The sequence below is a fragment of the Haematobia irritans genome, chromosome 4 (genome assembly GCF_050003625.1).
Source record: "Haematobia irritans isolate KBUSLIRL chromosome 4, ASM5000362v1, whole genome shotgun sequence".
In the NCBI taxonomy this organism is placed as follows: domain Eukaryota; kingdom Metazoa; phylum Arthropoda; class Insecta; order Diptera; family Muscidae; genus Haematobia; species Haematobia irritans.
Window position 1 is genome coordinate 32528466 of NC_134400.1, and position 139933 is coordinate 32668398.

At 32.5% G+C, this 139933-nt stretch overlaps 7 protein-coding genes, 3 long non-coding RNA genes and 4 other non-coding genes across 15 annotated transcripts in view; 3 read left to right on the top strand and 11 right to left on the bottom strand.

Moving 5' to 3' along the window:
- Window positions 1-35665: 35665 nt before the first annotated feature.
- Cpr76Bd (Cuticular protein 76Bd) lies at window positions 35666-57730 on the top strand. The gene is made up of 5 exons (XM_075304737.1): window positions 35666-36029; window positions 48071-53471; window positions 55285-55634; window positions 55699-55942; window positions 56012-57730. The coding sequence occupies exons 1-4, from the start codon at window positions 36024-36026 to the stop codon at window positions 55939-55941; spliced, it is 6000 nt and encodes a 1999-aa protein (XP_075160852.1). The 5' UTR covers window positions 35666-36023; the 3' UTR covers window position 55942; window positions 56012-57730.
- A 4838-nt stretch (window positions 57731-62568) lies between these two features.
- Window positions 62569-62944, bottom strand: LOC142232871 (uncharacterized). The gene is made up of 2 exons (XR_012721232.1): window positions 62808-62944; window positions 62569-62749 (listed from the first exon to the last, which is right to left on the bottom strand). It is a non-coding gene; the product is annotated as an uncharacterized LOC142232871 (long non-coding RNA).
- Window positions 62945-64882: 1938 nt separating this feature from the next.
- LOC142234515 (uncharacterized) lies at window positions 64883-66148 on the bottom strand. Its single transcript, XM_075305675.1, has 3 exons — window positions 65753-66148; window positions 65585-65687; window positions 64883-65524 (listed from the first exon to the last, which is right to left on the bottom strand). The coding sequence occupies exons 1-3, from the start codon at window positions 66111-66113 to the stop codon at window positions 64972-64974; spliced, it is 1017 nt and encodes a 338-aa protein (XP_075161790.1). The 5' UTR covers window positions 66114-66148; the 3' UTR covers window positions 64883-64971.
- An 11019-nt stretch (window positions 66149-77167) lies between these two features.
- On the bottom strand, window positions 77168-83170 carry RpS4 (ribosomal protein S4). The gene is made up of 5 exons (XM_075305322.1): window positions 83101-83170; window positions 82528-82786; window positions 82341-82438; window positions 77787-77958; window positions 77168-77501 (listed from the first exon to the last, which is right to left on the bottom strand). Exons 1-5 carry the CDS (start codon window positions 83101-83103, stop codon window positions 77251-77253), a joined length of 783 nt encoding a protein of 260 aa, XP_075161437.1. The 5' UTR covers window positions 83104-83170; the 3' UTR covers window positions 77168-77250.
- Window positions 77611-77754, bottom strand: LOC142237337 (small nucleolar RNA psi28S-3327). The gene has a single exon (XR_012722471.1). It is a non-coding gene; the product is annotated as a small nucleolar RNA psi28S-3327 (small nucleolar RNA).
- Window positions 78049-78187, bottom strand: LOC142237338 (small nucleolar RNA psi28S-3327). The gene has a single exon (XR_012722472.1). It is a non-coding gene; the product is annotated as a small nucleolar RNA psi28S-3327 (small nucleolar RNA).
- On the bottom strand, window positions 78218-78320 carry LOC142237339 (small nucleolar RNA psi28S-3327). Its single transcript, XR_012722473.1, has one exon. It is a non-coding gene; the product is annotated as a small nucleolar RNA psi28S-3327 (small nucleolar RNA).
- Window positions 79777-79879, bottom strand: LOC142237340 (small nucleolar RNA psi28S-3327). The gene has a single exon (XR_012722474.1). It is a non-coding gene; the product is annotated as a small nucleolar RNA psi28S-3327 (small nucleolar RNA).
- A 1240-nt stretch (window positions 83171-84410) lies between the features above and the next one.
- Window positions 84411-84877, bottom strand: LOC142234231 (uncharacterized). Its single transcript, XR_012721592.1, has 2 exons — window positions 84665-84877; window positions 84411-84596 (listed from the first exon to the last, which is right to left on the bottom strand). It is a non-coding gene; the product is annotated as an uncharacterized LOC142234231 (long non-coding RNA).
- A 2461-nt stretch (window positions 84878-87338) lies between these two features.
- On the top strand, window positions 87339-90055 carry sub (kinesin family member subito). Its single transcript, XM_075305323.1, has 2 exons — window positions 87339-87630; window positions 88175-90055. The coding sequence occupies exons 1-2, from the start codon at window positions 87453-87455 to the stop codon at window positions 89875-89877; spliced, it is 1881 nt and encodes a 626-aa protein (XP_075161438.1). The 5' UTR covers window positions 87339-87452; the 3' UTR covers window positions 89878-90055.
- Window positions 90056-93217: 3162 nt separating this feature from the next.
- Srrm1 (Serine-arginine repetitive matrix 1) lies at window positions 93218-103153 on the bottom strand. Of its 2 annotated transcripts, XM_075305324.1 has the most exons (5): window positions 102474-103153; window positions 97629-97975; window positions 95477-97296; window positions 94877-95412; window positions 93218-94817 (listed from the first exon to the last, which is right to left on the bottom strand). In XM_075305324.1, exons 2-5 carry the CDS (start codon window positions 97653-97655, stop codon window positions 93412-93414), a joined length of 3789 nt encoding a protein of 1262 aa, XP_075161439.1. In that variant the 5' UTR covers window positions 97656-97975; window positions 102474-103153; the 3' UTR covers window positions 93218-93411. The 2 variants fall into 2 exon arrangements, with proteins under 2 accessions (XP_075161439.1, XP_075161440.1); XM_075305325.1 differs by lacking the exon at window positions 97629-97975.
- A 737-nt stretch (window positions 103154-103890) lies between these two features.
- Window positions 103891-104647, bottom strand: LOC142234234 (uncharacterized). The gene is made up of 3 exons (XR_012721593.1): window positions 104593-104647; window positions 104449-104515; window positions 103891-104141 (listed from the first exon to the last, which is right to left on the bottom strand). It is a non-coding gene; the product is annotated as an uncharacterized LOC142234234 (long non-coding RNA).
- A 6808-nt stretch (window positions 104648-111455) lies between these two features.
- veli (L27 and PDZ_signaling domain-containing protein veli) lies at window positions 111456-117664 on the top strand. Its single transcript, XM_075305791.1, has 4 exons — window positions 111456-111616; window positions 112107-112373; window positions 112429-112562; window positions 117287-117664. The coding sequence occupies exons 1-4, from the start codon at window positions 111580-111582 to the stop codon at window positions 117437-117439; spliced, it is 591 nt and encodes a 196-aa protein (XP_075161906.1). The 5' UTR covers window positions 111456-111579; the 3' UTR covers window positions 117440-117664.
- Window positions 117665-123216: 5552 nt separating this feature from the next.
- LOC142233773 (uncharacterized) overlaps window positions 123217-139933 on the bottom strand; it is a 74686-nt gene continuing 57969 nt past the window's right edge. The window contains exons 3-5 of the mRNA XM_075304803.1: window positions 137209-137366; window positions 128987-129167; window positions 123217-124207 (exon numbers count right to left, since the gene is read on the bottom strand). Coding sequence (XP_075160918.1) covers window positions 124024-124207; window positions 128987-129167; window positions 137209-137366 — 523 coding nt within the window. The 3' untranslated portion in view covers window positions 123217-124023. The remainder of the gene's footprint in view (window positions 124208-128986; window positions 129168-137208; window positions 137367-139933) is intronic.

Genomic DNA, 139933 nt, shown 5'->3' on the forward strand with positions numbered 1-139933 from the left:
GAAATTTGGTACCTGATGTTAGTATATGGTCTCTAACAACCATGCAAAAATTGGTCCATATCGGTCCATAATTATATATAGCCCCCATATAAACCGATCCCCAGATTTGACCTCCGGAGACTTTTGGAGGGGCAAAATTCATCCGATCCGGTTGAAATTTGGTACCTGATGTTAGTATACGGCCTCTAACAACCATGCAAAAATTGGTCCATATCGGTCCATAATTATATATAGCTCCCATATAAACCGATCCCCAGATTTGACCACCGGAGCCTCTTGGAGGAGCAAAATTCATCCGATCCGGTTGAAATTTAGTACGTGGTCTTAGTATACGGTTTTTAACAACCATGCAAAAATTGGTCCATATCGGTCCATAATTATATATAGCCCCCATATAAACCGATCCCCAGATTTGAACTCCGGAACCTCTTGGAGGGGCAAAATTCATCCGATCCGGTTGAAATTTGGTACCTGATGTTAGTTTACGGCCTCTAATAACCATGCAAAAATTGGTCGATATCGGTCCATAATTATATATAGCCCCCATATAAACCGATCCCCAGATTTGACCTCCGGAGCCTCTTGGAAGAGCACAATTCATCCGATCCAGTTGAAATTTGGTACATGGTGTTAGTATACAACCATGCAAAAATTGGTCCATATCGGTCCATAATTATATATAGTTCCCATATAAACCGTCCCAAATTTGACGTCCGGAACCTCTTGGAGGAGCAAAAGTCATCCGATACGGTTGAAATTTGGTACATTTTGTCAATATATGGCCTCTAACAGCCATGTAAAAATTGGTCCATATCGGTCTTTAGTTATATATAGCCGATGACTTATTACACAAAAATTGGTCCATATCGCCAAAAATAATCTACCAAAACTTTATTTCCATAGAAAATTTTGTCAAATTTTATTACTATAGAAAGTCTTGTCAAAATTTCATTTCTATAGAAAGTTTTGTCAAAAGTTTATTTCTATACAAATGTTTGTCAAAATTTTATTTCCATAGAAAATTTTGTCAAAATTTTATTTCTATAGAAAATTTTGTAATCTACCAAAACTTTATTTCCATAGAAAATTTTGTCAAATTTTATTACTATAGAAAGTTTTGTTAAAATTTCATTTCTATAGAAAGTTTTGTCAAAAGTTTATTTCTATAGAAATGTTTGTCAAAATTTTATTTCTATAGAAAATTTTGTAAAAAATTTATTTCTGTAGAAAATTTTGTCAACATTTTATTTCTATACAAAATTTTGTCAAAATTTTATTTCTATACAAAATTTTGTCAACATTTTATTTCTATAGAAATTTTTGTCAAAATTGTATTGCTATAGAAAATTTTGTCAACATTTTACTTCCATAGAAAATTTTGTCAACATTTTATTTCTATAGAAAATTTTGTCATGTTTTTATTTCTATAGAAAATTTTGTCAAATTTTTATTTCTATAGAAAATTTTGTCAAAATTTTAATTCTATAGAAAATCTTGTCAAGGTTTCATTTCTATAGAAAATTTTGTCAAAATTTTATTTCTATAGAAAATTTTGTCAAACTAGATTATATACGTATTTAATCGGCCTTTTTTTGTTTAATATATACCCCGTATGGGCTAACTTACAATTTAGAAGACAGTGTTAAAAAGTTTTACGATACCTTGCCATCGGCAAGTGTTATCGCAACCCAAGTAATTCGATTGTGGATGACAGCCTTTAGTAGAAGTTCCTACGCAATCCATGGTGGAGGGTACATAAGATTCGGCCTGGCCGAACTTACGGCCGTATATACTTGTTTGATTTAATATATACCACGTATTGACTTACATACAATTTAGAAGATGGTGTTAGGAGGTTTTAAGATACCTTGCCATCGGCAAGCGTTACCGCAACTTAAGTAATTCGATTGTGGATGGCAGTGCTTAGATGAAGTTTCTACGCAATCCATGATGGAGGGTACATAAGCTTCGGCCTGGCCGAACTTACGGCCGTATGTACTTGTTTATAATTTAAATATTGAACGAACAAAACTTTTTGTAAAATAAAAAGTGATCTATGCAGTTAGAATCCACACAAAGATATGTATACCCTTCACCACTACTGTGGTACAGGGTATAATAAGTTTGTGCATTTGTATGTAACGCCAAGAAGGAAAAGTCTGAGATCCATCGTTTAGTATACCGATCGTCTTAGAATTAAATTCTGAGTCGATTTAGCGATGTCCGTCTCTCTGTCCGTCCGTCTGTCTGTCTGTCTGTTCATGTATTTTTGTGCGCAAAGTACAGGTCGCAGTTTAAGTCCGATCGTCCTCAAATTTGGTATAGGGTCGTTTTTTGGGACAGAGACAATCGCTATTGGTTTTGGAAAAAATCGGTTCAGATTTAGGTATAGCTGCCATATATATTTATCCCCGATCTGGTTATAATTGGCGTGTTTATCAACCGATGTTCTTCAAATTCTGTACATCCGAATATTATATGAGTCTCGAAAAACTTGCAAAATATCAGCCAAATCGGTTCAGATTTAGATATAGCTCCCATATATAGCTTTCGTCCGATTTACACTCATTTGCCCACAGAGGCCAATTTTTTGCCCCGATTTAGTTGAAATTTTGCACAGGGAGTAGAATTAGCATTGTAGCTATGCGTGCCAAATTTGGTTCAAATCGGTTCCCATATATAGCTTTCGCCCGATTTACACTCATATGACCACAGAGGCCAATTTTCAACTCCGATTTAGTTGAAATTTTGCGCAGGGAGTAGAATTAGCATTGTAGCTATGCGTGCCAAATTTGGTTGAAATCGGTTCAGATTTAGATATACCTCCCATATATAGCTTTCGCCCGATTTACACTCATATGACCGCAGAGGCCAATTTTCAAGTCCGATTTTGCACAGAGAGTACAATTAGCATTGTTGCTATGCGTGCCAAATTTGGTTGACATCGGTTCAGATTTAGATATAGCTCCCATACATATGTTTTTCTGATTTCGACAAAAATGGTCAGAATACCAACATTTTCCTTGTAAAATCGCCACTGCTTAGACGAAAAATTGTAAAAATGACTCTAATTTTCCTAAACTTCTAATACATATATATCGAGCGATAAATCATAAATAAACTTTTGCGAAGTTTCCTTAAAATTGCTTCAGATTTTCCCATATTTTCCCATATGTTTCCCATATTTTTTTTTGCACTAGTGTTCCACCCTAGTGCATTAGCCAACTTAAATTTTGAGTCTATAGATTTTGTAAATGTCTATCAAATTCTGTCCAAATCGGGTGATATTTAAATGTATGTATTTGGGACAAACCTTTGTATATAGCCTCCAACACATTTGACGGATGTGATATGGTATCGAAAATTTAGATCTACAAAGTGGTGCAGGGTATAATATAGTCGGCCCCGCCCGACTTTAGACTTTCCTTACTTGTTTTTAATTTAAAATAGCTTCATATCACTTTGAAAATGTGGTTTTTAGACAAAATTGTTTGGTGTGTCAATACTTATGTGCGTCACTGTATATACGTGTGTGAGTGTGAGTGTACGCGTGTATATTAATGCGTATGTAATAAACAAGTCTCTCTAGAAGTGGGTTAAAATTACTTTGAGCTATAGAAAATATTAAAATTTTCTTCGATTTCCATTGAAATGCTGGCGTTAAATGCCTGCGTTTACATTTCAATACAACCAAGTATGTTGGTCAAATCGACTGACAACAACAATAACAATTTTGATTGAAAAAATGTTGGTAATAAAATTGCGAAAAAATACAATTTTTGCTGTTGTACCAGTATACAAAGATAATTCTGAACTAATAAGGACACTGTACCAATTAAATCGGTATTCCGATCTGGTCTATGGGCATGGGGTAACGTAATAAACTTTAGTAATTTCTCCGATTTCATTGGGATAATCGCAAAAATATTTAAGCATTCATTATGTTAGAACACATTTTTTTCAATTAACATTTTAATTGAATTTCCTAAACTATTCAATTGAAAATTTAATTGATACAACAATTGTTTAATTAAAACAAAAATCAATCACAAAAGTTAATAGTATCAATTAATTTTTTCATTGGAATTTATTAATTTTTTAATTGACTTGATACTATCATTTTTGTGATTGAAGTCATTTCAATTAAAAATTAATTGATTCAATTAATTACGTGATTGAATCCAAAAATTATATTTTTCTGTGTTTCCAAATTTTGACAAAATTTTCTATAGATATAAAATTTTGGCACAATTTTTTTAGAAATAAAATTTTGACAAAATTAGAAAAATTAGAAATAATATTTTGACAAACTAAAATAAAGTGAAAAAAATTTCTATAGAACTAAAATTTTGACAAAATTTTGTAGAGAAATAAAATTTTCTATAGAATTAAAATTTTGACAAAATTTTCTAGAGAAATAAAATTTTGACAAAATTTTCTATAGAAATAAAATTTTGACAAAATTTTCTAGAGAAATAAAATTTTGACAAAATTTTCTAGAGAAATAAAATTTTGACAAAATTTTCTAGAGAAATAAAATTTTGACAACATTTTCTAGAGAAATAAAATTTTCTTCAGAAAGGCGGGCATCCTCATCACAGAGCCACCGTGGTGTAGAGTAGAGGTGTGCACGTGACACGAAATTGTCGTGACTCACGAAAATGTTCGTGATTCGTGCGTGAGTCGTGAGTCACGCTCATGACAACAGCGTGAGTGTGCGTGATTAACAAACCAAAATGTAGTGAGTCACGAAAATAATTTATTCGTGAATGTGCGTGAGTAACGAATTACACTCACGATAATATTCCTGTTCACCAACATAAAACGCTTAAGAGTTAAATTCAATTACAATTTTAGTGACACCTGGGATGTTGAGAGTTTAATAACACTCTCGATTTTAATAATGCTCATGTTTTCAGACACATCGGTGAGGTAAATTAATCATAAAATTATTCGTGAGTCACGATATTTTTCGTGAGTCAAGACGTTTTCGTGCGTGCGTGAGTACAAATTTTCTTTTCGTGAGTGTGCGTGAGTCCTACCAAAAAATATCGGGCGTGAGTATGATTTTTCAGTCGTAAGTGTGCGTGAGCGAGTAAACTATTACCTCACGTGACACGAAATTGTTGTGACTCACGCGTGAGTCATGAGTCACGCTGACGGCAACGGCATGAGTGTGCGTGATTAACCAACCAAATGTCGTGCGTAAGCGTGAGTCACGAAAGTAACATCTTCGCGAGTGTGCGTGAGTAACGAATTTCGGAAAAAACACGCTCACGAAAATGATCCAGCTTACGAACATAAAATGCTTACGAGTTGAATTCATTTATAATTTTAGTGACATCCTAGGTGGTAAGAGTTTTATAACGCACTCGATGTTAAACATACTCATGTTTTCAGTCAGGTTCTATAGGTAAATCACTCATAAAATTATTCGTGATTCACGAGGTTTTTCGTGAGTCACGACATTTTTCGTGAGTCACGACATTTTTCGTGAGTCATGAAATTTTTCGTGAGTAACGACATTTAAAAGATTTTCGTGCGTGAGTACAAATTTTCTTTTCGTGAGTGTGAGTCCTACCAAAAAATTTCATGCGTGAATAAGATTTCTCTGTCGTGAGTGTGCCTGAGCAAAATATTACTCACGTGCACACCTCTACCGTGGTGCAATTGTTAGCATGCCCGCCTTGCATACACAAGGTCCTGGGTTCGATTCCTGCTTCGACCGTATACCAGAAAGTTTTTCATCGGTGGAGTATCCCACCTCATTAATGCTGGGGACATTTATTTCAAAACTGCTCTAAGTTGTTTCACTGCAATGTGGAACGCCGTTCGCACTTGGCTATAAAAAGAGGGTCCCTTGTCATTGAGCTTAATTAACATGGAATCAGGCAGAACTCAGTGATAAGAGAGAAGTTCCCCACTGTGGTATCACAATGCGCTGAATAGTCTAAGTCTGATACATCGGGCTGCCACCTAACCTAACCTACAGAAATAAAATTTTGACAATATTTTCTAGAGAACTAAATTTTAACAAAATTTTCTTGAAAAATAAAGTTTTGACAAAGTTTTCCATAGAAATAAAATGTTGACAAAATAACATATACTATAGATGTAAAATTTTCCTATAGAAATAAAATTTTAACTAAATTTTCTATAGACAAAAATGTTGACAAAATTTTCCTGTAGAAATAAAATTTTGACAAAATTTTCTATAGAAATAAAATTTTGACAAAATTTCCTAGAGAAATAAAATTTTGACAAAATTTCCTATAGAAATAAAATGTTGACAAATTTCGTCAAAAATTTCGAAATAAGATTTTTTTTTTAATTTGGTAGATTTTTGACAACATAGGCCAAAGTTTTATTTCGAGTACAGGGAGTTGAATTGAAGGATTTGGTATGGACCAATTCACACCGTATCCGTATTCACAGCTCTTTAATGATCTAAAATACCTTATTTCCAAACTATTTTCAATTTCGAGCAAATCGGATAAAAATTACGATTTCTAGAAGCCCAAGAAGTCAAATCATGATATCGGTCTATATGGGGGCTATACCAACCATAGACCGATTCCCACCATATTCTGCACGGTCTAAAATTCCTCTAGATTTTCAATTTCAAGCAAATCGGATAACAATTACGAGTTCTGAAAGTCCAAGAAGTCAAATCGGAAGATCGGTCTATGTGGGGGGCTATACCCAAACATGGACCGATACCAACAATATTTGGCACACTTATTTATTGAGCAAAAGCACCATTACGTTTTGAATTTCGTGCCAGTCTGATCAAATTTGTGGTGTTTAGATAGTCAAGACCCATAATCAGGGGGTCGAAGGCTATATCTAAACCTAGATCAATATAGGCCATATTCGAATTTGATCCGTCTGTGCAAAATTAAATTAAGTTAGGTTAGGGAGATTGGCATGCCGTTATTGTAGATTCACTTGGACTAATAAGTCTAATATGATTCTCCTTCTTTATGAATGAGTGCAATCCGATTCTATGTTTAGTTCAATCATAAATTTTCAGTGTAGATTTCTATACAACTTCCTCTTCCCCCATGGCATGTATGGGTAAAAAAATGCGTTTATATATGTTTTTTTTTTAAATTTATTTTATTTTTTGCTATAATTTACCTTTGCAAAAATTATTTCAAAACAGCCTCTCAACCATATCATTTGCAAATTTCGTTGTCGTTCCAAAACTGTGGTCAACACCATGTGTTCATTAGAGTTGACCACTAGTGGCAAGGTGCTTACTATTAGAGTTTATTATTTAGTTTTCTTCATTCTTTTTTCGCCTTTTCTGAATAAGCCTCAACTAGAGTATAACATGTTTTGTGTTCAATTAAATAATTTTTTTTTGCTTTACAAATCCTACAACAATATTAACACACATAAATAAAAAATTACATGTGTACATAACCACATTTTTATACTCTTGAAGCTAAGTGATATAGAAACTGTTAAATATTTTATTATTGTTTGAGAATTGCACAAATGTATTTGCATAAATGCATTCATATAAAACATAATTTTTTAAAAGTTTTATCAAACAAACATTGCTGCAATAATTCAAATCTAAACATATGGGTACACGAATAAATTTTGCAATTTGGAAAGCAATCATTTTATAGAAAGGACTACCAGCAAAAAAAATTTGGAAGTTCTTCCAATGGCACAACTTTAAAAGCACTTCCAGAAGATGCACTCCCAATAATGTTCTTTATTTTAACTACCCAGGAAGTTCTTTTAATTCAGTTTTTTATAACTTTGGTTTTTTATACTTTTAATGGATAGTTTTAACTTTTTTTGTTTCAATTAGGTTAAAAACAGAGTAAGAATTCATAAAATGGTACAAATCATTTAAATTTTGTCGACAAAAATGCTAAATCCAATCTGTAACAAGTATATACGGCCGTAAGTTCGGCCAGGCCGAAGCTTATGTACCCTCCATCATGGATTGCGTAGAAACTTCATCTAAACACTGCCATCCACAATCGAATTACTTAAATTGCGGTAACGCTTGCCGATGGCAAGGTATCTTAAAACCTCCTAACACCATCTTCTAAATTGTATGTAAGTCCATACGTGGTATATATTAAATCAAAAAAGATCGATCCAATACGTATATAATTCAGTTTGACAAAGTAGACATAACATTCTGACAAAATTTTCTACAGAAATAAAATTTTAACAAAATTTTCTATAGAAATAAAAATTTTGACAAAATTTTCAATAGAAATAAAATCTTGGTAGATTATTTTTGGCTCGAGTGGCAACCATGATTATGAACCGAATAAAATTTTAACAAAATTTTCTCTAGAAATAAAATTTTGAAAAAATTTTCTATAGAAATAAAATTTTGACAAAATTTTCTATAGAAATAAAATTTTGGTAGATTATTTTTGGCTCTAGTGGCAACCATGATTATGAACCGCTATGGACCAATTTTTGTGTGATTAGACCAATTTTGGTATGGTTGTTAGCGACCATAGACTAACACCACGTGCTTAATTTGAACCGGATCGGATGAATTTTGTTCCTCCAAGAGGCTCCAGAGGTCAAATCTGGAGAATGTTTTATATGGGGGCTATATATAATTATGGACCGATATGGATCAATTCTGGCACGGTTGTTAAAGATCATATACTAACACCATGTTCCAAATTACAACCGGATTGGATGAAATTTGCTTCTCTTGGAGACTTCGCAAGCCAAATCTGGGGACCGGTTTATATGGGGACTATATATAATTATGAACCGATGTGGACCAATTTTTGCATGGTTGTTAGAGACCATATACCAATACCATGTACCAAATTTCAGCCGGATCGGATGCAATTTGCTCCTCTTTGAGGCTTCGCAAGCCAAATCTGGAGATCGGTTTATATGGGGTCTATATATAATCATGGACCGATGTGGACCAATTTTTGCACGGTTGTTAGAGACCATATACCAACATCATGTACCAAATTTCAGCCGGATCGGATGAATTTTGCTTCTCTTAGAGGCTCCACAAGCCAAATCTGGGGATCGGTTTATATGGGGGCTATATATAATTAAGGACCGATATGGACCAATTTTTGCACGGTTGTTAGAGACCATATACCAACACCATGTACCAAATTTCAGCCGGATCGGATGAAATATGCTTCTCTTAGGGGCTCCACAAGCCAAATCTGGGGATCGGTTTATATGGGGGCTATATATAATTAACGACCGATATGGACCAATTTTTGCATGGTTGTTAGAGACCATATACCAACACCATATACCAAATTTCAGCCGGATCGGATGAAATATGCTTCTGTTAGAGGCTCCACAAGCCAAATCTGAGGGTCCCTTTATATGGGGGCTATACGTAAAAGTGGACCGATATGGCCCATTTTCAATACCATCCGACCTACATCGATAACAACTACTTGTGCCAAGTTTCAAGTCGATAGCTTGTTTCGTTCGGAAGTTAGCGTGATTTCAACAGACGGACGGACGGACGGACGGGCATGCTTAGATCGACTCAGAATTTCACCACGACCCAGAATATATATACTTTATGGGGTCTTAGAGCAATATTTCGATGTGTTACAAACGGAATGACAAAGTTAATATACCCCCATCCTATGATGGAGGGTATAAAAATTGTGAATTTTTGAAAATATTTGAGGTCAAACTTTTCTGACAAGCGTTAGAATCTATTACAAATTTTATTTGACAAAATATCACAGAATTTTTAAATTTACATCCAAAACATTGAATTCGGATCACACCCAAAGAAGTGATGCAAATTCAGTGCAACGGCTGTTGAAATGGAGAACTTCCATCCTATGACAAGCCCATGTTAAATTCATCGCTTCTGCGTCAATTTTGCACCACTTCCGGATCTAAAAAGAACATTTTCATTACTTTTTTGGCGACGCTTTTTTTGCTGGGTAATTGACGACTTATCGATATTTCAAAATCTGTAGTAACAATATGCGATACCGACGAAAACTATTGACAATTCATGTACATTAAAAATGGCCAAGAAGAAAAATACTTTGCACGCCAAGAAGGAATATGATCACCTCAAACATGTTTCAAGGGCGAAATGTTATTTTTGTATGGTGACCATGTAACATGTAAAATGTTATTTTCTCGTCAAATATAACCTGCTTGTCGAAATCAGATACATGATTTCCGAGTAAATAACATGGTTGCGAAAACCATGTTGCATGGTCACCACCCAAAAACTAACATTTTGCTCTTAAAACATGTTTGAGGTGATCATATTCCTTCTCTGGGTGTGCTTTTGAAAATATTATAATTGCAGTGAACATCCACTGAAACAAATATTTACGTGGTATTAAAAATTACTAAAATTAAATTTAACGATGCGTAATTTACACAATATTAAGGACACTTTTCTTGACATATTAATTAAAAGAAAGTTTATAATTTTGGCGTCAACAAGTATATACGGCCGGAAGTTCGGCCAGGTCGAGTCTTAAGTACTCTCCACTTGGGCTGTGTCCAACAAAATTGTCTCGACGCCCACTCTAGCATTTTTCATCAGCCTCGACTCCGGGTAATATAACTAAATTCAACTTCAATATGCACTCATTTGTAATTCTGTTGCGGAGGATACCAAAAATAGGCCGATATAAAAAACTCTATTTTTGAAATGTTAATAAATTAAAATAAATATAGAGGGCCGTCACAATATGAGCTGATGCCTACAATCTTCAGCATATATACTTGTAATATTTATAAGACATCAACATATCAAACATATAAATCGGTTTAAGAAATAAAATCCTTTTATGGATTTTATATACGCTCAAGAATCTGTTCATGTAAGGTTATATCAAAATCTGTCATATTTCCAATATCTTTTTAGGGACTCCGACCACGGTTGCCACTTGTGCCAAAAATTTGTCAAAATTTTATTTCTATAGAAAATTTTGTCAAAATTTTCTTTCTTAATAAAAAGTTTGTAAAAATTTTCTTTCTTTATAAAAATTTTGTCAAAATTTTATTTCTTTAAAAAAAAATGTAGTCAAAAATTTTTTTCTTTATTCATTTTGTTTGTTATTGTTTGATAGTCGGCTACTGCCTAAACAAATTTGCAAGCATATGATGATTTGAGTTTGGCAAAGGAAAAAAGATATGCTTGCAAATTTGTTTAGGCAGTACACGCAAAGAAATAATTCTTTCCTCCCAAACGAAATTTTAGACAAACAAAGTTCGTTTCTCATTTGCTTTTCGCTGTAAGGAAGTATATTTGGAAGAAAAGTATGTACTTTTTGTGATAAACGTTTATACTTTTCCAGGATGTAAAAACAATTTCATAAAGACTAACTCAAAAAACATTGTTTTCTTGCTAATTGCATTTTCCCTCACATCTTTCTCACATCCACAAGGTTTTTTCGTTCTTAACCCCTTTTCCTGTAATACCAACAATGTAGAAGAAATTATACGATTTTATACATTTAAAATGTTTTTGTACCTTTCGCCTGGACGGAGAATCGAACCGCGGACCATGCACTTTGTAAGCCAACACACTAACCACTGAGCTATGTACCTGTTATGGTCATCAATAGATAAATATCCATATAAGTTATATTTATATAGCATAGCTTGCGGCGCCCACGAACCGGATCAACAAAGTTTATTTAACAGAAACAAACATTTAGTTTGGCACCGTGGAGCAGTGGTTGCTACGTCCGACTTAAATGCCAAGGGTCGTGGGTTCGATCCCTGCTTCGACCAAAGTTTTTTTTTTGTTTTTGTTTTAACATATATTCCAGATATGTTCGGAACATTCCGAAAAAAATGTTCAACATTACATTGTAGTATATTAAATTATGAACTGTAAAATGTGTCTTATTAAAGACCTAAAGTCAGAAAAGAACAGTTTGATATAAACGAAATGGACTGTGTTGTTGTTTCAAAAATAACTTTTTTTTTATTGAAAAAACAAAAATTTTGTAACAAACGAATTTTTTGGTGATAAAAGTTTAAAATTTTCGAAGCAATTCAAAAAACTCTAGCAAAAGACAAACGTTTTCGGTACACGTTTTCCAAACGTTTTTTTTCTTTGCGTGTAGACGACTATCAAACCTTTTTTCGAAAGGTTCAAGTGTAGTTCACTTTGGTTTGAGTCAATTACCCGAATTTATTCTGATAATTGTTTGATAGTTTTGCTGCAAGTAGAGAATGCTGATGAGGAATGTGGTAATTCCGAAACAGCTGTACATCCAACCATCTTGCAGTCTATAGGGCTTTGCCCAAATAAATTTGACGAGCATACTTTTCCTCTGTTGGTTAAGCTACACTTATAGTTTAGTCAATGCATGGTTTTTAGCTGAGATCAAAAACAACAATAATTTCTTTTCTTTATAAAAAGTTTGTCAACATTTTCTTTCTTTATAAAAATTTTGTCAAAATTTTATTTATATAGAAAATTTTGTCACAAGTTTATTTATATAGAAAATTGTGTTACAAGTTTATTTCTATAGAAAATTTTGTTAAAATTTTATTTCTATATAAATATTTTATCAAAATTTTATTCGTATATAAAATTTTATTAATACAAAAATTTTTTTACAAATTTCTTCTTAGAAATTTCTATAGAAAATTTTGTCAAAATTTTATTTCTATAGAATTTTTTTCAAAATTTTATTTCTATCGAAAATTTTGTCACAATTTTATTTCTATAGAAAATTTGGTCAAAATGTTATTTTCATAAAAAAATTTTGGCAAAATTTTATTTCTATAGAAAATTTTGTCAAATTTTTATTTTTATAGAATATTTTGTCAATATTTTATTTTTATAGAATATTTTGTCAAAATTTTATTTTTATAGAAAATTTTGTCAAATTTGTTTATCACTAGAAAATCTTGTCATTTTTATTGAAAAGTTTTTTTCTTCTCCTTTATAAACATTTAGCCAAAATTTTATTTTTATAAAAAAATTTATCAGTATTTTATTTTTATACCCACCACCATAGAATGGTGACGGGGGTATAATAAGTTTGTCATTCCGTTTGTAACACATCGAAATATCGATTTCCGACTATATAAAGTATATATATTCTTGATCAGGGAGAAATTCTAAGACGATATAACGATGTCCGTCTGTCTGTCTGTTGTAATCACGCTACAGTCTTCAATAATGAAGCAATCGTGCTGAAATTTTGCGCAAGCTCGTCTTTTGTCTGCAGGCAGGTCAAGTTCGAAGATGGGCTATATCGGTCCAGGTTTTGATATAGTCCCCATATAAACCGACCTCCCGATTTGGGGTCTTGGGCTTATAGAAATCGTAGTTTTTATCCAATTTGCCTGAAATTTGAAATCTGGAGGTATTTTATGACCATAAAGAGGTGTGCCAAAAATGGTGAGTATCGGTCCACGTTTTGGTATAGCCCCCATATAGACCGATCTCCCGATTTGGGGTCTTGGGCTTATAGAAACCGTAGTTTTTATTCAATTTATCTGAAATTGGAAATCTAGAGGTATTGTAGGACCACAAATACGTGTGCCAAAAATTGTGAGTATCGGTCCATATTTTGGTATAGCCCTCATATAGACCGATCTCCCGATTTTACTCTTGGGCTTATAGAAACCGCAGTTTTTATTCAATTTACCTGAAATTGGAAATCTAGAGGTATTGTAGGACCACAAATATGTGTGCCAAAAATTGTGAGTATCGGTCCATATTTTGGTATAACCCCCATATAGACCGATCTCCCGATTTTACTTCTTGGGCTTATAGAAATCGCAGTTTTTATTAAATTTACCTGAAATTGGAAATATAGAGGTATTGTAGGACCACAAATACGTGTGCCAAAAATTGTGAGTATCGGTCCATATTTTGGTATAGCCCCCATATAGACCGATCTCCCGATTTGGGGTCTTGGGCTTCTAGAATCCGAAGTTTTTATCCTATTTGCCTGAAATTGGAAATCTAGAGGTATTTTCAGGTCACAAAGAGGTGTGCCGAAAATGTTGAGTATCGGTCCATATTTTAGTATAGCCCCCATAAGAACGATCTCCCGATTTAACTCCTTGGGTTTCTAGAAACCGTAGTTTTTATCTGATATGCCTGAAATTGTAAATATTCTGGTATTTTAGGCTCACAAAAACGTGTATCGGATTAAGTTTTTATCGGTCCATTTGGTAATGCCTCCATATAGACCGACTTCACTTCTTGAGGGTGTAGAAGGCGCACTGATCATGAAAATTTCTTGAAACTCAATGTAAAATTTCCAGATTTTACTTCTACAGATTTAAGATTTCAAATCAAAACGTTATTTTATAATTTTCTTGCACACTTACAAGAGATGTTAATGATTCCTCTAAAACTCAAACAAAAATGGTTCTTATAAATCCAGAATCTGATATAGTCTTCATAGGTGAAATCTTTAAATTTATCTTCGGGAAGTGTCCTCAAGCCCTCCTGAAATTTCAAAGGAAACCCTAATATTTGGTTCATGGTGGTGGGTATTTAAGATTCGGCCCGGCCGAACTTACTGCTGTATATACTTGTTATAGTAAATTTTGTCAAAATTTTATTTCTATAGAAAATTTTGTCAAATTTTATTTCTATAGAAAATTTTATTACTTTTCCTCTGTTGGTTAAGCTACACTTGTAGTTTAGTCAATGCATGGCTTTAAGCTGAGATCAAAAACAACAATAACGATTGAAGAGAAACCAACAATAACAAACAAAAAAATTTTATTTCTATATAAAAGTTTTATTTGATAGAAAAATTGGTTACAACTGTACTTCTATAGAAAATTTTCTCAGATTTTTATACCCTGCGCCACACTGTGGAACAGGGTATTATAAGTTAGTACATATGTTTGCAACACCCAGAAGTAGACGAGATAGACACATGGTGTCTTTGGCAAAAATGCTCAGGGTGGGCTCCTGAGTCGATATAGCCATGTCCGTCTGTCCGTGAACACATTTCTGTAATCAAAGTCTAGGTCGCAGTTTTAGTCCAATCGACTTCAAATTTGGCACAAGTATCTATTTTGGCTCAGAATAGAACCCTATTGATTTTGGAAGAAATCGGTTCAGAATTAGATATAGCTCCCATATATATATTTCGCCCGATATGGACTTATATGGCCCCAGAAGCCAGAGTTTTACCCGAATTTGCTTAAAATTTTGCACAAGAAGAACAATTAGTACTATAGTCAAGTGTGTCAAATTTTATTGAAATCGGTTCAGATTTAGATATAGCTCCCATATATATCTTTCGCCCGATATAGACTAATACGGTCCCAGAAGCCCGTGTTTTACCCCAACTTGGTTGAACTTTAGCACTAGGAGTACAATTAGTAGTGTAGTCAAGTGTGCCAAATTTTATTGAAATCGGTTCAGATTTAGATATAGCTCCCATATATATCGTTCGCCCGATTTACACTCATATGACCACAGTGGCCTATCTTTTACTCCGATTTAATTGAAATTTTGCACAGGGAGTAGAATTGGCATTGTAGCTATGCGTGCCAAATTTGGTTGAAATCGGTTCAGATTTAGATATAGCTCCCATATATGGCTTTCGCCCGATTTACACTCATATGACCACAGAGGCCAATTTTTAACACCGATTTAGTTGAAATTTTGCACAGGGAGTAGAATTAGCATTGTAGCTATTCGTGCAAAATTTGGTTGAAATCGGTTCAGATTTAGATATAGCTCCCATATATATGTTTCTCTGATGTCGACAAAAATGGTCAAAATACCAATATTTTCCTTGTAAAATCGCCACTGCTTAGTCGAAAAGTTGTAAAAATTACTCTAATTTTCCTAAACTTCTAATACATATATATCGAGCGATAAATCGTAAAAAAAAACTTTTGCGAAGTTTCCTTAAAATTGCTTCAGATTTAAATGTTTCCCATATTTTTATACCCACCACCATAGAATGGTGATGGGGGTATAATAAGTTTGTCATTCCGTTTGTAACACATCGAAATATCGATTTCCGACTATATAAATATATATGTTCTTGATCAGGGAGAAATTCTAAGACGATATAACGATGTCCGTCTGTCCGTCTGTCTGTCTGTCTGGCTGTCTGTCTGTCTGTCTGTTGTAATCACGCTACAGTCTTCAATAATGAAGCAATCGTGCTGAAATTTTGCACAAACTCGTCTTTTGTCGGCAGGCAGGTCAAGTTCGAAGATGGGCTATATCGGTCCAGGTTTTGATATAGTCCCCATATAAACGGACCTCCCGATTTGGGGTCTTGGGCTTATAGAAATCGTAGTTTTTTTCCAATTTGCCTTAAATTTTAAATCTAGAGGTATTTTATGACCATAAAGAGGTGTGTCAAAAATGGTGAGTATCGGTCCATGTTTTGGTATATATACCGATCTCCCGATTTTACTTCTTGGGCTTATAGAAACCGCAGTTTTTATTCAATTTACCTGAAATTGGAAATCTAGAGGTATTGTAGGATCACAAATACGTGTGCCAAAGATTGTGAGTATCGGTCCATGTTTTGGTATGGTCCCCATATATAACGACCTCCCGATTTGGGGTCTTGGGCTTAAAGAAACCGTAGTTTTTATCCAATTTGTCTGAAAATGGAAATCTAGAGGTATTTTAGGACCATAAAGAGGTGTGTCGAAAATGGTGAGTATCGGTCCATCCCAGCAAAAACTAGGTAACCACATCTCATTACAATTGACATTACCAGGAGTAAAGCTGTCATTACACGTTGCATTACATTGCGGCGAGTTATAATGACTAGCTTGTAATGACAAAAATAAATACTTCTCGGTAATTATTCTCAAATTTTTAGGCAAAGAATATGTAATGTAACGGTAATTCTGAAAATTTTTCCGTTAAGAATTTTTTTATCACAAATATTTCATAATAATTGTGTTTAATTACATTATCATATTATGTTTTAAATAAAGGCTTTTTTATACCTCATTCACATTACACTTCCAAAATGCGCTTAAACTAAATTTCAAATGCCATTTGCCTTATAAAAAAGAGACTTAAAATCCACTTTTAGTAGATTTCGAACCTTATGTGACTTGGCTATTGGATATATTATAACGTAATTCACGAATCCAACTCCCTTAAACAACCTACATTTATTTCTATTTGAAGTGTGAAATTAATTTGAGTGTAATCTTATTTAGATTATTTATTAGATGTTTTGTTTATTTATACAATATTCGTTTCTATTCAAGTAGTTCTCCTATTACAGCACCACTCGCCATATTTTGATCCATTGTAATCGGCGATAGAAATCAATATTTTCGAGATTTGGTTGCCTGAGACAATAAGTGGCTATTTTGCAAGCTTTGGTGTATCTACGAATAAGTCATTACATATTAGGTGATTATATGCTTTAAATGCACTACTTATTTTATGGCCGAAAGTATGCCTGGGGAGAAGTACTTTCCTCCTAGGACATGCGTATGTAAATGTAATCCGAAGCGATGCCAATTAATAAGTGGTTATTAATTTTTAAATAGGCTTACCTACAAGATTACCGGGTAATGAGAGTTTTTCCTGGGATGTTTTGGTATAGCCCTCATATAGACCGATCTCCGAATTTTACTTCTTGGGCTTATAGACACCGCAGTTTTTATTCAATTTACCTGAAATTGGAAATCTAGAGGTATTGTAGGACCACAAATACGTGTGCCAAAAATTGTGAGTATCGGTCCATATTTTGGTATAGCCCCCATATAGACCGATCTCCCGATTTTACTTCTTGGGCTTATAGAAACCGCAGTTTTTATTCAATTTACCTGAAATTGGAAATCTAGAGGTATTTTATGACCATAAAGAGGTGTGCCAAAAATTGTGAGCATCGGTCCATGTTTTGGTATGGTCCCCATATAAAACGACCTCCCGATTTGGGATCTTGGGCTTATAGAAACCGTAGTTGTTATCCAATTTGTCTGAAATTGGAAATCTAGAGGTATTTTAGGACCATAAAGAGGTGTGCCGAAAATGGTGAATATCGGTCCATATTTTGGTATAGCCCCCATATAGGCCGATTTCCCGATTTTACTTCTTGGGCTTCTAGAATCCGAAGTTTTTATCCTATTTGCCTGAAATTGGAAATCTAGAGGTATTTTTGGTTCATAAAGAAGTGTGCCGAAAATGGTGAGTATCGGTCCATATTTCAGTATAGCCCCCATAAGAACGATCTCCCGATTTAACTCCTTGGGTTTCTAGAAACCGTAGTTTTTATCCGATTTGCCTGAAATTTTAAATATTCTGGTATTTTAGCTCACAAAAACGTGTATCGGATTAAGTTTTTATCGGTCCATTTGGTAATGCCTCCATATAGACCGACTTCACTTCTTGAGGGTGTAGAAAGAGCACTATATTAACTTTGTCATTCCGTTTGTAACACATCGAAATATTGCTCTAAGACCCCATAAAGTATATATATTCTGGGTGGTGGTGAAATTCTGAGTCGACTATGCATGTCCGTCCGTCCGTTCGTCTGTTGAAATCACGCTAACTTCCAAACGAAACAAGCTATCGACTTGAAACTTGGCACAAGTAGCTGTTATTGATGTAGGTCGGATGGTATTGTAAATGGGCCATATCGGACCACTTTTACGCATAGCCCCCATATAAACCGACGCTCAGATTTGGATTGCGGAGCCTCTTGGAGGAGCAAACTTCATCCGATCCCGTTGAAATTTGGTACATGGTGTTAGTATATGGTCTCTAACAACTGTGCAAAAATTGGTCCACATCGGTCCATAATTATATATAGTCCCCATATAAACCGATCCGCAAATTGGGCTTGAGGAGCCTCTAAGAGAAGCAAATTTCATCCGATCCGGCTGAAATTTAGTACATGGTTTAAGTATATGGTCTATAACAACTATGCAACATTTGGTTCACATCGGTCCATAATTATATATAGCCCCCATATAAACCGATCCCCCGATTTGGCTTACGGAGCCTCTAAGAGAAGCAAATTTCATCCGATCCGGCTGAAATTTAGTACGGCTATAGTTATATATAGCCGATCCCCAAAAATAATCTACCAAAATTTTATTTCTATAATAAATTTTGTCAAAAATTTTATTACTATAGAAAATTTTGTCAAAATTTTATTACTATACAATATTTTGTCAAAATTTTATTTTTACAGAAAATTTTGTCAAAATTTTATTTTTATAGAAAATTTTGTCAAAATTTGATTGCGATACAAGATTTTGTAAAGATTTTATTTCTATAGAAAATTTTGTCAAAATTTTATTTGTACAGAAAATTTCGCCAAACTGAATTATATACGTATTTAATCGGTTTTTTGTTTAATATATACCCCGTATGGACTAACTTACAATTGAGAAGATGCTGTTAAGAAGTTTTAAGATACCTTGCCATCGGCAAGTGTTACCGCAACCCAAGTAATTCGATTGTGGATGACAGTCTTTAGTACAAGTTTCTATGCAATCCATGGTGGAGGGTGCATAAGATTCGGCCTGGCCGAACTTACGGCCGTATATACTTGTTTTCTTTTCGAAATGGACGTTGGAACACGTTTAGGGTTCTTCTGATTTATGTTGGAAATAAAAGTAAGTCAAGTTTATGTTTCAATACATAAATCCGACAGATAATTGTGATTAGGACAAGTTTTAAAGGAAATTGAATTTATATCAATAAATAATGTTTATAACCCACAGTTTTTCTTTTTTTTCAATATTAAACAAGTAGACTTATATGATGGTTAGGTTAGGTTAGGTTATGTGGCAGCCCGATGTATCAGGCTCACTTAGACTATTCAGTCCATTGTGATACCACATTGGTGAACTTCTCTCTTATCACTGAGTGCTGCCCGATTCCATGTTAAGCTCAATGATAAGGGACCTCCTTTTTATAGCCGAGTCCGAACGGCGTTCCACATTGGAGTGAAACCACTTAGAGAAGCTTTGAAACCCTCAGAAATGTCACCAGCATTACTGAGGTGGGATAATCCACCGCTGAAAAACTTTTTGGTGTTCGGTCGTAGCAGGAATCGATCCCACGACCTTGTGTATGCAAGGCGGGCATGCTAACCATTGCACCACGGTGGCTCCCGACTTATATGATGCTGTATGTTTTTGCAAGTCATCAATCATTGTAAAGCGTAATATTGAATTGTATATCTTGACATGAAACATGAAAGCTCCATTTTTTGCCAATTGTTTTTCATTCATTCGTAAGTTGGTGGCACATTAACGTTTGCAGCATTTTGAACCATGAATAATATGTCCATTTAGTATCTGCAAATTAACTAGGAAGTTATGGCAAATAAATTGCAAGAAGATGATAAATATCACAAGTAAAATCATCACCGAGTTTGGTTGGTTGGCGAGGAAGTAGACTAATATCGTCCAACAACCAATGCGTTGGTATAGGTACATTCAAAGAAAAAATTCACGAAATTTTAGATAAACGATCCGGTTGAAATTTGGCCCTCTAATTACACTAGTTTACAAAATAAAATTTTTTAATGTACATTTGATGAGGTGTGGATTTTCTTATGTATTTTGATCTGCTGAATTCGAAAAAAAAAAATTTTATGGAATAGTTTTTGAGATATTTAGTCAAAATTTTATATTTATAAAAAATTTTGTCAAAATTTCAATTATAGACAATTTTATCAAAATTTTATTTCTATAAAAAATTTTTTCAAAATTTTATTTCTATAGAAAAAAATCTTATTTCTATAGAAAAAGTTGTCAAAATTGTATTTCTGTAGAAAATTTTGTCAATATTTTATTTCTATTGAAAATTTTCTCAAAAGTTTATTTCTTTAGAAAATTTTGTCAAAATTTTATTTCTATAGAAAATTTTGTCAAAATTTTATTTCTGTAGAAAAAAATCTTATTTCTATAGCAAAAGTTGTAAAAATTGTACTTCTGTAGAAATTTTTGTTCACATTTTATTTCTATAGAAAATTTTGTCAAAATTTTATTTCTATAGAAAATCTTGTCAACATTTTTATTTAAAAAAAATGTTGTCAAAATGTTATTTTTATAAAAAAATTTTGTCAAAATATAGAAAATGTTGTCAAAATTTTATATTTATAAAAAAATTTTGTCAAAATATTATTTTTATCGAAAATTTAGTCAAAATTTTATATTTATAAAAAAATTTTGTCAAAATATTATTTTTATAGAAAATTTAGCCAAAATTTTATATTTTTAAAAAATTTTATCAAAATTTTATTTCTTTAGAAAATTTTGTCAAAATCTTATTTCTATAGAAAATTTTGTCAAAATTTTATTTCTATAGAAAATTTTTCAAAATTTTATATCTATAAAAAATTTTATCAAAATTTTATTTCTTTAGAAAATTTTGTCATCATTTTATTTCTATAGAAAATTTTGTCAACATTTTATTTGCTATAGAAATTTGTTGTTAAAATTTTATTTCTATAGAAAATTTTCTCAAAACAAAAATTTATTTCTATAAAAAATTTTGTCAAATTTTTATTTCAATAGAAAATTTTCTCAAAATTGTATTTCTATAGAAAATTTGTCAAAATTTTATTTGTATAAAAATTTTTATCAAAATTTTATTTCTTTAGAACATTTTAACAAAATTTTATTTCTTTAGAAAATTTTGTCAAAATTTTATTTCTTTAGGAAATTTTGTCAAAATTTTATTTCTATAGAAAATTTTGTCAAAATTTTATTTCTATAGAAAATTTTCTCAAGATTTTATTTCTATAGAAAATTTGTCAAAATTTTATTTGTATAAAAAATTTTATCAAAATTTTATTTCTTTAGAAAATTTTGTCAAAAGTTTATTTCTTTAGGAAATTTTGTCAAAATCTTATTTCTATAGAAAATTTTGTCAAAATCTTATTTCTATAGAAAATTTTATTTCTATAGAAAATTTTGTCAAAATTTTATTTCTGTAGAAAATTTTGTCAACATTTTATTTCTATAGAAAATTTTGTCAACATTTTATTTGCTATAGAAATTTGTTGTTAAAATTTTATATCTATAGAAAATTTTCTCAAATGTTTATTTCTACTAATTACTCTGGTTTACAAAAAAAATCATGTATAATTGATGAAAATCAACTCTTCTTATGTATTTTGAGCTGCTGAATTCGAAAAAATGGGAAAAAAAAAATTATGGAACAGTTTTTGAGATATCCCGTTATTTTTAAAATTTCGCTCATTCAATTGCTTATAACTTTGTAATTTTTCGGTTGTTTTTATTGTACCAAATCTACCAAAACATAAAGAATTCTACCAATCTATCAAAGAGTAAAAATCTACCATTTTTGGCAGAATTCTACCAAAACAAATTATTAAGATTTTCATAGCTGACTTTGCTTTTCAATTGGATTAAAATTTGAATCTATTTTTGTTAACAACTTCAATTAATTTTTAATTGGAAATATTTCAGTAATATTTTATTCTGTTCACACTTACGCTTTTGCAATTGATTGACTTAACAATTGAAGCCGGAGAACAAAAATCCTCAAAACACAATGCATCTTAATATTGAACATATAAAAACTTCTTCTAGACACATTACAAAGTGGCATATATTGGCTTTTGTTCTGTTTTTTTTTTTTTTTTTTATTTCTTTTGTCTAAAAAAGATCATAAAAGCAATTCACCGACAATCGTATAATGAAAACGCCTTAATATTCTGAGTTATTATAGGCATTGTATATTGAATATTTTGTCAAGGTTCCAAAACTATAGAATTCAAAAGCATAGTGGTAGTGGTAAAATTCTCAAATCAATCGATTGATTTCTGTTACAAGATAAATCGTACATCGAAAGTCTCTTTAAAACAAAAAAATTGTTACTCTGGAATTGTGCAATAATGCCAATTGAATGAGTGGCCGAAAACTCACATGTGATGTCAAACGGTTTCAAATCAAATTTAGAAACAAAATTAAAATAAAACAAAAACATTTTATATATAATCGCATTTAAATTTTTGATACACGCAAATGATATAAATGTTGATTATCGTTTTTTATTTCAATCATTTCAGTTTTCAGTATTTGGATTTTTTTGTTTTTAATTTTAAATTTTTGACAAAAAGAAATAAATTGAAAAAATGCTCGATTTTCTGGAAAATGAAATGTGGTGGTGTGTTTTTAATAGTATTTGTTTTCTACTCTAGTTACCACTATATATATTTTAAGATACCTATGTTAAATCTGAATGCAGAGGAGCTATGCGCATGCGTAGTGGCTTAAAGTATAGACATATTTTATTGTAGCCTGTATTCATATATTAGCACCTCCTTAATAAAGTTTAGCATGCCATACTGGCTTTTTTTATGTTACTAGCAAATTGAGTAAGAAACATATGCGTCGCTGTTTGTACAATAAAATAATTCGTTTGTTTTTATTTGGTTCGCTTTATGAGCAATCGTTTATGAAGCCAATACGCATGCGCAATTGCTGATTTTGCATAGTTGTGAACAACCCACAGATTTAACATGCAGCATTACACTGTACATATGACAATCACGGTTGCCACAGTTGGTAGAATTCTACCACAAATGGTAGATTTTTTTCTATAGAAATAAAATTTGTACAAAATTTTCTATAGAAATAAAATTTTGACAATTTTTTTCTATAGAAATAAAATTTTGACAAAACTTTCGATAGAAATAAAATGTTGATAAAATTTTCTATAGAAATAAAATTTTGACAAAAATGTCTATGGAAATAAAATTTTAACAAAATTTTCTATAGAAATAAATGTTGACAAAATTTTCTATAGAAAAAAAATTGATAAAATTTTTTATAGAAAAAAAAATTGATAAAATTTTCTATTGATAAAATTTTATATAGAAATACAATTTTGACAAAATTTTCTATAGAAACCAAATTTTGATTAAATTTTCTACAGAAATAAAATTTTGACAAAATTTTCTATAGAAATAAAATTTTGACAAAATTTTCTATAGAAATAAAATTTTGACAAAATTTTCTATAGAAATAAAATTTTGACAAAATTTTCTATAGAAATAAAATTTTGACAAAATTTTCTATAGAAATAAAATTTTGACAACATTTTCTATAGAAATAAAATTTTGACAACATTTTCTATAGAAATAAAATTTTGACAACATTTTCTATTGAAATAAAATTTTGACAACATTTTCTATAGAAATAAAATTTTGACAACATTTTCTATAGAAATAAAATTTTGACAACATTTTCTATAGAAATAAAATTTTGACAACATTTTCTATAGAAATAAAATTTTGACAAATTTTTCTATAGAAATAAAATTTTGACAAAATTTTCTATACACCCAGAGAAGGAATATGATCACCTCAAACATGTTTTAAGATCAAAATGTTATTTTTGGGTGGTGACCATGTAATATGGTTTTCGCAACCATGTTATTTTCTCGGAAATCATGTATCTGATTTCGGCAAGCAGGTTATATTTGACGAGAAAACAACATTTTAGTGACAAACATGTTACATGGTCACCATACAAAAATAAAATTTTGCTCTTGAAACATGTTTGAGGTGATCATATTCCTTCTCTGCGTGTAGAAATAAAGTTTTGACAATTTAAGATAAAATTTTGATACAATTTTCTATAGAAATAAAATTTTGACAAAATTTTCTAAAGAAATAAAATTTTGACAAAATTTTCTAAAGAAATGCAATTTTGACGAAATTTTCTATAGAAATAAAATTTTGACAAAATTTTGCTATAGAAATAAAATTTTGATAAAATTTTCTATAGAAATGAAATTTTGACAAAATTATCTATAGAAATAAAATTTTGACAAAAATGTCTATAGCAATAAAATTTTAACAAAATTTTTCTATAGAAAAAAATTGATAAAATTTTCTATACAAAAAAAAATTATAAAATTTTCTATAGGAAAAAAATTGATAAAATTTTCTTTAGAAAAAAATTGATTTGATTTTGACAAAATTTTCTATAGAAATAAAATTTTGACAACATTTTCTATAGAAATAAAATTTTAACAAAATTTTCTATAGAAATAAAATGTTGACAAAATTTTCGACAGAAATAAAATTTTGACATTTTCTACAGAAATAATAGTTTGATAAAATTTGCTATAGAAAAAAAAAATTGAAAAAAAATTGATAAAATTTTCTATAGAAAAAAAAATTGATAAAATTTTCTATAGAAAAAAATTGATTTGATTTTGACAAAATTTTCTATAGAAATAAAATTTTAACAAAATTTTCTATAGAAATAAAATGTTGACAAAATTTTCGACAGAAATAAAATTTTGACATTTTCTACAGAAATAATATTTTGATAAAATTTGCTATAGAAAAAAAAAATTGACAAAATTTTCTATAGAAATAAAATTTTGACAAAATTTGCTATATGTTAGAAATAAAATTTTGACAAAATTGTCGATAGAAATAAAATTTTGACAAAATTTGCTATATGTTAGAAATAACATTTTGACAAAATTGTCTATAGAAATAAAATTTTGACAAGATTTTCTATAGAAATAAAATTTTAACAAAATTTTCTATAGAAATAAAATTTTGACAAAATTTTCTATAGAAATAAAATTGATTTTGCAAATGGGAAATATCGGACCACGTGATGTCAATACATGCCTTCTATCAACCGTGCAAAAATTGATCCATATCGGTCCATAATAATGTATGGATCCCTAGATTTGACTTCCCAAACCTCTTGGAGGAACAAATTTTACCCAATCCGTTTGCTACTTGGTACCTATATCAACATATGCCTTCTAAGAATTTATATTAGTCCATAATTATTTATAGCCCCCACAAAAACCGATCGCCAGATTTGCCATCCGTGATTGAAATTTGGTACGTGGTATTAGTCTATGGCCTTTAACAACCATACAAAAATAGTTACAACCATGCAAAAATAGATCCATATTTGTCGATAATTATATATAGCGTCCAGAAAAACCAATTCCCAGATTAGGTTTCTAAAGCCTGGAGGAGCCAATTTCATTCGATCCGGTCGAAATGTAGTGCACGATATTAACATAGTATGCACCCTCCAACTAATATTCGAAAATCAGTCCATATCGGTTCATAACTATATGTAGACTCCTCTATATAAACCGATCAAGACCTAAAGTGGCATATATATGATATTTAATCTACCTTTGTTATCTAACATAAACTGCACATGGACAGTCTTGAGTAGAACTGTGCACGCTATACATGGTACATAAGATTAGTCTTATCTGAACATTTTTACTACAATCTCGTAAACTCAGTAATTCCAGTTTACAGATACATGCCTTTAATTAAATGGTTATATTTTCTCTCAGTGTGATATAATTTACATACCGCCAACTAAACGATTGAGTTTTAGAAAAGAACAACAATTTTAAATTTATTTAGAAAAAAAACACCAACAATAAAAAATGAAACAGTGATCTCTGCTCTTATTCAAAACGCTCACTCACATATTCCAACATATCTCAAGAATATAATACCGTCCGGTATTTGAAGGCATCCAAACTAACTTGAAGCTAAAAGGCAAAAGCAAAAACAAACGCACGAAATGAGAAACGTTGGCACCCAGGTTTTTGAGATAGAGTTTTACTTGGTACTGATGATGAAGGTGGGGCACTTCATACCAGCAAAGCTTACACACTCGTAAGTAAGTCAACCAGCCTGCCAAGCCAAAGCCTGGCTACATCATATTTTGTTTTTCCTTTAAAACCAAATCCAAAAAATGCTCTACTCCCAAAAATCGAGAAAAAACACACAACTAACATTCATAACACTCCGAATATCTGTGCGAGTGCCGTGGAGATTGTTAAACTGTTACGCACAGGTATTCGTGATTAGCGGTGAAGTGATCTGGCATACAATCATACATGAACACTGAAGTGTGTCGTTTTGTTGGGAGGACAAAATCAATATTTGAATTATTTCAACCGAGAGCAGACTAAGAGGGCGCAGCAGCATCGTCCTGCTTGGATTTTATGGCAAACGTTATTTTTTTCAAACGTACTATAAAATTTGTTCCTGCATGCGTGCATACACATTTGCACAGGGATTTTCGGGCCTACAATTCCTGTAGTCCTCATACTAAGGCCTTTAGGTCAACATTTCCCCACTGTAATTTTTATACCCTCCACCATAGGTTGGGGGTATATAAACTTTGTCATTCCGTTTGTAACACATCGAAATATTGATATAAGACCCCATAAAGTATATATATTCTGGGTCGTGGTGGAATTCTGAGTCGATCTGAGCATGTCCGTCCGTCCGTCCGCCCGTCCGCCTGTTGAAATCACGCTAACTTCCGAACGAAACAAGCTATCGACTTGAAACTTGGCACAAGTAGTTGTTATTGATGTAGGTCGGATGGTATTGCAAATGGGCCATATCGGTCCACTTTTACGTATAGCCCCCATATAAACGGACTCCCAAATTTGGCTTGCGAGGCCTCTAAGAGAAGCAAATTTCATCCGATCCGGCTGAAATTTGGTACATGGTGTTAGTATATGGTCTCTAACAACCATGCAAAAATTGGTCCACATCGGTCCATAATTATATATAGCCCCCATATAAACCGATCCCCCGATTTGGCTTGCGGAACCTCTAAGCAAATTTCATCCGATCCGGCTGAAATTTGGTACATGGTGTTAGTATATGGTCTCTAACAACTATGCAAAAATTGGTCCAAATCGGTCCATATTTATATATAGCCCCCATATAAACCGATCCCCCGATTTGGCTTGCAGAGCCTCTAAGAGAAACAAATTTCATCCGATCCGGCTGAAATTTTGTACATGATGTTAGTATATGGTCTCTAATGACCACGCAAAGATTGGTCCATATCGGTCAATAATTATATAGCCCACATATAAACCGATCACCAGATTTGATCTCCGGAGCATCTTGGAAGAGCAAAATTCTTCCCATTCGGTTGAAATTTGGTACGTGATGTTAGTATATGGTATCCAAGAACCATGCAGGAATTGGTTCCTATCAGTCCATAATTATATATAGCTCCCATATAAGCCTTTTGGAGAAGCCAAATTCATCCGATCTGGTTGAAATTTGGTACGTGGTGGTAGTATATGATATTTGACAACCATGCCAAAAGTGGTCCATATCAGTCCATAATCATTTATAGCCCCCATATAAACCGATCCCGAGATTTGGTTTTGGAGGCTCTTGGAGGAGCAAATTTCATCCGAATGAGTTGAAATTTGTGGATGACAGTCTTTCGTAGAAGTTTCTACGCAACCCATGGTGGAGGGTACATAAGATTCGGCCTGGCCGAACTTAAGGCCGTATATACTTGTTTGCCTTCAGTTCCTAAACTAAAGCTAACAGACCTAAAGTTTCTCTCATTGAGACCTGCGGGCCTACTACATTTCGACCATTAAAACTTTATGATCTACAGCTCTTACATTTAGAGCTTAGATGCTACAATTCTATATTGTTCGTACACTGAGTCCTTCGCCTATAATTCTCATATTTAGGCCTTCTTTCCTAAACAAAGATAGGAAAATGTCTTGGCCAACCAGAGACAAGATACGTTCCCGGTTCCAACACTGAGACTGCCAGGCCTACAATTCCCACACGAAGACCTTCTTGAGTATAGATCTCACATTGAGCCCTTCGGCTTCTTTTAGTTAAATTTTTGGGATCAGGGATACCTTCGGGTCCCCCATTCGCACTCTGAGGTCTACTGGGCTATATTTCCCATACTATACAGTTCCTTCACTAAAACCTTCGAGCGTAGAGTATGCATATTAAGCCCCTCGCTCAACAAATCTCACACTGAAGCCATTGGCTTGTTTCAGTAATATATTCGGGAGTCCCTTCAGTGAGATTTTCGTGTCCACCGTTCCCACACTGCACAGTGGGCCAAATGATAGATTTTTGACGCATTAAATCAACGGAAGCACCAAGAGATCTGAAATTTTGTACATTTACCACTGAGGATGCGAGTATAGTATAATAATAATTTTGGACCGATCCACCCACTGCCACGCCCACTTTCAAATGAAGGGCGTATTTCAACCGAAAGAAAGCGCCTAGAGCTCTGAAATTTTGTACATGTTCCACTGGGGACGAAAATAAAGTATGATAAATTTTGGACTGATCCGCCCACTGCCACGCCCACTTTCAAATGAAGCGCCTAGAGCTCTGAAATTTTGTACATGTACCACTGGGGATGAGAATAAAGTATGATCAACATTTCGGACCGATCCGCCCACTGCCACGTCCACTTTCTAATGGAGGATGTATCTCAGTAATTTTTTCTTCAAGTTGTCATGGTAGACGTCTCTCTTTTTAATGTTTTTGCATTATTATTACAGCACTGGGAGTTGTTTTCTATCCAATATTTAATAATTTTTGCGTTTCGATTGTAACACCATAATTATAATGGGGAACCTTCATTAGCACTTAGGTTAGGTTAGGTTAGGTGGCAGCCCGATGTATCAGGCTCACTTAGACTATTCAGTCCATTGTGGTACCACATGTTAAGCTCAATGATAAGGGACCTCCTTTTTATAGCCGAGTCCGAACGGCGTTCCACATTGCAGTTAAACCACTTAGAGAAGCTTGGAAACCCTCAGAAATGTCACCAGCATTACTGAGGTGGGATAATCCACCGCTGAAAAACTTTTTGGTGTTCGGTCGAAGCAGGAATCGAACCCACGACCTTGTATATGAAAGACGGGCATGCTAACCATTGCACCACGGTGGCTCCCACTTGCTTAATTTTCACAAGTTCAAAAATTGATTTTATGCGTGAGATTTCGGTCATTTGGCCCAAAGTGCACTGGGACCTTAGGGTCTACAATTCTATGCACACTGAGTCCTTCGCCTATAGTTCTCACACTGAGGCCTTCAGCTTCTTTCAGTGGGATGTTCGGGATCGCTTTCAGGGACACCTCCGGGTCCTGAGGCCTACTGGGATCTTCCAGCATACATTTTCCTCACTAAGACCTTCGTGTCCACAATTCCCACACTGAGACCTACTGGATATACTCCTCGCACTAAGACCTTCGGGCCTATATCTCTCTCTCTGAGACTATATATAATTCCTATAGTTCCCACACCGAGACTCTCACGTCTACCAGCCCTCCCTGAGATTGTCGGGCCTACGGATCCTCCATGAAAACCTTTGGGACTACATTTGTCACATTACATCTTATACTCTTTACTACTTTTGAGTGTACAGTTCTTTGACAGATACCTACGGGGCTATGGTTCCCATACTTAGAACTTCGGGCCGACAATTCCCTCACAGAGAACTTCGCAACGAAGATTAAAGGACCTTCAGTTTCAACACTGAAACTGAGAGGCCTTAAATTTCCCTCACTGCAACAATCAGGCACACAGTTCCATCACGCGTGAGTCGTGAGTAACGCTTATGACAACGGCTTGAGCGTCCGTGAGCGTGATTAAGAAACCAAAAGTCGTGCGTGAGAGTGAGTCACGAAAAAAATTTCTTCTAATTGAGTGTGCGTGAGTAACGAATTTCGGAAAAATACGCTCACGAAAAAAATCCTGTCAGTGGGTAAAACGCTTACGAGATGAATTAATTTACAATTTTAGGACACCTGGGGTGTCAAGAGTTTAATAACGCTCTCGATTTTAATCATGCTCATGTTTTCAAACACGCCCCTAAGATAAATTAGTCATAAAATTATTCGTGATTCACGACTCACGTGCACACCTCTAGCTTATAGTGCTCCCATTTAGACCTTCAGATCTCATGCAAAGATCTTTGGCTCCACAGTACTCTCATTGCGACGTTCGGGAACTCTTCCAATGAGACCTTCGGATCCACTTTTCTCACCCTGAGGGCTACGGGCCTATAGTTAGAGATTATACTGCTCTCAAACTGAGACCTTAGGGCCTACAATTCTATATTGTGGGACACTGAGTCTTTCGCCCATAGTTCTCACACTGAGGCCATTTGTTCCACATTTCCCTACTGAGATGCTCCTTCCTACATTTCCTACCAGAAACCTGCACAGGGGGTGGTTGGGTTGAAATCCTCGAGCATACAGTTCCCTCCCTAAGACCTTCGATCCTAAAGTGTCCACTAGAGGTGAGCGCGTGACACGAAATTATTGTGACACGCGTGATTCACGTGCTTGAGCGTGCGTGAATAAACAATTTGCTTCGTGAATGTGCGTGAGTGAAATTTCAGTCACGCGCACACCTGTAGTGTCCACATTACGTTCCTCTGCTCCACAAAGCTCACACTGAAACCCTTGGCCTCTTTCTCAAAGATTTCCGAGAGTTCTTTCAGTTAGATCTTCGAGTCCACAGTTCCCACACTGAGACGTACTACCAATACTTTTCACACTAAGATTTTCTGGCCTATACTTCTCATACTGAGACCCCCACTGAAACCTTCGCACCTACCAGCCCTGTCTGAGATCGTCGTGATTACCGTTCCTCCTCTAAGACCTTTGGGACTACAGTTCCCACACTAAAATCTATTGTCTCACACTGGGATCTTTGAGTGTACAGTTCCCTCACTGAGATCTTTAGGTCTCCATTTACTAGATAGATACATATGTGGCTATAGTTCCCACACTTAGAACTTCGGGCCTACAATTCCCTCATAGAGACCTTCCCAACCGAGATCCAGGGACCTTAAATTTCCCACAATAAAACATTCGGGCATACAGTTCCCTCCCTATAGTCAGCACATTGAGGCCTTTCGACTTATCGTACTCACACTTATACCTTCAGTTCTATATTTTCCCACAGATATTATCACCACACACAAATTTTTGGCTCTACCTAGAGTTTCCGCATGGAGACCTTCGTGAACTCTTCCGGCGAAACATTAAAATATTCGAGCATACAGATCCCTCATAGGCCTTCCTCACGGAAATTTGAGAGCCTTCAGTTCCAATACTGAAACTGTGAAGTCTAAAATTTCCCTCACAAAGACATTCGGACACACAGTTCAATTATTGAGTCGTTTGCTCTACGGTTCCCTCACTGAGATCTTAGCCCTATAGTTCGAACATATCCTATACCTTCTAGTCTATATTACCCCCACAGAAAATTTCGGTCCTACTCTTCCTACACAGAGACTGTCAGACCTATCAACCTCACAGTGAGACCTTTGGAACAACAGTTCTCACACAAAAATCTTTGGCTCTACCTAGAATTTCATTGTTAAGACCTTCGGGAACTCTTCCACCGCAACATTCGGGCCCACCATTACCAACGGGCCTATAATTCGCACACCGTGACCTTCGGGCCTCACTAAGAGCTTAGCAGAGCTTATAGATCCACCACTAAGACGATCGAGCCTCACTGAAATCCTCGCGGCTACATTTTCCCCTCAGCTAAAAGAGGAGTTTGCATGAATAGTGACTAGTGGCAATCCCGTTTCTACAAGGTTTAAGAACTCCAATATGGGATCGGTTTATATGGAGCATATCGCTATATATTATGCAAATCGCAGTATTCACATTAAGATTTCGTATATATAGATCTCACACTAAGACATACAGTCAGCAGATCTCCCACTAACACCTTCTCACACTTAGACCTAATTGATTCGTTTGCTCTAGGGTTCCCTCACTGAGATCTTTGCCCTATAGTTCGCACACTGAGAAGTTTGGGCTTACATTTTGGACTTATCTGGTCTACATTTCCCCTACAGAGATTTTCGGGTCTACTAATGAGACTGTCAGACCTATCGACCTAACAGTGAGACCTTTGGGTCAACAGTTCTTACACAAAAATCTACCTAGAATTCCCTCATTAAGACTTTCGGGAATTCTTCCAGTGAAGCATTTAGGGCCACCATTACCAACGGGCCTACAGTTCGCACACTGTTCGCACGGGGCTATAGTTCTCCCTCCGCTAAACGAGGAGTTTGTATGAGTAGTTAAAGGGTGATACGGTCAAAATTTGGTCAAGGGAAAATGCGTGTAAATCGGTGAAATCGTTTATTTAAAAAATCAAATTAAATTTCTTTTTCAAGTTCAATTAGTATAAAATTCAGGAAAAATATTCAGTTAGGCTTTCGCTTTTCCAAATCCGAATTACCGGGCCTCACGCTTGACACCTGCCATCAGACTTTGTACAGCCACCTTGTCCACCTGCTTCGCCGCAGAAAGCCAGTTTGCCTTGAACTGCTGCTCGTCCTTAGCAGTTTTTTTGGTCTTCTTTAGGTTCCGCTTGACAATAGCCCAGTATTTCTCAATTGGGCGGAGCTCTGGCGTGTTGGGAGGGTTCTTGTCCTTGGGAACCACCTGCACGTTGTTGGCGGCGTACCACTCCATGGCCTTTTTACCGTAATGGCAAGATGCCAAATCCGGCCAAAACAGTACGGAACAACCGTGTTTCTTCAGGAAAGGCAGCAGACGTTTATTCAAACACTCTTTTACGTAAATTTCTTGGTTGACAGTCCCGGAAGCTATGAAAATGCTGCGTTTCAAGCCACAGGTACAGATGCCTTGCCAAACCAGATATTTCTTTGCGAACTTTGACAGTTTTATGTGCTTGAAAATATCTGCTACCTTTCCCCTTCCTTTTGCCGTATAAAACTCCTGTCCCGGAAGCTGCTTGTAGTCGGCTTTGACGTAGGTTTCGTCGTCCATTACTACGCAGTCAAACTTCGTCATCTCGGCATCTGCGGCATCTCGGAGAGAGAGGTTAGGGTTTCGCTTGAAACTACCGGCAACTCTCTTTGTCGTCTCAGCGGCTTCCGGTTTTCGATTTCCCCCCGATCCAGACTTCCTGGCTGTCGACAAACGTTCCCCAAACACTTTAATTACATTTGTAACGGTTGATTTGGCAACTTTTAGCGATTTTGCCAGCTTTGCGTGCGAGTAGCTCGGATTTTCGCGATGCGCGAGCAAAATTTTGATACGCTGCTCTTCTTGCTTGAACGGCATTTTGACAACTGAAGAGTGAATTCCAAAATCAAAATAGGTGCAACATTATACACACACACCTTCAAAATGAGAGGTGTTCAGGTTTTTTAAATGCAAAATTGAAAGAAATACGTCAAGTTTATATTGACCAAATTTTGACCGTATCACCCTTTATTAGAGGCAATTCCGTTTCCACAAGGCTTAAGAACTCAAATCTGAAACTGCAGTATTCACACTACGACCTTACGGGCTTATAGATTTCCCACTAAGACCCTCGAGCCTCACTGAGAGCCTTTCAGCCTACCTTCCCTCTCAGCTAAAAGAGGAGTTTGCTCGAGCAATGATTAGTGACAATTCCGTTTTCATAAGGTCTAAGAACTCAAATATGAAACTGCACAAAAACCTACGGCCTATACTTTTCACACTTGGACCTTATGGGCTTATAGGTCTCTCACTAAACCCTTCAAGCCTCACAGAGACCTTTCAGCCTACAGTTCCCCCTCAGCTAAAAAGTAGTTTGTAAGAGAAGTGGCAATTCCAATTCCCTAAGGCTTAAGTTCTCAAACCTGGAGATGGAGCCTATACCTATATATATAGAGCAATATCGCAAATACCCTGCAAATTTTCAAACGAATATCTTGTTTCGATCGGATAACTGAGTGATTTGCCATTTTCGTGCAAACTTATCTTGTATGTGAGCATTGGCTATGTTTTTTTTCGACCCACCCTAATAGATAAACATGTCTTTGTTATGTTTTGGCTATTGTTTGTTCTAGGGGTAATAAATTGCCAGATTTTTCAACGAATAATGTCAGTGTCTTCGTAATAGGTACATGTTACCAACTTCTAGTCATCCGTTGCGTTGCCAACTTCATTAGCGAGTGATTGATTTCAGCTGAAGATACAAAATCGCTCAGAGATCAAGTATTAACTTTGACACCTTCTGGGAAATTAGGAAGCCTCTGTTCCCGAAAAGAGTGTGTAAGTAACTACGAAATGCTTTGGAGCCATAATAACGGATCAAATTTCCATAGAATTCCAGGACCTTTCTATAGAGCCATTTAGTAAATAATTAGGTGGCAACTCAGTTGCTTTATGACTCGATGTTGTTTGCAACTCTTTCAGTATGAGATACCTTATTTTAGGCCTACAATATTTTTTTTCTTTTTATAAAAGACTTCGAGTTTTTAATTCAATGTATTTGGTTTTTATATAAAAAAAATAAAACATTAACAATTCAAACCAAATATGCTCTGATTTTGTTTTAGAGAGAATTAAAAAAAAAAACATATATTCTGCCTAGTAAGCAGAGCAGAGTAGAGTCAAACAAACGTTCCGCTAGAAATTGTCGTCAATATATCTGTCGACTGTTGTGTACTAATCGTTTTACAAAATTGAGTTATATTTTGCAGGTATGACAGCAAAAACTTTGTCAAACACTTTGGCAGATCTGGGTGCAAAAGCGCATTGCTCATGCGCGCAGGCGCACATGTGGTAGTTAGCAGAATTCACATTGCACCAATTTTGTACATTATATTCGTCTAATATTTGTCTCTAGATAGCTCCTCCAATGGATGCTGGCTGCCTGACTGACTGGATTGTTGGAAGTTTGCCTTACCATTGCTGCTGCAGTTGACTCCACCGGGTAAGAGTAGCTGGTAAAAAGTCTATGCGTGTTCGCACAAAACCGAAAACTTAGATCAGTTTGTCAAGCAGTCATTACATGACGGCAAGTCAGTTGCGTTTGTTTTATTTTACACTCACTTTGACCGTATATAAACGTTTATAGGGCCTGGCTGGCCATCAGTAACTCGCGGTGCTCCACTTCACCGGGGCTGCAAATACTACGATTAATTCTAAAGAAACAAACGGAACGGTCTAAGAATCAAGCATATTTGGTTTTAAGAATCCGAATATTGGAATTATACCATCAAAAAAAATCTGGCAACTTCATGGATTTCCAGTACAGCCACTGATATAAGGATTATTAAAATAGATTGCCAAAAAATAAAAGAAAACTAATAAAACATATATTAAAAAAAAATAATAATAATTAAAACGAAAAACTCAAAAGGATATTTTGTGTGTGAGTGTATATGTGATCTTAGAATAAATCAAAGATACGAATAAATACGAACTAATACGAATAATTGAGTGCTCTTAAAACTAAACGATAATGAAGGTGAGTCCTTTATGGGAAATATTGTTCAAAGGACAATAAATATTAAAACTGAACAAAAATATACATATATTCGAAATAAATTATGATGATAATAATTAAGAAACAGAAAGAAAGAAATATGACAAAATCTATTTGATCGTTATGTGCTAACTAAATCCCCACGAAATGGATTATTATGCCGTGATGTGAAAGAGACAAAGTTCAAAACTTCTAACAATATCCGAAATTTACAGAATTGCTTCAATATCTCGCATGACATTAAAAAATATTTTCACTGAAAAATACTGGTGTTCAACTAAGTGATTCAAAATTTTAAATGAACTTGGAAATTCCAAAACAAAATGGATTTAATAGGAAAACATAACATCATTCTTTTGAAGGCTTACCAAATATTCGCTTATACTCCGCCCAAAAGAATTCATTCATTTATAGTAAACAAAATTTGTTTACTACAAACTGTTTGCAATGAATTGAGGGTTATCCTTCTATTAAGTGGATATATACACACACAAGCGATTGAGATATGTTTTGGAACCATAACTCAAAAAAATTGAATTTAACAGTAAAAAAAAAAAACCCAAGAATCAAATAACCTCATTTGTTGTAAATAAAATCACTTTGCCAGAAAAAGTTCATAATGAGTTTTTTGGGTAATTTTTTGTTGATGAAAATGTTTGTCGCTAAAAAAAAAATATCCTTTATAGTAATACCGAGAGAATGAAGGCTACACGTAAAAAAAAATAATTCTTTCCTCCCAAACGAAATTTTAGAGAAACAAATATCGTTTCAAAATTTGCTCTTCGCTGTAAGAAAGTTTATTTAGAAGAAAAGTATATACTCTCTGTGATAAACGTTGATTCTTTTACACGAAGTAAAAACAATTTCATAAAAACTGACGCGAAAAAATTGCTTTTCTGGCTAATTGCAACTTCTCTCACATCTTTCTCACTTCCACGAGGTTTTTTAGTTATTAGCATCTTTTTCTGTAATCCAACCAATGTAGAAGAAATTATTCGATTTTTTTTAAGTTTTACCTTTCGCCTGGACTGAGAAGCATCATCAACAGAGTATTATCGCTGTAGCCATCAACGCACATGCAAACAGTTATATTTATATAGCATAGTTTTGGGCGACCACGAGCCGATGTGATGAAACTTTATTTAACAGAAATATACATTTATTTGGCCACCGTGTAGCAATGGTTAGCATGCCTGCCTTGCATACAAAGGGTCGTGGGTTCAAATCGTGCTTCGACAGAACCCCAAAAAGTTTGTACGTATATTCCAAAGATTCCGAAAAGATCACACAATACATTAAATTTTTACTATGAAACCTCAAAATGTGTCTTATTAAAAACTTGAAGACACAAAAGAACAGTGCTTAATATAAACGAAATGAACTACGTTTTTGGATCAAAAAAAATTTTTTGTTTTTTTTGCAAAAAAACAAAAATTGTATAATTTTTTTTTTTTTGTGATGATAAAAGTTTGAAATTTTGGAAGAAATTCAACAAAAAAAAAACTCTAACAGTAGAAAAACTTTTTCGGTACACGTTTTCCAAAATTTTCTAAGACATTGAATTTATAGAATTTTTTGTCAAAATTTTATTGCTATAGAAAATTTTGTCAAAATGTTATTTCTAGAGAAAATTTTCTTAAATTTTATTTCTATAGAAAATTTTCTCAAAATTTTATTTCTATAGAAAATTTTCTCAAAATTTTATTTCTATAGAAAATTTTCTCAAAATTTTATTTCTATAGAAAATTTTCTCAAAATTTTATTTCTATAGAAAATTTTCTCAAATTTTATTTGTATAGAAAATTTCGCCAAAATTTTATTTCTGTAGAAAATTTTGTCAAAATTTTATTTCTATAGAAAAATTTGTCAAAAAGTATTTCTACAGAAAATTTTCTCAAATTTTTTTTCTATAGAAAATTTTGTAAAAATTTTATTTCTATAGAAAATTTTGTAAAAATTTTATTTCTATAGAAAGTTGGTCAAAACTGTATGTCTATAGAAAATGTTGACAAAATTTTATTTCTTCAGAACATTTTGTCAAAATTGTATTTCTATAGAATTTTTTTTTTAAACCCTCCATCATAGGATGGGGGGTATATTAACTTTGTCATTCCGTTTGTAACACATCAAAATATTGCTCTAAGACGCCATAAAGTATATATATTCTGGATCGTGGTGAAATTCTAAGTCGATCTAAGCATGTCCGTCCGTCCGTCTGTTGAAATCGCGTCAACTTCCGGACGAAACAAGCTATCGGCTTGAAACTTGGCACAAGTAGTTGTTATTGATGTAGGCCGGATGGTATTGCACCTGGGCCATATCGGACCAGTTTCAGATATAGCCCCCATATAAACCGATCCCAGATTTGGCTTGTCAAGCCCTTAGAAAAGCAAATTTCATCGTATCCGGTTCAAATTTGGTACATGATGTACGTATATGTACCTCTAACAACCATACAAAAATTGTTTCATATCGGTCCATAATTATATAGCCCCCATATAAACCCATCCCAGATTTGACCTCCGGAGCCTCTTGCAGGAGCAAAATTTATCCGATTCGGTTGAAATTTCGTACATGATGTACGTATATGCCCCCTAACAACCATACAAAAAATGCTGCATATCGGTCCATAATTATATATAGCCCCCATATAAACCCATCCCCAGATTTGACCTCCGGAGCCTCTTGCAGGAGCAAAATATATCCGATTCGGTAGAAATTTTATACGTGGTGTAAGTATATGAGCTCTAACAACTATGCAAAAATTGGTCCATATCGGTCCATAATTATATAACCCGCATATAAACCGACCCCCAGATTTGGTTTGCGGAACCTCTTGCAAGAGCCAATTTCAACCGATCTGGTTCAAATTTTCAAAAATTTTCCTAATCGGTCCATAATAATATATAGCCCCATATAAATGATCCCCAGATTTGGCTTGCAGAGCCTCCTGGATGATCAAATCTCTTCCGATCCGGTTAAAAATTGGTACATGGCGCTAGCCTCCATGCAAACCGATCCCCAGATATGGCTTGTGGAGCCAATAAGAAGAGCAAATTTCATCCGATCCGGTTGAAATTTGGTACTAGCCATTCCGTCCTTCTGTATGCAAAAAAACGTTACATTTGCAATGAAACAGGATTCATTTATTTAAATTTCATATGAAAATGCTATACAGCTATTCTAAAATTTAATTTGTGTAGTATGCATTTTGGTTGACTTTCCACTTCCATTACCTTACTATTCCTACCACTGTCCTACATCAACTTTTACTGATCATAACAATTCACCCACATACAATAAAAAGTAATGTAAGGCTATTTTCAAAAAAAAAAAGATCAATGATCAATTGTATTGGCGAATTGTTCTAAATAAGAGTAGAATTCTATAAGAAGTTTACCTTGAAGTTATTGTTGTTGACCTAATATGTATTCAATATCATGACCGGCTCTCTAAAAGCAAACATAATCGAGGGACGTATATTAATTTTGGAAAATTATATTTCGTAATATAACCAATCGTGCCAAATATAATCTACCAAAGTTAGAAAATTATTTATTTATAAAAAAAATGTAAGATCATAATAAATTATGACTTTAAAAGGAGAAGGTACTAACAACAAAGGTTTTCGAACCAAATTTGAAGAACATTTTACCAAAAATCTACCAAATTAAAAAAAAATGTTTTGGGATTTTTAATCAAAATTTTTTGGTTTTTTTGAAGAATCATGTTTTTTTTTTTTTTTGAAAGAAATGTTTCATTATTTCAGCATTTGCAATATTTGATATTGTGATCCCCCCTATTAGCGACAATTTTTTTGGGCGCACAAATATCCCTTGAATTGTAAATGTGCCGAAGTTTAAATGTTTTAACGAAATTTTGTCAAAATGTTATTTCTGTAGAAAATTTTGTCAAAATGTTATTTTTATAGATAATTTTGTCAATATTTTGTCTCTAAAGAAAATTTTGTCAAAATATTATTTTTAGCTGATGGCCTCAGTTGCCAATGCTTTTTTATATATTTATACTAATATTATATTTACTATAAATTTAGTATCAACTATAAATAAATAAATAATAAATTATTTCTATAGAAAATTTTGTCAAAATTTTATTTCCATAGAAAATTTTATCAAAATTTTATTTCTATAGAAAATTTTGTTAAAATTTTATTTCTATAGAAAATTTTGTCAAAATTTTATTTCTATAGAAAATTTGATCAAAATTTTATTTTTATAGAAAATTTTATCAAAATTTTATTTCTATAGAAAATTTGATCAAAATTTTATTTTTATAGAAAATTTTATCAAAATTTTATTTCTATAGAAAATTTTGTCAAAATGTTATTTTTAAAGAAAATTTTGTCAAAATTTTATTTCTATAGAAAATTTTGTCAAAATTTAAATTTTATAGAAATTTTTGCCAAATTTTATTTCAAAATTTTATTTTTATTTTATCCAAATTTTATTTTTATGGAAAATTTTGTCAAAATTTTACTTCTATAGAAAATTTTGTCAAAATTTTATTTCAATAGAAAATTTTGTCAAAATCTTATTTTTATAGATAATTTTGTCAATATTTTGTCAGTAAAGAAAATTTTGTCAAAATATTATTTCTATAGAAATGTTGTCAAAATTTTATTTCCATAGAAAATTTTGTCAAAATTTAATTTCTATAGAAAATTTTGTTAAAATTTTATTTCTATAGAAAATTTTGTCAAAATTTTATTTCTATAGAAATTTTTACCAAATTTTATTTCTATAGAAAATTTTGTTTTATCCAAATGTGTTTTATCCAAATTTTATTTTTATGGAAAATTTTGTCAAAATTTTATTTCTATAGAAAATTTTATCAAAATTTTATTTCTATAGAAAATTTTGTCAAAATTTTATTTCTATAGAAAATTTTTTCAAAATTTTATTTCTACACGCAAAAAAATAATTCTTTCCTCCCAAACCAAATTTTAGACAAACAAAGTTCGTTTCTTATTTGCTTTTCGCTGTAAGGAAGTGTATTTGGAAGAAAAGTATATGCTTTTTGTGATAAACGTTTATTCTTTTCCAGGATGTAAAAACAATTTCATAAAGACTAACTCAAAAAAAAAACATTGTTTTCTTGCTAATTGCATTTTTCCTCACATCTTTCTCACATCCACGAGGTTTTTTAGTTCTTAACACCTTTTCCTGTAATACCTTTTTATACCCTCCATCATAGGATGGGGGTATATTAACTTTGTCATTCCGTTTGTAACACATCGAAATATTGCTCTAAGACCCCATAAAGTATATATATTCTGGGTCGTGGTGAAATTCTGAGTCGATCTAAGCATGTCCGTCCGTCCGTCTGTTGAAATCACGCTAACTTCCGAACGAAACAAGCTATCGACTTGAAACTTGGCACAAGTAGTTGCTATCGATGTAGGTCGGATGGTATTGAAAATGGGCCATATCGGTCCACTTTTACGTATAGCCCCCATATAAAGGGACCCTCAGATTTGGCTTGTGGAGCCTCTAAAAGAAGCATATTTCATCCGATCCGGCTGAAATTTGGTATATGGTGTTGGTATATGGTCTCTAACAACCATGCAAAAATTGGTCTACATCGGTCCATAATTATATATAGCCCCCATATAAACCGATCCCCAGATTTATCTTGCGGAGCCTAAAAGAGAAGCAAATTTCATCCGATCCGGCTGAAATTATATCGGTTCATAATCATGGTTGCCACTAGAGTCAAAAATAATCTATCAAAATTTTATTTCTATAGAAAATTTTGTCAAAATTTTATTTCTAGAGAAAATTTTGTTAAAATTTTATTCGGTTCATAATAAAATTTTCATCATTGTCAGAATTTTGTCAGAAAATTTTGTTCAAATTTTATTCGGTTCATTATCATGGTTGCCACTCGAGCCAAAAATAATCTACCAATATTTTATTTCTATAGATTTTTTTTTAAATTTTATTTCTGTAGAAATTTTTGTCAAAATTTTCTTTCTATAAAAAATGTCAAAATTTTCATTTCTATAGAAAATTTTGTGAAAATTTTATTTCTATAGAAAATTTTGTTAAAATTTTATTTCTACTTTTTCAAACTGAATTATATACGTATTGGATCGATCTTTTTTGATTTAATATATACCACGTATGGACTTACATACAATTTAGAAGATCGTGTTAGGAGGTTTTAAGATACCTTGTCATCGGCAAGCCTTACCGCAACTTAAGTAATTCGATTGTGGATGGCAGTGTTTAGAAGAAGTTTCTACGCAATCCATGATGGAGGGTACATAAGCTTCGGCCTGGCCGAACTTACGGCCGTATACACTTGTTTACCTTTCGCCTGGACGGAGAATCGAACCGCGGACCATGCACTTTGTAAGCCAACACACTAACCATTGAGCTATGTACCTGTTATGGTCATCAATAGATAATTATCCATATAAGTTATATTTATATAGCATAGCTTGCGGCGCCCACGAACCGAATAAACAAAGTTTATTTAATAGAAACAAACATTTAGTTTGGCACCGTGGAGCAGTGGTTGCTACGTCCGACTTGCATGCCAAGGGTCGTGGGTTCGATCCCTGCTTCGACCAAAGTTTTTTTTTGTTTTTTTTACATATATTCCAGATATGTTCGGAAGATTCCGAAAAAATGTTCAACATTACATTGTACTATATTACATTTTGAACTGTAAAATGTGTCTTATTAAATACCTAAAGTCAGAAAAGAACAGTGTTTGATATAAACGAAATGGACTGTGTTGTTGTTTCAAATATAACTTTTTTTTATTGAATAAATAAAAATTTTGTAACAAACTAATTTTTTTGGTGATAAAAGTTTAAAATTTTCGAAGAAATTCAAAAAACTCTAACAAAAGAAAAACATTTTCGGTACACGTTTTCCAAACGTTTTTTTCTTTGCGTGTATAGAAAATTTTTGCAAAATTTTATTTTTATAGAAAATTTTGTCAAAATTTTATTTTTATAGAAAATTTTGTCAAAATTTTATTTTTATAGAAAATTTTATTTTGCACAGGGAGTAGAATTAAAATACTAAGTATGCATGTCAAATTTGGTTGAAATCGGTTCAGATTTCTATATAGCTTCCATATATATGTTTTTCCGATACCCACATTTTCCTTATAAAATCGCCACTGCTAAGTCGAAAACTTGTAAAAGTGACTCAAATTTGCCTTTATTTATAATACATATCTATCGACCGATAAATCATAAATACACTTTCGCGAAGTTGCCACTAAATTAGTTCAGATTAAAATGTTTCCCATATTTTTTTTTTCTTAAATTTTAAGTCTATACACTGAAAAAACAGTGAACCCTTTTCCATTGCAAAATGAACTAAACTGTAGTAATATTGACCATGATTTAGCCCTTAAGATTTTTTTCAACTTGTCTAGTTTATAATTCTCTTAACTTTTAGTTAATCTATAACATTGTATTTTAGTTCATTTTTACAACACCATAAGATTTATATACCCCTACCAAGTTAAAAAGTCAGTATTATTTTGGTTTACCTGCTTATTTTTTGGGAAACCCGATAATAAAAAGTGGTTAACAGTCTCCTTAAAATGTCGACGACTAAACTATTTTTAAATCAATCATTCCACAGTACAGAGAAATTAAATAATTAAAGGAACAACAACCCGTTTTACTATTATGAAAATTTTCATACATTAAAATTCAACTTTCTTTAATCAAAAGTACTTTATTATAAAAACTTATGATGAGAGTTTCTAATACAATGTTTTTGTGAATAAAAATTATGACCACGTGGAACAAGAAAGTAGTTTATTTTAACTCGCTATTTGGACATTTTGACTTTTCCTTAGTTTTTTATTCATCGTTAGTATATTCACATATCTTGCTGAAAAAAATGGAAGGAATAATGAAAATTGTTAAAAATTAACATGTAATAAAATATAATTTTTAATATCTTTAAATTAGCTTGTAACTTACCATATTGGGGGCATTTTATTAAATGGTGTAAGGAATTCAACTTTTCTTAGATAAACGTACCTCATAAAGTTTGTACCTGAAACAATTAGAAAACTAATGAATTAAGTAATATATTAACTCATAAAATTGTGTTGTTATCGATGTGAAGGACATAATATAATAAATATTCTTGTTAAAAGAAAGCCAAAGTTTTAATATAAAACTTACCAATTCTCTATTATATTGTACACTAAGGTTAAAAAGTTGTCGAAATTCATTTGGGGTTACTCTGAAATTAAATATTTATTTTTTACATTAAATAGAAAACATTAAATTGGTTTCCAAAAAATCTAATTAAAGAAATAATATGCATAAAAAAACTAAATATTCTGGTTAAAAGAATAATAAAGAAAGCTTACCAATTCATAAAAATGTTTCCAAATTGTTATTCTGAATTAAATATTTGTTTTTTACAATAAAAATATTAAATTTGTTTCCAAAAATATTTGATTATTGTAATACTAAAATAAGGTATTAAAAACATGTAATTTTGATAATAAAAAGGTCATAAAAATTTAAATATTCTAGTGAAAAGAAAGCCAAATTTTAAAAGAAAACTTACCACTTCTCTATTAAATTATACGCTGAGGAGGAATATAAAAATATGCCCGAATCCATCTTGGGGTTGCTCTGAAATTAAATATTTTTTTTTACAACAAAGAAAAACATTAAACTAGTTTCAAAAAAAAAAAAAATAATAATAATAATAATAATTAGCAAATAATGATATAAATAAAAAATATCCTTTTTAAAAGAAAACCACATTTTAAAAAGAATACTTACCAATTTATGATTAAACTATATGCTGAGGTGTAACAAAAATTTTCCAAAAATATTTGATTAAAGTAATACTAAAATAAGGTATTAAACCCTGTAATTTTGGACAATAAAAATGTCATTAAAACGTAAATATTCTAGTGAGAAGAAAGCCAATTTTTAAAAGAAAACTTACCACTTCTCTATTAAGTTATACGCTGAGGAGAAATATAAAAATTTGCCCGAATCCATCTGGGGTTGCTCTTAACTTAGATATTTTTTTACAACAAAGAAAACCATGAAACTTGTTTAAAAAAATAATAATAATTAGCAAATAATAATATACATAAAGAATATTATTTTTTAAAAGAAAACCACATTGAAAAAGAAGTCTTACCTATTTATCATTAAACTATACGCTGAGGTGTAACAAACAATTTTCCAAATTCATCTGGAGTTACTCTGAAATTGAATATTTATTTTTTACATTGAATAATAAAAATTAAATTAGATAAAACAATTGCAATATACTTTCCATTTCAGCATTTTTCCTAAATATTGAACATTCTTAATAACTTTTTTCTAAGCTACCGATCGTCACTTCGCCATCGTACATCTCATCGCTAAAATATTAATAACTTTCATTTCAAAGTTTTAATAAACAAACACCAATATATGTCTAAAAACCAAAATATTCCATACCTTTATATTCCCTTGCTAAAAAGATGCAACAGCCCACGCCAACGCCAACTATACAACTGAACCATGCCAAACAAAACCAAGCAAAACCAAAACATTCCTACAACAACAAAAACCCATGTGCCTTCATTGAAAACAACACCTCATCCAGACAAATAAACCATTCGCCAATAATAAACACACACACAAACCACTGAAAGAACAAAAACAACCCCACGCTCAGATATACACAACATCCCCATCACTCGCTACCATTTCTCATTATTGCATTGCATGCTCTCACTCTCAAAAAAAATCAAGTAACATCATCTTTACATTAAACATATTCCAATTTGACGAGAAAGATCTCTGTACTATGCATTAGTTCATCGCACCTGTCCATAATTTACTCTAAAAACAATACTCTTAAATGCATATCAGTATAAGAACGATGAAACGTTTAACTTAAAATTAGCAAAAACTTCATGAAATGATAACTACCCATTTTTGACGAAAATGTCTATAAATTTAATTACATGTGAACTAAAAATATTTCATTGGGAAATTTTTTACCAACAATTATTAACCATAGGAATTGTCAGTAAGAAATTGCTATCCACTTTCAAGTTCATTTTTCGTAAAAAAATATTTTCTCATACAAAAAAATCTTATAGTAAATTGCACTTATTATTTAGAAAATACTTTACATTTCACAAGTAGTTTTATAGCATAACAAACGAATTTTTAACTACCAGTTAAGAAATTTTTTAAGGAAATTTCCATCGTATTTTGTAGGCCATGAACTAAACGATTGCTACTTAGATTTTGTAAAATTTCCTTTCGAGTAGTTAATTTTCGTTGAAGATACGAAAAATGAACTAAAATTCTGGAAAATTCTTGTAATAAATTATTGTAAAAATCTTCTTAAATTTACGAGACACTTTTTTTTCTGTGTAGATTATAAATTTTTTTTCAGATGGAGTCAGATTTAAATGTATGTATTTGGGACAAAAACCTTTATATATAGTACCCAAGACATTTGACGGATTTAATATAGTATCTAAATGTGGATTTACAAAGTGGTGCAGGGTATAATATAGTCGGCCCCGACTTTAGACTTTCCTTGTTTTAACTGACAATGTTTTATAAACCTCAAGTTACGGATGTTTAAATCTAAAGGTTTGATTTTGAAAGTATTGCACCACTTTGTAGATGTAAATTTTCGATACCATATCACATCCGTCAATGTGTTGGTTGCTATATATAAAAGGTTTGTCCCAAATACATACATTTTAATATCTCTCGATCTGGACAGAATTTGATAGACTTCTACAAATTCTATAGACTCAAAATTTAAGTCGGCTAATGCACTAGGGTGAAACGCAATGTTAGTAAAAAAACTAACTTATAATACCCTGTTCCACAGTGTAGCGCAGGGTATAACAAGTAAGGAAAGTCTAAAGTCGGACGGGCCGACTATATTATACCCTGCACCACTTGGTAGATCTAATTTTTCGATACCATATCACATCCGTCAAATGTGTTGGGGGCTATATATAAAGGTTTGTCCCAAATACATACATTTAAATATCACTCGATTTGGACAGAATTTTATAGACTTTTACAAAATCTATAGACTCAAAATTTAAGTTGGCTAATGCACTAGGGTGGAACACAATTTTAGTAAAAAACAAGTAAGGAAAGTCTAAAGTCGGGCGGGGCCAACTATATTATACCCTGCACCACTTTATAGATGTAAATTTTCGATACCAATTTTAGGACAATCGGACTAAAACTGCGAGCTGTACTTTGCACACAATAATACACCAACAGACAGACAGACGGACATCGCTAAATCGACTCAGAATTTAATTCTAAGCCGATCCGTATACTAAAAGGTTGGTCTATGATTACTCCTTCTTGGCGTTACATACAAATGCACAAACTTATTATACCCTGTACCACAGTAGTGGTGAAGGGTATAAATATGGGAAACATTTAAATCTGAAGCAATTTTAAGGAAACTTCGCAAAAGTTTATTTATGATTTAACGCTCGATATATATGTAATATAAGTTTAGGAAAATTAGAGTAATTTTTACAACTTTTCGACTAAGCAGTGGCGATTTAACAAGGAAAATGTTGGTATTTTGACCATTTTTGTCGAAATCAGAAAAACATATATATGGGAGCTATATCTAAATCTGAACCGATTGCAACCAAATTTGGCACGCATAGTTACAATGCTAATTCTACTCCCTATGGAAACTCTGACCCTTAAATGACCGCGTTTTTAAAGTAAATTCATAAGCAATATATCATCAGCCGCCAAATTCATATACAGTGAAGCCTTTCAAACCTGGACACTCTGAAAAGGACCTTTATGGCATAAATGTTGGCCCATAAATGACCCCGTCTTTTGAGATCTATCTGCACTTGTTAAGTCCCAATTTTGCTAAATACACTTAAATTAATAAGCAATATATCCTCAGCCACCTTATGATCATCATAATTTATCCTCCAAATGACCTTGAACTTTTCCTTTCATCTGCTCTGTTTTTTCCTTCTTTTTGCAGTTCGTTCTTGCTATTCTGTGCCTATGCGGTACAGTATTGGCAGATTCGACACCTCGGTCCTTAGCCGATTGTATACAAGCCGTTGTAGATGCTGGTTATTCATATCCCCAGCCGCAAGTAAAGTTCTCCATAGCTCCGGGCGAAACAACACTTAAAGTTACACCGCAAATTTCATCCTATTCGGAAAATGGCAAACTGCAATATTCTTCGACGAGTTCATCATCCTCTTCATATGAATCATCGGCGGGTATTTCTGGTTATTCACATAGTTCGGGCCCAGCGCAAATAACAAAATACGTTGCTCCCGTCAAGAGCTCGATCGTTCAACCGGCTGTAACCTATGCCAAGGGTGGTAGCATAACATATGCCGATAAATCACCTGCCTCTAAATATGCTGCTGTTGTGCCATCGGGTATTGAATTCAAAAATCTGGTGACACCAGTTATCAACACAAAGAATGCCTATCTACCACCGGCAACTGTTACATCGAAGGTTGAAACCTATCAATCTCCGGGCTACACCTACAGTCACTCAACACCTACAATAGCCAAGAGTGCCACATACATTTCTCCCAGCGGGCCTGCCACAATAGGTGATAAATTCTCGGGGGACATTTCAAAAATAGCTTTCAGTGCCCCGGCAGTTACAAAAATTCAATCGTTCACCTCACCCGGTTACACCTTTTCGAAAACCACACCAGGATTTTCGAAGATCGAAACATATACATCCCCTGGTTATATAAGCTATGCCCCGAAAATTTCTTATGGGCCACCAACTGTGACAAAAATATCATCAATTGCTTCCTCTGATGGTCATTCATCAGCATTCTCGGGTGCCCAACATCTATTTGAAAAAACAGTGCCAGCCTCACCAGCCGCCTATGCGTATGCACCTGCATTATCGAAGGCATATTTGCCAACCATTGAGAGAGCCAGTTATTCAAAATCTGACTTTGGAGCTGTATCCCAACAGCATGTGTCAACACCAACGCACTATGTATCGGCTCCAATCAAGATACCCACATATGCCGCACCAGCACCTTCACACTACATTTCAACGCCTCTTAAAGTTGCCACCTACTCATCGGAGGGTTCTTACCATACATCCGGTGGGGCTGTCTCCCATCAACATGTCTCCAAACCTACTGCCCATATAACCGCTTATGCTGCACCTGCTGTGGCTAAAGTTGCCACCATATCTGCTCCGACTACAATAACAAAGTATGTTGGAGGTGGTGGTGGTGGAGGTAGCTCACTACACTATGCTTCTGGTGGAAGCTCCTCTCATTATTCCGCCAGTGGTGGTGGGGCTATTTCTCATCAATACGTTTCTAGGCCAGCACAAGTTACAGCATATGCTCCTGCTCCAGTCGTAGCAAAAGTTGCTACCTATGCTGCACCAGCTGCAGAACCTGCAGCGCCTTCGATAAAATTGTCGTCAGGAGAGTCCTTTAAGTATGCCTCAGGTGGAGCTGTGTCACATCAGTATGTATCCAAACCCACAACTCACATCAAAGGCTACGTGACTGCACCAGCAATTGCCAAAGTTGCCACATATTCTGCTCCCGCCTCAGCCCACTTCAGTGCTTCCGGAGATAAATATTCCCATGGAAGCACGGCATATAGTGCGCCTGCTTTAACAAAAGTTGCATCTATATCCACGGAAGAAAGTCATGCTGGAGCTATCTCTCATCAGTATGTTTCTAAGCCTGCCACCACAATTACCGGGTATGCTACTCCAACAGTCACTAAATACATTTCAGCACCTGCCGTAGCTAAGGTGGCAACATATGCTGCCCCAGCAACATTAGTTAGTGGGCACTCGGGCGGAGCAGGAGGAGGAGCGATCTCTCATCAATATGTTTCAAAACCAGCGCCAGTTACAGTTCCGGTAGCCAAGATAGCTACCTATGCTACTCCAGCCCCAACAATAGTTAAGGTTGGCTCTTACTCTTCTGAAGGTAGTTCCAGCCATTTTACATCGACGGGCGGTGCAATTTCCCATCAACATGTATCGAAACCGTTAGTGTTGCCAGACCCATCTAAGATCACATATACTGCACCAGCAACGGTCAAAGTGACCTCTTACTCGGATGGAGGATCTTCGCATTTTTCATCCAGTGGTGGGGCTGTTTCTCATCAGTACGTATCTAAACCGGCATTGGTAGCTGCTCCTGCAGTGGCAAAAGTTGCATATGCTGCTCCAGCAACGGTCAAAGTGACCTCTTACTCGGATGGAGGATCTTCGCACTTCTCATCCAGTGGTGGGGCTGTTTCCCATCAGTACGTATCTAAACCGGCATTTGTAGCTGCTCCTGTCGCCGCAAAAGTTGCTTACGCTGCTCCAGTAACGACCAAAGTGACTTCATACTCGGATGGAGGATCTTCGCACTTCTCATCCAGTGGTGGTGCTATCTCCCATCAATTTGTTTCAAAGCCAGCTCAGGTTATTCCGGAAATTGAAAAGGTTGTCACTTACTCTGCTCCTGCGTATGCTCATGGCGGTGCTGCTCAATATGCATCAGGCGGAAGCTCGTCTCATTTCTCGTCTAGTGGCGGAGCAGTGTCACATCAGTATGTCTCGAAACCAGCTCAAGCTACAATAGTTCAAGCTCCTACTATTGCCAAAGTAGTGTCTTATGCTACTCCCGCACCTGCCATCGTCAAGGTTGGCACCTATTCCTCAGAAGGAAGCTCGACCCACTATGCATCCGGCAGCGGTGCTGTTTCCCATCAATTTGTTTCCAATCCAGCTACAGTCACCGTGACTAAAGAGGCAACCTACTCTGCACCGACCCTTGTAAAGGTTGGATCTTACTCGTCTGGGGGAAATGGAGCTCATTTCACTTCAAGTGGTGGTGGTGGTGCAATCTCCCATCAATATGTTTCTAAGCCAGTAATTGCGTCTGCTCCTGCAATTGCGAAAGTGACGGCTTATGCTGCACCTGCAATTATTAAGACAGGTTCATACTCTTCTGGACAAAGTTCATCCCATTTTTCATCTGGAAGTGGCGCTGTGTCCCATCAATATGTTTCGAAACCAGCCATTGCAGTGGCTCCATCTATTGCGAAAGTTGAATATTCCGCTCCCGCTACTGTTAAAATTGCTTCATATTCTGATGGCAGTTCATCTCATTTGTCCTCCGGCGGTGGTGCTGTTTCCCATCAGTATGTATCTAAACCTGCCGCACCTGCTATTGCGAAAGTTGCCTATACCGCTCCTTCTGCAATCAAAATAGACTCCTCTTACTCCGGTGGTGGTTCATCCCATTTTTCGTCCAGCGGCGGAGCTGTTTCACATCAGTTCGTATCCAAACCTACTGCAATTGTAGGTAAGGTTGCCGCATACGTTACACCCTCTGTGATTAAGGTTGATGGAGGTTCGTCGCACTTCGCAGCTTCTGGAGGAAGTTCATCCCATTACTCATCAAGTGGGGGAGCTGTCTCCCATCAATATGTATCAAAACCAGCTCAGGCTACTATAATCCAGGCTCCTGCAATTACTAAAGTGGCCTCCTATTCTGCTCCTGCTGCTGTAAAAGTTACTACTTACACGTCTGGAGAAGGATCTGCTCATTATTCATCAGGAAGTGGTGGTGCGATTTCCCATCAATATGTTTCCAAACCCACAATAGTTGCTGACCCTGCCCCAGCTTCTCGAATCATTGTAGCAGCTCCAGCTGTAGCTAAAGTGGACTATTCATCATCTTCTTCGTACGACAGGGGATCCTCCCGCTATTCTTCTACAGGCGGAGGAGCTGTATCTCATCAATATGTTTCCAAGCCAGCTGCCCATATTACCGCTTATCCAGCAGTGGCTAAAATAGCTACGTTAACTTCCCCAGCCGCAACACATTATGTTTCTGCTCCTGCCGCAACTAAGGTAGCCACATACGAAGGACAAAGCTCACATCAGTTTTCATCCTCGGGAGGGGCTATTTCTCATCAATATGTGTCGAAGCCGGCTATAAAGGTAACTGGGTATGAGGCTCCAGCAATTGCAAAAGTTGCAACATACGCAGCTCCCACAATAACCAAAACCTATCAAAGTGGCGGAGGATCGGGAGCAGTTTCACACCAGTATGTATCCAAGCCCGCCCAGGCAACAATCGTACAAGCCCCTGCCGTAGCAAAAATTGCCACATATACGTCTCCTCAAGCGGTATTAACCTATAACCAACCTTCAATTTCGGAAACTAAATATCAAAGTGGTGGAGCCATTTCCCATCAGTACCTATCGAAATCGTCTCAAATTTATGCATCTCCAAAAGTGGCCACTTATGCCCCAGCAGCCCCAATTATATCAGCCTCATATGAGGGGCTACATGGAGGAGCAATAGCCCATCAATATCAAGCACAGCCAACTTTGATTAGTGCACCGTCCAAACCCTTATATAGTGGAGCATCTTACGCTGGTCAATATGCTTCCGGAGGATCAGTTTCTCACCAATATGTATCACAGCCCCAACCTGCCACGTTTTACAAAGCTCCAGCTACCACCAAAATATTTTCGTATGTTGCCCCAGCACACACCCAATACACGACTGGACCTGCTGCTTATGGCAATAAGGTGACAACAATTACTTCCGACTCCTATTCCGGTGGAGCTGTCTCCCATCAATATGTCTCTAAGCCGAGTCAAAGTGTGACCTATACAGCACCTGCTCCCATTGCTGTAGCCAAAATTAGCCCTCTCGCAACACCCGCCTACAATCCACTCTTAGTAAAGGCTGGCGAAGGCTCATTCAAGAGCATATCATCTGGAGGCATTGCACACCAATTCGCTGCCAAACCCGTAGCTGTACTATCAGCACCAACTATTACAAAAACGTTCACCTATTCTGCACCATCAGCCACACATATAAGTGGCAGTAACTATGAATCTCATGGAGCCATATCTCATCAATATGTTGCAAAACCAGCAATAACCGGAACTTTAATTTCGGCTCCTGTCTACGGAGCTAAAATCGCGGCACCCAGTCATATCCTGCCATTGGCCCCAACACCATCTATTCAAGTGTCAAGTGGTGCAGATTATAGCAAGCATAGCGCTGCATCTTATCACACTTCTGGAGGAGCTGTTTCTCAACAATACGTGTCAAAGCCTTTATCAGGTAGTGTGGACCTAACAAAACCGTCGACATTTACTTCCCCTATTGTTGTAGAGGGATCATCGGGTCCTTTAGCTAAACTTGCCGTTGGCTCTGGACATGGAGCAGTGTCGCATCAATTTGTTTCACATGCAGCATCGTCTAAGGGTGGAAGTGCAACAGCCTATGTCACCAAAGGATTAGAAGGTCATGACTTGGCTTTAGAGCAAGGCCTTGGAACCGCATATGTAACAAAGCCTTTACAAGCTCCCAGTATTGGACTAACAGCTGGTCACGGAGCAGCAGGTGAAGGTAAGAAAACAAAGCTACTGAATTTCGATTCTTTCAGTAAGATGTATGTTAGGGACGCTTGTTCTAAAATCTCTTGTATTGTTTTTATAAGACACGTCACCGATTCTGGTAGAAAACTATTGTGGAGACGTATTTTAGCCACTCTAGGACAGGCAACATTTGCTAAAATATGGGAAGAAATAATTTCTTCGCTGCGGAGGGAAGAGTTCTATCAACACGATTTTGTGTTAAATTGATGTCCACCAATATAGGTCCATTGTGATGGAATCTCTCCAGCTTCTTCCTTCCGATATGGTCCCCTTTGAAATAGTCTCAGAACTTCCGCTTGTCCGTCTACTTTAAAAGAAATCTTAGAACAATCAATGATGAAAGTAAGCTACATTTCCTTAGATCAGTGAGAGTCTGAAATAAAGGAGCCCAGTATCTTGTTTCTTCTAAAGGATAATGTTGAACACTGACACAGGAAGTGGTACGAGTCTTCCGTATCTTCCGGGTCCTGACACCATCCAGAGACGTCATCATCTTTAAGGCCTATGCTTACCATGTGTTTCCCAAATGTGGTATGTCCTGTTATGATGTCAATCAAAGGCCGCAGTTCCTTCGGTTCTTTTCGTCCCATATCAACTTGTTTTGCTCGCAACAATCCGTAGAGACACAGCGTCTTCGCCATAGTTCATCATATTTGACCTCTATTCTGTAATGATAAGAAGATAGTGGAGGAAGAACGTCCGCTATGAAATTATTCGAGCGCCCTCCTTAGCTAGCACATCCGCCTCCTCATATCCTACTACCCCACAGTGCCCAGGTACCCCGCACAGAGTTATATTATGCTGTTCAGTGAGAACCTTGAGTTCTCTACTACAGCGGTTGACTACCTTAGAGCATATATCAGCACTGCATAATGCTTTTTTAGCTGCTTGACTGTCGATGAAGAAGCTGATATCGCTCCTGAATAATGGCCTCACAGCGACTCAGGAGCCTTTGTGTTTGCAGAAATCTCAGAAAAAATAATTCGTGTAAGACTACCTAATTCCCAGTTCACTGCAATATATGCCGCTGCCAATTCCTTCTAGGGTTCCATAGGGTATCCTCCTGTCTTCCCACTCCTCCATACTTGGTATAATATGTGTCGTTTTGTGGTGATAAACATGCTCCGTGGCCATATGGTCCGTCTCTCTATAATGCCCGGCAAGACTTTCAGTATGCCTGCAGCCAGTACTCCTCAGCGTGTCCTACCTCTTAAGCCTCTAAGTGTCAGCTCTGCTAGGTTAGGTTAGGCATAGTGGCAGCCCGATATTTCAGACTCACTTAGACTATTCAATCCATTGTGATACCACAGTGGTGAACTTCTCTCTTATCACTGAGTGCTGCACGATTCTATGTTAAGCTCAATGACAAGGGACCTCCTTTTTATAGCCGAGTCCGAACGGCGTTCCACATTGCAGTGAAAGCACTTAGAGAAGCTTTGAAACACTCAGAAATGTCACCAGCATTATTGAGGTGGGATAATCCACCGTTGAAAAACTTTTTGGTGTTTGGTCGAAACTGGGCTTGAACCAACGACCCTGTGTATTCAAGGCGGGTATGCTAATCATTGCACCACGGTGGTCCCTCAGCTCTGCTTACGTGTAGATCGAGTGGGATAACTCCAATCAGTACCTCCAAAGCGGCAGCGGCTGTGGTCCTCATAGCGTCTAGAGATGTAAGATCCCCGCAGTTAAATCTTAGGTGACTTAGAAAGAAAGAAGACCATCTCGGGGGACTTTTCAGTGGATTCACCTTTTTACTAATTCTTTTATTGTTTTGATTTCAGGATACTATGGAGCCGTAAGTTTGGGTCATTTCGGCACATCTCCAGCATTGAACTATCAAACAGTTTTGGGACATGCTACCCATGCTGCATCGGGAAGTGGAGGACATTTTACTGGACATAGTAGCGGAGGAACTATTGTAGGAGGTTTACATGGAGGCTTGGGACCCCTAAGTGGTTATGACCATGGCATAGGTGGTATAGGACCCCATGGAGCAGGTTTCTATAGATATGCTCCTGTGGCTCCGGCATTAAGTTCACATGCCCTTACACCAGCAGCCTATCTAAGGACAGCGCCTGTAATAAAACCTGCAAAAATTAAAGTAATGACTGATCGCCATTTGGAGTATTTCGTAAGTACAAAACACAAACAAATTAATAATTACGGATCCAATTAAAATACCTTCCAAACTACAGAATGATCATCCACGCTATGCGTTCGAATATGGTGTAAACGATCCCACAACGGGAGATATTAAACATCAACGTGAAGAACGTGATGGAGATGTGGTCAGAGGTGAATATTCTCTGGTGGAACCGGATGGCAATGTGCGTACCGTTAAATACTATGCTGATTGGGAGACTGGTTTCCACGCTGAAGTCATCAACAGTCGAGATTCTTCAAAGACACTAACTAAACGTACTGCCACTAAATCATAAAGTAAGAAATCACATAATGTCGCGGTCGTTTTCATTTCTATTCTCATTTATTCATTTATTATCGTTACAGTTAAGTAGTCACCTTCAGGGCTTGCGTTCTTGCTATTCGATTTGTCATACAACATACTGGTGAAATTATGTCTATTCATTCCATTCATAGTGAAATTTAGTTTGAACAAATCTTTGGGAATTTAATATGAAACACATGGCAACCATGATTTGGATCCTAATTAATTCAAATCAGGGATGCCAAATGTTTTATATAAAATTCCCAAAAGGTTGTACACATAAAGGTGGAATTACATACCATGCGGTCATGCGTGCGTTAATGGAAGGGTTGATTTTTTTCTGTTTGCGGCAGACTATTCGAGCTTTTGATTTCAAAGAGAAATTTCAACTCTTCAATCATCGGACGCATTGAACGCATGGTATGTAATTCCACCTTAAGTGTGTTATAAATCGCTTATAAAGGTCTGTACCGGTACCCGCTTTCCCCAAGAACGAAATTTTAGACAAAAGTATTTTCTTTAAGTGCAAATAAAGCTGAATTTATGACAAGCGTAGCAATGATTGTCTCTCATCTTTTTTATTAAAATGCATTTGCATGAAAAGAAAACTGCTTTTGTCTAATATTTCGATAAGAAGCCTCTTCTTTCAGTAGACAAGATTTGTTTTACAACATTTTGGGGGATACATGCTCTGAGAATGAAGCCGCCGAGCAGCGCCGCCGACCATTTTTGCCAGTCAACGCCGCCGCAGAAAATGTCAACTCATCTCGACTCAGAAAAATGTTTTAATAATTGTTGTATTGCATGCCAAAATTTTGAACCTTTCACCCACAACCAATCAGGATCGAGTGGCTATAATAATTTTGCAAATTTGATTTTACGATTGATTGTACAACTAATCTCATTGTTGTTTGGATAACTTCAAATTGATTTTATAATGCTGAATTTAAAAATTTTAGTGTCATCCGCCGCCGACAAAACTAGGTCGGCTTCATTCTCTGTTCATGTCAAGGTTAAGGACTTCTCTAATGTAGCAGTTATTGAAATCATTAAGATGAAACTCAGACATGCCAGAATAGAGAATGAAGCCGCCGAGTCTCGCTACTGGATTTAGAAGCAACTGACTCGTTGTGCTAGTAAACGCGGGCCAAAAAATTTTTATTGATTGGTGTCTACATATCGCCTGGCCAAAAATAGTTGGCGACGGCTAAAATCGGCGATGACTATTAGTTCTCCAACTATTCTTATACTTGTTCAACAGCGATTTCGTAGTATCTCTCACCGCTGACTGCACCAAATTTTATCAACACAGTCTGTAAGCCGCTGCCGCAGGAAAGCTTTAAAACCGTTGTCGCCGATAAAAATAGGTCAACTTCATTCCCTGTGCACGAGTTCACCTAAAAGTTATACAACAAAATTGAATTGGCCAAAAATAGTCGGCGATGGCGATTAATTGAGCAATTATTCTTACACTTGTTCAACAGGGATTTCGTAGAATCTCCAACGGCTAACTATTCACCGCTGACTGTACCAAATTTATCGACACAGTCTGTAAGCCGGTGCCACAGAGAAAAACCCTTTGAAACAGTTGTCGCCGATAAATATGGGTCGGCTTCATTCTCTGTGCTCGAGTTGACCTAAATGTTATACAACAAAATTGAACATCAAATGAAAATCAAATCCACTTACTTTGAAGATGCCCGCGTGCTACAGGTAACCCTCAAGAATTTTTGTACAACAAATCCCGGTGCGTATCAGAGACACGGGTGCCACTTCAGCCACTTCTACCAAAATTGTAGCAAATTTTACTAAAAAATTACCAAAAAAAATATTTTATTTCTATAGAAAATTTTGTCAAAATTTTATTTCTATAGAAATTTTTGCCAACATTTTATTTCTATAGAAAATTTTGTTTTTAGAGAAAATTTTGTTTCTATAGAAAATTTTGTCAAAATTTTGATTCGATAGATAATTCTGTCAAAATTTTATTTCTATAGAAAATTTTGTCAAAATTTTATTTCTATTGAAAATTTTGTCAATATTTTATTTCTATAGGAAATTTTGTTTCTATAGAATATATTGTCGAAAGTTTATGTTTATGGACTATTTATGAAGTACCGCTTTACAAAAATCGACCAAAACATCAAGAATTCTACCAAACAATAAATAAAAAATCTACCATTTTTGGTAGAATTCTACCAACTGTGGCAACCGTGAACAGAGACCTTCAAATGATACGATGACGATGCAACCTGTACGATAAATCGTATTGTGCAAACGCGCCCTTTAGATTCTCAATTATTTGCCCCCCATTTAGTTTTAGATATGAACCCTCTTTGATGAATTGATATAAAAGGATGATATCCTCATCAAGAGTAATAACGAATTTTTGTTTTTCCTCCATGTGCTCTAAAGATCGAAGAAGCCTATCATTCATATCGACATTGGAAACACACATTGTAATGGGTTGCCACGTTAAACATTCATGCATATGAATGATTAATCCCAGCCCATTATATTTATTTATACTCATGTTGCCATTAAACATTTCTTTTATCATTATGCAAGTTTTCTAACTCTTGGGAAAAATATGTTTATCTTTTGTTTCATAAAATATTCCTCTTAGGGGTTATTTCCATTTATAGTTTATCTATTGAGGATTTGGGCGAAATATTTAATATTTTCTCATTACGACTTTTTTCGACACTTTTTTTTTTTGTTCAATTATAAAAAACACAACTCAAATTGCCATATTTTCCTTATGTATATAAAAATGTACATAGATTTCATATATAAATGTAATAAAAACAATATATAATAAAACTATAAAAGAAATTATCCAGTGTTAATTAATACGTATCTATTGTATAAATATTAAACATAAATTTGTTATGTGATAAATTAATGTGTCATATATTATCATTTTATTGTTTCTTCTTTTTCATAAGCCGTTCACACCTAAAAATTAATCGTAGCGATTGTTACAATTTTTCTTAAAATTTTTTTCTGTAGATGGTGAAATCAAAAGCAGAGAATGAAGCCGTTTTTGGCATTCGACGCCGCCCCGTCGAATATGTCGACTCATCTCGACTCAAATTTAGCTGCCAATTAATCAAAAATATTGATTTATATCAGAAAAATTTATTGATAATTGTCAATCAATTTGCTATGATAGTTTTACAAAAATTTAGCTCACAAATTTTAATGAAATGTAAATTTGATTGTAAGATTGATTGCACAACTAATCTCATTACAATTCGGAAACTTCAAATTAATTTTATAATGGATAATTGTGTGCCGCCGTAGCGACAACTTTATATCGGCTTAGCCGACGCCGAAGGGCAAAATTTATTGTCAGTCGCCGCTGACAAAAATGGGTCGACTTCATTCTCTGGCCAAAAGTCATTTTATTTCTATGATTTTGTACTAATGCTGGTACGAAGTTCGGGTTTAGACAGACTCTAAATTAGTAAAAAGTTTCATAGTTTTTAGTTAATTTTCTTCATTATTTTTATTTCCCTTTTCTTCTATTTGAATATTAAAATATGGAATAACTATGCAAAGTTGAGTTAAAATCAAGTTAAAGGAAGAATATAAAAAAAATTTTCAAATGCTAAAAATTTTACAGTTTTCTGTGCTACAATTACAAAGTTTTTCAAATATCTTAAAATTCTTTTTTTCAATAATAAGCATTAAATGCAAATTATTATTATTTTTTTAACTTTTTATTAGTTCGAATTATTTATTGTAATTTCGAATTATTTTGTTTGAATGATTTCATATTCTAAAAATCTTTGTAACATTAACCATCTCATGATTTCAGACTAAATTTAAATAACAAAAAAAAAATTTGTTGAATTTTTAACATTTTTTTTATAAATTTTTTCATAGTTTTTAGTTAATTTTTTTCGTTTTATTAATTCATGTTTTTCTATGTAAAAAATGTTACATTTTTTACAACAATGCATAAAATATAAAATAATTAAAAATGTTATTTTATTACTTCTAAGCATTTGCGATAATTTTTTATGCTTTAATGCAAACGAACATGTCCGAACGATTAAAAGAGATTTAATTTTTCTCAAAATATTATAATTTTCAATTTTCCAGAAAATATTGCTCTTATTCTGTGCATCATTTAAAAGTTTTTTTAGTTTCTAAAAATAAATATACACATCTAAAGTTTCAATTAATGGATTATGAATTATCTTCTGTTCCCTAACAACTTTTAATGCATTTGGTACTAGCCCAAATTCGTACCAGATTGATACGAATTAAATCAAATTGATAATTAATTGAATCAGTTGAATTTTTCCAAGGAAATGGAACCTTCTTCCAGCAAATGGTTCAGTTTTTCTTTCGGAAAATATATATATATTTTTTTGGAATTTAATTTAATACTCTACTAGAAAAAAAGTTTTTTTTTTCGAAAATTTTCGTGAATTTCGTACTAGGCTAAATAAGTACATATCGTAGAATGTTTTTGGTTATCGCATTTACAAACGATTAATTTTTGAGTTCGATAAAAAAAATGTATAATTCTTCTACATTAAATAATTTTCTAAATATTCTTAGACCTCTATATTTTGTTATATTCTATTACTTTCACTTTCTTTCTGACTATCTCATGATTTTCATAATTTTTTTGTAAATATGTTCTTAAGTTAAGAATTGTTAAAACTAAAATTAATAAAGATAAATAAAATAAGAATCGTCTATGTGCTTTTCATTTATTTAACAAGTATATATGGATTTAAGTTCGGCCTAGCCGAATCATAAATCAAATACAGTGAAATCTCTCAAACCTGGGCACTCTCAAAATCGGACAACTCTCAAAGTTGGACAATTGCCATGAAAACTCCCATAACTGGACATCACCCAAATGTGGACAACATTTATATAGAATTGAACGTGGATTTGATGACAGATACTCTGCCAAGCAAACATATGTATATACTAAACAAGTAAGGAAGGCTAAAGTCGGGCGGGGCCAACTTTATTATACCCTGCACCACTTTGTAGATCTAAATTTTCGATACCATATCACATCCGTCAAAAAATTAGAGTCATTTTTACAACTTTTCGACTAAGCAGTGGCGATTTAACAAGGAAAATGTTGGTATTTTCACCATTTTTGTCGAAATCAGAAAAACATATATATGGGATCAGAAAAACATATATATGGGAGCATACATGACTATATTACTAATTGTACTCCTAGTGCAAATTTTCAACCAAATTGGGCCAAAACTCTGGCTTCTGGGGCCATATAAGTCCATATCGGGCGAAAAATATATATGGAAGCTATATCTAAATCTGAACCGATTTCAATCAAATTTAGCACACATGACTATACTACTAATTGTACTCCTAGTGCAAAATTTCAACCAAATTGGGCCAAAACTCTGGCTTCTGGGCCATATAAGTGCATATCGGACGAAAGATATATATGGGAGATATATCTAAATCTGAACCGATTTCTTCCAAAATCAATAGGGTTCTATTCTGACCCAAACAAGGAACACGTGCCAAATTTGAAGGCGATTGGACTTACAGTATGTCAAGAAAGTCTTTTGACATTGCCAAATATTTAAAATTCCAGAAATAATTGAAGTAAAAATCGAGTTGTTAATTCGTTTTGAGAAAAATAAAATATGTATACTTTGCAAAATACATAATAAAATATTTTTTAAAATTAAATTATATTTAATTTTGGAATAAAACATAATTTTTATCCTATTGTCAAAACACTTTCTTGACATACTGTATATTGCGACCTAGACTTTGATCACAAAAATGTGTTCACAGACAGACGGACGGACGGACGGACAGACGGACATGGTTATATCGACTCAGGGAACCACCCTGAGCATTATTGCCAAAGACACCATATGGCTACCTCGTTCATCCAACCATTTGCAGTCTATAGGCTTTGCCCAAATAAATTTGACAAACATTCTTTTCCTCTGTTGGTTAAGCTACACTTGTAGTTTAGTCAATGCAAGGTTTTAAGCTGAAGTAAAAACAACAACAATGCTTAAAGAACAAAACCAACAATAACAAAACAAAAAGAAATAAAATTTAGACAAAATTTTTTATAGAAATAAAATTTTGACAAAATTTTCTATAGACATAAAATTTGGACAAATTTTTCTATAGAAATAAAATTTTCACAAATTTTTCTATAGAAATAAAATTTTGACCAAATTTTCTATAGAAATAAAATTTTGACAAAAATTTCTATAGAAATAAAATTTTGACAAAATTTTCTATAGAAATAAAACTTTGACAAAATTTTCTAAAGAAATAAACTTTTGACAACAATTTTTAATTAAGTGGGTTTTAGCCCAATTAAGATCAGGCAAGTGCAGCCGCCTCAATTCCTATCTATCAGTGATTGATAGCAGCGTAGCTGACGTGTGTCTCATCTGTATCCAAAGGCCATATGACACTCGTCACCTTTTCGCTTGCCCAACTAAACTTACCCGACTCACCAGCAGGGGCCAAATCACCGCAGTCGTTATCGAATTGTGTCTACTCGAAGTTGAACACGATAGGTATCGAAAACAAAGTATGTAGTGATTTTTGAGCAGAAAAAATGTGAACAAAAAGAAACAAATAGTTGGTGAAAATGGAAGTATTATTTTTATATTTTGGCAAAATACATTTAAGAAAATATAATATTACTTGCATTTATGGAAACGGAACAAAGAAAGGAATGCTCAGTAGCAGCTTCAAAACTCATTTTTTCAAGAACATATTTAAAATCTTCTTTTGACAGACGAAAGCGTCTTTTAAATCTATGGATGTTCAAACACAATTAGTTAAAAGTACTCACTTCAAAATAGAATCACTTACAGGCAATGCTAAACGACTGATTTTGTCTCGAATATTTTTCCTTATTAATGCCACTTTGTACTCATCCTCTGAATCCGAAGACGAGGAAAACAAAAACAGATGGATTCATAATAATTTTTACACATATACATATTTTGACCACCCGTGTAAAAATTGGAGGATCCAATCCTATCTAATAATATCAAATTGGATCTAATTGGATCTGTTCAGATATTGGTTCAGACATAATTAGATATGCACAGATATGCTATATATGGTGCTAGATCTGGTTAGATATAATTGCAGATCTCATCACATATAGTATAATATCTAATTATATCTGGCATATCTAATAATATATGCTTGGATATGACCATATATAGCAGTATATCTAATAAGATATGGTAGATATAACATCATATCTGACTATATATGGGGTTAAATACGGTCCAAAATATAATAAAAAACAAGTAAGGAAAGTCTAAAGTCGGGCGGGGCCGACTATATTATACCCTGCACCACTTTGTAGATCTAAATTTTCGATACCATATCACATCCGTCAAATATGTTGGGGGCTATATATAAAGGTTTGTCCCAAATACATACATTTAAATATCACTCGATCTGAACAGAATTTGATAGACTTCTACAAAATCTATAGACTCAAAATTTAAGTCGGCTAATAGCCCATTCACATTAGTCTCGAAATCTACTAAAAGTGGATTTTGACCGAAAACTACATGCTTTCGAGTGGATTTTCAATGGGAAAATGTCAGTTGGTTTGTACTGGATTTCCATAAAATCTCGATTGAAATCCATATACGGTCGGATACAACCATGGGTCTAATATGATTTAGAACTCTAAGTACTTTTTTTTACAACTTTTAACGTTTGACATATTTGAAAAAATAAATATGGAAAGGTGAGTACACATAAAATGTTCTGGTTAATTTTTATTATATCATATTTGCTTTAGGAGACAATACAAAAAAAACTTATTGGGCTGGTGATGCGGAAGCATGCCTCCTTCATGTGTGGAGAGAAAACAGTGAGAAGCTTCGAGGGGCCAGGAAGAATTCCCACATATTTGAGGAAATGGCACAACAAATGAATCAATTTGGCCATCATTCTAAAGAAGAGCTGAAAATAAAAATCCATAACTGGAGTAATAAATACCGGTAAGTTTTACATTATTTGACATGATAAAAAATTGTTGTTGTAGTTTTATCGGGTAACTAAAGCTTTTGCTCCTTTCAGCTTGGAGAAGAAAACAGTTGGACCATCTGGAGGTGCGCCATCCAATTGGAAACTTTATGCTGACGTTCACGCCATTATTGGAACCCAACCTAGCAATAATGCGTAGAAATTTATGGAAGATAATATTGGTAAATATCATAATGCAATTTATATTTATACCGATCTCCTCATTCTCTTTTTTGAGTACATATTTTTAATTGAGTTGACATTATTTTCTAGATTCTCAGGACTCATCGTTTCAAGAATTGTTTGAAGAAAGTGATATGGACATTTTAGAAGGGTATGAGCCGTTGGTTGAGTCCACCCTGACAATTGGATCTCCAATACCTAACTCTAGCAAACGCGTCCGCACATTATCGTCCTCGTCGGAATCGTCAGAAACAAAAGAATGTCCTGTGAAAAAGAAGAGAATTCCCTACAAAGATATATTTGAGGTGATGAAAACTACAGAAACCCTTTTAAAACAAGAGTGCAAGGAAAGGAAAAAAATGGACGTGGAGTTATTAAAGATTCAAAAGGAGCAATTACAATTGGAAAGAGAAAAAAATGAAATTGAACGAGAACGGAACGAAATTTTAAGAAATATGGGTCCATAACATATACAAAACATCCTTGTTCTTACTTTCACATGTCCATTTTAAATAATTGTTTTTTTTTTCATTATGTTTAAAAATACAATTTTGCTTTTTTAACTTTTTATGTTTTTCTTTTATAATTAGTTGTTGGGACACGATGTTACGAAAGTGAGCAAATTATTAATATTTTAAGCACATTAAAAATATCTATTTGAGACCTTAGTTGTTGACTTGCCTCAAAGCTAAGTAATAAATTACAAACGGTTAAAATTTTCGAAATTTATTGATTATTTCAAGATATTGCTTTTGTTATTACAAAATGCTTATTTTTAAGGACATTACTAGATAAAGTATTAGTGTTGCTTTTTAATAAGACAATCTGCCAACAAATTTCTCATTTCTCTTCCCTCGATATCAAAATCGTAACATGTAATACTGGGTTGTTGTTTTTTATTCGCTTTTTCAATTTCATCTTGTTTTTCTAACCAAATTTCGTAGATTTTATCATTCCTATCAATTAAAAAATTGTGTAAAACGCATGCTGCCTTTACAACTTTTTTAACATTTGCTATATTGTTGTCTACGCCTTTACCAATACGCCTAAAACGGGCTTTAAGATGACCAAAGGCGTTTTCAACAACCCTACGACACTTAGAAAGACAGTAGTTGAACCACTTCTCTGAAGGTGATGCTTCAGTTGAAAATGGGTATGGTTTCATTAAAAACTCAGAAAGTTTAAAGGCCGAATCTCCAATTATAAAAGCTGGTATAAGTTTGCCGTTTATCAGTGAAGAATTTTGTTTTAATCGCCCATCCTGAAGAATACGGAACAAATTGCTCTTTTCAAATAGGGAAGAGTCATTACAACGTCCAGGAGCTCCGACGTTAATATATGTGAAGCGGTATCTATAATTATAGAACATGTTTCACCTAACGTTTTACTAAGGCGTACTTTTACTTTCATACCTGTGATCAACTAAAGCTAATAAAACTGTTGAGTACCATCCTTTGTAGTTGAAGTAATCTACAGCTTCACTCTTAGGAGGATGTACCTCAATATGGCATCCATCTATAAGAAATAAAGACATTGACTTCAGAAATATAACTAGAGTAATATTTAATTAATGAACCAACCTATCGCTCCAAAACATTGTGGAAGTCCGTACTGCTCAAAACCATGTATGCATTTTTGAATATTTTCTGTCGTTGCAAAATCTGAACTTAAATATGTTGGAGCCATTTCCTTCCAAACTCCATCGCAAGAATCCATTAAGATAGAGCAAACAGTGGATTTTCCCACTCCGAATAACTGGGATATAGCCAGATATTCAGCAGAGGATTTAAGTGCATACAACGCTATTGCCACTCTTTTTTCGAGTGGTATGCATTTTCGGAAGCTACTGTCTGTTCTAGCCATTCCTCTGAGAAATTTACACAATAGAAGAAAAGATTCACGCGACATCCTGAAGGTTTCTTTAAACACCGTTTCTGTCATATTGGGAACGTCGATCTCCCAGAAAGTGCTTGTTCTTGACTAAAAACTGTTATGTTTATTATTATAGAACAGTTGAAACATAACACTTAACTTACATGGATCCACAATTTTTTGGTGCCACTTAGGGTCAACATGAATAAACTTGTATGGAACTGAGCCACCCAAGCAGCCAACTTGCCTCTCTTCCGCCTGTTTATAATTGCCTTTATTATGTCTTTATTTTTCTCATGCTTGCTATTTATAATAGATAGCTTCCATGATAAATACTTTTGTCTGTCCATTTTAATTTAAATTAAAAAAAAATACGATTGTTTTTTTATTTGACATAATCAGCTGTTAAAACTACGAAATCCACTTTTTCCTAATGTGAACACCTAAGATTTCTAACTAGATTTCGGTACTAAAAAAGTGGATTTCAAGCCTAATGTGAATGGGCTATAATGCACTAGGGTGGAACACAATTTTAGTGACAAAATATGGAAACGTTTAAATCTGAAGCAATTTTAAGGAAACTTCGAAAAAGTTTATTTATGATTTATCGCTCGATATACATGTATTAGAAGTTTAGGAAAATTAGAGTCATTTTTACAACTTTTCGACTAAGCAGTGGCGATTTTACAAGGAAAATGTTGGTATTTTGACCATTTTTGTCGAAATCAGAAAAACATATATATGGGAGCTATATCTAAATCTGAACCGATTTCAACCAAATTTGGCACGCATAGCAACAATGCTTATTCTACTCCCTGTACAAAATTTCAACTAAATCGGAGTTAAAAATTGGCCTCTGTGGTCATATGAGTGTAAATCGGGCGAAAGATATATATGGGAGCTATATCTAAATCTGAATCGATTTCAATAAAATTTGGCACACTTGACTACAGTACTAATTGTTCTTCTTGTGCTAAATCTGAACCGATTTCAACCAAATTTGGCACGCATAGCTACAATGCTAATTCTACTCCCTGTGCAAAATTTCAACTAAATCGGAGCAAAAAAATTGGCCTCTATGGTCAAATGAGTGTAAATCGGCCGAAAGCTATATATGGGAGCTATATCTAAATATGAACCGATTTCAACCAAATTTGGCACGCATAGCTACAATGCTAATTCTACTCCCTGTGCAAAATTTCAACCAAATTGGGGTAAAACTCTGGCTTCTGGGACCGTATTAGTCCATGTCGGGCGAAAGATATATATGGGAGCTATATCTCAATCTGAACCGATTTCAATAAAATTTGGCACACTTGACTACAGTACTAATAGTTCTTCTTGTGCTAAATCTGAACCGATTTCAACCAAATTTGGCACGCATAGCTACAATGCTAATTCTACTCCCTGTGCAAAATTTCAACTAAATCGGAGCAAAAAAATTGGCCTCTATGGTCAAATGAGTGTAAATCGGCCGAAAGCTATATATGGGAGCTATATCTAAATATGAACCGATTTCAACCAAATTTGGCACGCATAGCTACAATGCCAATTCTACTCCCTGTGCAAAATTTTAAGCAAATTAGGTTAAAACTCTGGCTTCTGGGGCCATATAAGTCCATATCGGGCGAAATATATATATGGGAGCTATATCTAAATCTGAACCGATTTCTTCATCACCGATTTCAAAATCAATAGGGATCTATTCTGAGCCAAAACACATACTTGTGCCAAATTTGAAGTCGATTGGACTAAAACTGCGACCTAGACTTTGATTACAAAAATTTGGCACGCATAGCTACAATGCTAATTCTACTCCCTGTGCAAAATTTCAACCAAATTGGGGTAAAACTCTGGCTTCTGGGACCGTATTAGTCCATGTCGGGCGAAAGATATATATGGGAGCTATATCTCAATCTGAACCGATTTCAATAAAATTTGGCACACTTGACTACAGTACTAATTGTTCTTCTTGTGCTAAATCTGAACCGATTTCAACCAAATTTGGCACGCATAGCTACAATGCTAATTCTACTCCCTGTGCAAAATTTCAACTAAATCGGAGCAAAAAAATTGGCCTCTATGGTCAAATGAGTGTAAATCGGCCGAAAGCTATATATGGGAGCTATATCTAAATATGAACCGATTTCAACCAAATTTGGCACGCATAGCTACAATGCCAATTCTACTCCCTGTGCAAAATTTTAAGCAAATTAGGTTAAAACTCTGGCTTCTGGGGCCATATAAGTCCATATCGGGCGAAATATATATATGGGAGCTATATCTAAATCTGAACCGATTTCTTCATCACCGATTTCAAAATCAATAGGGATCTATTCTGAGCCAAAACACATACTTGTGCCAAATTTGAAGTCGATTGGACTAAAACTGCGACCTAGACTTTGATTACAAAAATGTGTTCACGGATCGACTCAAGAGCCCACCCTGAGCATTTTTGCCAAAGACACCATGTGTCTATCTCGTCTCCTTCTGGGTGTTGCAAACATATGCACTAACTTATAATACCCTGTTCCACAGTGTGGAGCAGGGTATAAAATTCATGAACAAGTTAAAAAGATTTTTGAAATACACGTCTAAACCTCAATGTCATTATGTCAAATGTCAACGCCGTCAGGGGCATCACTTCTAAAAAAATTTAACGCAAGACTAGCTGAGAAAATTAAGAAATTTAATATAATTGTTTTAAATGTGTTCCTTTGATAAAGTGTATATCGTTCCCTTTATTGCGAAGATTATGTAGGTAAGTAGATTGTATTTGTTATTTCCTTAGTAGTCATTTTCATATTGTTTTACTATTTTCTAGATTTGGAAAAAAGGAAACCTCATTGGTCTACTGGTTAACATGCCCGCCCGGGAGATTATTATTCAACCGTCGAACTGAACGGACGTGTTTTCTAATAGCGGAGTATTTCATCGTAATAAGTACTTATTACGAATTTCACGTGTGGTGGAAATAATAAACCACCATGCAGCGAAATTCAAAGTCATCCACTGGGTTGCTAACTTCAGGGCCCAGTGGACGGGTAACGACTGAAGTTATAAATTTGGGCAGCGACCAAGAGTCAGGCCCAATTAATCGACCTGTAGACGGGTCGACTGGCGGTGACACTTTGGCAAGTCGAACCTTTTCTAAGGTGACGACATCAAAAGGAGGCAATCCCTCTCGAAAGAGATTCAAGGAACGAAGAAATGCTTTGTTTATCCTAAAGAAATTAGGATCAGTCGACCAAAGCACGTTGTCGGCTAAGCAAATCGATTCCTTAAAATGGGCTCAAGGAATTCTTGAAGCTGGAAAAAGGGAACGATCACCGGATGAGCTACCATCCTCCAAACGGGATCAAAGATCGGTTGCCTCAGTTGCAAAAGACAGCCTTGTGATGGCTATTATTAATAAAGGAGCATTGGACGGTATGATTCCAAGGCAAAAATGGGGGGAAATTGAGAACGCGATGTCTGGTGTCTACTCAGAGGTGCGAAAAAAGTTTCCCGGACCAAGTCCTCGACGGCAAGAAGCTGGATGGTATCAAGGACGATATAAGTTAATAGCTTTTGCAGACCAGAGGTCTATGGATTGCTTTAAAGCTGCATTGATGCTAATTGGTGAAGTTTGGGAAGGAGCCGCTTTGGAGTTAGTCGATAAAAAAGACATACCGGCTAAACCTAGAGCACATGCATGGATACCGGCAAACCCTCCTGATCCTGAGTCAATACTGGAGAGACTAAAAGAATGTAACCCAGATCTTCCAACCGCCGATTGGAGGGTTGGTCGTTTGGATGAGGTGGATGGACCAAGACGACGTGCGGTGTTTATATTAAACATAGAGTCGCTGCCACATCTAGCCCAGACCCAAGGACGCGTAAGTTATGGCTTTCATGATATCCATATGAAGGTATACAAAAGCGATCAGCCAAAGGATACCGAAACGGACAAGCCTCCGGTAGAGTCAGCAGTGAAAAAATCTCCTAGCGAAGCCGAAGGAGACATAAAACCTACAGACTATGGCGAAAATCATATGCGGGAAGTTTCTACAGGCTCAAGCCTCACCAAAGCTGAACCGCGGATTGTTGCGAGAGTCACCGAGATCTGTGAAGAGCAAGCCCTTGATGACTCAATTGAAGCGGCTGATGTGACGGTGGTTGAAAATTTGGATGGTTCTACGGTTCCTCCAGATAAATCTTCACCATTGTAAGGCCGCTTGTGCTGCCTTAAAAGTTCTCCTGATGAAAGGAGACATAGATATAGTTCTTATTCAAGAACCATACATATATAAGAACAAGATCTGTGAATTAAGCACTCCGGGTTTCAAACTTTTGCATAATACCGGTAACGATATAAATCGAGCATGTATAATTGCTAAAAACGAACTAAACTTGTTTCTGCTTCCTTCATTGAGCAATGCAGACACTGTCGTAGCCAGTCTAGAGATATCCACATGCAAATATTGGGTATCTTCGGTCTACATGGGACATGATAGGGATATGCCACCCTGTGCCGTTAAGACCTTAGTTGAGGAGTCACTAAAAACAAAGACAAAACTCATTATGGGATGCGATGCAAATGCACATCATAGTATTTGGGGAAGTAGTGATACTAATGCAAGGGGAGAGTCGCTAATAGAGTTTATTTTGCGTACTAACCTGGTAGTTTGCAATAAGGGAGATGCACCAACCTTCGTCACCAGGAACAGACAAGAGGTTTTGGACGTAACGTTGACCTCTCCGGAACTGAATGATAAGATATCTGAGTGGCAAGTTTTGAGGGAACATAGCTTCTCAGATCATCGCTACATCAGTTTCAGATTGGCTGTTCGTACTTCAAAGACCATATTTCCGCCAAATGTTAGGAAAGCTGATTGGAATAGGTATAGGGAATCGTTCAATTTGATGATACCGGAAGTGCCGGAGACAAATATGGGCACTGTGCAAGATATCGAACACGCAGTGGAGCGGATTACTAAGGCCTTCAACATTTCACTGAAAGCTGCATGCCCTAGAGGAAAGCCAAGGGGAAAAAATCGGCCGCCATGGTGGACTACGGAGTTAAGTAATATGAGGAAATCCTGCAGGAAGCTCTTTAACAAAGCAAAGTCCACAAGAGCTCCGGAGGATTGGGACACTTACAAGATGAATCTGAGAGAATATAAACGAGAACTGAGAAGGTCTCAACAAAACTCTTGGGATGATTACTGTAGCAGTATTGAGAATACGTCAGAGGCTTCCAGACTACGGAAGGTACTAGCATCCACTAACACCGCTCCAGGTTTCATTAAAACATCGGAGGGAAATTGGACAACGTCCAGTGAGGAGACGTTGGAGGTACTTTTGGACACACACTTCCCTGGAAATCAGACGGTTGAACCATGTTCCGGCGGTGTAACAGAGGCTCAGCGATCATTTCCTATCGAGGAAATTGTGTCAGAATCTAGAATAAAATGGGCTTTAAATAGCTTTGGACCATTCAAATCCCCCGGACCTGATGGAATTACTCCGGCGGAGTTACAGGCAGTGGCTGGAAGAATTATCCCCTGGTTGACGGTGATATATAAACAATGTGTAAACTTAGCATATATTCCAGAAAAGTGGAGGGAAACAAAAGTCGTCTTCATACCTAAAGCAGGAAAAGCCTCTCACTCGAGTGCGAAGGATTTCCGACCAATCAGCTTATCCTCATTCCTACTTAAGACCCTGGAGAGGATGATAGACATGTATCTTAGAACTACCGTGGATTCAGGTTTGCTCTCGAAACGACAGCATGCATACTCGAAGGGCAGGTCTACTGAGAGCGCATTGCATGAACTGGTCTGCTTTATTGAAAGCTCACTATCTGTCAAAGAATACACAATCGTGGCGTTTCTAGACATCGAAGGGGCGTTCAATAATATCTATCCGAGTTCGATATTAAATGGACTGACAACTCTGAATGTTGATCCAGGTATTCTTAGGCTGTTAGACGAACTTCTAATGAAGAGACGTATTTCAGCCACACTAGGGCAAGCAAACATACAAAGGTATGTGAACAGAGGCACTCCCCAAGGAGGAGTTCTATCACCTCTTCTTTGGAATGTTGCTATAAACAACCTTCTGGTTTCTCTAGAAAAAGAAAGGATAAAAGTGGTGGCATACGCAGATGATGTGGCGCTAGCAGTCAGGGGAAAATTCCCATCCACAATCAGAGATATTATACAGAGAGCTCTCCGGATGACTGAGAAATGGGCGAAAGATAATGGTCTTGGTGTAAATCCAGCAAAGACAGAAATAGTCATGTACTGCAAAGATCGCAAAACTCCCACGGTTAGGCCCATTTCCTTAGGGGGTACTGAAATTCCCTTTGGTGAGTGTGCAAAATACCTTGACGTTATTTTGGACAGGAAGCTGAATTTTAGGCTTAATATTGAAGAGAGGGCGAGAAAAGCCACGGTAGCTTTGTACTCGTGCAAAAAGGCAATAGGGAAAAAGTGGGGACTAAGACCAAAAATTGTGCATTGGCTATACACGGCAGTGGTTAGACCTATAATGCTATATGGTGTTGTAGTCTGGTGGCCGGCACTTCAGAAACCGACTTGTTTAGATAAAGTTCAGCGTATGGCGAGCTTATGTATCTCAGGCGCATTTAGTAAGACATGAACAGACTCCCTTAATGTCATGCTACATCTATTGCCTTTAGACATTTTGGCCAAACAGTCAGCTGCAACAACGGCTGTGCGGTTGCGCGAGCTATCGCTGTGGTCGGAAAAAATATACGGTCATCGTTCGGTCCTCAAAGTAATGCCAGATGTGCCTAACGTAGTGGATTACACCCTGGCAAAACCACTTTTCGACAAAAAGTTTGAAACTCTAATTCCCAACAGTGAGGCGTGGTGTACACAGACCCCGGGGAATAAAAGATATATAGATTTCTATACTGATGGCTCCAAATTGAATGGACAAGTGGGGTTCGGAGTATATTCTAAAGATCTGGAAATTCGAATAGCGAAAAGATTACCTAATCACTGTAGTGTTTTTCAGGCTGAAATATTGGCAATAAGAGAGGTGGTGAATTGGCTGAGAAGTAATGTTCCAACAAATATTGGCATTAATATATACTCAGACAGTCAACCTGCAATAAAATCCTTGGACTCTGTGTTCCTTAACTCAAAAACGGCCATAGACTGCCGCAAATCTCTCAACGAGATGGCTGAGCAGTACAATATTCACCTAATATGGGTGCCTGGTCATAGGAACATACCGGGGAACTGTGAAGCAGATGTGTTAGCAAGGCTAGGAACTACCTTACATATTCCAGGGGAACTAGAATCTGTTGGTATGCCTCTGGCCACCTGCAAGCTCTTACTGCGTGAGAAGGCTGTTATGATGGCCAATATTCGATGGGAAAATTGCAAGGGTTGTAACGACACCAAGCAAATATGGCCCCATTTAAACTTAAACCGCACACTAGATATGCTAGTGTTCTCAAGGCGTCAGATAGCACTCCTAATATCTGCTATAACGGGTCGCTGCCTGATAGGCGAATTTGCAAAAACTATAGGTGCGAAGTATAATGACTATTGTATAAGCTGTCATGACGTGGAGTAAAAGGAATCAATTAAACACCTCTTGTGTGAGTGTCCTGCTTTTTGTGTAAAGGTAAGTACTATGTTCGCTTTTCGCGTTGAAATTTTCGTGGTTACTTTATTAAAACATTTCAATATAAAGCAGACAAATTAACTCAATTGATGCGTAGTTTCTTGTTCCACTAGTTTTCGGCAAGACTTTACAGGAATAAGTTTGTTTTCATTTATAATTTGGATTATTTAAGGAAAAGTAATCGCGAAAATAAAGTGGTTTTCAACTCGAAAACCGAACATAGTACCTACCCTAAGGCGTAAGCGAATTTTAGGAGCATATAGCTTTAGATTACTGGCTGACCTGGAAAACGTTAACTTAAGCAGTTTGTTAATGTTTTTGGAGCAATCTGGTTGGTTCCACAAAAGTTAATAATAGAGAAGGTTCAGTGGTTAAGACTAGAAGTGCCCATATGTAATAGGTACTTTTAGTTAAATGTGGTATCACAATGGACTGAATAGTCTAAGTGAGCCTGAAATTTTATCGGGCTGCCACTTTAACCTAACCTAACCTAACATGCCCGCCTTGCATTCAAAAGGTCACGGGTTCAATCCCAGTTCCGACCAACACCAAAAATTATTTCGGCGTTGGATTATCTCCTCGTAGTAATGTTGGTGACATTTCTGCTTCAAAGATTCTCTAAGTTGTTTCAGCGCAACGTGAAATGCCGATAGGACTCGATTATAACAAGGAGGTCCCATGTTATTGAGCTAATTATTGAATCGAGCAGCAGTCAGTGATAGGTAAGATGTTGATCACTGTGATGTCATGATGGTCTGAATAGTATGTATGAGCCTAAAATAACAGCCTATCGCTATACCTAACCTAATCCCGAATACACTTTAAAAGTATTAAAAGCAACATATGGCAATTTTTATTGCAACTTAAAGAAGAATGATCCAAAACAATACTAATACTTTCTTACATAGTTTAATATATTCCCATATTTGTTTATTCCTATATTTGTTTAATAATTGTTTTTTTACTTAATTTCATTGCAGATTGTCTTAACGCTATAATACTTTAGTCGCGTGTCTAAGTCCAAAGCAGAAGAAACAAACGAAAAAACCCTTGGACAACACTCTAACTCAACTGTCAATACTCTTAAATAGCTTTGATGGATCAATTTAAATTAAACATATTTATTATGCACATACTTTTTGTCTGTATTATTAAATAAAACAATTGACCTCATTTTATATACAAATTATGGGCTTTTATGTGTTGAAAGATCTCGAAAGATACAATTGTATCAAATAATATACAATTATATCAAATTAGATCTGATTAGATGTGTCTCATTTTTGAGATCTGATCAGATCCAATTTCATAGTATTTAGATCTGACCAGATATAACCATTTTTCGGATCTGCTCAGAGCTGACCATATCTTGGCTCAGATCTAACCATATCAAATCAGATCCCCCAATTTTTACACGGACACAAAAAGTTATTTTGAAATCATCTTTTGCTTCCAATTTCTTATTACCATATGTTTACAGCAATGTAAAAAAAAGTAGTAGACAAAATAAATTACGATCGAATGCGGTGATCCAAAATTTTACAGCGATCGAAATGTTTCTCGATACGAAACAGAACTCGATGACGAATGCGGTGATTTGGCCCCAGATCACTCTAGACGCACCCCACCCTTGTCGCAGAGTTCCTAGATCTTAATACCAGTTGAAATACCAAAGCATAGAACAAAATGGATGAAATTACATTAAAAACAGTTACAACAACAACATAGAAATAAAATTTTGACAAAATTTTCTATAGAACTAAATTTAAACAAAATTTTCTATAGAAATAAAATTTTTGACGAAATGTTCTATAGAAATAAAATTTAAAAAAAAAATTTCTATAGAAATAAAAGTTTACAAAATTTTAACAAAATTTTCGATAGAAATAAAATTTTGACAAAATTTTCTATAGAAATAGAATTTTGACAAAATTTTCTATAGAAATAGAATTTTGACAATTTATTTTTTTTTTAAATTCAATATCTTAAAAATTTTAATTGTTTAAATTTCGGTCATACTATCAACGTCCATTATAAGTTCTCCCTTTTTTGTAGAGGCAGAAAAATCGTTAATACATTTAAAATTCCACTCTCACAATTCAAGGGATATTTATATACCCAAAAAATGTCGCTAGTAGGAGTACAATAGATAATATTGCAAATATTGAAATAAAGTGCTAAAATAAAACCATAAAAAAATTCCTTTCGAAAAGATATAAGATTTTTGTTTTTAAATTTGGTAGATTTTTGTTAAAGAATTCTTCAAAAATTTGGTGGATTATTTTTGGCATGAGTGGCAACCGTTGTGTTTGTCTCTGCTCTGTAAAAACCGTGCAAAAATTGGTCCATATCGGCCCATAATTATATATATACCCCATATAGCCGATCCCAAGATTTGGCTTGCGGAACATATTGGAACCCAAATTTCATCCGATCAGGTTGAAATTTGGTACGTGGTCTTAGTTTAGGACATCTAACAACCCGCTCCGGTTGAAATTTGGGCTCTCTGATTTGTGTGCTAAAATTGGTTAAGACGAAATCTATGGTATGAGGTTTGGTTAGTATAGTCTGATGGGTATTATCCCGAACTACGCCATATATTGTCAATCTCCCCTCCCCAATATACTACAACTACAATTTACCAATTGAATTAATTCTCGAGTAACTCGTATCTCATCATTAAAGAAATTTAGATTTAGATCAAAAAATATCAAGGAACAAATTTTTAGCTTATTTTGCGTTTTGAGTATGTATACTGAGTGGCAGTAACATTTCAGTCGATATAAGTCGATCGAGTCGACTGGACAAGAATTATCAACGGCGATACGAACCGGTCTCAGGTATTGATTAGCTTCGCACATTTGGTTAGAGTTCAGCGCTCCTTCAACAACCACAAACTACTAAAATTGAGCCGTCAGTGGTCGTAATTTATCATACACATAGATTCATAATTACACCCCTACCCAACCGTACTAAATTTGGGCATACACACAAAAAAAAATTCTGATTCAATCACGAAATTAATTGATCCAATTAATTTTTAATTGAAATGTCTTCAATCACAGAAATGATAGTATCAATTAAGAAATAAAATTAATTAATTAAAAAATTAATTGATTCTATTAATTTTCGTAATTGATTTTTGTTTCAATTAAAAAAATTGTTGATTCAATTAAATGTTTAATTAAATATTTTTTAAAACTCAATTAAAATTTTAATTGGAAAAATTTTCGTGAAATTTTTTTCTGTGTACGTATTCAGTGAAACCACCCAAACGTGAACACTCACCATAACACATTAAAATAAACCTCTAATAAGTGGGCACTTCCCAAATATGAACATAATTTCGGTGACGATGGGAGTCCACTTCTTCACTGTAAATGGATGTTATATCTATTTGTCATATCAACCGCTTTCAAAGATTATTTTTTAAAAAATACCTTTAATATGTGACTAGTAGTAAATCCATTGCGATATCATTTTTAAGTTTTTAGGTATGTTTTTTCATTTATTTGTAAAATGTAAACTTAAATTTCTGTTATGGTAAAAACGAGCTTACACATTACTTCTTGGAGGCCAAACGCTTGTCACGTTCTTCAGCAATGCTCAATTTGACACCCTTGCCCTTTGGCAAACTGATGTAGGGCTTGTTGCCCTTACCAATGATAAAGACATTGGTCAAGCGGGTAGCGAATACATGGCCTTGAGAGTCCTTAATGTGCACAATATCGAAAGAACCAGGATGTCTTTCACGGTTTACAACGGTACCGACACGACCCAAATTTCTACCTCCAGTGATCATGCATAAATTGCCTAAAATCAAAAGGACAAATATGAATAAAAATATCTTATTGTTGATATATCTAAAAAATAGAGTAGTCGATTTTAATTTGCTAAATCGGCTTTTAAATAAATAAAAAAAAAATGTAATTGAACGAAGTGTTATGACAATACCATTGTAAAGATAAAGCCATGACCGTGTTACAAAAATTGCTATTGGCTTACTTTTGAACCACAAAATGTATTTTTGAAAATCATTAAACATGGTCTTCGATTAAGCCACATATAATTTTGGCAAAAAATGCGAAAATAACTTACCGGAATCGAATTTGATGTAGTCGGTGATTTTGCCAGAAGCAATATCAACTTGAACGGTATCGTTAGCCTTGATCAAAGGATCGGGATAACGGATAGTACGGCCGTCATGGGTAACAACGAATGGAACACCCTTGGCTCCCAATTGAGTCTTGCGGACCTTGCACAATTTGTACTGCAATAAAAAATAAAATAAAAAAATTAAATTTTCTTTTATATAAAAATAAAATTTTATTCTAAATATAATTTTTACACAACAGAATTCTTTTGTAATTGAACGTAAATGTTATTGCAATATTATGGAATTCGATAAAGCAATGACCGTCGTCACAAAATTTGCTATGGGCCTAGTTTTGAATCATATTAATCGATATACATTAATTTGATCTTCGATAAGCCACATTTTTTACTACAATAAATCTTAAATTTATCTAATTTGTAATTGAACGTAAATGTTATTGCAATACCATTGTATTGATAAGGCAATGACCGTCGTTACAAAAATTGCTTTTGGGCTTTTAGATAGGAAACCAAATTCTATGATAAATTCCATAGAAATGGGGTTGGAAAGCCACAATTTATTTTCGCAAGAAAAATGTGAACCTGATTTTGAATTCGTGAAAATCCTGAGGCTAAAATAATTCAAATTTTATAACGAAATTTAAGAAAAATATAGAAAATTGAAAAAGTTAGTATTCGGAAGAAAACCACGGTGACACGTGCCACAAATAATCTACCAAACTTTGAAGAACATTTTACAACAAATGTACCAAATCGTACTTTTGATCAGATTTTTGTGATTTGTATGAAAAAACAAAGTTTTTCCATCGAATGAATGTCCGATCCTTCCTATCAGCGACAATTTCTTGGTATGAGATAACACGAAAATTAAATTACTTTGGTAAAAATTTTACTTGTATAGAAAATTTGGTTAAAATTTTATTTCTATAGAAATTTTTCTCCATATTTTATTTCTAAAAAAACTCTGAAAATTTTATTTCCATAGAAATTTTTCTGAAAGTTTTATTTCTATAGCAGATTTTCTGAAAATTTTATTTTTATTTTATTTTATTTAGGAAATTTTCTGAAAATGTTATTTCTATATAAAATTTTCTGAAAATTTTATTTCTGTAGAAAATTCTATTTCTACAGAAAATTTTAATTCTACAGAAAATTTTCTAAAAGTTGTATTTCTATAGAAAATTTTCTGAAAGTTTTATTTCTATAGAAATTTTCTGAAAATTTTATTTCTATAGAAAATTTTCTGCAAATTTTATTTCTATAGAAAATTTTTTGCAAATTTTATTTCTATAGAAAATTTTCTGCAAATTTTATTTCTATAGAAAATTTTCTGCAAATTTTATTTTTGTAGAAAATTTTCTGCAAATTTTATTTCTATAGAAAATTTCCCGAAAATTTTATTTCTATAGAAATTTTCTGAAAATTTTATTTCTATAGAAATTTTCTGAAAATTTTATTTCTGTAGAAAATTTTCTAAAAATTTTATTTCTATAGAAAATTTTCTGAAAATTTTATTTCTATAGAAAATTTTCCGAAAATTTTATTTCTGTAGAAAATTCTATTTCTATAGTAAATTTTAATTCTACAGAAAATTTTCTGAAAATTTTATTTCTACAGAAATTTTCTGAAAATTTTATTTCTACAGGAAATTTTCTGAAATTTTTTTTCTATAGAAAATTTTCTGCAAATTTTTTTTCTAGAGAAAATTTTCTGCAAATTTTATTTCTGTAGAAAATTTTCTGCAAATTTTATTTCTATAGAAAATTTTCTGAAAGTTTTATTTCTATAGAAATTTTCTGAAAATTTTATTTTTATAGAAAATTTTATTGCAATATTATGGAATTCGATAAAGCAATGACCGTCGTCACAAAATTTGCTATGGGCCTAGTTTTGAATCATAATTAATCGATATACATTAATTTGATCTTCGATAAGCCACATTTTTTACTACAATAAATCTTAAATTTATCTAATTTGTAATTGAACGTAAATGTTATTGCAATACCATTGTATTGATAAGGCAATGACCGTCGTTACAAAAATTGCTTTTGGGCTTTTAGATAGGAAACCAAATTCTATGATAAATTCCATAGAAATGGGGTTGGAAAGCCACAATTTATTTTCGCAAGAAAAATGTGAACCTGATTTTGAATTCGTGAAAATCCTGAGGCTAAAATAATTCAAATTTTATAACGAAATTTAAGAAAAATATAGAAAATTGAAAAAGTTAGTATTCGGAAGAAAACCACGGTGACACGTGCCACAAATAATCTACCAAACTTTGAAGAACATTTTACAACAAATGTACCAAATCGTACTTTTGATCAGATTTTTGTGATTTGTATGAAAAAACAAAGTTTTTCCATCGAATGAATGTCCGATCCTTCCTATCAGCGACAATTTCTTGGTATGAGATAACACGAAAATTAAATTACTTTGGTAAAAATTTTACTTGTATAGAAAATTTGGTTAAAATTTTATTTCTATAGAAATTTTTCTCCATATTTTATTTCTAAAAAAACTCTGAAAATTTTATTTCCATAGAAATTTTTCTGAAAGTTTTATTTCTATAGCAGATTTTCTGAAAATTTTATTTTTATTTTATTTTATTTAGGAAATTTTCTGAAAATGTTATTTCTATATAAAATTTTCTGAAAATTTTATTTCTGTAGAAAATTCTATTTCTACAGAAAATTTTAATTCTACAGAAAATTTTCTAAAAGTTGTATTTCTATAGAAAATTTTCTGAAAGTTTTATTTCTATAGAAATTTTCTGAAAATTTTATTTCTATAGAAAATTTTCTGCAAATTTTATTTCTATAGAAAATTTTTTGCAAATTTTATTTCTATAGAAAATTTTCTGCAAATTTTATTTCTATAGAAAATTTTCTGCAAATTTTATTTTTGTAGAAAATTTTCTGCAAATTTTATTTCTATAGAAAATTTCCCGAAAATTTTATTTCTATAGAAATTTTCTGAAAATTTTATTTCTATAGAAATTTTCTGAAAATTTTATTTCTGTAGAAAATTTTCTAAAAATTTTATTTCTATAGAAAATTTTCTGAAAATTTTATTTCTATAGAAAATTTTCCGAAAATTTTATTTCTGTAGAAAATTCTATTTCTATAGTAAATTTTAATTCTACAGAAAATTTTCTGAAAATTTTATTTCTACAGAAATTTTCTGAAAATTTTATTTCTACAGGAAATTTTCTGAAATTTTTTTTCTATAGAAAATTTTCTGCAAATTTTTTTTCTAGAGAAAATTTTCTGCAAATTTTATTTCTGTAGAAAATTTTCTGCAAATTTTATTTCTATAGAAAATTTTCTGAAAGTTTTATTTCTATAGAAATTTTCTGAAAATTTTATTTTTATAGAAAATTTTCTGAAAATTTTATTTCTATATGAAATTTTCTGCAAATTTTATTTCTATAGAAAATTTTCTGAAAATTTTATTTCTATAGAAATTTTCTGAAAATTTTATTTCTATAGGAAATTCTCTGCAAATTTTAATTCTATAGAAAACTTTCTGAAAATTTTATTTCTATAGGAAATTCTCTGCAAATTTTAATTCTATAGAAAATTTTCTGAAAATTTTATTTCTATATGAAATTTTCTGCAAATTTTATTTCTATAGAAAATTTTCTGAAAATTTTATTTCTATAGAAATTTTCTGAAAATTTTATTTCTATAGAAAATTTTCTCAAAATTTTATTTCATAGAAAATTTTCTAAAAAAAATTATTTCTATAGAAAAATTTCTCCAAAATTTTATTTCTACAGAAATTTTTTTAAAAATTTATATCTAAATACAATGATCTCCAAATTTTATCTCTATAGAAGATTTGGCCAAATCACATTCCAAATGTGTTTAAAAGAGGTTGGGCGATTCCAAGTGTCCACTTCTGAGAGGTTTCACTGTATATAGGAAAAAATTAAATAATGTGCCTACCAGAGAACGCAAAAGTTAGATATACAAAAAATACACAGCGTATTCAGTACTCATACACGCCATCCTACTGATATAAAGTAGGGTAGTTCCGGATGGTCCTATTTCATTTCATTCATAAAGAAACTACTTCCTGTAGTAGATCTTTCGATCTTTTAATTCCACAGTTAGTTTTATTTTTAAGCTTAATAAATTGCTATCGTAAAGTTATACCCTCAATGTAAACCCAATGAGCGTAACGGAACTCAAAGGAGCCATTACTTAAAGGAATTGATATTATTTTTTCAATCCGGACAACAAGTTCAGAAGTGAGACCATTTCGAAGTATTTGGCATTGTGTGAACCGAGGGATTTTCTGCGAAGCTATTATATATCTTAAAGATTCACAAGGTGTGATCCACACAATATTCCTGGTGTCAAGCGCTAATAAATACGTTAACATTATTCCTGAATGATAATTTGCAGGCTAGAAAAAATATTCCTCTGCTGTCATATATGAAAAATGACTTTAACAGGTAATCTTAAACAATTCCAAACTAGCTTTCCTGTTTGTTTACTTAAACACACTATAGGGATGATATATACTTACGGCAGCTTCTTCATTTGAAATGCGATGAATGGTGAAACGACCCTTGATGTCATAGATCAAACGGAAATGTTCGCCGGTCTTTTCAATGGTGATGACATCTATACAAAACGAAGGCAAAATAAACAATTAATTGCATACCCATTTTCTACATTCAAGTTTATTCCATTTTGTTTTCCTTTTTACTTACCCATGAAACCAGCTGGATAGGTAGGATCGGTGCGTACCTTACCGTCAACCTTAATCAAACGCTGCATAACAATTTTGGTTACTTCGGCACCGTTCAAGGCATACTTTAGACGATTTCTCAAGAAAATCATCAAAGGCAAAGATTCACGCAATTTGTGAGGGCCAGTGGAGGGACGGGGAGCGAATACACCTCCCAATTTGTCCAACATCCAAGCCTTTGGGGCGGCTAAACGTTTCAAATGCTTCTTAGGACCTCGCGCCTAAAATAATTACGAATACATTTTATTTAGTTATAAACATTTTGCACTTTTTCCCCAAATACTAAAGAGTTAAAAATACACTGCCATCATATTTTATATTAAGGTTGAATTTTGTTTATGCTTCACACACAAAAGTTTAATTCTTTTGTTGTCCATTTTGATTAACTCTGAGCACTTTGATATGGGAAATATATACGTTTTCCTTGGGTACACACTATAATTTCCACATTGTTATATTTAAATTTTCACATTTTGTTTGCTTTCTGCGGATGGCAATGAATTTTCAACACACAATAATTTTTGGTAGAACCTACCATCTTGTAAGATACGAAAAAAAGGAAAGGAAGATGCCCGGATGTCAAGTTATTTGACAGCTGTTTTGACAGTTGTTGCCCAGTTACTGTTCATCTGTTTACCACAGGGTTGTGTTTTTAAACATCGAAATCTAAGTGAAATATAGATGTCGCTGATTTATTGCAATATCGCTTCAGCGAAATAGAGCCGTTGTTGAATTCACAATTACTTTGTAAGAAATATAGTAATGCGCCGTGCAGACTATAACTTTATGCGGACGACAGTGCTCGTGTCGAACATATCCCATATATTGGCCACATTATAAGTTAAGTCTGAACCCTGCCAGCATTTCAAAGTTCCATTTCATCCTCATCGCTACCACAGACTCGTAAGTGACTCTGCAACAATCGCCAACTGTGATAGTATTTTGCCATCACTATTCGCATGAAAGTATTTTGCCATCACTATTGTTACAAGAGCCATTTTATATTTTGTGAAACACCAAGCACAACTAGCTTCTTATAATTTATTTAAATAAAAACGATAATAAAGTGATGAAAACATAGTAATTTGCTTAAAAATTTAAAAGGTATATTGGTGAACAATTTGTGACTTTCCAAATGGAATAAAGTGATAGTTTTTCAAATATTTTTCCAGACACGCTGCCTCCATTGGGAATAAAAGCAGGGAAGGCATAATCGGTACTGCTGCATGTTTATGGGATCGATAACAAATTTACCAATTATTCGTAGCGATTGGACACATTGTAAGGGGACCTTATACGGTCGGATAAACCCTGCGACTGCGTAAAACAGGATTGTTTAGAATTTTATTAATTTGAATAAAAATTTATATATTCTTCCATGTATAACATTCAGAGAATGAAGCCGACCCATTTTTGTCGGCGGCGGCGGGCACTAAATTTTTGCCTCCGGCGGCGGCGGCTTGACGGCTGAGCCGATATAAATTTGTTCACTCGGCGGCGGACAATTATCCATTATAAAATCAATTTGAAGGTAATCGAATGGTAATGAGATTAGTTGTACAACCTCCCTGCCAACATTTTTTGAATTTGGGGGCGCTTCTGAGAATCCCCACTACGTCGAAAACAGTCGTATACGATATCCAAAACTCCTCGGAAAAGCGCCGTCACTATTGAGAAGTTGTACCACGCCAAGTTACTACAAAAAAGTATCGCATGAGTGCAATTATTAGGAGCCCTTCTGGATACATTTAGAAGGACGCCATTAAGAGCCCCTTCAAACAATCACACAAAGTGCATTTTAAGATAGTTGTAAAAGAATCATTGTGGTCAAGTAAAACACGACTATTTAGATGTTTATTAATTTTATGAAACATTTATAAATTCTCATAAATATAACATTTATACGACTATCACATCACATTTAACACATTTTTATGCATTAATAAGAGATTGATGTTGAGTTACAAGTTGTAAGTTAAATGTTGTAGCGTCTATCAGCCAGTACTTTTATTCCCAATGGAGGCAGCGTGTCTGGAAAAATATTTGAAAAACTATCACTTTATTCCATTTGGAAAGTCAAAAATTGTTCACCAATTTACTTTTCACAATTTTAAGCGTAATAACTATGTTTTCAGCACTTTATTTTCGTCTTCATTGAAATAAATTATAATAAGCCAGTTGCGCTTGGTGTTTCACAAAATATAAAATGGCTCTTGTAACAATAGTGATGGCAAAATACTATCACAGTTGGCGATTGTTGCAGTGTCACTTACGAGTCTGTGGTAGCGATGAGGATGAAATGGAACATTGAAATGCTGGCAGGGCTATCTTACAAACAAATTTACTTTTCGTTCAAATTTTATGAGCCAAATTTTTGCTAAATTATTATAGCAGATTAAATATGATTGGTTGTGTTCAAAATTTTGGAAAAAATACGACAATTTAATAAAAACTTTTCTGATTTAAATCGATATTTTTGATTACTTGGCGGCTAAATTTGAGTCGAGATGAGTCGACATATTCGGCGGCGGCGTCGACTGGCAAAAAATGGTCGGCGGCGCGACTCGGCGGCTTCATTCTCTGATAACATTTATACGTCTAAAATAACATTGCACATAATGTTTTAAATTAATAAAGGGATGTTTGTGTTAAAAGTTGCAATTCTGCCATATTTTGCTGATGTTCCATCGCCAGCCAGTGTGTTTATACTTCATCAAGGCAGCATGTCTGGAAAATATCACTTATTCCATTTGGAATGTCGATAATTTTTCACTAATATAGATTTCACAATTTTAAGCGTATTAACTAAACTCGTATAAACTAAACTAAACTAAACTCGAACTTAATACCCACCTTTAAGGTGAGTATTAAGTTCAAGTTTAGCCGCTAAAATCACCATTTTTTCACGATTACTTTTCTTTAATAATACTTTTTAAGGAATACAAACTTTGTGTAAACTTGCTTTGGGCTATTCCCCTTCAAGTTATAGTAAAATCTACAACAAATATGTATAATTTTATGCCTTTTTTTATTGATTTAGTTTTCACTTTAGTGAAAAAACTCGAACTTAATACCCACCTTTAAGGTGGATATTAAGTTCGAGTTTAGCCGCTAAGATCGTCACGATTACTTTTCTTTAATAATCCATTTTAAGGAATACAAACTTTGTGAAAATTTGCTTTGGGATATTCCCCATCAAGTTATAATGAAATTTGCAACAAATATGTATAATTTTATGACTTTTTTTACTGCTATAAGGTGAGTATTAAGTTCGAGTTTAGCCGCTAAAATCGCCATTTTTTCACGATTACTTTTCTTTAATAATACTTTTTAAGGAATACAAACTTTGTGAAAACTTGCTTTGGGCTATTCCCCATCAAGTTATAATAAAATATGCAACAAATATGTATAATTTTATGCCTTTTTTTACTGATTTAGTTTTCACTTTAGTGAAAAAACTCGAACTTAGTACTCACCTTTACTTTTCTCTTTAGTGAAAATTGGCGGCTAAACAATGAACACGCCGCTTAGTTCTTCGTTATATTCTTTGCTTTGAAAAAAGTTGAAGCACATGTAATTATATGAGCCTGCACACAATAAATGTAAGCTTGGCGCCGAAGCTTCAAAAAAAGTTTAAAATATTTTAACTTTTTGGGCTTTGGTAGGCCGTTTTAGTTTTTGACGTTAAAAACATTTGTTGCTTTCAAGTTTGTAATTGAAAATATAAATTTGTTTATGTTTATGAAGCGTGCATTGCGTTTTTCTATGTGTGTTGGAAAAAATAAAGCCGCTTTAAAGCAAAGAGAAAAGCTAAAGCATACGCCTGCTTTTTTCATTGTGTTTCGGCCTTTATTTTTTGTTTTTATTCAATTAATTTACAAGAAACTATTTGCGCTTGGGGTTTCACAAAATATCAAAATGGCTTTTGTAATAATAGGGATGGAAAAATACTTGCATGTACATGTCGTACTTTTTGATACATTTCCCCATGACAGTTGGCGTTTGTTGTAGTGTCACTTACGAGTCAGTGGTAGCGATGGGGATGTAATCGAACTTTGAAATGCTGGCAGGAGATGCAGCATGACATTAAGGGAGTTTGTTCCTGTTTTAACCGTCCAGATTATAAGATTATCCGGACGACAGTGCTCGTGTCGAACATATCCCATATGTTGACCACATTATAACTTATGTCTGACCGCATAATCGATACTGCTGATTGTTAATGTGTTTATTTTCTTTAAAATGAATTATTAAAGAAAAGTAGAAATGATTATTTTACCACGATAATGCCATCTTAATACTGGCCTTTACTCTAAATTCAAATATGTGCAAGGTTTGTTCACATAAATACCGCGACCGCCAACAAGCAGATGGTACACTTAATGCGCTTTACAGACTATCAGTTATTCCGGACGACAGTGCTCGTGTCGAACATATCCCATATATTGTGCACATTATAAGTTAAGTCCGAAGGCATAATCGATACTGCTGCATGTTTATGGGATCGATAACTCATTAACCGATTATTTAGTCATCGCCGACAAGTCGTATCGATCCGACACATTGTAAGATTCTTTACACCGACATTCCGTCAGGAATAACTGATAGTCTGTAAAGCGCATAACAAACCCAAAATCATACGAACCCAAATCCTCCCGTTTTGAAATCTGATAAAATTTCTCCAGTTCGTCTGAACAGCCCATTAAATTTTGTGCATCACAATTCTGCATTTAGGTAGAGAATATGCAAAGTTGCAAATAACTGAACATACGCTTAAAATCAACATAGCTTACTACTTCGAATGTCAGAGCACAAGGAGGAGAAGCGCTTTTAAAATTTGAAATAATCGGCTTTCAATTGTATATGTGTGAATTTTAATTTTGTATAATGGCAGAAAATTCCAATCCACAACGTGAAGTGCGTTCGTTTTTAATGCCCAGAGATCCTAGCATTGATAGAAGATTCCGCCCTCGTCCCCAAAAACGGGAAAGACTTTTTGCAACGGTGGATGAGGAAAATGATTACGATAGTGATAGCGATGAAAGCTATGAGCCTGATGAAAGTGGTAAAGAAATATTAATTTTCCTCTTCCTAGTACCAATTTAAGGCATTTTCCAAAATTAGTTTTCCATCAAACCAAAATATTTTGTTCCGACATGGAGTGGTTTTATATTTTTAGCGCAAATTTGAAGTGTAGAGTTTGCTTCCCCAAAAAATTGGTAAACACTAACAAAATATATATAAACGCCCTTAGAGCCCAAGGAATTTTTTCCGGCAACATTTTCTTGGGCTCCAATATCAGAAATATCATTCAAGATCAATTTTTATATATGTTCGTCGGTTAAGTGTTTTGGTCCATTCCCTTTGAATGGCTTTATTTAGCCCTTTTCTAAAATGGCTCAAATATAAAAGTGCCCATCAATTGAAATAATTCATATTTTTTTTTAATTTAATTATAAATTAAATTTCAACTCCAGAAAAGGTTGATTTGGTGGAAAGCGTTTCTAGATTTATACGAAAACCTGTATTAACATAGTTTTCCCAAAATTGCTTAAGTTTTGCTAGAAATACTAAAAAAATAATACAATTTAATTGATTTGATTTTATAGGAGAACGAGAAACCAGCGATGCTTCTAGCACTGTCGAATCTAGGGCCTTGGTATATCTTCGTCTCAAGCCAGTTGAAATTCGATCGCCAGCATATAGCATATCAGATGAGGGAAATGTTTTAATAACTGGCCCGCCTTCAGAAACTGCCAGTACTAGCAATAATAAAAATTCTATGGAAAAACATTATAGCTTCTCTAGAATATTCGACTCTAACGTAAGTCAACGTGATGTCTATGACATATGCATTGGTCCAAAAGTTGAGGCGGAAGAGAGTTTCACCGTTTTAACATATGGCACTTCGGGATCTGGCAAAACTTTTACATTGCTTGGAGATGCTGTTCGTCCCGGTGTAATACCTCGTTCGTTGGAGAATATATTTACTAGATATCAGAGCAATATATATCCAAATCCGGTTTTAAAGTTGGTCAATGGTCGTATTAAAGTCTTGGATGATGAAATTGCGGCAAAAGAAAACATTTTCCGCCGTAAAGTAATAAACAATTGTCCAGAATTGGAGGGAGACTATGCTAATCTGCAGCATCATATTAATAAAGATCATCAATTTGTCACCCTTGCACTGGACAATAGTGTATCCGTCCTAATATGGGTATCGTTTGTTGAAATCTATAATGAGTTGGTGTATGATCTCTTAGAGCCGGCTACCAACAACAACTCTACAAAAATTCAAAATAATTCAACACGAAAGAATTTGAAAATAGTATGCAATGATGGTAAAGTATTCATAAAAGGTATAACTTCTGTCTATGTTAAAACTAGCCAGGAAGCATTACGACTGTTACGATCAGGTTTGCAAAAGCTTACCTATGCTTCGACTTCTATAAATGCAAATTCGAGTAGATCTCATTGCATATTTTTTGTCGACGTCCTAAAGTACTATAGGTCGGGGGTAATTACTGAAACCTCATACAAGTTTTGCGATTTAGCAGGATCTGAAAGATTAGACAAAACTGGCAATATGGGATCCAGACTTAAAGAGGCCCAAAGGATTAACACCTCACTTATGGTCTTGGGCAGATGTTTAGATGCTGCCAATGGTGTATCCGCTGGAAAAACTGAACGTATTCCATTCAGAGAATCCAAATTGACCATGCTATTGCAATCAGCCTTATTGGGTAAAGAAAAAATGGCCATGATTGTTAATGTGACACCAACAGACAAATATTATGAAGAGAATTTGAATGTTCTTAGTTTCGCTGCAATCGCCAGTGATATCATATTTAAAGCGCCCGTTTCAAAGCCAAATCAATCACGCTATTCTGTTATTGGTGAGAAACCTGACAATGAATACATACAGCAGCTGCTAGAAGAGAATGCCTGGGTTCAAAGTGAAAATGCAATTATTAATCAAAGATGCGAGGAAGTCCTTGATGAAAACATGAGATTGCGTGAGGAAATAATGCAGCTTTCTGATCAACACAGTGATGAGTTAGTTAAATTGGAACATGATTTACGTATAAAATTAGTGGATGACTTTAAGGCCACACTGGAGGAAAGTAAAAGAAATTTTGAATTACGTTTACAAAGTGAACTTGAAAGCCAAAAACGTATCTATGAATCTCGCATTGAATTTCTAAAAAAAGAGGTTGAGGAACTACGTGAAGAAATCGAAGAAATGGAAAACGATGCCGAAAAGGAAAATTTGGAACCATCACAACCTAAGAAACGTCGAACTTTAAGTTAAATTTGTGACCATTTTATATGTTATTGCATCCATTTGTATCCATATACCGTTTGTGTCGCATTATAGACTAATATATGTATTTTTAAATCGTATTGAAAATATTTGTGAAAATTGTTTTCTCAAGCCGATCCTCTATGAGTAGCATTTTTGTTTTTAATAAAATATAAATTTAATCTTAGACAGCTCTTGTTTTATAAAAAAAATTATTATGCATGAGTGGTAAATGTTATTATTTTGCCTAGCAACACCACGTCATTTCAACTTAAAGGCTGAGTTCCAGCCAAGAAGTAATATCGTGAGTTTGGGTTTTAATGCGAAAGCGCAATCTCTACGAAATATTTCCCATATGCTGTTGCTACTAGTAAATCGGAATGAAAACTAACCCCTATATATGAAAACCCAACCGCCTATATGGTGTAAAAATGTTGACAAAATTTTCTATAGAAATAAAATTTTGACAAAATTTCCTATAGAAATATAATTTTGACAAAATTTCCTATAGAAATAAAATTTTGACAAAATTTCCTATAGAAATAAAATTTTGACAATATTTCCTATAGAAATAAAATTTTGACAAAATTTTCTATAGAAATAAAATTTTGACAAAATTTTCTACGAAACAAAAGTTTCTATAGAAATAAAACTTTGACAAAATTTTCTATAGAAATAAAATTTTGACAAAATTTTCTATAGAAATAAAATTTTGACAAAATTTTCTATAGATATAAAATTTTGACATTTTTTGAAAAAATTTTCTACGAAACAAAATTTTCTATAGAAATAAAATTTTGACAAAATTTTCTATAGAAATAAAATTTTGACAAAATTTTCTATAGAAATAAAATTTTCTACGAAAAAAAATTTGACAAAATTTTCTATAGAAATAAAATTTTGACAAAATTTCCTATAGAAATAAAATTTTGACAAAATTTCCTATAGAAATAAAATGTTGACAAATTTTTCTATAGAAATAAAATGTGGACAAAATTTTCTATAGAAATAAAATGTTGACAAAATTTTTTATAGAAATAAAATTTTCTATAGAAATAAAATTTTGACAAAATTTTCTATAGAAATAAAATGTTGACAAAATTTTGTATAGAAATAAAATTTTGACAAAATTTCCTATAGAAATAAAATTTTGACAAAATTTCCTATAGAAATAAAATTTTGACAAAATTTTCTATAGAAATAAATTTTTAACAAAATTTCCTATAGAAATAAAATTTTGACAAAATTTTCTATAGAAATAAAATTTTAACAAAATTTTCTATAGATATAAAATTTTGACATTTTCTATAGAAATAAAATTTTGACACCATTTTTTGAAAAAATTTTCTACGAAACAAAATTTCCTATAGAAATAAAATTTTGACAAAATTTTCTACGAAACAAAAGTTTCTATAGAAATAAAATTTTGACAAAATTTCCTATAGAAATAAAATTTTGACAAAATTTCCTATAGAAATAAAATTTTGACAAAATTTCCTATAGAAATAAAATTTTGACAAAATTTTCTATAGAAATAAAATTTTGACAAAATTTTCTATAGATATAAAATTTTGACAACATTTTTTGAAAAAATTTTCTACGAAACAAAATTTTCTATAGAAATAAAATTTTGACAAAATTTTCTATAGAAATAAAATTTTGACAAAATTTCCTATAGAAATAAAATTTTGACAAAATTTCCTATAGAAATAAAATGTTGACAAATTTTTCTATAGAAATAAAATGTGGACAAAATTTTCTATAGAAATAAAATGTTGACAAAATTTTTTATAGAAATAAAATTTTGACAAATTTTTCTGTAGAAATAAAATGTGGACAAAATTTTCTATAGAAATAAAATGTTGACAAAATTTTCTATAGAAATAAAATTTTAACAAAATTTCCTATAGAAATAAAATTTTGACAAAATTTTCTATAGAAATAAAATTTTAACAAAACTTTCTATAGATATAAAATTTTGACAACATTTTCTATAAAATAAAATTTTGACAAAATTTTCTATAGAAATAAAATTTTGACAAAATTTTCTATAGAAATAAAATTTTGACAAAATGTTCTATAGAAATAAAATTTTGACAAAATTTTCTATAGAAATAAAAAATTTTGACAAAATTTCCTATAGAAATAAAATTTTGACTTGTTCGTTATAAACATAGAAATGTGTTAAAGGGATTTGGAGTAGGAGTCTAAACTATATCGAACTACAAATATTGTTCGCTATTACCATAAATTCTTTATAAGCACAGTAATTTGTGTATAACTTTATAAAAATCGTCTTGGGTCTTGAAAAATGCTTCGTAGGTCCACAGTATTTCCATGCTTGCCAATGCACAGTGGTTCATGGTTCAAAATGTATAAATACAAAGCAATTTAGAATACCACGGTTAATCTTCCCCCAAGATTTTCGATTTGTTTTTCTTTATTGTATCTTTATTGTTGTTTTCCAAAATTTATCCAATTTTGTTTTTGTGGTTTATCATTCTATTTGCTGTTGTCTCACATGTATTTAAATGTATTTTTTATAGATAATTAACTCTCCTTTTTAAATTACATATGCTCAAACATGGGTGTACGGGTCTACATCTCGCATAAATACATATTTCTGCATTATATATGTATTATATTATTATTATTTGTAATAATTAAATTGATTTTTTTATATAAAGATGTATTTTTTAATTATTAAGTTATGAAACTACTTAAAAGTTATAAACAAAAAAAAAAAAAAAGAAACAGATAAAAATCCTTCATTGTTGTTGCTTGTTTTGTTCCTAATACAAATGTATATAAAAAAGTTTGAATTTGCCGAGGGACTGGGTGAGAGGGCTCTAATCAAAAAGAAACCTAAAGGTATGAGAAGGAAGGCAAATGCCGCACCATAAAATAATAACAATAGACAAACGCAGAAGTCGGATTATAATTTTATAAAGAAAGCAAATTGTAAAAGTATCCAACCAAATGCCTAAATCGATTTGTTTTGTACACAAATTTAGAAGAGCCCTAAGTATCGGTATCAATTCCCATAGGTTAATGGATGAAAAAAAAATATATATATATATATAATAAATGAAAGGTGTGAAAGATCCCCTCGGTAAGAACTATATAAACTCATCAAACATTTCTACGTTTTAACGTATGCTATGGATATATGCGAGTTCAATTTTGTATTACGGAACTGGAGTTTCTTTGAATAATCCAAAGAGCTTTCGATTGCTATTGTTGTATTTGAATTAGACCGAAGTCAATATTAAAAATGATTGATATCAATTAATGGGATAGATTTGTTTAAATATTTGGATGAGATTGGGATTTATAGATTTGTGAGTGATTTAGTGTAGTTTCTTGCAGTATATGTTATATTTAGAAATGTATACAGAAACAAAAGCAAAAACTGTGTTTGGCGAAATCATAAAAAAAAACAAACAAACCAACAAACTTATTGTGTTGTTTTGCCATCATTTTCTTTCATTTTTCTGGGAGGGTGTATGTATATAGTATGTAATTCTAATTCATAAAGTTACACTAATCTAACTTTTTCATCGATTTCAGAGCTCTTTCTCTTAATTGTTTTTCCAAGTCCTCGTTGACACCACTACCCAGTAGTAGTGAGGCTGTAGCAGAGGCTTTTGACGAATCATCTTTTTTATAATTCACGTCTGTATCATCACTACTGGATGATGTATCAGCCTTCTTACTGCGCTTCTTGTGTTTCTTGTGTTTTTTACTCTTCTTGCTGCTATGCTTCTTGTGTTTCTTATGTTTCTTCTTTTTACTCGACTCTTCGTCAGAGTCTGAAGAGCTGTCGTCCGAGTTGCGTTTAGAGGATTTTTTGGATTTTTTTCGTTTCTTTTTGGCAACCGCTTGTTGATCTTCAGAGTCAGAGGAATCATTTTTGGTTTTCTTATGGCTGGCTACCGAAGTGGAGTGCGTTCTTTTACGTGTCGAACTGGACGAAGCAAGCAATTTAGCCTTGGCCTCCGATTCCATGCGTTCATTTAGCTCTGCTTCCGAGTCGGATTTTTGCCTTTTGTGCTCGGGTTTTTGCAATTTCTTCGATAGGGAAGCCGAGGCCACATTTGATGTCTCACTGCTTGTTTTAATAGAGCGTTTATTGGAGGATGCGGAAGTAGGCAATTCTGTGGATGAAGCTTGCTTACGCTTTTCGACTGTTTCCAATTTTGATTTGTCACGTTTTCTATCTTCGTCATCGGTAGTTAGTTGTGTAGCCGCCCTTATTTCCTTATTATTGGGAAGAGTTTTCGCTGCGGCAATCTTGGCTTTCTTTCGTCTATGCTTCTCATCTTCACTGTCATCCGAATCACTGCCACTAGATGAGGATTGTTGCTTCCGCACTGAAGGTTTTGAAATACTCTCTGTTTTCTCAGGTTTATCTCTATTTTTGGTCACAACCGACACTGAAGTCTTTTTGTTATTTGTTTCTTTTTGTGACTTTTCTGTTTGGGTCTTTTCTTTCTCTTTCCGTAATTTAGTCTTGGATTGTTCATCATCTGAAGTGTCATCATCATCGTCACTGTCGTCGCTATCATCGGAGCTATCAGAGGAACTGGTATCACTTTCCTGACGTGATTTTTTGGCTGATTTTTTATCAGCTGGTGTTTTCTTTTGACTTGACACAGCTGGAACATCAAGAGTAGAAGTTGCTTGTTTACGTTCATGTGGTTTAAGGAACGGCGAGGGGGTTCTGGATAAACTAACACTATAGCGATCGCGACGAGCCGGAGGGAGGGGAGCCAATTTTTTGGATTTAGCTATTTCGACAGGAGCAGGTGACGGTTCTGGTTTGGACTTATACGGCTGTGGAGGAGGATCTTGTCTTGATAACTTGTGTGGTATCTTTTCGGTTACTTCATCGCGTGACAAATCAATTAGCCTAACTGGAGGGGCACAAAATTCGACCGATGAACGACCTAAATAAAATAACAATTAATATATACTTATCCCGGATCGAAATAACATTGTTTCTTACCCGTGCTTTCACCGCGTGATCTATTGGATTCACGTCGGTTTTTGTCGTGATTTGATTTTTTGTTGGAAGATTTCTTCGGCGATGATTTTCTTTCATTGCTGCGTCGAAATGCACCTCCTTGCATCACTTTAACTTCTCCGGAATTGCCATCCTCTTCCCAATTCGTACTGCTCGATTTCGAACGTCGGTTTTTATTGGGTTGTGGCGATACTCGTATTGGAGATAAAGGACGACGATCAAGGGAATTATTGCGTCTGTCCCTTGATGGTCGTTGTGGAGAGAAACGCTTTTGGGGTGAAAATTTCCGATACTGATTTTGCAAAGGAGACATGCGTCTTTCACGAGAGAAACGTCTTTGTGGTGAACGTCGATCGAATCTATTACCACCGCCCATAGCACCTCTACCACCTCCCATACCACCAACACTGCCTCTATCTCTACTGTGACTTCGGCGACCCCATTGGTTCATACGACCTCCTCCGCGATTACCACGGTTATTCCCTCTGAAGTTTAGTGGGGATCGTCTACGATTAAATCTGAGGAGAGAATACAAAATAAAATAAATTCATAATGTATACAAGAGAATGGAAAAACTATTACCTTCTGGGCGATCTGGAACGATTGCGTGAAAATGAGCGGGGACGTGAACGTGATCTTCTACGCGAACGAGAACGTTGTATACGTCTATCATCAAAACGGGGAGGAGATCGTCTACGATTTTGCATGAAACCTCCTCTGCCTCTGCTTCGAGAATCTCCTCTTTTTCCACCACCCCCTCCACCTCTACCACCACCCATGTCACGATCGTACGAACTCGCCGATGAGTCTCGATTGTTACGATATTGACGCTTATTCTGTACGCTATTCTTGTTACGCTTCAATTCAAAATTATCTTGAGGCGTTCCATGGGAACGAGATCGACTAGCAGATCGTGAACGGGTACGCTTCATTATGCGCTTATGATTTGCGACTGGTGAACGAGAACGTGATCGCGAACGTGAACGCAGAGAACGTGATCTGGTGCGAGAACGTGTTCGAGATCGTGATCTGGAGCGTCCGCTCCTTGAACCTGTCCTAGACCTACTGCGGGGAGACCTCGATCGTGTTCTTGTACGAGAACGTGACCTTGAGCGCGATATACGTTGAGGTGAACGAGGTTTGGGTTTGCGCTCAGGCGACATTCTGCTACGACTGCGGCTACGAGAAAATGATCGTTTATTTTGTATGGACTTTGTAGCAAAAGGATTTCGTGGATTTTTGGGAACAGAAGTTTTCTTGTCATGTCCATTTTGAGCCAGATTTGAGTCACGAGTTCCTGATCTCTTACGTCTAGGTGATACAGTTTTGCGTGCTGGACTTTGTTTCTTCTTCTCCACAGATCTTGAGCGTGATTTACGATTTCTAGATCTTGACTGGTCGCGACGCTTTGGTGGGGCTGAAGCAGATCTGGATTTTTGACGACGAGCATTACGATCTTTAGATCTGGAACGCTTTCTCTGTCGATCCGGTGAGCGACGTCGTGGAGATCTGGAGCCACGCCTGCGATCCTTTTCTCTTGAATCATTTCGTTTGTTGCGCGACGGTGACGAACGATCCCTCTGCTTTGACCTATCTCTGGAGCTCTTGCGGGGCGACCTTGCCCGTCTTGGCGATCTTTCCTTGCTTACAGCCTTCTTCTCTTTTGACTTTGAACGCGATCTATCCTTTTTAGAATGCTCTTTAACAGAGTCTGAATTATTTGTGGATTTCTCATTATTCTCTTTATTTTTGCGATCATCTGAATTAGAAGAGTTGTTCTTTGCTGACAATTGTGACCTGACCTGTTCAATAGCACTTAAAGTACTTGCTGGTAACTGTTGTTCACGTTCCTTTTGGGTTAAAGTTCGCTCTTTACTGCCACCAACAGAGCTTCTAGATCCTCCACGACCCCGTCTATTACGATCACGTGATCGTGATCGAGACCTAGAACGTCCAGATCGAGATCTAGATCGAGAACGCGATCGGTCATTCCTCTCACGATATCTGCTTTCCTCATCCCTCTTAAGAATTTCATCCTTTTTTTGCTGTATGAATTCGGCCGGTATGCCAGTATCACTTTCCTGCGCTGACAATAACAGAGCCCATAACTCACCCATAAATTGGCGTGCATTGGGACCATTTAGAAAGCCTGTCATGTTTATCTGCATTTTCTTGGGACAAGGAAATTTTTCCTCTTCCAATTGATTGTATACAAATTCAGCGACGACATCATCTTCAATATGCAATATCTCTGTGATTTTCTTACTTATCCAAGGACGTAGAACATCCAATTTGACTTTGGACATATCCACACGTTTGTTGAGACAATCGCCGAATTTCATTTGCTTCATAAGTTTCTTCTCTTTGTCACTGAAGCGAGTGTCTTGCTGCTGTGTTGTGCCCTAAAAATATGCAAGTGTAAGATTATGCATACAAAATACAAATAAAATATGATTTCGATTGATTAAGGATTGTTCAGAAAGTTTAAAGCCCGGCCGGACCTTTCTTCGGCATTTTGAAAGGCAATTCCATCATATTGTGCTAGCGAAGGAAAAACATATAAATATTAAAATGCCAAAATCACTACACTCTTAAATGGAATATTGGCATGTATTTATTGTATTTACTTTGGCGAAGATAATAATTTCATAAAAATTCTTTCTTTAAATCTTGTTCTTATTATAAAGAAACATTTGCATAACATCTGGTTAAATAATTTATAGAGCTGACCTACCGTTTTCAATAGATGTGTTATGAGCATTTATATTGAAGGTAAAATTGTTGCCAAACTATAGCCGGGCATTATGGAAATGGTATCATTGAAGAAAAGTTGACCATTCTCCATAACATTTGGATGAAGGTGTATTTTGAAAATATTTGGGGTGCATTTCGCTGGTGTGCACGATGACGGCAAATATATATATGTTTGAGATTCAAATTAGCCATATTGCCAGGAACACAAGTGACCATGGTCCTGCCAACGAGCACACACACACACAAAGATGTAATGGTCATGGGATTGATTCCCATCATAGATTCTGGTATGTCGTAGCAAAATATAGATAGATTTGCACTGGTTTCCTAAAATTAGAACATAAATTTTACTTAATATATTAATACACATTGACATAATCAAGACATTATTTTTAAATGTTTTTTTTTTTATTATATACATATATTTTATACACATGCTTTCCACCCAATGTTAGATAACGTTGTTGTTAAATGTGAAAATGACATATTCGGGTTATATTAAAATAATACCATACCTAGACAAAAAAAAAATATATATAATAGAAATCGGTTCAATCGCGGAAATGATCATATTAATCACCGACCCCAATTTAATTCATTCATCCAATAGAAAAATTAATTAAGTCAATTAATTTTTTTAATTTTTCAGTTCAGTCAATTAGATTTAAACTTTTCCATATTTATTTTTTCTTTTTAACGAATCCAAACCACAAGGCCATATACGGGTATTTATTTGATATATATCCTATATTTTAAATATATATTTTTTAAATTATATATCAAATTTATTTATTAACATTTATTAACAAAAGTGGTTTTGAAAATCATTCCATATTGCAACGAATTTATTTAAATGACAAAAGAAGAAAAAAATATTTCGCCTTATAACGGGTTTAAAAACTGGCTATGTCATAGAAAATCCGGAAGGATTAATTGAAAGAATATTGGTGAAATTTTTGCTGTGTAACATCAATGAAATACCCCTCTGAATTTTTGTATAAAATTGCAGGTTTAATTTACCATAATCACTTTATATTCAATTTATTCCAAGTTCTACGAAGTTTTAACCAATTTACAATTTCATTACAATTTTTCCAAATTTGAAAAAGTTGACTTTGCGATCTTTAAAACTTCTGCCGTATGCGACTTTTTGATGAGTCAAGGTGGGTACTACAGTTTTGTCTAAACTTGGAGGGAAATGTTTTAAAGCATTGATTATGTATAATTTTATTTTGTAAAACTGATTCAAAAAAGCGACCGTGGTAATAGGCTGTTTTTTGGCTCGAAAACTGAACATAGTACCAACCTTTATGTGAATTGAATATTTTTACGTATGTAAAAAATAACTGGAACGAATAATACTGCCTATTACATTCATGAAGTTATGCTATCTCTAAGACTTTGGAATTTAGTATTGCCTTAATTTCTTTTATGATTTTATTGTATTGCTTAAAAAAATAGAAAGTAAACTTTTTAATTGGACTAAATAATTTTCTTTAATTTTATTTTTCTCAAATTAAATTAATAATGTTTACTTAACATAAATATAAAATGAAAATGGGAGATGCGTTTGCTATTATAAATTCAGGGACAAATTGAGAAGTCGAATCAGCTACTCCATATATCCATATGGTCTTAATTTCGTTTAATATTACGACGTTTTACTTAAAAAAGTTTAAGTATAATTTTTAATTTAACTCATTAATTTCACGTATTCAATTCCCCATATATTCATTTGTTTTAACATCACCTCCAAATCCAGCGCGTTGAATGCCTTGACATCTGGCTCTCTGAATACGTGATTATATGATTTTATTTTGTAATTCACATTTACCAATTTTAGATACATTACATGACAACAGCAAAAATAAGTTGCTGGTGAAAAATGTTCTCTCCATTCTGCAGGTTTAGAGAGGTACATTACAGTGGCCTCAACTTACATATAGCATACTTGGACATATGTTAGATTGCTGCAGGTGCAATTGGTTCCCATAGTTTCAGCAGGACAAACAATCACAGTTTAAAGTTATCCTCTATACTCCAACACATAACATGAAAAACTGATTTGGTAGCTTTCTCTCAATTTTTGACTCCAAAAAAGTTACAGATTTTATGTTATATTGCTCAATGGGCTTCTCGTAACTGGACGTTTATCTGCAGGTTTAGAGAGGTCCTTTATATTGATCCTTACATATATCTTACATGGACCTATTCTACATTGCTGCAAGGCCTCTACCCATGCATTCCGCTGGTGGAAAAACATGGCGCACATCATTGGACCAGTGACTGACAATTGGTGCATATATTTTGATCAGGACAAACAGAACACGGTCCAGAATTTCCCTCTATCCCTCAACATATAACATGAAAAACTGTGGTGGCAACATTTCTCTATATTTTTGTCACCTAAAATGTATGTTTCTCGTCTCTTAGGTTGTTCGTTTGACAACTTCTTGCGATTTAGGTGTATTTATTTTTTCTTCTGTGTTGTCAAGTATGGTCTTCCTTTGTATCTTTTTAATCCTATAACTTTCTTGAACTCTAGTAGAAACTGTCAGGTTCTTATTGAGCATTTCTCCCATGTAGTGCTTGAACGTTCTTTCTCAGTGCGTGTGGCAAGGTTATGGAATTTACAGCCTCACAATCTAAAAAATTTCTCAGCTAGCCCTTCTTTATTTAAGCGTAAACTCTTATTACATTTCTCGAACATTTGACATAGTACTTTGTTGGGCTCTGATACTGACAATTTATTTCCTACTGTTTTTACAAATATTAGTTCAAATTTACTTTTTATTAAAAGATTGTGCGCTAGGTTAGGTTAAGAGTTAGTTTTAAGCAATTCGCTTTGAATTGTATTAAATCTATCAACATTTAGTCCATAGAAGCGTTGGTTGATTAAATGAATAAAAAAATAAATAAATAAATGAAAGCTCCTGACTCGTAACTGGGCGTTTATTTGATACGCTCAATATTTATTTGATGAAATATTGGAATGACATCAGTCAAAACATACATAAAACTTGCAATATTACCCAATTTTCTGCTATTACTTTATATTGAATTTCTTGACCAAATAATTAGTCTGTATAATTAGATTAATAATTATAATATTAGATTAAAATTTATAGATACAAAAGTTTTTTTAGTTCATAAAACACTCTGGAATAAATTAATTCGGATACATGCGCCCATGTTCCCAAATCGCAACAAAATACTACTCTTACAGCGAAATGATAGAGATATTCGCGAACTTAAACCCCATTCGAATTTGATCCAAAAAAAATTAAAAATATATGTGCGAGAGAATTTATAAAATTAAATTCTCAGATTTTAGTTTATATATATCTCTGAGGATCTATATAGATACTGTTTACATTATCATTCACTACTTTACGGAGCGCATGATACTGTGGCAAACTCATTATAACGGATGATACTTATTTTTTAAAGTTAAGTTTAAAATACCCTTTACAACCAAAAGTAAAATATCGCTTTGATATCAGACACCTACTGAACCCAATACCATTAAGGAATTCTCTAAATGGATGTGAGATATTTAACAAACCGCAATAAATACAGGATGAGCGTTTTTCAAATGCAACAACTTTTCAGTTTGAGGATAAATATAATTTTCAACAAAAATTCAACTTGACTTGAAACAGCTTATCTTCAATACATCTTCAAATTGTTTGCGAATTACTTCCGATTTGCCAAAATGTTGACGAAATCTTTGAAAAGGTGTGAGAAAACTTTGACAAAACACTACCCTAATATGCAAAAAACCATGTGGTTTTCAATACTTCTTTGTGCAACGAAGTTCATGGTCAATTGGAAGAAATGAAAAAAATTGGACAACTTTAGACAAATAACTCAATTTACTCCAAATAGTTTATAATAATAGGTAAGTGAAAATAAATAATAAAAAAAAACTTTGAGGAAGTCACTAAATGTATATCTATTTGCCGAAAATTAAAATTGTGGCTTCTACGTTTCATGAAAACATTAAAAATCTGACCGATGAAAAAATGTTGGACAATTAACTGGAACTGCTTCAAATATTTTATATAAATTGGTAAGTCAATATGAAAAATTAAATAAGATGTGGTACCACATCTGTTGTAAACATACTTGCTCGAAATTTTATTCTAGTATCATAAGGTTGGTATTAAGTTCGAGTTTGGCCGCTTAAATCGCCATTTTTTACATTACTTTTTCAATAATATAATATAAACTGAAAAATTGCTTTGGACTATTCCCCATCTAGTTATAAAAATTTAGGCTGATAGCCTTTAGTTACTACTGCCCGTATAAATAGGTTTATTATAAATTGTAAATATAATAAAGTAATAAATAAACAAATAAAAATAGAAAAAAATTGATATAATTTTATATTGTTTTTAATGACTTATTTTTAGTGGCTATACTCGAACATAGTGTCCACTTAAATGTGTCTTTTTAAATATTCAGTAATCTCTACACAAGTAAATATGTACGTGGCTTAATCTATCAGTTATATGTAAAAAGGATAACCAATATAACTAGCTCGAATAACGCTGAAACTTGAAAATTATTTATTTATTAATTAATGAGACAATGAGTGTACAAGAGTAGTTCAACTTTATAATCAATAACAATAAACAATTAACGTTGTTCTACCATCCACACTCATCGCGTTTCACCTGATACAACTTTCTGAACAAACCAAAATCAATTTTCATTAATACATTTCTAAAACAGAAGGATAAAAAATATATTTGCAACTGATGAATTGCAATATTAGTTGTAATAAAAAAATTGTAACAACTGTGAAACACAATACACTTACTGTGAACATCATTTTGTCACCCTTAAAATCAAACGCTTGTTAAAATGGGGAAAACGTTGACACGCATACAAATGGAACGCAACGAGGGACAAAATGAATATGGTATCCACCTTCCTTTTGCCAACCAGCAGCAGGCGAAAATGTGTGTATGGTTGTCGTCGGTCACTTTTCTTCTTCTTACCCCAATAAAATTATGTACAATTGTTTTGTCAATGTTTCGATTATTTTAAACCATAATAAGTATTATCCATTATTTTTACTGGTTACACTATTTTCGAATCAAAACAAGAATCACTGCACATCCAGCCCCTCAACACATGCAAAATTGATGAGGAAAAAGAACCGGGTCGAATTCGAACTCCAAATGCAAAAACGGCGTGGTGGTGCAAAATAAAATATAGAAAAACCCTCTTATCGTGACGGACGACCGCAACGACGAAAGAAGCAGCATCAAAGTGTAATAGCAATACACTTTTGTCAGAGAAAATTTTGTGTAGTTATCGTTTGGATTCTTTGCCGAAAATAAACGTTTCTCTAACTAAAATTACACAACTTTAATTGTATTCGTATCTAACTCCATTGCATTTGACTTTCGAAAGCCAATATCAACTATATTTTAGAATTGAATAGACAATTTTTTTACGGCTTTGCAAAGAGAACGCACCGAAAGAACAATTGACGAAGGTTTCGTTAAGTATGGGTTTATCGATGACAATTTGTCAAATTGGCTTGGAGCGTTATTTAATTAGGTGACCGATATATTCACGAAATCAAATATCGTCTACAACCACATAGCATTGTCGTGACCATATAATGGATGACATAGATTGAAACTTTAAAATTAGACCTTTGGTAAATGATAAATCCGATTCAAAGAATACAGTTTCGTTAACTTTTCAAAGAAATGCTAATGAAGGAGGTTTCCACTGAACAATTAAACAGTGTTGCCAAACCCCATTTATATGAAGAATTAAGCATATCTACCCCACCAAAGTCCAATGTTTTTATGAATTTAAGGCCGGTACTCTGTTTGTTGGTGCGAAAAAAGTTCCCCATTCATTGTTTCGCGTTGAAAAATGATAGTGTTGACAATATATTGTGAAGGAAAAAAAACAGCTCCCCTGTAGGAAATTGAACTGACTTTAACCTAACAAATGGTTAACCAAAACTGAGTCATATGTGACTCAAAAACTCACTCTTTTCCCATGTAAAATCCTATTCAGTTTTAACACGTGTTGTCATTGGAACGAGTTAGTTCTCACTCACATCTGCATAAGTATCAGCTAACCAAAAGTTAGCTTAAAATGAGTTAGCTTTTGGCTTATAATATACGAGGACACAATAAGTTAGCTTCAAACTGATTAGTTTATGGTGAGCTATCTGGTAAATAAATTATATTTTATTTATTATGTTTTTAATCATTTTATTCTGAAGTAATTATAAGCTTACTCAGTCATTGTAACTATATTAAAAGAAATAAAATGTAAAATATAATACAACGCTAATTTACGTGCTAATATCAGGCTTGAGTGTTATCTTAATATCGTTCGCCTTTTTTCCTTTGAGATTATGTTGTAGTTCGCTGACTGAAAATGGGCTTCGTCAGAGAACTTCAAAAGCCCTGAAAGCATTTCTCTGGATATTTTCCTCTATTACAAAGAATTGCATCTAAAAAAATAATAATAATGATATTTAAGAAGAGAAAAATTGATTTACTACCATACCCATTAAGATCAGTACTATATTCGATTTTCGCGTTGAAATTTTCAGGGTTACTTCATTAAAACAGTTCAATGTAAAGCAGATGAATTAACTCAATTGATGTTCAGTTTCTTGTTCCTCTAGATTTCGATAATTTTGATTATTTAAGGAAAAGTAATCGCGAAGATAAAGTGGTTTCCAACTCGAAAAGCGAACGTAGTACCAACCTTTAGGTTTTCGGAGTTTCGTTGCGGAAACTGAGCATAGTACTTACCTTTAAACAGCAAACAGCCCATTGACAAATTCATTAGGAGTTTCCATTTATTCCGTTAATGATACCACTATGATGGGTTCCACATAAAAAATACAAATTTCAATTATTAAATTGCATTTAATTATGCATTTAAATGTTACTTACCGCAATCCATCGGAAAATGCAAAAGTCCTCTGAAATCACAATATTTAAAAATCTAAATTACATTTGTAACAGTGAATATCTGTTTTTTTTTTATTTTTTGATTTTTTATATGTCTTTATTTTACTTACATATGCATCATCTTTGAGTGAACAAAAAGGTAACTCATTACTGATCGAGAAGAAGTGAGTTTGAACAAAACTCAGTTGACTCAAGGCTGCATAAATATTGAGTTAGCTAGAAGTCACCACAGATTAGATAGTAAAAAGTTAGTTTGATTTTAAGTGAGTTAAATATTTATTTATTTATTTAAATTTTGTAATTCGACGCCTCAGGTGGCCAATTTAACATAAATTACAATAAGACTACAAAAACATTTAAAATTAAAATTAAAATAAAAATAAAAGCTTAAACTAATTATAATATTAAATTAAACAGAATAATCTTCTAAATTAAAAGGGACTTATCATGACAATCTATTCGTTTAATTTTTTTTATTTATTTTTTTTTTTGCTTTGAGTTTTATATATTATTTTATAAAAAGAGAAATAAATTCGAATTAAAGTTATATAACCTATTTCTGCGAAACAAACTACTCCTAACACTGGCCGGTATAAAACCTAAGTGGTTAATAGTATATATGTTTTAATTTATGAATTGATTTTTTTGTAATTTATTTTTTTATATTAACCAAAAGTTAGATCAAAGTGAGTTAGCATTAGGCTGATAATATATGCGCATACTATGAGTTAGCTCTTAACTGATTAGTTTATGGTGAGCTATTTGTGGATAATAAAATATTTTGTTTTTGTTTTATTATTTATGATTCATTTTATTTTGAATTAATTAAAAAATAATAACAATTCAGATTTTTTAAAATTATTTTACAATAAATAAAATATAACGTAAGTAAAAATTCGGATATTATTAGTTGAGTTCATCTTGTCTTGAGTTTGAGTGTTGTGTTAATTTTCTCGTTTAACTCAGAGGAGTTGTACCTACTTTTGTAATGACGCACATTGAATGGAAGTGGCATTCGTCAGGGAAGTCCAAAAGGCTTAAGTGTATTTCCCAATATATTCGCCCTCTAACAGCCATTTAACACTTTTATTCGAAGTTTCCATTTATTCCTTCACTGATAATGATGGGTTCTAGTGGAAATAAGGAAAGTTTAATTATTAAATTGCGTTTGAATTATGCATTTCTATGCTACTTACCACTAACCGTGACAAAAAATTACAAAAGTTCTCTGAAAATAAAAGCTAAATTGAAAGAAATATAAAAAGCCAAATCCAAATTGACAATTATAGAAGTCAATACATATTTTTTGTTTGTTTATTTGAATTGTTTTCATGACTTTACTTCACTTAAATATGCATCAGCTTAGAGTGAGTAAAAAGGTAACTCATTGCTGATCGAGAAAAAGTGAGTTTGGGCAAAATTCAACTGACTCAAGACTGCATAAATAATGAGTTAGCTTAAGTCGCCTCAAATTAGTTAGTAACAAGTAAGGAAAGTCTAAAGTCGGGCGGGGCCGACTATATTATACCCTGCACCACTTTGTAGATCAAAATTTTGGCCAAATTGGGCCAAAAATCTGGCTTCTGGGGCCATATCGGGCGAAAAATATATATGGAAGCTATATCTAAATCTGAACCGATTTCAATCAAATTTGGCACACATGACTATACTACCAATTGTACTCCTTGTGCAAAACTTCAAGCTATTCGGGATAAAACTTTGGCTTCTGAGTCCATATAAGTGCATATCAGGCGAAAGATATATATGGGAGCTATATCTAAATCTGAATCGATTTCAACCAAATTTAAAACGCATAGCTACAATGCTAAATCTACTCCCTGTGCAAAATTTCAACCAAATTGGGCCAAAACTCTGGCTTTTAGGACCATATTAGTCCATATCGGGAGAAAGATATATATGGGAGCTATATCTAAATCTGAACCGATTCCAATCAAATTTTGCACACTTGACTATACTACTAATTGTACTCCTAGTTCAAAATTTCAACCAAATTCGGCCAAAAATTTGGCTTCTGGGGTCATATAAGTCCATATCGGGCGAAAGATATATATGGGAGCTATATCTAAATCTGAACCGATTTCAATCAAATTTTGCACACTTGACTATACGACTAAGTGTTATGTTTGTACAAAATTTCAAGCAAATCGGTATAAAACTCTGGCTGCTGGGTCCATATTAGTCCATATCGGGCGAAAGAAATATAAGGGAGCTATATCTAAATCTGAACCGATTTCTTCCAAAATCAATAGGGTTCTATTCTGACCAGTGCTGCCGCTAGTGAAAAATTGAGTGAAGTCGATTTTGGAAAAAAGTGGAGTAGATTGAATAAAATTGAAGTAGCATACATTTTTGAAAACAAAACAATAGAATTCATTTTATTATACCCTCCATTATAGGATGGGGGTATATTAACTTTGTCATTCCGTTTGTAACACATCCGTGCGTCTGTTGAAATCACGCTAACTTCCGAACGAAAGAAGCTATCGACTTGAAACTTGGAACAAGTAGTTGTTATTGATGTAGGTCTGATGGTATTGCAAATGGACCATATCGGTCCACTTTTACGTATAGCCCCCATATAAACGGAACCCCAAATTTGGCTTGCGGGGACTCTAAGAGAAGCAAATTTCATCCGATCCAGCTGATCTCTAACAACCATGCAAAAATTGGTCCACATCGGTCCATAATTATATATGGCCCCCATATAAATCCGATCCGGCTGAAATTTGGTACATGGTGTACGTATATGGTCTCTAACACCTATGCAAAAATTGGTCCACATCGGTTAATAATTCAATGATTAAAACCGCTATGTTCATCTTAGAGGCCATTTGAATCATGGAAGTTCTGGTGTGTTGGTTTCTTTAGACTTGACGAAAGCCTTCAATTCTGTTAACCATTTCACGTTGATTGAGAAACTTAGTTATCAATTTAATTTTTCTTATTCAGCATGTAAACTTATCATGTCATATTTGAGTTGCAGGTTTCAGTTTGTTTCTATGAATGGAAAGAATTCGAGCATTCGCCACGTTAATAAAGGGGTTCCCCAAGGCTCGGTTTTGGGACCCTTGCCTTTAATTTTGTATGTCAATGATCTTTCATCATGTTTGCTTGATGCACCCTGTAGATTGTTTTTATTTGCGGATGATGTTATGCTTGCGTTCCATTATGATATCATCTCTAAAACTGCTATAGAGGCGGATATTAACAATTGTCTGAATCGTATTTCGCGGTGGACGGATCGTAATTCATTGGTTCTAAATCCTCGTAAAACTAAGGCTATAAGATTTGGAGGTCGACATGATTTAGATATTTTCGTGGGTGGAACAAAGATTGATTTTGTTGAGTATCACAAATGCCTAGGCATTATAATTGATAGCAGGCTTAGTTTTGAGACGCATGTGAATATGGTGAGAAGAAATATTTATTCTGTTCTGCGTAGGCTTTATTCTGTAAATATATATCTCCCTTTATGGGTGAAGACTAGATTGGCCCGAGTTCTCCTTCTGCCACATGTTCTGTATGGGCTTGAAGTTGTGTCAGGTACGTTTGATTACGTTCTGTTGAAGTTGCGGCGGATAGTTAATGATGTTGCGCGATTTGCCTTTAATCTGAGGCGACGGGATCATATATCTGAGTATGTTGGGCGTTTCATAGGCACTTCTTTTGATGACTACGTTCGATTAAGAAATTTACTCTTTTTTATAAAGTAGTTAAGAGTGGAGTTCCTATTCTTGTTCGTACAATGTTTAATTTCTCGATGTCTAGTCGTATTACGCAGATAGTAATACCCAGAATTTTTAACTCTAAGTTTGAGAGGTCATTCTTGGTACGTGTTGCTCGTTTATGGAATCAGTTACCTGTGGAGCTCAGAATATTTTCACATACCAACAACGCGTTTCGTTTGAAGGTTTATAATTACTTTTTGCAAGGTTGATCGCATATACATAGGAATAATGACATGTTGCTAATCTGGAATCTATTAATAATATGAAACTTACTATTCGAGGTAATTATGGTGGGGAACCAAAGAAAAATCAAAAGACTATATTAAATATAATATAATTTTTAGTTTTATATTTTTATCATTATATATAAGTTAGATCTTGGGCTATGTTTATTACCATGTAATGCATTTATTGGCCTTGTAGGCTTACGTGTTACTAATTAATGAATAAATAAATAAATAAAAATTAAAGGAATAGGAAAAACAATTAGGTAATAGGGGGAAAATTTTAAAATTTGAAGCAGAACAAAAAGTGAAGCAGATTTTTGGAAGAAGGAGTGACGAAGTAAATTTTGTGAAAATGAAGCAAAATACTTCGATTGAAGTAGTAGCGGCAGGACTGATTCTGACCCAAGTTAGGAACATGTGCCAAATTTGAAGGCGATTGGACTTAAATTGCGACCTAGACTTTGATCACAAAAATGTGTGATCAAAGTCTAGACGGGCGGAAGGACGGACATGGTTATATCGACTCAGGGACCCACCCTGAGCATTATTGCCAAAGACACCATGTGTCTATCTCGTCTCCTTCTGGGTGTTACAAACATATGCACTAACTTATAATACCCTGTTCCACAGTGTGGCGCAGGGTATAAAAAAGAAATGTTTGTACAAATTTATTTCGGCAAAGGCCGGCTATCATAAGACATTTTTTCGGAAGGTTCAAGTGTGGTTCACTTTGGGTTTAGTGAACTGCCTGAATTTATTCTGATAATTGGTTGATAGTTTTGCTGCAAGTAGAGGATGCTGATGAGGAATGCGCTAATTCCAAAACGTGCGTCCATCCAACCATCTTGCAGTCTATAGGGCCGGCAAAGGCCGGCTATCATAAGACATTTTTTCGGAAGGTTCAAGTGTGGTTCACTTTGGGTTTAGTGAACTGCCTGAATTTATTCTCATAATTGGTTGATAGTTTTGCTGCAAGTAGAGGATGCTGATGAGGAATGTGGTAATTCCAAAACGCGCGTCCATCCAACCATCTTGCAGTTTATAGTGCTTTGCCCAAATAAATTTGACAAACATTCTTTTCCTCAGTTGGTTAAGCTACACTTGTAGTTTAGTCAATGCATGGCTTTAAGCTGAAATCAAAAACAACAAAAAAATCACATATCGTAATACTAAATTATGGAATTATTTTATCGTTGATTTTTGCATGACAATAAAATTAGATTTTATATTGAAATTTAAACCGATTGAATTTGTCGTAAAAAACAATGCCTCCCAATTTTGGCAAAAAGTCCAGATTTTTGAAATCGAGGAAAACCGATTTAAAAAAAAATCCGAATTTTTTGTCACTCATGCCAAAAAAAAAAATTATAAACTTATAAATTTAGTATCAACTATAAATAAATAAATAAATCTGAACCGACTTCTTCCAAAATTCTATTCTGACCCAAATTAGGAACATGTGCCAAATTTGAAGGCGATTGGACTTAAATTGCGACCTAGACTTTGATCACAAAAATGTGTTCACAGACAGACGGACGGACAGACGGACATGGTTATATCGATTCAGGGACCCACCCTGAATGCTGCATTTTATTTTTTGGAACATAGCAATTAATTCTTGTGATTCCATTCATTGCTACCCCAGTACTATACATGTTGGTTGAAGTGCTAATGCTTGTTTTTCAACATCAATTACTGTGCTCCTTTTGTTAACATTTTGTTTTGTGTTTATTATCCCGATGCTCAGTACAAATGAAACGATGGTAAAATATAATACACCAAATAAAGCTTTTATTTTGTTAACATTTGTGTTAAAATTTCATGTTTTATACATTATTTATGTTCTACAATATAATAGCGAGCGGCTAGATGTTGGTTGCTAGATTATTATGGAAATACAACTCCATGTTATACTTTGTTTTATCAATCGATCAGATGACATTTTTAAATAATAGTCCGATCCACTTTTGCATTATAAATTCACAAAAATCAGTTTAATAAATAAATAATTTCTTAATTCATATTGCAAATGGCGCCATGTTATGAAAATACTCGAAAAAAAAACAAAGTATCACAAATGGAAAAAATTTCGCTAGTTTTTCGCATTTTTTGTTTTGTATGGAATTTCAACGCGAAAACCGAACAGAGTACCGGCCTTTACATTTTAAATCGGATATGGATAGGATCCCGTTAATATCTCTAATTTTAAGAGTACAAAAGCGCGACAGGCGCTAAATCTGATATGGATATATAATGGTTAATATCTCTCTAATGTCATGCAGTTTTTGTCGACGCTTCTCTCAAATATCATACAGTTTGCGTCGGTGTCACCCAGTTCAGTTCTCTGTCGGCCTTATGAAACGTAGGAAAAATAGGATTTAGAACCTAGTTTGTAGTATCAAATGTTTTTTATATGTCTTTTCATTCTATTAAATTTTTTGGCAGACAATTTGAAATTATAACTGCCCTAATAAAGAATTTATAAAAAGAGCGCTTCGACCGCAACGCCGGTTATACCAAATCTGCAAGCATTGGCGACATCTATACGGTTGACATTTGTTGTTTTTGTAGAAGAGAAATTTTCGTCCTCTTGTTTTTTAATACTCTCTGGGCAAAAAGCTTCAACAAATTCCCACATATTTTTCAACTAAAAATTTCCATTTTGTAAAATTGTTTCAAAAATCACAAAGTAATTCGTTCAAAAAATGCTTGAATCCGTGTTGAATTTATACATTTGTTCAATGCTTGGGTATATTGGGTGGGATGGTGTGAGTTTTTTATGTAAGGAAAACAGATACCAAATACCGAGTTTCGGTTATTATATATTTTCATTCCATTGGACATTGTTTAATACGTTTGTTTTGACATTCGCAACTTTCTCCAACACAAACGCACTCACAGAGAATTTTATACACGAAAAACAACTACACTATCAAGAAGTGTAGGAAAACATTTGTCTAAAAATAGTGGACTTCCCTGGTACCAGAATTAAAATGACCGACGTTTGTGAACCTTTAACTCTCGCAAGGGGTGGGTGAGCCTACATACAAATATATTTAATTTTTTATTGTTTCCAAAAGGCAAAATGTAGTAGATACATTAGTGATTCAAGGACCTAAGGAATGTAAATGGTTTTTTAATGCACATAAGTATTGATTTGATAAACGTAGTTGGATCGCCAAGACAGACAGCCTCAGGAATATTCATGGCTAAGATGGTTTATTCAATAATGAGAAGAAACCGTGGTTGCATACCAAATCCTACTGATGTAGTACGCAACCACTGTCAATGTGTAGCTGTCTTCGCCCGACTTTGTTACTTTTCATGTCATTTAAGTGTAAATGATTGTCAAGGCTACAAATGATAACAAAATATCTTAACAGAAAAAATCCTGAAAAATTTATTCTACTTTTATAGAAATATCTTCTGATCTGATTAATTTTCTTCTGATCTGCTTAAATATATTTATCACTTCGTTGAAATAAATTCTATTTCAAAATAATTGCTTCAATTTTCCTAGATGTCAAGAGGTCCATAGAACTATTGGAAAAGCTTCAAGCTAGTGGAGACTTCCCAACAACAAAATTGGCAGCTTTGCAAAAGGTATTGCAAAGTGATTTTCTCAATGCAGTCCGCGAAGTATATGAGCATGTTTACGAGACGGTAGATATTCAAGGATCGCAAGATGTAAGGGCTTCAGCAACAGCCAAGGCTACTGTGGCTGCCTTTGCAGCTAGTGAAGGTCATGCTCACCCCAGAGTAGTGGAACTACCTAAAACAGAAGAAGGTTAAAGGTGTGATATAAATGATAAATTCTCGTTACTTAATGAAACTCATTTTAGGTCTTGGTTTCAATGTTATGGGTGGTAAAGAGCAAAATTCTCCAATTTATATATCTCGTATAATTCCTGGCGGTGTCGCTGATCGTCATGGTGGATTAAAGCGGGGCGATCAATTACTGTCTGTGAATGGAGTGGTAAGAATTGCTTGTTTTTTCTGTTTGTGTATGTACCGAATTGTTTAAGAATTCATTCAAGCTTTAATTGATTTTATTAAATTGAAAACAAAATTATTTAAAAATTAATTTTAGCAAATAATTTTTTAATTGATGTTGGTATTTGATATTATAATTTCTGTGATTGAAGAAATTGTAACTCGGTTGGGGTAGGTTTTAGAGGATGACAATGTTGCCAGATGATTTTTGATTATTCCCTCCAAATCTTAAGAAAAAAAAACCCCTAAAATGGTCTAGACTTTTTTCAAAAACCCCCAATATATCTATCAATGTAATAATACAATATATCTATCAATTTAAAAAGTAGGCAAAACAAAATAATTCAATTAAAAAAAAAGGTTTATAAAGTATAAATATCTATTATTTATATAAACACACTAGGCGCGGAATTATGAGACCAATAGCTCTTAAAATGCCTTCAGCTGGTAGGTTCAAATATGTCTTCTTAATTTGTTTTTAATTGTGTCAAATATTGATAATGCCCTTTCGGCAGAAGCGTTTAAAAAATATAACGAAGGTAATGCTATTGCATATTTGCTTGTATTTAGGAATTTGGGTTGATTTTTTTTTGCTCAAAATTCATACCCGAATTGTTCCGAATTTGATTGAAAATTGCTCCACTTTATAGGGTCTAAGATATTTTTTACCTCCAAAAATCCCCCAAATAAATATTACCCATAGAAACCCCTAAATTTGGGGGGGAACCTCCCAACCTGGCAACACTGGAGGATCACAACAATTCTAGGATCGAATTGATGTCCACTATCGACTATAGTTTCATTATTATTCCTCAAGGTAATTTTCCTGAAGTGGTCTCCTTTAAAGTCGCTCAAGAATTTTCATTTATCCGTCTTCCTTAAAGTCGATTAAAACATCCAACCATAGGCCCTGATGAAGGCGAATATGTTCCATAAACAACACCCCGTCGATCGGCTAGAGCCTGAAAGAATATACTTATAATGAATGCATTAATAATTCGTCGTGATTCTTCTCTCAAATTGAACTATAACAGCAAGCCTAATTTATGGAGATAGCTCTAAAGAACAGTAGAACGTTTAAATATACAAAGAAAACAATTTTTGGTTCTTAAAAATCCTTTAGATAAAATTTTATTACCTAAAAATCGTACGAATTGGTCTTCAATAGAAAAAATATTTAAAACAAGTGAGTAAAGTAGAAAGTCGGGAGTGGCTGACTATATCATACCCTAAACCACCCCTACAAAATTAGTAAACATTGTTTGTGGGGTATCAATGTCATAGGTTTGGGGAAAACCCGCATTTCCATAAGAACATTAAGGGGTACATGGTTATGGGAGTTTTATCACAATCTGAACAGAAATGTTTTATATTATCTGAATCTACAAAGTTAGTATGTCACTAATATTGTGTTCATTATTAAACAAGTAAGGAAAGTCTAAAGTCGGGCGGGGCCGACTATATGATACCCTGCACCACTTTGTAGATCAAAATTTTCGATACCATATCACATCCGTCAAATGTGTTGGGTGCTATATATAAAGGTTTGTCCCAAATACATACATTTAAATATCACTCGATTTGGACAGAATTTGATAGACTTTCACAAAATCTATAGACTCAAAATTTAAGTTGGCTAAAGCACTAGGGTGGAACACAATTTTAGTAAAAAATAATACCCTGTTCCACAGTGTGGCGCAGGGTATAAATATGGGAAACATTTAAATCTGAAGCAATTTTAAGGAAACTTCGCAAAAGTTTATTTATGATTTATCGCTCGATATATATGTATTAGAAGTTTAGGAAAATTAGAGTCATTTTTAGAACTTTTCGACTAAGCAGTGGCGATTTAACAAGGAAAATGTTGGTATTTTGACCATTTTTGTCGAAATCAGAAAAACATATATATAGGAGCTATATCTAAATCTGAATGTCATAGGTTTGGGGAAAAACCGCATTTCCATAAGAACATTAAGGGGTACATGGTTATGGGAGTTTTATCACAATCTGAACAGAAATGTTTTATATTATCTGAATCTACAGAGTTAGTATGTCACTAATATTGTGTTCATTATTAAACAAGTAAGGAAAGTCTAAAGACGGGCGGGGCCGACTATATGATACCCTGCACCACTTTGTAGATCTAAATTTTCGATACCATATCACATCCGTCAAATGTGTTGGGTGCTATATATAAAGGTTTGTCCCAAATACATACATTTAAATATCACTCGATTTGGACAGAATTTGATAGACTTTTACAAAATCTATAGACTCAAAATTTAAGTTGGCTAAATCACTAGGGTGGAACACAATTTTAGTAAAAAATAATACCCTGTTCCACAGTGTGGCGCAGGGTATAAATATGGGAAACATTTAAATCTGAAGCAATTTTAAGGAAACTTCGCAAAAGTTTATTTATGATTTATCGCTCGATATATATGTATTAGAAGTTTAGGAAAATTAGAGTCATTTTTAGAACTTTTCGACTAAGCAGTGGCGATTTAACAAGGAAAATGTTGGTATTTTGACCATTTTTGTCGAAATCAGAAAAACATATATATAGGAGCTATATCTAAATCTGAACCGATTACAATCAAATTTAGCACACATGACTATATAAGTAATTGTACTCCTAGTGCAGAATTTCAACCAAATTGGGCCAAAACTCTGGCTTCTGGGGCCAAATAAGTCCATATCGGTCGAAAAATATATATGGAAGCTATATCTAAATCTGAACAGATTTCAGTCAAATTTGGCACACATGACTATACTACCAATTGTACTCCTTGTGCAAAATTTCAAGCTAATCGGGATAAAACTCTGGCTTCTGGGCTTATATAAGTGCATATCGGGTGAAAGATATATATGGGAGCTATATATAAATCTGAACCGATTTCAATAAAATTTGGCACACTTGACTACACTACTAATTGTACTCTTAGTGCAAAATTTCAATCAAATTGGGTCAAAACTCTGGCTTTTAGGACCATATTAGTCCATATCGGGCGAAAGATATATATGGGAGCTATATCTACATCTCAACCAATTTCAATCAAATTTTGCACACTTGACTACACGACTAAGTGTTATGTTTGTACTAAATTTCAAGCAAATCGGTATAATACTCTGGCTGCTGGTTCCATATTAGTGCATATGGTTATATCGACTCAGGGGCCCACCCTGAGCATTATTGCCAAAGACACCATGTGTCTATCTCGTCTCCTTCTGGGTGTTACAAACATATGCACTAACTTATAATACCCTGTTCCACAGTGTGGCGCATGGTATAAAAAAGATTAAATCGCTAAATTAGTGTGGGTAATAAATCCAAATTTCTGAAAATAGGGCAATAGATTTATGTAAGATGTACAGGTAAGTCTCAATACGATCGGCTAATACATGTATATTTGAAATTTGAGCAACATTGAGGCATACATATATCTAAATCTTAACCGATTTGGATGATATTTTTCAGATTTGGTTGATACCGCAGAAGGTTACATCAGAGTAAGATCGGGTACTAAATAAATATGTTATAGTCAGAAATAAAGTTATAAGAGGTAAATTTTTCAAAAACGGGTTATACATAAATATGGGAGCTATATCTAAATCTGAACCGATTTGGATTATATTTTGCAGGTTTTGTTGAATTACAGGAGATTAATTTGTGCTAAATTTGAGTGAGATCGGTTAATAAATGAGACCAAAGGGATCAAAAATAAGGTTATAAGGCGGAAATTTTCGAAAATCGGGAGCTATATATAAATCTGAACCGATTTGGATGATATTATGCACATATAGTCAGTACTACAGAAGATTAGAGTGAGTCAAATTTGAGTAAGATCGGTTGATAAATAAGGGTTTTATGGCCAAATTTGTCATAATCGGGCGATACATATATATGAGAGCTAGAGCTAAATCTGAACCGATTTCGATAATGTTGTGCACATATAGTAAGTGCTATAGAAAATTAGATTTGGCCAACTTTGATTCAGATCGGTTGATAAATAAAGGACTTATGGTCAAATTTGGGAAAATCGGGCGATACATATATATGGGAGCTATATCTAAATCTGAACACTTAAAGGGTGGTCAATTAGATTACTTTGTGGCAAATTTGATGCCAATCGGTTAGTAAATGAACGCAATCTGAACCTATTTATCGAAATCGGGGGATACATATATATGGGAGCTATATCTAAATTTGATCCGATTTTTTCTAAATTCAATCGCGTTCGTCTCTGCACTAAAAAAACGCGACGTACCAAATTTCATCAAAATTGGTTAATAATTGCGACCGGAATCCTGCGAACAACAAATGCATGGACGGACGGACGGACACCAAGCGCTAGATCGACTCAGGATGTGATTAAAAGTCGATCGGTATATATTTTTTGGGGTCTAAAATCAATATTTCTGGTAGGCACATTTTTTGGCAGATCAAAGTTATTATACCCTGACCACTATGTGGTTTAGCGTATAAAAATATAAATAAAATTGGCTGCTAATCATTTTTTCGGCGAAAAGTAGATTAATCTTTTGTGGACTTTTCAAAGTCATTTATTTTAGCATTTACTAGATTCTGAAAAATATCACTTCTTAAGTTTATTAAATGTCTTATGTATCTTATTTGTAGTTCATTATTTGCTATTCATTCCTTGTGTTGTATAATTTTTAAGCAATCGTTTTTTGCCCTTTTTACAGTCGGTCGAGGGTGAAAATCACGAGAAAGCTGTGGAACTTTTAAAACAAGCTGTAGGCTCCGTAAAGCTTGTTGTAAGATATACACCTAAAGTTTTAGAAGAAATGGAGATGCGTTTTGATAAACAACGTACAACAAGGACCAGAAGGCAATAAATGTTTATTTAACAAAAACAAAAGGAACATTTGAAATTGCAATTGCAAATGTTAGTTACCAATTGTATGATGTACACATCAAATAAAAAAAGAGTATTTAAGAATGCATATAAACCTCGAATGGCACCAAGGAATTTGGACATGAGCAAATCACTTAATCGAATAAAACTCTTTCATGTTTCGCATTTTGAACCCAATATAATAAATTGCTTCCTCTAATAGAAATTGTGTTATGGACTATTGTGTTTTATTTCATTTCATAAGGCGAGCCTATCTAAATCAAATCATGAAAATTACTAGGTAATGGTTTGTAAGATTTGATTTTTCTTAGTGCGATAGTTTTGGTTTAGGCTGAATTGAAGAAAAAAGGTTATATAGACCGAAACTATCTGGTTATCTTGGTAAGCTGGGTTTCACCCATGAAATTTTGTAAAATTTTGTTTCTATAGAAAATTTTGTCAAAATTTTATTTCTATAGAAAATTTTGTCATAATTTTATTTCTATAGAAAATTTTGTCAAAATTTTATTTCTATAAAAAATTTTGTCAAAATTTTATTTCTATAGGAAATTTTGTCAAAATTTTATTTCTATAGAAAATTTTGTCATAATTTTATTTCCATAGAAAATTTTATTTCTATAGAAAATTTTGTCAAAATTTTATTTCTATAGAAAATTTTGTAAAAATTTTGTTTCTATAAAAAATTTTGTCAAAATTTTATTTCTATAGAACATTTTGTCAAAATTTTATTTCTATAGAAAATTTTGTCAAACTTTAGTTCTATAGAAAATTTTGTCAAATTTTATTTCTATAGAAAATTTTGTCAAAATTTCTATAGAAAATTTTGTCAAAATTTTATTTCTATAGAAAATTTTGTCAAAATTTTATTTCTATAAAAAATTTTTGTCAAAATTGTATTTCTATAGAAAATTTTGTCAAAATTGGATTTCTATAGACAATTTTGACAAAATTTTATTTCTATAGAAAATTTTGTCAAAATTTTATTTGTTGTTGTTGTTTTTTATTTCAGCTTAAAACCATACATTGACTAAACTACAAGAGTAGCTTAACCAACAGAGGAAAAGAATGTTTGTCAAATTTATTTGGGCAAAGCCCTATAGACTGCAAGATGGTTGGATGGACGCACGTTTCGGAATTACCACATTCCTCATCAGCATCCTCTACTTGCAGCAAAACTATCAACCAATTATCAGAATAAATTCAGGCAGTTTATTAAACCCAACAAAAACCACACTTGAACCCTCCGAAAAAAGGTTTTACATTGATAGCCGGCTTATGCCGAAATAAATTCGAAACAAACATATCTCTTTTCCTATGCCACTGTCAAATCATCGATTTGAATTCACATGGCTGGGTTTATTTTGAGCGTGCCTCCTCTTCTTTTTCCATTTGTTTTGTTTTGTTATTGTTGGTTTTGTTCTTTAAGCATTGTTGTTGTTTTTTATTTCAGCTTAAAACCATACATTGACTAAACTACAAGAGTAGCTTAACCAACAGAGGAAAAGAATGTTTGTCAAATTTATTTGGGCAAAGCCCTATAGACTGCAAGATGGTTGGATGGACGCACGTTTCGGAATTACCACATTCCTCATCAGCATCCTCTACTTGCAGCAAAACTATCAACCAATTATCAGAATAAATTCAGGCAGTTTATTAAACCCAACAAAAACCACACTTGAACCCTCCGAAAAAAGGTTTTACATTGATAGCCGGCTTATGCCGAAATAAATTCGAAACAAACATATCTCTTTTCCTATGCCACTGTCAAATCATCGATTTGAATTCACATGGCTGGGTTTATTTTGAGCGTGCCTCCTCTTCTTTTTCCATTTGTTTTGTTTTGTTATTGTTGGTTTTGTTCTTTAAGCATTGTTGTTGTTTTTTATTTCAGCTTAAAACCATACATTGACTAAACTACAAGAGTAGCTTAACCAACAGAGGAAAAGAATGTTTGTCAAATTTATTTGGGCAAAGCCCTATAGACTGCAAGATGGTTGGATGGACGCACGTTTCGGAATTACCACATTCCTCATCAGCATCCTCTACTTGCAGCAAAACTATCAACCAATTATCAGAATAAATTCAGGCAGTTTATTAAACCCAACAAAAACCACACTTGAACCCTCCGAAAAAAGGTTTTACATTGATAGCCGGCTTATGCCGAAATAAATTCGAAACAAACATATCTCTTTTCCTATGCCACTGTCAAATCATCGATTTGAATTCACATGGCTGGGTTTATTTTGAGCGTGCCTCCTCTTCTTTTTCCATTTGTTTTGTTTTGTTATTGTTGATTTTGTTCTTTAAGCATTGTTGTTGTTTTTTATTTCAGCTTAAAACCATACATTGACTAAACTACAAGAGTAGCTTAACCAACAGAGGAAAAGAATGTTTGTCAAATTTATTTGGGCAAAGCCCTATAGACTGCAAGATGGTTGGATTTCTATAGAAAATTTTGTCATAATTTCATTTCTATAGAAAATTTTGTCAAAATTTTATTTCTATAGAAAATTTTGTCAAAATTTTATTTCTATAGAAAATTTTGTCAAAATTTTATTTCTATAGAAAATTTTGTCAAAATTTTATTTCTATAGAAAATTTTGTCAAAATTTTATTTCTATAGAAAATTTTGTCAAAATTTTATTTCTATAGAAAATTTTGTCAAAATTTTATTTCTATAGAAAATTTTGTCAAAATTTTATTTCTATAGAAAATTTTGTCAAAATTTTATTTCTATAGAAAATTTTGTCAAAATTTTATTTCTATAGAAAATTTTGTCAAAATTTTATTTCTATAGAAAATTTTGTCAAAATTTTATTTCTATAGAAAATTTTGTCAAAATTTTATTTCTATAGAAAATTTTGTCAAACTTTATTTCTATAGAAAATTTTGTCAAATTTTATTTCTATAGAAAATTTTGTCAAATTTTATTTCTATAGAAAATTTTGTCAAAATTTCTATAGAATATTTTGTCAAAGTTTTATTTCTATAAAAAAATTTTGTCGAAATTTTATTTCTGTAGAAAATTTTGTCAAAATTTTATTTCTATAGAAATTTTTTTCAAAATTTTATTTCTTCAGAAAATTTTGTCAAAATTTTATTTCTGTAGAGAATTTTGTCAAAATTTTATTTTTAAAGAGAATTTTGTCAAAATTTTATGTCTATAGAAAATTTTGTCAAAATTTTAATTCTATAAACAATTTTGTCAAAATTTTATTTCTTTAGAAAATTGTGTCAAAATGTTATTTCTATAGAAAATTTTGTCAAAATTTTATTTCTATAGAGAATTTTGTCGTTTTCTTGATTTCAGCCTAAAACCATGCATTGACTAAGCTACAAGTGTAGCTTAATCAACAGAGGAAAATAATGTTTGTCAAATTTATTTGGGCAAAGCCCTATAGACTGCAAGATGGTTGGATGGACGCACGTTTCGGAATTACCACATTCCTCATCAGCATTTTGTCAAAATTTTATTTCTATAAAAAAATTTTGTCAAAATTTAATTCCTATAAAAAAATTTTGTCAAAATTTTATTTCTACAAAAAAAATTTTGTGAAAATTTTATTTCTATAAAAAATTTTTGAGAAAATTTTATTTCTATAAAAACTTTTGTCAAAATTTTATTTCTATAGAAAATTTTGTCAAAATTTTATTTCTATAGAAAATTTTGTCAAAATTTTATTTCTACAAAAAAAATTTTGTGAAAATTTTATTTCTATAAAAAAATTTTGAGAAAATTTTATTTCTATAAAAACTTTTGTCAAAATTTTATTTCTATAGAAAATTTTGTCAAAATTTTATTTCTATAGAAAATTTTGTCAAAATTTTATTTCTATAAAAAAAAATTTTGTCAAAATTTTATTTCTATAAAAAATTTTGTCAAAATTTTATTTCTATAGAAAATTTTGTCAAAATTTTATTTCTATAGAAAATTTTGTCAAAATTTTATTTCTATAGAAAATTTTGTCAAAATTTTGTTTCTATAGAAAATTTTGTCAAAATTTTATTTCTATAGAAAATTTTGTCATAAGTTTATTTCTATAGAAAATTTTGTCAAAATTTTATTTCTATAAAAAATGTTGTCAAAATTTTATTTCTATAGAAACTTTTGTCAAAATTTTATTTCTATAGAAAATTTTGTCATAATTTTATTTCCATAGAAAATTTTATTTCTATAGAAAATTTTGTCAAAATTTTATTTCTATAGAAAATTTTGTAAAAATTTTGTTTCTATAAAAAATTTTGTTAAAATTTTATTTCTATAGAACATTTTGTCAAAATTTTATTTCTATAGAAAATGTTGTCAAACTTTATTTCTATAGAAAATTTTGTCAAATTTTATTGCTATAGAAAATTTTGTCAAAATTTCTATAGAAAATTTTGTCAAAATTTTATTTCTATAAAAAATTTTTGTCAAAATTTTATTTCTATAGAAAATTTTGTCAAAATTTGATTTCTATAGACAATTTTGTCAAAATTTTATTTCTATAGAAAATTTTGTCAAAATTTTATTTCTATAGAAAATTTTGTCAAAATTTTATTTCTATAGAAAATTTTGTCAAAATTTTATTTCTATAGAAAATTTTGTCAAAATTTTATTTCTATAGAAAATTTTGTCAAAATTTTATTTCTATAGAAAATTTTGTCAAAATTTTATTTCTATAGAAAATTTTGTCAAAATTTTATTTCTATAGAAAATTTTGTCAAGATTTTATTTCTATAGAAAATTTTGTCAAAATTTTATTTCTATAGAAAATTTTGTCAAAATTTTATTTCTATAGAAAATTTTGTCAAAATTTTATTTCTACAGAAAATTTTGTAAAAATTCTAATTCTATAAACAATTTTGTCAAAATTTTATTTCTATAGAAAATTTTGTCAAAATTTTATTTCTATAGAAAATTTTGTCAAAACTTCTATAGAAAATTTTGTCATAATTTTATTTCTATAGAAAATTTTGTCAAAACTTCTATAGAAAATTTTGTCAAAATTATATTTCTATAGAAAATTTTGTCAAAATTTTATTTCTATAGAAAATTCTGTCAAAATTTTATTTCTATAGAAAATTTTGTCAAAATTTTATTTCTATAGAAAATTTTGTAAGAATTTTATTTAGATAAAAAAAATTGTCAAAATTTTATTTCTATAGAAAATTTTGTCAAAATTTTATTTCTATAAAAAAAATTTTGTCAAAATTTTATTTAGATAAAAAAATTTTTCAAAATTTTATTTCTATAGAGAATTTTGTCAAAATTTTATTTTTGTAGAAAATTTTGTCGAAATTATATTTGTATAAAAAAAATTTGTCAAAATTTTATTTCTATAAAAAAAATTTGTCCAAATTTTATTTCTATAGAAAATTTTGTCTAAATTTTATTTCTATAGAAAAATTTGTGAAAATTTTATTTCTATAGAAAATTTTGTCTAAATTTTATTTCTATAGAGAATTTTGTCAAAATTTTATTTCTAAAGAGAATTTTGTCAACATTTTATTTCTATAGAGAATTGAAGTACGTCTTGGTTGGAAAGAAATGTTTCGCAAAATCTACCAAAACATCAAGAATTCTAGCAATCTACCAAACAATAAAAAATCTACCATATTTGGTGGGGTTCTGCCAACTGTGGCACCTCAACTACTTACATAAATTTGTTAACGTATAACTTTATGTAATTATTAAATGAATTGATTTCGAAGGACATTTTATCGAATTATTTAAATAATTTATTCATTTATTTAATAAATCATATTGTTTTTAATTTACAAAGTAAATGCATAATTGTTTCATTGTTAATAGTAAAAGTTTCTTTTTTGTGTTATAACTTAAATCGAATGTTTTTATTAAAGGCTATATTATAAAATTATTTTATTTTGTTATAATTAAAAAAATAAATATATTTTATGTTATAAGTATTCCAAAGACGACATTATTCAATAATATCAGGAAAGAGGGGGATGGAAAATCAAAAGACAACTGCTTGGATTTTCTTAACCTCGAAAATGGGAGGAAAATTGAAAAATGTCGTAAATGGAAATTACAGTTAAGAAAGTAGAAATTAAAAAGAATAATAAATTAAATAATTTGCAATATAAGTAACTAAAAATAAATCAAATGTATGAATTAATGAAAATTGTATGAGTTTCAAATACAAAAAAAAAAACTTAAGGGATCCTAAATATATAGTTTCCGATTTGTTTGTTCGCTTTTGTTATATTAAATTATCTAAAACTAATTTTGTTGTCATTACAATTATGTTAATAATGGATATTAATTTACACATACACATGTTATGGTTTCCCCTTTAAGTTCTACGAAATTAAAACAAAACTTTTAACGCGATAGAGAATTTTATTTTTCTATCATATAAAAATGAAAACATTTTTATGTTTTTTAGTTTAAGTCCGAAATTGAATGAGTCACCTTTAGGTTTTTTTGCAATGGAAAGACAAAATTAGTTCAACTCCAAATGGAATAGCTTTAAGTGTCCACTTGTAAAGTTTTTGCTCCATCGTATTTAATGTTTCTACGTTTAGCTTGTGATGTGACAAAATATCAAATTAATAGAACTATGGTATCATGTTGGGTTCCTGGGCAGCTCCCGTTGAATATTTGGGTTTACATACACACCCACTCTCCACTAGTACATAATCCTGACCCGTTAGTGTAACTGGTCCCAAGGGTATAACCAAGAACAAATAAGGCACATAAGTTTGGGTACATTCGCCTCTGACCACATCACATTCCGAAGACCTGTAAGAGAAATTTATTAATTAGTTAATTGGTTTATTAATTTTCCTTTCTGTGTTGAAAATATATTTTATTGATTCAAATTATAAAAATGTGTTGATATGACGATCTTTTTTTCCTGGCTATTGCACTGACTATTGTTCTAAAGAAATAGAAATTTTGACAAAATTTTCTATAGAAATAAAATTTTGACAACATTTTCTATAGAAATAAAATTTTGACCAAATTTTCTATAGAAATAAAATTTTGACAAAATTTTCTATAGAAATAAAATATTGACAAAATTTTCTGTAGAAATAAAATTTTGACGAAATTTTCTATAGAAATTAAATTTTGACAAAATTTTCTATAGAAATTAAATTTTGAAAAAATTTTGTAAACAAATAAAATTTTAACAAAAGTTTCTATAGCAAAAAAATGTTCTAAAGAAATAAATTTTTGACAAACTTTTCTAAAGAAATAAAATTTTGACAAAATTTTCTAAAGAAATAAAATTTTGACAAAATTTTCTGTAGAAATAAAATTTTGACAACATTTTCTAGAGAAAAAAAAATGTTGACAAACATTTCTATAGAAATAAAATTTTGACAAAATTTATTATATTGTTGTTGTTTTTTTGATTTCAGCTTAAAACCATGCATTGACTAAACTACAAGTGTACACTGTTAGAAAAATATGTTTTTCATATGTTCCGATATAAACAAAATGTGTTTCGGGCACGATTTTAAACCACAATATATTTAAGTGCGAACATGTAATTTTCCTAAACTAACACTAAATGTTTGGGACATCTATGTTAATATGTTAGAATATATTATGTTTGGGGCATGAATGTTTCATAAAAATCATATGTGTGAATACAAACATATATAAATTTACAAATTTCAACTAAACATACATATATTGTGATATATTATTCAAAGCGACAGAGAGAGTATAGAGAGAAATAGAGATGGAAACCGGGAGAGTTGACGAAAGATATCAATATACCACAGCAAAAGAGTCAAAAGAGAACATTTTCTGTGAAACCGCTTGTATGTTGTTTCGGAAAACTGTTTTATGATAAGGCCAAAAATTTGATATGTTTAAGTCTAAATATTATTTAATTTGAATAAAGAGAATATAAATTCTGAACCAAGAGAATAGACATTTGAAAAACAAACAGCTTATGTTTTCGCCTTGAGAGCAGCATATTATGTATGTGTGGACATGTGTTTTGTTTATCATTTTGGCATTATGGGCACAATTTTCTTGGTTCGTTAAAAGAAATCAGGGGTCTTCATAAAAATAACGAAAGGGCACTATACTCTTTTTAGAGTTGGGACGGTAAAATGAAATAAGGAGGAAATAGTGAAAAATTACACAGTAAAATGTAAAAAAAAACAAAGTTTAGTTTCTCTTCATTAAAAAGTAGTCCACGAGGAGTTGACGGACACTATCAAATATAAAAGCGGGCATTAAGTTCGACTTTTACAGCTAAAACAATTTAAAAAGTTTATTTTCTTTAAAATGAATTATTAAAGAAAAATAAAAGGAATTTTAGAGCGATGGTGTTAAATGCTAGTAAAAAACTGTTCACTCCTAAATAAATTTATGTTTATATTATAAAATTATGTATGTATGTTTATACTCGACTCCACGTTCTTCTTTTGTTAGTTTTTGAATTCCCTCCAAATTTTAAAGTTTTGTACAAAAACAGTTTTTTATTACAAGATTGTTATTTTTGCAATAAAAAATAATATTTTATCCAAAAATCATTCAATTTCGTTTATATCAAGCACTGTTACTGACTATAAATCTTTAATAACGCACATTTCGATGTTTCATTTAAAAAAAATAATATAGTATAAATATAAATGTGTAAATTAAAAAAAAAAAAAACAAAAAAAAAAAAATGTTCGGTCGGAGCAGGGATTGAACCCACGACCCTTTGCATGCAAGGCAGACATGCTAACCACTGCTCCACGTGGCAAACAAATGTATGTTTCTGTTAAATAATGTTATGTTTGCATGGGCTCGTGGGCGCTGCAAACTATGCTATATAAATGTAACTTAAAACGATAATTATCTACTGGTGACTATAACAGCTACGTAGCCCAGTGGATAGTGTGTTGGCTTACAAACTGTATGGTCCTCGGTTCGATTCTCCGTGCAGGCGAAAGGTAAAATTTAAAAAATTTATAAAAGTGAATAATTTCTTCAACATTATTTGTATTACAGAGAAAGGTGCCAATAACTAAAAAATTTCGTGGAAGTGAAAATTACGAGTATGTTAGGGAATGAGCACAATCGTGTTTGGGAAAAATTCTTCCAAGCATATAATATTTTTGGCTCAAAATGCTTCCAAACATATAATATGTTCACATAAAACAAACATATTAATGTTTCGGCAGTATGCAATAATATATGTGCTTCCTGCAAAATATGTTTGGAACATATGTTAAAGAAGCAATTTTTTTTGAGGGTGTAGGAAAAGAATGTTAGCCCTATAGACTGCAAGATGGTTGGATGGACGCACGTTTCGGAATTACCACATTCCTCATCAGCATTCTCTACTTGCAGCAAAACTATCAACGAATTATCAGAATAAATTCAGGCAGTTCCCTAAACCCAAAAGTGAACCACACTTGAACCTTCCGAAAATAGGTTTTACATGCCGGCTTATGCCGAAATAAATCTCTTTTCCTGTGCCACCATATCTCTTTTCCTGTGCCACCATCGAAATGAAATTTTGAAAAAATTTTCTATAGAAAAGAAATTTTGAAAAAATTTTATGAACAAAAAAAAATTTTAACAAAAGTTTCTAAAGAAAAAAAAATGTTGACAAAATTTTCTAAAGAAATAAAATTTTGAAAAAATTTTCTAAAGAAATAAATTTTAGAAACAAGTATATACGGCCGTAAGTTCGGCCAGGCCGAATCTTATGTACCCTCCACCATGGATTGCGTAGAAACTTCTACGTAAGACTGTCATCCACAAATTTCAACTCACATGGTTGTTAAATATCATATACTACCACCACGTACCAAATTCCAACAAGATCGGATGAATTTTGCTTCTCCAAAAGGCACCGGAGGTCAAATCTGGGGATCGGTTTATATGGGAGCTATATATTATTATGGACTGATAGGAACCAATTCCTGCATGGTTGTTGGATACCCTATACTAACATCACGTACCAAATTTCAACCGAATGGGAAGAATTTTGCTCTTCCAAGGTGCTCCGGAGGTCAAATCTGGGGATCGGTTTATATGGGGCCTATATATAATTATGGACCGATATCGACCAATCTTTGCATGGGTGTTTGAGCCCATATATTAACATCACGTACCAAATTTCAACTGAATCAGATGAATTTTGGTCTTCCAAGAGGCTCCGGAGGTCAAATCTGGTGATCGGTTTACATGGGGGCTATATATAATTATGGACCGATATGGACCAATTTTTGCATGGTTGTTAGAGACCATATACTAACACCATGTACCAAATTTCAGCCGGATCGGATGAAATTTGCTTCTCTTAGAGGCCCCGAAAGCCAAATTTGGGGGTCCGTTTATATGGGGGCTATACGTAAAAGTGGACCGATATGGCCCATTTGCAATACCATCCGACCTACATCAATAACAACTACTTGTGCCAAGTTTCAAGTCGATAGCTTGTTTCGTTCGGAAGTTAGCGTGATTTCAACAGACGGACGGACGGACGGACATGCTTAGATCGACTCAGAATTTCACCACGACCCAGAATATATATATACTTTATGGGGTCTTAGAGCAATATTTCGATGTGTTACAAACGGAATGACAAAGTTAATATACCCCCATCCTATGGTTGAGGATATAAAAAAATTCTATACACGCAAAGAAAAACACGGAAAACGTGTACCGAAAACGTTTTTCTTTTGTTAGAGTATTTTGAATTGCTTCGAAAATTTTAACCTTTTATTACCAAAAAAATTCGTTTGTTACAAAATTTTTATTTTTTCAATAACAAAAGTTAGTTTTGAAACAACAACACAGTCCATTTCGTTTATATCAAACACTGTTCTTTTCTGATTTTAGGTCTTTAATAAGACACATTTTACAGTTCAAAATTTAATATACTACAATGTAATGTTGAAAATTTTTTCGGAATCTTCCGAACATATCTGGAATATATGTAAAAAAAAACTTTAGTCGAAGCAGGGATCGAACCCACGACCCTTAGCATGCAAGTCGGACGTAGCAACCACTGCTCCACGGTGCCAAACTAAATGTTTGTTTCTGTTAAATAAACTTTGTTGATCCGGTTCGTGGGCGCCGCAAGCTATGCTATATAAATATAACTTATATGGATATTTATCTAATGATGACCATAACAGGTACATAGCTCAGTGGTTAGTGTGTTGGCTTACAAAGCGCATGGTCTGCGGTTCGATTCTCCGTCCAGGCGAAAGGTAAAAAAATTTTAAAAATTTATAAAATCGTATAATTTCTTCTACATTGTTGGTATTACAGGAAAAGGTGTTAAGAACTAAAAAAAAGTATATACTTTTCTTCCGAATACACTTCCTTACAGCGAAAAGCAAATGAGAAACGGACTTTGGTTGTCTAACATTTCGTTTGGGAGGAAATAATTATTTTTTTGCGTGTAGCAATAACATTTTTCACAAAATTTTCTATAGAAATAAAACTTTGTTATCCATGGTCCACATTTTCTATAGAGATAAAATTTTGACAATATTTTCTATAGAAATAAAATTTTGACCTGTCAGCTACGAGATACATAAGTGATCTACTTACTCGCAAACTTCAAAGACAACCTGCTGCAAGAGATCGGGGAATTTTTGTACGATTGTGACGGGTTGACCTGATGTCAAACTGACACCATACATTGGAGCTGTAGTGTTATATCGTGTCTTGCATAAACGGGCTGGTGTACTTCTGCAAAGATCAGCTTGGGGCGCTTGTTTCAATGAACGTCCTGAAAAGGTAATAGAGAGAAAAAAAATTTTTTAGCATATACGAATAGAAAAACTTTAAAAGTGATACTCGTACATAAACAATATTATTAAATTTCTTTAAAATTGTTATTAATACAGTGATTATATTTCTTTAATACCCACATTTGTAATGCCCTGTCTCATGTCCTTTTCATCTTACCCTTTTTTATTCTACACAGAAATAAAAATCACCAAAATATTTCGATTGAAATTGAAAACATAATCAATTAAAAAATAATTGATACAATTAAGTTTTTAATCATAATAAAAAAACAAGTATACACGTAGTAAGTTCGGCCGGGCCGAATCTTAAATACCCACCACCATGAATCAAATATAATAGTTTCCTTTGAAAATTTCAGGGGGATTTGATGACAGATATTTTCTCAAGCAGATCAGTTCAACCAGTACGCTTCCCACAGATAAATGTAAAGATTTTACCTATGAAGACTAGATCAGATTCTGAATTTAAAAGAACCATTTTTTGTTTGAGTTTTAGAGGAATCGTAAACATCTCTTGTAAGTGTGCAAGAAAATGATGAAATAACGACTTGATTTGAAATCTAAAATCTGTGAATTTTCATCCTAATTATTTAAATGATTACGAGAAGTAAAATCTGGAAATTTTGTATTCAGTTTCAAGCAATTTTCATAATCAGTGCGCCTTCTATACCCTCAATAAGTGAAATCGGTCTATATGGAGTCCTTACCAAATGGACCGATAAAACTAAATCATATACACTTTGTTATGGGTCTAAAATGCCAGTATATTTTCAATTTGTGGCAAATCGGATAAAAACTACGGATTCTAGAAGCCTAAGAAGTAACATCGGGAGTTCGGTGTAACGGGGCTATACCAAAACATGGAAGAATATACACAGTATTCAGCACATTAATTTGTAGTTATAGAATCTAGACCCCAAATCGGAGGGCCGGTTTATAAGGGGGCTATATCAAAAACTGTACCGATATTCAATATATTCGGCACACCTCTTTATGGTCCTAGAATACCTCTAGGCAAATTGGATAAAAACTACGGATTCTAGAAGCCCGAGAAGTAAATCTGGAGATCGGTCTATATGGGGGCTATATCGAAACATGGACCGATACTCACCATTTTCGGCACACCCCTTTAAGGTCCTAGAATACCTCTAGATTTCCCATTTGAGGCAATTTGGGTACTAATTAGAAGAAGACCAAGTCTAGAAGACCAAGAAGTAAAATCGGGAGATCGGTCTATATCAAAACATGGACCGGTACTCACCATTTTCGACACACATTTTTATGGTCCTGGAATACCTCTAGATTTAAAATTTCAGCCAAATTGTATAAAAACTACGGATTCTAGAAGCCCAAGAACTAAAATCGGGAGATCGGTCTATATGGGGGCTATATCAAAACATGGACCGATGCACCCCATTTTCGGCACACCTTTTTATGGTCCTAGAATACCTCTAGATTTTCAATTTCAGGCAAATCGGATAGAAAATACACTTTCTAGACGCCCAAGAAGCAAAATCGGCAAATCGGTTCATATGGGGGCTATACCAAAACATGGGCCGATAGACACCATTTTCGGTATACTTTTTGATGGTCCTAAAATACCTCTAGATTTACAATTTCAGGATAAAACTACAGTTTTTATAAGCCCAAGGCCCCAAATCGGGAGGTCGGCTTATATGGGGACTATATCAAAACTTGGACCGATATAGCCCACCTTCGAACTTGACCTGCCTGGCAACAAAAGACGAATCTGTGCCAAATTTCAGGATGATAGCGACATTATTGAAGGCTGTAGCGTGATTACAACGGACAGACAGACGGCCAGACAGACATGCTTATATCGTCTTAGAATTTCTCCCTGATCAAGAATATATATACTTTATATAGTCGGAAATCGATATTTCGATGTGTTACAAACGGAATGACAAACTTATTATACCCCCGTCACCATTCTATGGTGGTGGGTATAATAAAAAAAAATATTTCTATAGAAAATTTTGTCAAAATTTTATTTCTATAGACAATTTTGTCAAAATATTATTTCTATAGACAGATTGTCAAAATTTTATTTCTATAGAAATTTTTTTTTTCTACAGACAATTTTGCCAACATTTTATTTCCAGAGAAAATTTGGTCAAATTTTACTTTTATAGAAAATTTTGTCAAAATTGTATTGACTAAACTACAAGTGTAGCTTAAACAACAGAGGAAAAGTATGATTGTCAAATTAATTTGGACAAAGTCCTATAGACTGCAAGATGGTTGGATGTACAGCTGTTTCAGAATAAATTCGGGTAATTCACTCAACCCAAAGTGAACTACACTTGAACCTTCCGAAAAAAGGTTTGATGGTCGGCTACTGCCTAAACAAATTTGCAAGCATATCTCTTTTCCTTTGCCAAAGTCAAATCATCGATTTGAATATAATTGGCTGGGTTTGTTTTTGAGCGTGCTTCCACTATCTTCATTCGTTTTGTTTGTTATTGCTGGTTTCTCTTCAATCATTATTGTATTGGATTGAAGAGAAACCAACAATAACAAACCAAACGAATGAAATTTTATTTCTATAGAAAATTTTGTCAAAATTTTATTCCAATAGCAATTTTTTGTTTGAAATTTTATTCTTTAGAAAATTTTGTCAAAATTTTAGTTCTCTAGAAAATTTTATTTCAATACAAAATTTTATTTCTATAGAAAATTGTGCCAACAATTTTATTTCTATAGAAAATTTTGTCAAAATTTTATTTCTATATACAATTTTGTCAAAATTTTATTTCTATAGAAAATTTGTCAAAATTTTATTTCTATAGAAAATTTTGTCAAAATTTTGTCAAATTTTTATTCCAATAGAAACTTTTTGTTTGAAATTTTATTCTTATAGAAAATTTTGTCGAAATTTTAGTTCTCTAGAAAATTTTATCAAAATTTTATTTCAATACAAAATTTTATTTCTATACAAAATTGTGCCAAAAATTTTATTTCTATAGAAAAGTTTTGTCAAAATTTTATTTCTATATACAATTTTGTCAAAATTTTATTTCTATAGAAAATTCTGTCAAAACTTTATTTCATTAGAAAATTTTGTCAAAATTTTATTTCTTTAGAAAATTTTTTCAAAATTTTATTTCTTTAGAAAATTTTGTCAAAATTTTTTTTCTTTAGAAACTTTTGTTAATTTTTTTTTATTTCTATAGAAATTTTTGTAAAAGTATTATTTTATAGAAAATTTTGTTAAAATTTTATTTTTATATATTTGTTGAAAGGTCAACTATCAAACAACAACATTTTATTTTTATAGAAAATTTTGTCAAATTTTTATTTCTCTAGAAAATTTTATCAAAATTTTATTTCTACAGAAAATTTTGTCAAATTTTTATTCCAATAGCAACTTTTTGTTTGAAAATTTATTCTTATAGAAAATTTTGTCAAAATTTTAGTTCTCTAGAAAATTTTATCAAAATTTTATTTCAATACAAAATTTTATTTCTATTGAAAATTGTGCCAAAAATTTTATTTCTATAGAAAAGTTTGTCAAAATTTTATTTCTATATACAATTTTGTCAAAATTTTATTTCTATAGAAAATTTTGTCAAAACTTTATTTCATTAGAAAATTTTGTCAAAATTTTATTTCTTTAGAAATTTTTTTCAAAATTTTATTTCTTTAGAAAATTTTGTCAAAATTTTATTTCTATAGACACTTTTGTCAAAATTTTATTTCTACGGAAAATTTTGTCAAATTTTTATTCCAATAGCAATTTTTTGTTTGAAATTTTATTCTTATAGAAAATTTTGTCAAAATTTTAGTTCTCTAGAAAAATTTATCAAAATTTTATTTCAATACAAAATTTTATTTCTATAGAAAATTGTGTCAAAAATTTTATTTCTATAGAAAATTGTGTCAAAAATTTTATTTCTATAGAAAAGTTTGTCAAAATTTTATTTCTATAGACAATTTTGTCAAAATTTTATTTCTATAGAAAATTTTGTCAAAATTTTATTTCTATAGACAATTTTGTCAAAATTTTATTTCTACAGAAAATTTTGTCAAATTTTTATTCCAATAGAAACTTTTTGTTTGAAATTTTATTCTTATAGAAAATTTTGTCAAAATTTTAGTTCTCTAGAAAATTTTATCAAAATTTTATTTCAATACAAAATTTTATTTCTATAGAAAATTGTGCCAAAAATTTTATTTCTATAGAAAAGTTTGTCAAAACTTTAATTCTATAGAAAATTTTGTCAAAATTTTATTTCTATAGACAATTTTGTCAAAATTTTATTTCTATAGAAAATTTTGTCAAAATTTTATTTCTATAGACAATTTTGTCAAAATTTTATTTCTACAGAAAATTTTGTCAAATTTTTATTCCAATAGCAACTTTTTGTTTGAAATTTTATTCTTATAGAAAATTTTGTCAAAATTTTAGTTCTCTAGAAAATTTTATCAAAATTTTATTTCAATACAAAATTTTATTTGTTTCTATATTTATAGAAAATTGTGCCAAAAATTTTATTTCTATAGAAAAGTTTGTCAAAATTTTATTTCTATATGCAATTTTGTCAAAATTTTATTTCTATAGAAAATTTTGTCAAAACTTTATTTCATTAGAAAATTTTGTCAAAATTTTATTTCTTTAGATTTTTTTTTTCAAAATTTTATTTCTTTAGAAAATTTTGTCAAAATTTTTTTCTTTAGAAAATTTTGTTAATTTTTTTTTTATTTCTATAGAAAATTTTGTAAAAATATTATTGTATAGAAAATTTTGTTAAAATTTTATTTTTATATATTTGTTGAAAGGTCAACTATCAAACAACAACATTTTATTTTTATAGAAAATTTTGTCAATTTTTTATTCCAATAGCAATTTTTTGTTTGAAATTTTATTCTTATAGAAAATTTTGTCAAAATTTTAGTTCTCTAGAAAATTTTGTCAAAGTTTTATTTATCTAGAAAATGTTGTCAACATTTTATTTCAATACAAAATTTTATTTCTATAGAAAATTTTGCCAAAAATTTTATTTCTATAGAAAAGTTTGTCAAAATTTTATTTCTATATACAATTTTGTCAAAATTTTATTTCTATAGAAAATTTTGTCAAAACTTTATTTCATTAGAAAATTTTGTCAAAATTTTATTTCTTTAGAAATTTTTTTCAAAATTTTATTTCTTTAGAAAATTTTGTCAAAATTTTATTTCTATAGACACTTTTGTCAAAATTTTATTTCTACGGAAAATTTTGTCAAATTTTTATTCCAATAGCAATTTTTTGTTTGAAATTTTATTCTTATAGAAAATTTTGTCAAAATTTTAGTTCTCTAGAAAAATTTATCAAAATTTTATTTCAATACAAAATTTTATTTCTATAGAAAATTGTGTCAAAAATTTTATTTCTATAGAAAATTGTGTCAAAAATTTTATTTCTATAGAAAAGTTTGTCAAAATTTTATTTCTATAGACAATTTTGTCAAAATTTTATTTCTATAGAAAATTTTGTCAAAATTTTATTTCTATAGACAATTTTGTCAAAATTTTATTTCTACAGAAAATTTTGTCAAATTTTTATTCCAATAGCAACTTTTTGTTTGAAATTTTATTCTTATAGAAAATTTTGTCAAAATTTTAGTTCTCTAGAAAATTTTATCAAAATTTTATTTCAATACAAAATTTTATTTCTATAGAAAATTGTGCCAAAAATTTTATTTCTATAGAAAAGTTTGTCAAAACTTTAATTCTATAGAAAATTTTGTCAAAATTTTATTTCTATAGACAATTTTGTCAAAATTTTATTTCTATAGAAAATTTTGTCAAAATTTTATTTCTATAGACAATTTTGTCAAAATTTTATTTCTACAGAAAATTTTGTCAAATTTTTATTCCAATAGCAACTTTTTGTTTGAAATTTTATTCTTATAGAAAATTTTGTCAAAATTTTAGTTCTCTAGAAAATTTTATCAAAATTTTATTTCAATACAAAATTTTATTTGTTTCTATATTTATAGAAAATTGTGCCAAAAATTTTATTTCTATAGAAAAGTTTGTCAAAATTTTATTTCTATATGCAATTTTGTCAAAATTTTATTTCTATAGAAAATTTTGTCAAAACTTTATTTCATTAGAAAATTTTGTCAAAATTTTATTTCTTTAGATTTTTTTTTTCAAAATTTTATTTCTTTAGAAAATTTTGTCAAAATTTTTTTCTTTAGAAAATTTTGTTAATTTTTTTTTTATTTCTATAGAAAATTTTGTAAAAATATTATTGTATAGAAAATTTTGTTAAAATTTTATTTTTATATATTTGTTGAAAGGTCAACTATCAAACAACAACATTTTATTTTTATAGAAAATTTTGTCAATTTTTTATTCCAATAGCAATTTTTTGTTTGAAATTTTATTCTTATAGAAAATTTTGTCAAAATTTTAGTTCTCTAGAAAATTTTGTCAAAGTTTTATTTATCTAGAAAATGTTGTCAACATTTTATTTCAATACAAAATTTTATTTCTATAGAAAATTTTGCCAAAAATTTTATTTCTATAAAAAATTTTGCCAATATTTTATTTCTACAGAAAATTTTGACAACATTTTATTTCTATAGAAAATTTGGTCAAATTTTACTTCTATATAAAATTTTCTCAAAATTTTATTTCTATAAAATATTTTGTCAAAATTTTATTTCTATAAAATATTTTGTCAAAATTTTATTTCTTTATGAAGATGAATTGCATGAGATTCTTGTTCAGCTCTTGTTGTTGTAATGTTGTAATTTTAACTTTTATAGCCCCAGCAAAACAGACGTTAACGTCAAATTCGCCAATGAGAAAATGTTATCGGGAAAGAGGGCAAGACAGGCGTATTCGTCCAATCTGCTCTACTTTCCGAGTAATAATAATTTATATGTTTATATTTGATAAATTAACGTAACCCCGCCGGCATTCCCCAGTGATGACACGGAAGGGTTTTTCTTAAATGATGTTTATTGTCCAAACGCCAAGAACAGAATGACAACATTTCTCAAATGTTTTCTTATTTAAAAGAGTTTAGCTTAGCCTAACGGTAGTGATACAAATAAGAGTGATGTTGTTGCAAAATAAATGTGATCTATAGAAAATTTTTTCAAAATATTATTTCTATAGAAAATTTTGTAGAAATTTTATTTCTATAGACAATTTTGTCAAAATTTTATTTCTATAGAAAATTTGGTCAAATTTTACTTCTATAGAACATTTTGTCAAAGTTTTAGAAATTTTATTTCTATAGACAATTTTGTCAAAATTTTATTTCTATAGAAAATTTGGTCAAATTTTACTTCTATAGAACATTTTGTCAAAATTTTATTTCTGTAGAAAATTTTTTCAAAAATTTATTGTTAGAAAGTAATTTCTATAAAAATATTTGTCAAAACTTTACTTCTACAGAATTTTTTTTTTAAAAGTTTATTTCTTTAGAAAATTTTGTCCAAATTTTATTTTTACAGAACATTGTGTCAAAAATTATTTCGATAGAAAATTTTGTCAAAATCTTATTTCTATATGTAGAAAATTGAAGTAACAACTCATATGTTAGTATTGATCCATTCCATTGTGTAACTACCGTTCTGCTGCATTATGTTCAACATCTGCAAGCCTATCAGTCTTCTCTTTGACGTGACATTACTAATTATTAAATCTTGTTATGATGTTATCCGAAAAAAACTGACTATTTGAATTTTGGTCTTCCTTGAGGCTCAGAAAGTCAAATTTGGGGGTTTATACCTAAAACTTGCCAGATATGACCCATATGGCATGCCATCCAATCTACCTCAATGATAGCCACTTGTGCCAAGTTTAAAGTCCATAGTATTCACCCCATCATATGTTGGAGGGTATAAAAGTATGTGCTTTTTTCTGTGTAATGCAGATATGTGCAGGTTAATAATAAACCATATATCTCTTTTGCCATAACCCATTAATATCGAACAACATAATCATTGATTATTGCTGATGGTGTGCATACGTACACGTTATCGATTGGACACTTACCATAGCGATGACCATCAAAGTCTTCATTATTAACTTCATTGTAGGCCCTCAATAAAGCGCTCGTGGTAATGGCGGGATCTAATGTTGATGGCAGCTTGCTTTGACGACCACGTCTTGTATTTCCGTTCCAATTGGTAAACGTCCGAGCCACTGCCGCACTAAAAATACAATGACAAGAAATTGTGAACATTTTTTTTTGGAAAATGATTAGGAAAACATTAATAATATAATCATGTCATTATTTATCGAAAAATAATAATTATAGAAAGTAGAGGAACATTTATATTTCCACTGACTGAATGACTTGGTTCACATAATATATATATGGAGTGGAGAAAAGGGAAATTTAATGTCACATTCAACAAATTTGAACAATGTAGAATACATGTATCACGTAGATGTTGATCTAGCCACTCGTGCCAAAAATAATCTTCCAAACTTCGAAGAAAATTAACAAAAAAAAATATTTCTATAGAAAATTTTGTCAAAATTTTATTTCTATAGAACATTTTGTCACAATTTTTTTCATTGAAAATGTTCAAAATTTTTTCCATAGAAAATTTTCAAAATTTTATTTCCATAAAAAATTTTCAAAATTTTATTTCCATAGAAGATTGTGTCACACTTTTATTTCCATAGAAAATTTTGTAAAAATTGTATTTCTGTAGAACATTTTATCAAAAATTTTATTTCTATAGAAAATTTTGCAAAGTTTTATTTCTATAGAAAATTTTGTTAAAATTTTATTTCTGTAGAACATTTTGTCAAAAATTTTATTTCTATAGAAAATTTTGTCAAAATTTTATTTCTATAGAAAATTTTGTAAAAATTTTATTTCTGTAGAACATTTTGTCAAAAATTTTATTTCTATAGAAAACTTTGTCAAAATTTTATTTCTATAGAAAATTTTTCCAAAATTTTATATCAATGGAATTTTTTCCACAATTTTATATGTATTATCGAAGTACCTCTTGGTTGATGTTTTGCAAAATCTACCAAAACATCAAGAATTCCACCGATCTAACAAACAGTAAAAAATCTACCATTTTTGGTAGAAACTGTGGTAATATCGGCAACCCCAGGCACTTTAGACTTTTTTATTTATTTGCTGCAGTAAAAACGAAATTAAATTTTTACTTCCTAGAATTTCACTTCATACATAGAAAACATTCTGCTGAAGAAGCTGATGATGTGTATGTTTTCTGCTTCAGAGTCTAGCGAATAACAATTTGTATATATATATATATATATATATATATATATATATATATATATATATATATATATATATATATATATATATATATATATATATATATATATATATATATATATATATATATATATATATATATATATATATATATATATATATATATATTATATATATATATATATATATATATATATATATATATATATATATATATATATATATATATATATATATATATATATATATATATATATATATATATATATATATATATATATATATATATATATATATATATATATATATATATATAATATATATATATATATATATATATATATATATATATATATATATATATATATATATATATATATATATTATTTTTTTTTTTTTTTTTGTTTCATCAGGGAAAAATTCTATGACGATGGAACGATGTCCATCTGTCTGTCTGTTGTAATCACGCTAGAGCCTTCACTAATGGAATTTGGCAAATATTTGTTTTTTTTTGTCTGCAGGCAAATCAAGTTCGAAGGTGGGCTATATATGGGTTTATAGAAGACGTACTTTTTATCTCATTGGAAATCTAAATATTTTAGATCCAAAAATAGGTATAGGCCCCATATCCCAATATGACTTCTTGCGCTTCGTATATGGTACGTATTGGTCCATTTATTGGTATAGACCCCATATAGACCGATACCCTGATTTGAGTTCTTGGGCTTCTGGAACCGCAATTTGTATCCTATTTGCCTGAAATTGGAAATCTTGTAGTATTTTAAGACCACTAATATATGTGTCGAAATTGATGCGTTTCGGCCAAGTTTTTGGTATAGCCCTCATTTATTTTTTCGGATTTGCCTGAAATTGGAAATCTGGAAGTATTTCAGGTCCAAAATATTCCTCTTTAATAAAGAGGTACTTCACAAATTTTATACAGAATGAAGATTTTGGCAAATTTTTCTATAGAAATAAAATTTTGACAATATTTTCTATAGAAATAAAATTTTGACAATATTTTCTATAGAAATAAAATTTTGAAAATGTTTTCTATAGAAATAAAATTTTGAAAAAGTTTTCTATAGGAATAAGTTTTTGGCAACATTTTCTATAGAAATAAAACTTTTGACAAAATTTTCTATAGAAATAAAAATTTTGACAAAATTTTCTATAGAAATGAAATTTTGACAACATTTTCTATAGAAATGAAATTTTGCAAACAAAAAAAAAGTTATAATGTTTACAATATTTTCTATAGCAATAAAATTTCTATAGCAAAAAATCTTATAAAGAAATAAAATTTTGACAAAATTTTGTACGGAAAAAAATTTGACAAATTTTCTAAAGAAATAAACTTTTGACAAAATTTTGTACGGAAAAAAAAAATTTGACAAATTTTCTAAAGAAATAAACATTTGACAAAATTTTGTATAGAAATAAAATTCTTACAAAATTATCTATAGAAATAAAATTTTGATAAAATTTTCTAGAGAAATAAAATTTTGACAA

Bases quoted from the DNA above. Each gene is read 5' to 3' on its own strand.
- Cpr76Bd (XM_075304737.1), top strand. The intron at 53,472-55,284 runs GTAAGAAAACAA...TTTTGATTTCAG, and splicing joins TCACGGAGCAGCAGGTGAAG to GATACTATGGAGCCGTAAGT. The intron at 55,635-55,698 runs GTAAGTACAAAA...TCCAAACTACAG, and splicing joins ATCGCCATTTGGAGTATTTC to AATGATCATCCACGCTATGC.
- LOC142234515 (XM_075305675.1), bottom strand. From the start codon at position 66,113: ATGACAGAAACGGTGTTTAAAGAAACCTTCAGGATGTCGCGTGAATCT. The intron at 65,688-65,752 runs GTTGGTTCATTA...TATTTCTTATAG, and splicing joins ACAATGTTTTGGAGCGATAG to ATGGATGCCATATTGAGGTA. The intron at 65,525-65,584 runs GTATGAAAGTAA...CTATAATTATAG, and splicing joins TTAGCTTTAGTTGATCACAG to ATACCGCTTCACATATATTA.
- RpS4 (XM_075305322.1), bottom strand. The intron at 77,959-82,340 runs GTAAGTATATAT...TTTTTATTGCAG, and splicing joins TTTCAAATGAAGAAGCTGCC to TACAAATTGTGCAAGGTCCG. The intron at 77,502-77,786 runs GTAAGTTATTTT...TTTTGATTTTAG, and splicing joins CTACATCAAATTCGATTCCG to GCAATTTATGCATGATCACT.
- sub (XM_075305323.1), top strand. From the start codon at position 87,453: ATGGCAGAAAATTCCAATCCACAACGTGAAGTGCGTTCGTTTTTAATG. The intron at 87,631-88,174 runs GTAAAGAAATAT...TTGATTTTATAG, and splicing joins CTATGAGCCTGATGAAAGTG to GAGAACGAGAAACCAGCGAT.
- Srrm1 (XM_075305324.1), bottom strand. From the start codon at position 97,655: ATGCTCATAACACATCTATTGAAAACG. The intron at 95,413-95,476 runs GTAATAGTTTTT...TTCTCTCCTCAG, and splicing joins CGTTCCAGATCGCCCAGAAG to ATTTAATCGTAGACGATCCC. The intron at 94,818-94,876 runs GTAAGAAACAAT...TATTTTATTTAG, and splicing joins ATCACGCGGTGAAAGCACGG to GTCGTTCATCGGTCGAATTT.
- veli (XM_075305791.1), top strand. From the start codon at position 111,580: ATGACCGACGTTTGTGAACCTTTAACTCTCGCAAGGG. The intron at 111,617-112,106 runs GTGGGTGAGCCT...CAATTTTCCTAG, and splicing joins ACCTTTAACTCTCGCAAGGG to ATGTCAAGAGGTCCATAGAA. The intron at 112,374-112,428 runs GTTAAAGGTGTG...AACTCATTTTAG, and splicing joins ACTACCTAAAACAGAAGAAG to GTCTTGGTTTCAATGTTATG.